We start from the raw sequence: 103,069 nt of genomic DNA on the forward strand, positions 1-103,069 counted from the left end.
TGTGCGGAGATGCCACCCAGCTCCACCGCAGGACCGCGGAGCGAGAGGCGGCAGACGCGCTCCGGGGGCCGTCGGTCAAGGGGAAGATGAAAGGCGCGACGACTTCGCGGTTTCCAGAATGGGCTCCTTCTAGCCCAACAATCAGTGCCATTTTGAATCTTCTCGGCCTTCTCTGCGCCTTCCGCGCGTCTGGGCTCCCCGATACCGTAGACCCGGCCCCGAGCTCCGCCCCCTCGCCCTGGGATTCCCCGTCCCCTCGCCCCCAGTCTCCCGGCCTCTTCGGGGCGGCGGAAGAGCCGAGAACCTTCGCGAAGGTAGGGCGGGCGCCTCCGAGATTGGGCCCGCGGTATGGGCAGTGGAAACTGCGCATGCGCGGCGTCAGGGTCGGGCGGAAGTTGACGTCGCTGTGCCGCCGTTGCGTGACGCATTTCCTGTTTGTTGTTGGAGAAAGGAGAGAAAGGAAAGCGCGAGGAGGCGCCGCCACTACTAGCGCAGCAGTCCTGGAGCTGTGAGGAGATTCGGGCGGTCACCCTGCCTTCCCTGCGTCCCGCCACCGGCCACTTCCGTCCTCGGTGAGGGTCTGTTCCGAGGGCCGGGGGAGGTCGCCTAGGGCCCCGCGCGCGCCCGGCAGACGGCCGACCTGACCCGGCGCCTGGCAACAGCGCGGGGGGTGACCGGGGTCGCCGGCCGGGGAAAGGACTGGACGGGGCGGGGGCCGTGGCCGGGGTTGCGAGGCGAAGGGTGGGCGGGGTTCTCTGGGTCTGGTCTGGGGCCGGGGCCGGGGCTGGGGTCTGGGGCCGCCCGGCCGCGTCCTCCCCGCCCGGCGTCCTTGCCGGAACGCGGCCCAGCCTCCGCGGCGGCGGTTGGGGGTGGGGCCCGGCCTGGGAGCGGCCGGCTGGGGCTCTGCTGGGGCTCGGCTGGGCTGGCAGGGTGGGAGGCGTGGAGCGCCTTCTTTTCCTGAGGCTCCCGCACTCTAGTCTGAAACCAGAAACGCGAGTGGCTTGCGGAGCAGGAATGCTGCAGCCGTGCCGCCAAGTTCGGAGGGAGACGAAGCAGGTGGTGGACCCCAGAGCCCTGTTTCTAGAACTCTGGACGGATTGTTCGGAAGTTTGTGGAAGAGCAGGCTGCTTTTCTTACTCAGAACGTTTGTCTGCTTTGCTTTGCATTAAAGAATCTGCACCGTAGTTGATGCAACTGAAGTTTATATAACAAGTTTACATTAACTCTCACCCAACTAAGGAGGAAGGTCGGTGACACACGTAGTGTAAACTGCACACCGTATATTGGCTCGAGAAAGGTTTCGGCGCTAGCGAATTTTTTAAAGGATGGGTTTGCTAGTCAGACGTAAACTTCTGTGCTAACTTTCTCACGTAAACGAGGCAGGAAATAGCCCGAGTAGAACGATCGTGCCACCACGGAAGGGATGCCGCCTGCGAGCTGGGAGGCTTCAGCCTGTTTGGGAAGAGTAGGCTGAGCGGCGCTCTTCGTAGTTTTCAACGTTTTTATTAATATGAGTTGCGAATATTAGTAAGGATTTGTGGCTACAATTTAAGCCAAATTATTGATTTAGTAGAAAAGTTAGACTGAAGACCGAAGAAAGGAAACAGACTTTAACCATTAAAACTTGATTGCTGCTGCTTCGTGTTTAACCGCACTTTTCCAAATAATGTTGCATATCACAACGATTCATGATTTCTGAAAGGAATTATATGCATCCGCCTTACTCCTCCGCAAGTCCACCCGTCCCGTGTTCTCTCTGGGTTTACTCCAGACTTTTTTTTTTTTTTTTTTCTGAGACGGAGTCTGTTCTGTTGCCCAGGCCAGAGTGCAGTGGCTCGATCTCCACTCACTGCAACCTCCAGCTCCCAGGTTCAAGCGATTCTCCTGCCTCAGCCTCCTGAGTAGCTGGGGTTACAGGTGCTCGCCACCACGTCCGACTAATTTTTGTATTTTTAGTAGAGACAGGGTTTCACCGTGTTGGCCAGGCTGGTCTCGAACTTCTGACCTAAAGTGATCCGCCTGCCTCGGCCTCCCAAAGTGTTGGGATTAGAGCCGTGAGCCACCGCGCCTCGCCGACTCCAGACTTGTTTGCACTCCTGAGGGCCTTAAGCTCCCTTGGAGTTCGTGCTTTCACGTTTTTTTCTGCCTTCTGTGATGAAGGGATGAATAGTTTTTATGCACACTTTAATGAGCTGTGGGTTTTTGTGGATTATGCCGACTGTGAAATTTGGGAAGTAGCCTTAAGTTGGTAGATGCGGAGACTTGACAGGAAGTGGGAGAACAAAAGGGTTGAGAAGCTTTTGAAAAGTGTCTAACTAGGCTTAATCTGTGCTGTGGAAGATGAGAAAGTTGGGAATTTCAGAGGGCAATGGTCTTAAAGAATTTGAGATGAGTTCAGCACTCTCTTCAAAACAATCAGTGTTTTAAAATTTGTTTTCTTCTGGATATGAAAGTGTTAGGTTTGGGAAGTAATTCTGGCTGTACGACAGTTTTTCCGGAACACTACGTGGGGAGTATTGTTGAATATTGTGAAGACTGAAATATGGATATGGTATTACAGTGTGATACCTGTAACTGAGTGGCGTACATTAGCTTTCATTTTTAAGCAAGCCCGTAATTCCCTTCTATTAACTCTGTTTTGGACAGTTTCAAACGAACAGTGGTACCCATCACTCTCATCAGTTTTCAACCTAGATAACCCAAATCCAGGTCTGAGGTGGGGGTGGAATGGTCAGTTTGCACCTTTTTTTTTTGTTTTTTTGAGACGGAGTCTTGCTCTGTCGCCCAGGCTGTAATGCGGTGGGCGCGATCTCGGCTCACTGCAAGCTCCACCTCCAGGGTTCACACCATTCTCCTGCCTCAGCCTCCCGAGTAGCTGGGACTACAGGCGCCCGCCACCACACACGGCTAATTTTTTTGTATTTTTTTTTTTTAGTAGAGACGGGGTTTCACCGTGTTAGCCAGGATGGTCTGGGACTCCTGACCTCGTGATCCGCCTGCCTCGGCCTCCCAAAGTGCTGGGATTACAGGCGTGAGCCACCGCGCCCGTCCGTGTGTGTGTGTGTGTGTGTGTGTGTGTGTGTGTGTGATGGAGTTTCGCTCTTGCCCCTGCTGGACTACAATGGCACCATCTCGGCTCACTGCAACTTCACCTCCCAGGTTCAAGCGATTCTCCTGCCTCAGCCTCCCAAGTAGCTGGGATTACAGGCATGTGCCACCACGCCCAGCTAATTTTTTCTATTTTTATTAGAGACGAGGTTTCACCATGTTGTTCAGGCTGGTCTCGAACTCCTGACCTCAGGTGATCCACCCGCCTCGGCTTTGCAAAGTGCTGGATTACAGGTGTGAGCCCCCGCGTCCGGCTGTCACTTTTTAAGAGTATTATAAGAGGGCACTTCAAAACTTGGGCAGGTATTTTTAGTCATCTTGAACGTGTCGCTGTGGGCTGAGTGTCATCGCGGGACCTCACAGACACCTTATTGTCGTCTGCTGTAAAGGTCAGCTTCTATATTGGTTAATGCTTACAGATATCTGTTGAGGAATAAGAGAATGTAATTAAGGCCGGGCGCGGTGGCTCACGCTTGTAATCCCAGCACTTTGGGAGGCCGAGGTGGGCGGATCACGAGGTCAGGAGATCGAGACCACGGTGAAACCCCGTCTCTACTAAAAATACAAAAAAATTAGCCGGGCGTGGTGGCGGGCGCCTGTAGTCCCAGCTACTCGGAGAGGCTGAGGCAGGAGAATGGTGTGAACCCGGGAGGAGGAGCTTGCAGTGAGCCGAGATCGCGCCACTGCACTCCAGCCTGGGTGACAGAGCAAGACTCCGTCTCAAAAAAAAAAAAAAAAAAAAAAAGAGAGTGTAATTAGCCTTTGTATTTGTGAGTTGACGTTTTGACGGGATTTTTACTTCTTAGTATTTATTTGCATCGAGGTTACACACTGGATTAACAGCGTTTTTTAGAAACGTTTTTAAAACTTTTTCATTTCCTCGGAAATGATTCTGTTCAAAATCTGGTTTGGTTAAATTTGTCCAGGACCCCACCTAGTGGTGAGAGGCGGGTAACTGCAGGCTCATTAGCGAGTAAGAATAGGATCAGTGGCAGGATTTAGCAAATGGTGTAGTTCCAGGATGAATAGAATTTGAGAATATCAAACTCAAAAAAATGAGGTTAATGAGAAGAAAAGCAAAGTTGGTGAAAACAAGAATATGTTAGAAACGATGATGTAGGAATGGAAAAATGACAACGCCTACTTGGAGAAAAGTCAACTAGTAAAAATGTGATTTTTTGTATTGATATTAATGAGGTGTTTTGTCAAACAAAACCCTTTATGTTTTTGTATGGACATAAATCACTGTTGACCTATTTCGTGTTCCTGGAGATATCCTACTTGAGAAGGAAGATTGATTGATTGACTGGTTTACTTGAGATGGAGTCCTTGCTGTGTGTCCCAGGCTGGAGTGCGGTGGCGCGGTCTTGGCTCACTGCACTCCTGGGTTCAAGCCATTCTCCTGCCTTAGTCTGCCAGGTAGCTGGGATGACAGGCGCGTGTCACCACACCTGGCTAATTTTTGTGTTTTTAGTAGAGACGGTTTCACTATGTTGGCCAGGCTGGTCTCGAACACCTGACCTCGGGTGATCCGCTGCCTCGGCCTCCCAAAGTGCTGGGATTACAGGCGTGACCCACCGCACCTGGCTTTGTGTGTGTGTGTGTGTATGCGTGCTCAGGTGGAATCGCCCTGTGTGCCCAGGCTGGTCTCGAACTCCTGGCCTCAAGTGATTCTTCCATCCCGGCCTGTCAAAGTGCTAGAATTACAAGTGTGAGCCAGGTGCCTGGCCAGATTTTAGAATTTTTTTTTTTTTGGTTGAGATGGAATCTCATATTGCCCAGGCTGGATGCAGTGGCGCCATCTCGGCTCACTGCAACCTCTGCCGCACGGGTTCAAGCGATTCTCCTGCCTCAGCCTCCCGAGTAGCTGTGATTACAGGCACCTGCCACTGCGCCCGGCTGATTTTTGTATTTTTAGTAGAGATGGGGTTTCACCATCTTGGCCAGGCTGGTCTCGAACTCGACCTCGTGATCCACCTGCCTCGGCCTCCCAAAGTGCTGGGATCACAGGTGTGAGCCACTGCGCCCGGCCAGATTTTAGAATTCTTAAGCTCTGTTGCAAAATTACGTGTCTTTGGAAGAGTGATTTAGTTTACACTACATATGATTTTGCCCCCATTGATATTTTTTCTACCTACCTTTTGCCACCAAAGGCTTAAATTAAAAGTGTTTTATATTTGTGTTGTGCATATACACGTGTGTGCTCTAGTTGGTATGCTTATGAACTGTTTACTAATACTTATCCCTCTCTGCCACCTTGAGATGGCATATACCACTTGGGTGGGCTTTGAATCTGAAGTTACTTGTGTTTATAGGAATGTCCAGGACACAGAGTGCTCAGAAAATATTGATCGAATTAGATTCTTTCTAGTTTGTCTGTGTCCTGATGACCTTCCTGTGATTAATAATGGAATCCAGAATTCAAGAAAGTTGGAAAAAATAAGTTTCAGCAGCACTGGAGACTGAGTACTTAACCAAGTGTTGCTTTGTTTAAAGTCTCACACTGTCTCCCAGGCTGGAGTGCAGTGTCATGATCTTGGCTCACTGCAACCTCCACCTCTGGGGTTCAAGTGATTCTCCTGCCTCAGCCTCCCTGATAGCTGAGATTACAGGCGTTCGCCACCACACCTGGCTAATTGCTGTATATTTAGTAGAGAGTGGGTTTCGCCATGTTGGTCAGACTGGCTTGGAACTCCTGACCTCAGGTGATCCACCTGCTTCGACCTCCCAAAGTGCTGGGATTACAGGTGTGAACCATCACTGCGCCTGGCCCTCTTTTATTATAATAATAATTTTTTTTTGAGACAGGGTCTCACTCTGTCACCCAGACTGGAGTGCAGTGGCGTGATCTCAGCTCACCCCAACCTCCGCCTCCTAGGGTCAAGTGATTCTCCTACCTCAGGCTCCCGAGTAGCTGGGATTACAGGCACGCGCCACTATCACCCGGCCAAATTTTTTTTTTTTTTTTTTTTTTTTTTTTTTGAGTTTCACTCTTGTTGCCCAGGCTGGAGTGCAGTGGTGCAATCTCAGCTCACTGCAACCTCTGCCTCCCAGGTTAAAGCGATTCTCCTGCCTCAGCCTCCCGAGTACCTGGGATTACAGGCATGCACCACCACACCCAGCTAATTTTGTATTTTTAGTAGAGACAGGGTTTTGCCCTGTTGGTCAGGCTGGTCTCCAACTCCTGACCTCAGGTCATCCACCTGCCTCGGCCTCCCAAAGTGTTGGGATTACAGGTGTGAGCCAGCGCGCTGGCCTAACTTTTGTATTTTTAGTAGAGATGGGGTTTCACCATGTTGGCCAAGCTGGTCTTGAACTCGTGACCTCAAATAATTCACCTGCCTCGACCTTCCAAAGTGCTGGGATTACAGGTGTGAGCCACCAAGCCTGGCCTATTATGATTTTTTAATGAAAGGGAGTTAAGCTTGGAAGTATCTAATAGGTGATGAGTGCCAGTTGAAGGAATGGTCTCTGATCTTGAGTAATGGGGAAATAACTTCCTGTGTTCGTTTCAGAAATATTTTAGGACATACTGGGTAAGAATGAAATAAGTAGATGATGTGTGTGATAAGGAATGAAAATTCACTGCTGTGGGTTTTTTTTGTCCTCCCTGTCTGTACTTTTTTTGTTTTTGCTTTTTTTTTGTTGTTCGAGATCAAGTCTTACTCTTGTCACCTAGGCTGGAGTGCAGCGGCGTGATCCTGGCTCGCTGCAATCTCTGCCTCCCAGGCTCAAGCAATTCTTGTGCCTCAGCCTTCTTTCTGAGTAGCTGGGATTACAGACGTGCACCACCACACCCAAGTAATTTTTTTTTTTTTTTTTTTAGACGGAGTCTTGCTCTGTTGCTCAGGCAGGAGTGCAGTGCCACTATCTTGGCTCACTGCAGTCTCCACCTCCCAGGTTCAAGCAATTCTCCTGTTTCAGCCTGCCAAGTAGCTGGGACTATAGGTGCTCACCACCATGCCTGGCTAATTTTTGTATTTTTAGTAGAGAAGGGGGTTTGCCATGTTGGCCAGGCTGGTCTTGAACACCTCAGGTGATCTGCGTGCCTCGGCCCTCCAAAGTGCTGGGATTACAGGCGTGAGCCACCTCGCCTGGCCTCAGGTGAATTTAGAAACCACTTTTTTTTTTTTTTTTTTTTTTTTGGGATGGAGTCTCGTTCTGTTGCCCGGGCTGGAGTGCAGTGGTGCGATCTCAGCTCACTGCAAACTCTCCCGGGTTCAAGCAGTTCTCCTGCCACACCTGGAACTACAGGTGCCACCACATCCGACTGGGTTTTGTATTTTTAGTGGAGACGGGGTTTCACCATGTTGGCCATGCTGTTCCTCAAACTCCTGACCCCAGGTGATCCACCTACCTTGGACTCCCAAAGTGCTGGGATTATATGCATGAGCTACCCACGCCTAATCTTTATGTGACATGTTTTTTAAAAGTCCTAAACTTAAAGGTCATTGAATTTATTGGAGAAGGTTATTTTTGATTAATGGCGATTAGGCTAATTCTTTTTGTGGTTTTAATAGAGATTTTTCGTTTTTTTAAACTTGATTTAGATGTATTGCTTTTGGAAATTGCAGAAATTAGCAAACCTAGTTTTCCTAAGAAATATTTTTTCTTAATTTCTTAATTGAAAGGTTTTCTATAGCTTCCTTAATAGACAGTAGGACCTAGTTAATAGAAGTTTAAAGAAGTTTCATAATTGCTATTAGAAGTGTTAATTATGGGCCGGGTGCGGTGGCTCACACCTGTAATCCCAGTACTTTGGGAGGCCAAGGTGGTCAGATCACAAGGTCAGGAGTTCAAGACCATCCTGGCTAGCATGGTGAAACCCCGTCTCTACTAAAACAATACAAAAATCAGCTGGACGTGATGGCAGGCGCCTGTAGTCCCAGCTACTCGGGAGGCTGAGGCAAGAGAATGGCGTGAACCTGGGAGGCGGAGCTTGCAGTGAGCTGAGATCGCTCCACTGCACTCCAGCCTGGGTGACAAAGCGAGACTCTGTCTCAAAAAAAAAAAAAAAAAATTAGCCAGGCATCGTGGCACACACCTGTAGTTCCAGCTACTTGGGAGGCTGAGGCAGGAGAATCGCTGGAACCTGGGAGGTGGAGGTTGCAGTGAGCTGAGATTGTGCTGCTGCACTCCAGCCTGGGCGACAGAGTGAGACTCCAACTCAAAAAAAAAAAAAAAAAAAAAGGAAATGTTAATTTTGTAGTTAAAGAATATCTTCCTGCTCTACCCAAATTCTTTTCCAGCCTGAAGTGATTTGTTTTTACATTTTTATTTTAAAAAAAATTATTATTTTTGTGATTGGGTCTTGCTCCGTTATATAGGCTGGAGGGCATTGGTGCGTTCACGTCTCACTAGCATCGACGGCCTGGGCTCAAGTGATTTTCCTGCCTCAGCCGCCCCCAGTAGCTGGGACCACAGGTGCACACTACCACACCCTACTGAGTTTTTATATTTTGTAGAGACAAGGTCTTGCTGTGTTACTCAGCCTGGTCTTGAACTCCTGAGCTCAAGTGATCCCCCTGCCTCAGCCTCCCAAAGTGTTAGGATTACAGGCATGAGCTACTGTACCCAGCTGTGATTTCTTTTAAAATGCTACTTTACAGCACCGTAACTTTTGTTTTATCATTTTTAACTTTAAAGTTTTTTATTTATTTTTATTTATTTTATTTTTTGAGATGAAATTTTGCCCTTGTTGCCCAGGCTAGAGTGCAATGGAGTGGTCTCGGCTCACTGCAACCTCTGCCTTCCAGGTTCAAGTGATTCTCCTGCCTCAGCCTCCCAAGTAACTGGGATTACAGGTGCCCACCACCACACCCAGCTAATTTTTGTATTTTTTGTAGAGACAGGGTTTCACCATGTTGTCCAGACTGGTCTTGAATTCCTGACCTCAGGTGATCCACCCGCCTCAGCCTCCCAGAGTGCTGGGATTACAGGCATGAGCCACGGCACCCGGCTTAAAATTTTTATTTTATTTTATATATATATATTTTTTTCTGAAACAGGGCCTTGCCCTCTCTCTTGTCCAAGTTGGAGTGCAGTGACACGACATGGCTCACAGCATCCTCAATCTCTTGCGCTCAAGTGATCCTCCCATTTCAGCCTCGTGCGTAGCTGGGAGTACAGGCGTCTGCCACCCCACTCAGCTAATTTTTTTATCTTTTTGTAGAGATGGTGTCTTACTGTGTTGCCCAGGGTCTCAAGCTCTTGGGCTCAAGTGATCCTTCTGCACATTTCCAAGGTTGTTTAACTCTTGTGTCTTTGCTGTCTGGAAGCTTTTTAGTGTGATGTAATCTCACTTGTCTGTTTTGGCTTTTGTTCCCTGTGCTTTTGGGGGTCATATCCAAACAAAGATTGCTGAGGGGCAAATTTTAAATTGTGTTTAGTTTTAATGACTTCAGATTTAAATAGCTGCATTTGGCTTATGGAGTCTTTTGAGCTGCACGGTTTTGAAAAGGTTTTTGCCAAGTGGGGTTCTAGTGGACACCTATGCTTGCAGAGCTCTGATGTGAGTGATCTGCTGTAGAAATTACTTCTTTTGATTTAGTATATGATTTTAAAATGCAGGTGATGCACTGGTTTCTTGGTGAGGGAAGCTGGTTTTTCCTGGCTGAGCTTCTGTAGGGTGGAGGGCTGGAGTCCAGGCTCTCGCTGGGCAGGGAAGGCAGCTTGACTGTGCCTTCCAGTTCTCCTGAGGGCCCCCGTTTTTCTGGGATCACCTGTTTTCTGTAATGTGCATTGAACACAAGGGCCAAGAGAAGAGGGAAGTGGAGGAGCTTTGTCCTCTGTTCTCATCCTCACAGTGCTGGGCGGGCCACAAGGATTCTGGGCCAACCTTAGGGAGATGAAGGCCACTTAAAATGTTTTATTGCCACAGATGGTGTCTTTTAGGAAATAAATCCATGTATTTTACACTTAAATGATATTAGGCTACTCCGGGCACACTGCCTATGGGGGTAGCCCTGCTCTGCAAAGAGTAGTAAAAAAAAAAGAAAAATAATGTTAAAGATTCAACTTAGTTTCTCTGTGAATAGGGAAATCATCCAAATATGTATCAAATAACACTAATCGGTACCTAGTTGTATATCTTGATTAGGCAACTTTTTGCTTACAATTGGTTTGGAATGCAGTAGTATTTCTACAGCTTCAGGCTGCTTTGTCATCTAATACACAGTTGGATATTTAATGTATAGTTTTATCAGTTTTTTTAAACACTGTTTTTGAGAGGTCTGAGGGAAAAAAACAGTGTTACGAGAAATACTTCTATAGGGAAATACTGATAGAAATGTATAGGTAGCCTTGAAGTTCTGAGGTTAATAAATAAATTTGAGTGCAGGTAACCTTTCATGGAGTTTGTCAAATTTTCAATTGTCTTACATCAGTGATGACTCTGAAGCAGTAAGGAGTGAGTTAGCTTGCAGCAAACAGTGGGGATTGTTGCAGCATTAGCACTTCAGCCAGCTCTGCAGGTTTCCTTGGAGATACATGTGGATCTCTCTTTCTAGACCTTCAGCTATTTTCTTTTTTTTTTTTTTTTTTTTTTTTGTGACGGAGTCTTGCTCTGTTGCCCAGGCTGGAGTGCAGTGGCACGATCTTGGCTCACTGCAAGCTCCACCTCCCGGGTTCACACCATTCTCCTGCCTCAGCCTCCCAAGTAGCTGGGACTACAGGTACCTGCCACCATGCCCAGCTAATTTTTTCTATTTTTAGTAGAGACAGGGTTTCACCATGTTAGCTAGGGTGGTCTCGATCTCCTGACCTCGTGATCCACCCGCCTCGGCCTCCCAAAGTGCTGGGATTACAGGCATGAGCCACTGCGCCCGGCCAGCTATTTTCATTTTGTTGTTTCTGTAATGCGTATTTGTATTTAATTTATATTCTAAATTTGTTAGTCTTACTGGCATTTGATGAAAACTAAAAAGGTAATTTTGGGAATTCAAGTACTGGTGAGAGAATGTCCCATAGTCTTGAGCACTGGAATTGTGTACATGGACGGCATAGTGCCATGGGTACAGGCTAGTGTGAGTTCTGGAGGCAAACTTGGATTCTTACTATTTTTAAAGATGCGGTGTCTTTGCTCTGTTACCCAGGTCGAACTCAGACTCCTGGGCTGAAGCCATCCTCCTGCCTCAGCCTTCTGAGTCACTGGGACTTCAGGTGCACATGATTGTGCTTGGCTTAGACTTGGGTTTTGAACTTGCTCGAACACTGACATTTAATTCCTTTGAGCCCCCGTTTCCTCACCTACAAACGGTAACTCACAGAATGACTGTGATGGAATACGTACCTGTAACAATGGGTGACACATGAGTCAGTAACACATTGTTGCCCCAGCTCTTTTCCCCCTTAATCAGCTAATAACTAAGCCTCAATTATTAGTAAACTAATTGAGCATCATGTGACATGATGATTAGCATGTCACGTTTAAAATTACCTGTTGTCATTCAGGTTATACGAAGTTTGTTTATTTATTTGTTTTTTTGAGATGGAGTCTCGCTCTGTCACCCTGACTGGAGTGCAGTGGCGTGATCTTGGTTTACTGCAACCTCTGCCTTCCGGGCTCAAGCGATTCCTCTGTCTCAGCCTCCCGAGTAGCTGGGATTACAGGAGCACACTACCATGCCCAGCTAATTTTTGTATTTTTAGTAGAGATGGTGTTACGTCATGTTGGTCAGGCTGGTCTTGAACTCTTGACCTCAGGTGATCCACCTACCTCAGCCTCCCAAAGTGCTGGGATTACAGGCGTGAGCCACCATGCCCGGCTTTATTTTATTTTTTTGAGGTGGAGTCTTGCTCTGTGGCTCAGGCTGCAGTGCAATAGCGTGATCTAGGCTCACTGCGACCTCTGCCTCCCGGGTTCAAGCAATTCTCCTGCTTCAGCCTCCTGAGTAGCTGGGATTACAGGTGCCCACCACCTTGCCCGGCTAATTTTTTGTATTTTTAGTAGAGACGGGGTTTCGCCATGTTGGCCACGCTGGTCTCGAACTCCTGACCTCAGGTGATGCACTCGTCTTGGCCTCCCAAAGTGCTGGAATTACAGGCGTGAGCCACTGCTCCCAGTCTTATTTTTTAATATTGCTACATTTTAAATAGGAATGGAAGATTTCTGCACCAGTTGTAGCGTTTGTGGATGTGCATGGAACCCTGTTGGTGAAGTTTTCTTGCCTTGGAGAAGGACCCTAAACAGCTTCCTAAGTAGCTCTCCTGTCTGCTGCTCAGTTGCATTCCTGTCGTTTCTGATTCCGGCACATATCATTTGGAGCATCTTAGTAACCCTGCCGTCCAGTCATCACTCTCTTAAGTCCATCTCCCTTGTAGTTAGAAGTTATCTTTCCAAATACTCCTGTTGACTTCACACCACCACTTAACTCTTCTACTTACAGTGGAAAAGTCCTAAGTCCTTAGTTGTAAAATTCTTCAGTTGCGCCTTGTTCTTTCTTGTGCTGACTCCCTCCCCTCCCTCTTACTCCCAGCACCCTCACACTGACGTTCCACCCTACTAACTTGCTGCGTCCCACGTGGGCTGTGTGCTGTCATTATTTTGCCTGAGCATACGCTGTTACTTGTGTGTGGAATACTTTTGCCTCTGTTCTCTGCCTGGGGAGCTTACTCTTGTTTTTCATTTCATCAGTAAAATGTCAGTGTTAATTTTTCCTTTCCTCATGGTCTCTATACCATCTCCCCAGCACTCTGTGCATATTTGTCTTTTTAAACTTTTATTTTTTGTGTAGATGAGGCCTTGCTGTGTTGTGTTGCTCAGGCTTATCTGGAATTCCTGGGCTGAAGCAGTCTTCCAGCCTCGGCCTCCCAATAGTGCTGGCGTTACAGGTGTGAGCCCCTGCAACAGCCATGTGCATATTTGTCTTAATTGTAAACGACTGGTTTGTTTACATGCCTATCTTCCACTAAACTTGGTGACTTTTATTATTTCCAAAGCTAGCATAGTGTGTGTTATAAATAGTAAGTTTGTATGGTTAAATTCAATCAGAATGACAGTGTTCTTTTAATACTAGGAAGGCTTTGATTGGTTGACTAATGGGGCCAGTCTCACTAAAATGAAACAGTTGGGCAAACTGTGACCTTCCCTTCCCTTGAGAGTCTCACCTGCCCAAAGGTAATGGGAAGGCAGGACCGTGACCCCAGGTTAGAAAACAGGGGACTTAGCAGAGTTTTATTATTTATTTATTTATTTTTTGAGTCAGAGTCTTGCTCTGTCACCCAGGTTGGAGTGCAGTGGTAAAATCACGGCTCACTGCAGCCTAGACCTCCTGGGCTCAAGCCATCCTCCCACCTCAGCCTCCAGAGTAGCTGGGACCATACGCTGTGCCATCATGCCTGGCTAATTATTTTATTTTTTGAGACGGAGTCTCGCTCTGTCACCCAGGCTGGAGTGCAGTGGCACGATCTCAGCTCACTGCAACCTCCGCCTCCCGGGTTCAAGCAATTCTCATGCCTTAGTCTCCTGAGTAACTGGGATTACAGGTGCACGCCACCACACCCAGCTAATTTTTGTATTTTTAGTAGAGAGGGTTTTGCCATGTCAGCCAGGCTGGTCTCGAACTCCTGGCCTCAGGTGATCTGTCCGCCTCAGCCTCCCAGAGTGGTGAGATTTCAGACATGAGCCACCGCGCCTGGCCAAAGCCCGGCTGGTTATTTTATTTTTAATAGATTCAGAGTCCCCCTTTGTTGTCCAGGCTGGTCTTGAGCTCCTTAGCTCAAGCGTTCCCTCTTCCTCTTTCCCCAGAACACTGGGATTACAGTCATGAACCATTGCACCCTGCCCGAATTTTATTGTTAATTGTAGCATCCTGGTCCATATTCCCGTCCTGATCAGAAAGAGAGCTGTGGGTCTTGTTATCTTTTGTTGGTGACAGTTGGACTGTCCCTGGAGTATCTGTGTTGGATTGGGGGCACTAAGACATTACAACATTGGAGCTTGCTCAGAGGGGAGGGACCAGGTAGGTCAGGGTTTCTCAGGAGGAACTGTGAAGAATTGTAAGGGTATATGTGCCTAGAGACAGAAAAACTTGCCAAGATAAAGCCCCCAAATATCCAAAGGCAACTATGCGGAAGAAAAATTGAACCTGTATTGCATAATTTGAACAAGGACCAAAGGGTGAAAATTCCTTGGAGACCCCTACTCCCCAGCGTAAGGAAGAATTCCTGTAGTTAACTAAAATTCAGGGCTTGACTTTGGAGATAATGAGTTCCGGTCACTGGCGTTTGTTCAGACAGACAAAGGTTGCACTAATTAGTGATTATTGAAGTGTGGATGCCTTATGAGTCAGAGCTTGAACTTGGTGATATAAAGTTCCTTTTATTTATAAGAATTTGAAGAAGACGCCCGATATGGCACTTTTCTCGAAGTACTTGTAGACAACAACCTTTTTTTTTTTTTTTTTTTTTTTTGAGATGGAGTCTTATTCTGTCTCCCAGGCTGGAGTGCAGTGGTGCGATCTTGGCTCTCTGCAACCACTACCTCCCAGGTTCAAGTGAGTCTCCTGCCTCAGCCTCCCGAGTCTTAGCTGGCGTTACAGGTGTTAGCCACCAGACCTGGCCAGAGACAACAACTTTTTAATTCTGAGATTCTGTAATAACATATGCCAGACGTTAGCCAGCCAGCTGCTTAACTTTTGTCCAGTCTTTTTTTTTTTTTTTTTGAGACAGAGTTTCGTTCTTGTTGGCCAGGCTGGAGTGCGATGGCGCGATCTCAGCTTACTGCAACCTCCGCCTCCCAGGTTCAAGCAATTCTCCTGCCTCAGCCTCCCGAGTAGCTGGGATTATAGGAATGTGCCACCATGCCTAGTTAATTTTGTATTTTTAGTAGAGACAGTTTCTCTATGTTGGTCAGGCTGGTCTTGAACTCTCTACCTCAGGTGATCCGCCCCCCTCAGCCTGAGCCACCATACCCATCCTGTCTTTGAATACTGTCTCACTGTTTTTGTTCTGAGTCTTTGAAAAGAATGTTAAAGGTCAATAGTAGTTGGAAGAATTAAGCCTGACAGTCTCCCAACTCATGGTTTTACCAAAAACTCCATTAAAAAACTGTTGTGGGCCGGGCGCGGTGGCTCACGCCTGTAATCCCAGCACTTTGGGAGGCCAAGGAGGGCGGATCACAAGGTCAGGAGATGAGACCATCCTGGCCAGCATGGTGAAACCCTGTCTGTACTAAAAATACAAAAAAAAAAAATTAGCCAGGTGTGGTGGTGGATGCCTGTAGCCCCAGCTACTCAGGAGGCTGAGGCAGGAGAATGGCGTGAACCCCGGAGGTGGAGCTTGCAGTGAGCTGAGATTGCGCCACTGCACTCCAGCCTGGGCGACAGAGTGAGACTCCGTCTCAAAAACAAACAAACAAACAACAAAAAAACTTGTTTGGCTGGATATGGTGTATGCCCGTAATCGCAGCACTTTGGGAGGCCCAGGTGGACGGATCACCTGAGGTCAGGAGTTTGAAACCAGCCTGGCCAACATGGTGAAACCCTGTGTCTACTTAAAAAAAAAAAAAAATACAAAAAATTAGTCGGTGTGGTGGCACATGCCTGTAGTCCCAGCTAGTTGGGAGGCTGAGGCAGGAGAATTGCTTTGAACCCGGGAGGCGGGGAGGTTTCAGTGAGTCGAGATTGCGCCGCTGCACTCCAGCCCTGGCGTCAGAGAGCAAGACACTATCTCAAAAAAAAAAAGAAAAAAGAAAAACCAAAACCGTTGTCAGTTTAAAATATTTACTCCAAATTGTGGCTCATGCCTGTAATCCCAGCACTTTGGGAGGCTGAGGTGGGCGGATCACGAGGTCAGGAGATCGAGACCATCCTGGCCAACATGGTGAAACCCGTCCCTACTAAAAATATCAAAATTAGCTAGGCGTAGTGGTGGGCACCTGTAATCTCAGCTACTCCGGAGGCTGTGACAGGAAAGTCGCTTGAACCAGGGAGTTGGAGGTGGCAGTGAGCCAAAATTGTGCCACTCTAGCAACAGAGCAAGACTCTGTCTCAAAAAAAATATATATATATATATATGTATGTATGTATATATATATAAACTTTTTTTTACTCCAAGTAAGCTAGGAGTATTTTCAGTATTGCTGAAGGCTTTACTTAATCATGCAGTGTGTTTGATCGTGGATGACTCTCTCAATATTTATTCAGCTGAATGTGGAATGAGGTGGTATGATAATGGGGGTGGGGGTGATTGGAGCCAAAGTCCTTTGACTGTTCCTGCTGGCTCCCTGGTGAGGGTGTGGCATCTCTGCAGATGAGTTCTCCTGACTGTGCTCAGGCAGCTCTCTGTGTGCCCATCGCTGCTGCCTGCTTTTCTCTTTCCTTCCCACTTCCTCATTGTGTGAGACCATCCACTCCGTGTATTACTAGTTCCTTTCTACTTCATCCCAAGCAGATAGCACTTAGGATGTTCTAGATGGAGCCCAGGGCTTTCTTCCTTTGGAGAGCATCATCTATAAATAACTATGGAAGTGGATGTCACCCACTTCACAGGGTGGGGAAGCAACCACAGTGAGTAGGTAGTTTTCCAGGGAACCACGGCTTGTTTACAGTAAACACCCAGTTCACTTCCAAGTTCCTGTGAACATTACTGCTTCCCTGTATGGGGAAGGCAGGGTGGTAAATCCTTGATTCTTAGTGCTTGCTGGCTTTTTAGAGTGACATGAACTCAAGAATTTTAAATGTAGGTTTTAAATTCAATTCAGTCAGTTCACTTTGAAGCCCACATTCTCGTTAAGGTCAGGAATTGTCCTATCAATTTTTTTTTTTAATTTTTAAAATTTTTTGTAGAGACAGGGTTTCGCCGTGTTGCCAAGGCTGGTCTCTGCTGGGCTCACGCAATTTGTCTGCCTCGGGCTCCTAAAGTGTTGAGATTACAGGTGTGAGTTACCACACCCGGTCCAGTTCGGTTTCTGTGTCCTTCTGACGTACGCTTCGTCTTTTTGAACTTTTTAAACTTTATTTTGAAATAGTTTTAGATTTACAGAAAAGTTGTAAAGATAGTACAGGGATTTTCCTGTATACCCTTCACCCAACTTTCCTTAATCTTTCTGTAACTGTGGTAACTATGGTGAATTTCTCAAAAGTAAGCAGTTGACACCGCTACAGTACTGTTAAATGTGGAGTTTATTCATATTCTACCTGTTTTTCCGCTAATGTCCTTTTCCTGTTCTAGAAACCATCCGAGGAACCCAGATTGTATTTAGTTGTCATTTATTCTTAGTTACAGGTTGTCTGTCTCCTTGTTTTTCTTGACCAGGGGCATGTGTGTGTGTGTTTTTTTTGTGTGTGTGGTAAGTTGGGCCTGGTTAGTGCTTGCATGGGAGGTAGGGTCTCGTTCTGTTGCCTATGCTGGAATGCCATGGTGCAGTCATGACTCACTGCAGCCTTGACGACCTTCCTGGCCCAAGTGATCCTCCCACCTCAGCCTCCTGAGTAGCTGGGATGACAGACACATGCCACCACGCACAGCTACTTAAAATTTTTTTTTGTTGCGCAGAGTTCTCACTGTGTTTCCCAGGCTGATCTTGAACTCCTGGGCTCAAGCAGTCCTCCTGCCTCGGCCTCCCAGAGTGCTGGAATTACAGGAGTGAGCCACTGCACCTGGTCTGAGTCTGTGATTTTTTGGATAGCTTTTTAAATTTTCTTGCTTGATCTAGCATTAGCCAGTATAGTAAATTTTTATTTCAATCTAATTCTGAATTGACTTGTCCTTTATAGCTGGTTTTGTCCAGGGTAGGACCACAGATTGTATGTGTTGTGATAATAATCTATACATTTATTCATTTTTGTTTCTTTTGAGATGGAGTTTTGTTCTTGTTGCCCAGGCTGGAGTGCAATGGCACGATCTCGGCTCACCGCAACCTCCGCTTCCTGGGTTCAAGCGATTCTCCTGCCTCAGCCTCTTGAGTAGCTGGGATTACAGGCATGCGCCACCACGCCCGGCTAATTTTGTATTTTTAGTAGAGACGAGGTTGCTCCATGTTGATCAGGCTGGTCTGGAACTCCCGACCTCAGGTGGTCCACCCACCTTGGCCTCCCAAAGTGCTGGGATTACAGGTGTGAGCCACTGCGCCCAGCTATTCATTTTTAGTTTTAATTTTTTAAAAAAATTTGTTTTCATTTTTTTGGAGACAGGTCTCACTCTCACCCAAGCTGGAGTGCTGTGGCATGCTCTCGAACAGGTCTCCAACTCCTGGGCTCAAGGAATCCTCTCACTTTGGTCTCACAAAGTTCCGGGATTACAGGTGTGTGCCACCGTGCCCAGCCAATATCTGCACATTTATAAGCTGACATCTCTGGGAGCACAGGGCAGGATGAAATTAGAGGCTGCCGAAGGTCAGGGTAAGGGATAATGATGCTGGTGAAGATAAAGAACAGTGAATGAATTTCCGATATTTCAGAGGTAGACTCGACAGAACTTTGTGATTTATTTGTGTCTGTGTGCTGAGTGTAGTGATGTTGGCGAAGGTGAACATTTCACAGGCACCTCGGAGCTCAAGGTAGAATTTACTAGAAAAAGACCAGGTATGTAGGAGGTGGGGAGGATGAAGAGTTAAATTTTGGTCGTGTTCTATTTAGGATGTCTGCTGGACATCGAAGTGGCTGTGTCAAATAGTCATCTGTCTATTTGTGTCTGAAGTGCCCAGGAGAGGCCTGAGCTTGGAGCTTACATCTGGGAGTCATTGCTAAGTAAATGATACTTATGTAATGGGAAAGGATGAGAACCCACATGTAGGATGAGAGTTGGCCTTGAGCCTTTAGCGTTCCCATAGTTTTCTTCAGTGGGCCAGTGGAGGGGTGAAAGTTGGTGATGGAAGGCAGATGGAGAGAGAAGTTGGATGAGGAGAGCTGGGAAACGTCTGTGGGTGGTGCTGTGGGTTTTCTACTGACCTTAAATAAGAGCCTCCAGTGGCAGGCAGTGGGGAGCTGCAGCAGGACTGGGGGATGAGTCCAGGCAAGGAAGTGGAGCGGCTGAGGGTAAGCGGCGCAGGAGGAGCGCGGAGGTGAGGGCGTCCACTCCAGGGGGTCGCCCTCATTACTGCCTTTATGCTTTCTTTGTAGGGTAGCCTTCATTTGGTAAGGAAACTAGCCATTTGATGGAGTGCTGCATGAATACTGGGTGCTGTTAGTGGATGCTGCACGTACATGACAGAGCAGGCTTTCAGTGAGAGTGTTTTTGGTGGTGAAGTAAATCACAGCATTCCCCAGCTGGCCATGCGGCCCTTGCCCACACCCATGTTCTCACCTCTGTGCTCGCTGCCTCGGGGGGGTGTCTTTCTCCCATTCCCACCACCACATGCACAAACACAGGCACCCAAGTGCAGACAGAAGATGAGCTGTTTGGACTTGCGAGGGCACGTGTGCTTGGTGTGTGGCACATTGAATGGCCTCTTGCTATATATAGTGCTCAGAGGGGATGATCCAGGTGTCTGGCATGGGAAGATTGGTACTGAGATTTCTGCTCTTGTTCTGTTAGTGAGAGTGGATTAGCAGCTTCCCCCTGTTTCTGCTAGGTACTGCCGCTGGCATCACTGCCAAAATGCCACCTCAGATCCTTGGCAGCAAACTGGAGCTCGAGTGAAAATAACCTCACGTAGTCACTCAGCCAAGGGAGTTGAGGGAGACGTGAAGAAACGCTGGCTTTCCTGCTGCTTGTTGGCTGCTCTGCCTTGTGTGCTGTGACTGATGGGCAGGTTTTTAGTTACTGAAAGAAGATTGCGGTGTTCCTACTTACGGGAATCGACTCCTGTCTTTTCTCTAGAGACTGGTTGGACTCGTGTGGCTTGAATCCTGTATGTTGCCATGTCATTCTAACTACCAGGGAGGAAATCTTTCATAATTGGGTTTTCCTTACCTTGTAACTTATTAAATAAAAAAGTCCCTAATATTTTATATTGAATATTTCCAAATGGAGTGGAAAGAACTGTGCTGTGGGATACCCTTAGGCACATTCTCCAATTAATATTTTATCTTTGTTTTATTATGTATCCAGCAAAACTGATAACGTTAAATTGGAATAATTATAAGAAAATAGGAACCATACAAGTTTTTTTCTAAGTTGTAATTTTAAAAATACTGGGAACAGATCTACTTAAGAAAAAGAACATTTTGATGCTCTAAATTCCATATTTTGTAGTTGGCATATTAAACTTAACACCTAGAATCTTTGCTGTCATGTATTTGAAGATGTACATTTCTTTTCTAAGTTTGATGTTAGTCATTCTGTTGAATTGATAATGTAGTTTATATACATCTAAATAGATCCTGATTTCCATCATAGTTTTTTGTTTTTTTGATTAAAGGACTTCTATAAAAACAAGAGTTTTAGGTCAAGGTTTGGTGGCTCATGCCTGCAGTCCCAGCACTTTGGGAGGCTGAGGTGGGAGGAATTCTTGAGCCCAGGAGTTTGAGACCAAGATCAGCAACAAAGTGAGACCCTGTCTCAATTAAAAAAACAACAACCAAGAGTTGAAGGTTCCACAGATGTTTCTTTGTGGCTTCGTGATACTGTTTTTTTTCTTTCTTTTTTTTTTGAGACAGTCTCGTTCTGTCGCCTGGGCTGGAGTCCAGTGGCATGGGCTGGAGTCCAGTGGCACGATGTCAGCTCACTGCAATCTCTGCCACCTGGGTTCAAGCAATTCTTCTGCCTTAGCCTCCTGAGTAGCTGGGACTACCAGCGTGCACCACCAGACCTGGCTAATTTTTGTATTTTTAGTAGAGACGGGGTTTCACCATGTTGGCCAAGCTGATCTCGAACTCCTGACCTCAAGTGATCCACCTCCCTCGGCCTCCTAAAGCACGGGGATTACAGGTGTGAGCCACCGCGCCCGGCTATGCAGATTCTTGATCGTTGGTTTAATAGAGTAGGTTAGCCAGTCAAATTTAAATAAGTAAATTGGTTAGGAAACGTCACATCTTAAAGCAGCAGTGTGTGTGTAGTTCTTCCTTGTGGGACCAGAGGCTACATCCTCCATTAGAGCTGGCAGAAGCAGAATGGGTTTCATTGTACATTTTACTGCCTGGGGAAGTAACAAGATTGAACCACATAATCCATAGGGGAACTTAGGGAATGAATCTCTGCTGCTGGTTTTCTACCTTCCAGTTGGTAGTGATACTATCTAATTAGTGTGGTCAACAGGGCAATATTGTATTTGTTTGGTAGAGGAATGGATGGGAGCTTGGAACCAGAGGGTAAAGTTACGCTAACTACTGTGTAGTCAAAGGTCTTTCTTTCTTGGGAGATGTGTGGGAGGGCTTTTGCTGTTCCGTTGTGTGGGTGACAGAATGGTGGAAGGATGGCTTCCTATTGTTCCCATGTGAAGTTGGTTCAGGGCAGGGACAATGTGTTTGTCCTTGGAGCCCCGTGGTCTTGCCTGATGCCTGGCACAGGAATGCATTGAATGAAAGAGGTAACTGACATTCCCTGAGCACAGACCGTGTCTAGGAACACATGACAGACTTTGTCAGCTAGTGGTCAAGTGGCACGGAGTCTCTGCCTCAGAGTCACCTGTTGTTTTTATTTAGTTTAGGCTATTATTAGGCTATTTCAGAGCTTTTTCCCCCATATCTAGAACGGTCTTAGGGCATGAATCTGGGAACCAGTTCCCAGACAAGGTCTTGGCCCAGCAGGCTAGTGGTTAGCTCTAGTGGAAGTTCTCTCTGTAGGCCAGTAGGTGCTAAGGTGACACCACCCCTTCCTCCCTCTCCAGACCCATCCCACCACTGTGACTTGCCCATCCCCAGCAGCCTCATCACTGACCACCTGTTTTTACTTGCAGGACCCATTCCAACAATCTCTTAAAACATGGTGGATTACTATGAAGTTCTAGGCGTGCAGAGACATGCCTCACCTGAGGATATTAAAAAGGCGTAAGTAATTTCGTTTCTGAGATAATGCATTTTCACAGTGGTACATTGGTAATTGAGTAGTATAACTTCTTCTATTGCCTATGAAAACGGCTTTTAATGTAGTATACCAGTCTTTGAATGGCACATAGTTTAATTTGACAGAGCAGTTAACAAGGAGCATTTGCAGTCTAGGCCTGGGCTTTGCTCTTCACTAGTCAGTCACTTGATTTATATCTGAAGTCGCTGATTATTTCACTGAGGATGCGAGATAATCCCAAACATCTTTTACATTGGACTTTGAAAATGGAGCTGACTTGGCACTCTTGAGTGCCCCTTTGCAAGGTAGGGGCCCAGAGTACATAGCACTCGAATTTTCTTGTTGTGATTGTTGGGCTCCAGCCTATGCCATTGGAGTCCCTTCTGATTCATATGAAAGTTTGAGAACTGCACTGGTGCCTGTTATACCTGCATCTGTGTGACCAGGGCCTGGCCAGTGTGAGGATGGCAGTTTCCAGCCACAGAAGGCTCTCATGGTAACCTTAGTCTGTTTAATTAATAAGGTGTTAACGGTGAATGTAGAGTATACAGCAAAGACGTCATGAAACAGATTGTTAGATTTTAACATAGCTAGAGAGCAGTGAGCCTGGAATAGTTGGAACCAACTTTAAAAAAATTGTTAATAAATAACGAAGTCTATACTGCTAGACTTAGTGGGTCTGAAGATAGAATTAACTTTTTTTGGGGCCAAATAGTTCATTTTGGTTAATTTTTAAATTTTAATAAAAATACAGAGTCTCAATATGTTGCTCAGGCTGGTCTCAAACTCCTGGGCTCAAGCAATTCTCTCGCCTTGGCCTCCCAGATTGCTGCGATTATAGATGTGAGCCACTGTGCGTAGCTGACATAGTTCATTTTAAAATGCTAAATTACGGCCAGGCAAGTGGCTCACACCGCTAATCCCAGCACTTCGAGAGGCCTAGGTGGGAGGGTCACTCGAGCCCAGGGGTTTGAGACCAGCCTGGGCAACAAAATGAGATACTGTCTTGACTAAAAAAAAAAAGATAATAATAATAATAGTTGGGTGTGGTGGCATATGCCTGTAGTCCCAGGTGCTCCAGAGGCTGAGGCAGGAGAATTGCTGGAGCCCAGGAGGTTGAGGCTGCAGTGAACCATGTTCTTGCCACTGCACTCCAGCTTGGGCAACCAAGCTGAGACCCTGTCTCAAAAAAGCCAAGTCAGGATGGCTGACGTTGCCTGAAGATTATTTGAAACCTCTGCCGAGGAACCTAGTAGAAGCAGTCCACTGAGGAGAGGTCAGGCAGGCCCAGATGCTGTGACCAGTGGAGTGAGGTTTCCCACACTGTGAGGAAGCCTGTGCTGCATGCACACTTTAGGCTCACACTATTCTTATCAATAGTGTTAACAGCCAGTAATACTTGACAGATTATAGAACGAAGACAGCTGGGAATACTTTACTCCTCTTGAATAAGTTAATGGATGTATTAGTCTGTTTTTACCCTGCTGATAAAGACATACCCGAGACTGGGAAGAAAAGGAGGTTTAATTTGACTTACAGTTCCACATGGCTGGGGAGGTCTTACAATCATGGAGGAGGGTGAAAGACACTTCTTACATGGTGACAGCAAGAGAATGAGGAAGAAGCAAAAGCGGAAACCCCTTATAAACCCATCAGGTCTTGTGAGGCTTATTATCAGGAGAATAGCACAGGAAAGGCTAGTCCCCGTGATTCAGTTACCGCCCCCCCCCCCCCCCCCCCCCCCCCGCCCCCGCCCGGTCCCTCGCATAACACCTGGGAGTTCTGGGAGTTACAAGTCAAGTTGAGATTTGGGTGGGGACACAGCCAAACCTTATCAGTGGATAATCATATTATGTGTACAGTATTTTCAGTAATGATGGAAATTACATACCTTTATGATAGCCGTCATTAGAGAGTAGATTGGTTTTAGTTATTTCTGAGAACATACAGGTTGCTGAGTGTCTCTAGCATGACGCTGAAGTAGGAATTTAGAAAAGGCTGTTACCTATAAAAGCAGTGAGATTTCCTGCACTCCTGAGTGTACAGTTGTATAAATGCTGACTTTTAAAAATGAGCAGAATGATAGCTATGGGGTGCATGCTGTTAGAACAGTATTTTGGATACCCTTGGCTTTGTGTGTGTTGACAGTTTTTGTTTGAGGACCTAAAGGTCTGTGGCTGCCACCTGTTACGCATCTCTCCTGAGATACCAGACTCTTCCTGTGTTTGAATCACACACCATGGGCCTTCCTTCCTTGGTGCTGAAGTACTGGTGTGCAGGTCCAACAGATCTGAAGGCCAACATTCAAAGTCATTTGGCACTGTTGACACTTGCATATCATGTTGTATTACACCTTGATTTTTAAATATTTTAGTAGTGTATGACTGGGGCATACACAGTTGAATCTTGTCCTGCTCTCATCCATTACCAAGTTTTCATATGAACACTAGATGGTGGGTAGTACTGCACAGTAATCATTTTTCTCTTGTCTTTTGTATGGTCTGTTACTTTTGATTGAGGATTTCTGCACATTTAGGGTTATTTGATCCACTGCTACGTGTTTTTTTTTTTTTTTTTTGAGACGGTGTCTCGCCGCGTTGCCCAGGCTGGAGTTCAATGGCGTGCTCGGCTCACTGCAACCTTTGCCTCCCGGGTTCAGGCGATTCTTTTGCCTTAGCCTCCCGAGTAGGTGGGACTACAGGCGCCTGCCACGACGCCCAGCTAATTTTTATATTTTTAATAGAGGGGGTTTCACCATGTTGGCCAGGATGGTCTCAATCTCTTGACCTCGTGATCCGCCTGCCTCAGCCTCCCAAAGCGCTGGAATTATAGGCGTGAGCCACCGCGCCCGGCTGCTACATGTTTATTTAGGTCCACAGTGACATAAATTACTGTTAAGTATTCTGGACTCCAGCTTTAATCAGATTTTAGTATGGTTAAGCCAAGGTTTTGTTGAACATGTTGTAAGTTAAATTGAGCCACAACAGCTTTACAGTAATAACTTACCAAGTGTTAAAAGCACTGTCAGATTAGTATACTAGTCTGAGATTTTGAGGGGTATGCTGCTTCTCTTTTTTAACATTACCCTCCTTTTGAATATATGCTGCTTAGGTTTTGCTAATTAGACTAGAGGATTTTTTTGTATTCATTCATTCAGTCATTCATTCATGTATTCATGTTGCGCTGGAGGCTCGCTCTGTCAATAGCGTGGAGTTCAGTGGCACGATGTTGGCTCACTGCAGCCTCTCCGTCCTGGGTTCTAGCAGTTCTTCTGTCTCAGCCTCCTGAGTAGCTGGGATTACAGGTGCGCACCTTCATGTCCGGCTTTTTGTATTTTTAGTAGAGATGGGGTTACGCCATGTTGGCCAGGTTGGTCTTGAACTCCTGACCTCAGGTGATCCACCCGCCTCGGCCTGCCAGAGTGCTGGGATTACAGGTGTGAGCCGCTGCACCTGGTCTTTTTTTTGTATTTAAATAGCATGCAATTATTTGGTCAATTGGAACTCTGCAACAGAATATGACCTTGGTTATAGAATCTTTGTAGAAGTCAGTGTTTTAACTCTGTTTAGATCTTGAATCTGGCACAGAGGGTGTTTGAAAGATTCTGAGATCCTGGCCTGTTTGGTGGCAGGTGACTCACCTTTGGCACACAGATGAGCTAAGTAGTGGGCTGGCTGAGGAAGTAGGGTCCTGGGAATCAGAACATGGAAGGATATGAATGGTGATGTTGGATCTTGTTGCTCAGTGACCCAGGCCTTTTTTTTCCCTTTTTAAACATTTTTTGAGAAGGAGTTTCGCTCTTGTTGCCCAGGCTGGAGTGCAATGGTGCGATCTTGACTCACCACAGCCTCTGCCTCCCGGGTTCCAGTGATTCTCCTGTCGCAGCCTCCTGAGTAGCTGGGATTAGAGTCATGCCCCACCACGCCTGGCTAATTTTGTATTTTTAGTAGCGTTGGGGTTTCTCCATGTTGGCCAGGCTGGTCTCGAACTCCCGACCTCAGGTGATCCGCCCACCTCCCAAAGTGCTGGGATTACAGGCGTGAGCCACCACGCCTGGCCTTTCTCCTTTACTTCATGTACTTGCTCAGTCTTGTCACTGTCAGTCCATGTTGTGGACACTGTGATGTTCATTTTTCTCTCTCTAGAGGTTCGTTTGTATTATGTTATCAGGATTTTGTTTCTAAAATTTTAATGAATATTTTTACAATTTTAATTTTGAGACGGTCTTGTTCTGTCGCCCAGTCGGGACTGCAGTGGTGTGATCATAGCTCACTGTAGCCTTGAACTCCTGGCCTCAAGCAGTTGTCACGCCTCAGCCTCTGGAGTAGCTGGGTCTATCTGGCTGCACGCCACTATTCCTGGCTATCTGGATTTTAGAACTTTGTGTATTTCATTAGAAAAGGGAGATTTTACAATTAAAACCAGTATTCATCTCACCAGTTGGCAGCTCTGAAGCCATTCTCGTGGTTAATGTTTGTTTCAAAAGCATAGTTGATTTCTGGATTTAGAATGTGATCAATATCCTTTATTCTTTCCAAGATATCGAAAACTGGCACTGAAGTGGCATCCAGATAAAAATCCCGAGAATAAAGAAGAAGCAGAGAGAAAATTCAAGCAAGTAGCGGAGGCATATGAAGTGCTGTCAGATGGTGAGTGACTGCGAGCTGCTGAAGGACCCTGAGCGGGCATGCTGGAGTGCGGAGTGGGTGTTGGGATCCTCCTCAGGGTAGCACAGTATGGACTCAAGTGACTTGTTTTTGATGCCTACTGGATTTTGGGCCCTTCGGAGAGGTTTTTACTTTTCTCGTGAAGATTTGAATTGATTTAGGTAACCACGAGTGCTGAGGAGCACCAGGGCTTCTAGCAGTTTCTCTTAGGATGGCTGTTTTAAAACAGGACTAGACATCCTGGCTTTGAGGAACCGGGGAGAGAAGAGGTTGTGGGACTCAGGTCACTGTGCATGTGGTGTGCCTGCCCCCGTTGTGTGTGATCATTCTGACCTTGCTCACCCCCACTGGCTTATACAATACCATGCCAGTGGAGTCAGCTTTACTACTTGAGAGGATGTCGTTAGTTCCCAAAAAGAGCGGATGGAACATGCAGCTAAAATTTAGATTTCACATTTCAGGCCTGTCTTCCCCTCCTAGGTCTGGAGCAGAGGTGTTGTATGTTACTGGAAGTCAGATCCATTGGCCTAGTTCACATCCATTGGCCTAGTTCACAAATTGGTGAGGGGTCAGAGGTCAGGTGTCACCTAGATGCAGTTGGGGTTCCATGGGGAAGTAAAGGCTCTGCATGGGGCCTGGGGTAGGGGAACAGTGACAGAACTGGAAAGCCACACAGTGCCCCTGTCTGCTGCAGTGCTTGGTGGCCTGTTGCGAGCAAAGCCCGAGGCATTTTCAAGGTTAGGGATGGACTAACTGAACCCTGGAAGTGGGCACTTGGTTAGGTTAAGTGTATCTGCATATGGTCAGGTAATTGGCCCTTATTTACAACAAAAATTTTTTTTTTCTTTTTTAAAGAACCCAATTTGAGGCAGAGGTTGCAGTGAGCCGAGATTGCGCCACTGCACTCCAGCCTGGGCGACAGTGCGAGACTGTCTCCAAAAACCAAACCAAACAAAAAAACCAATCAGAAGGAACCCAGTGTAAGCTTGCCACCTTCAACAGCTACCAGGACACCACCAGCTTTGCTTTCTCTGGTGACACTGTGGCCCACCCCCTTTGTTTTAGAGGAAATCCCTGACGTTTTACTTCAAAAAATATGAAAAGACATAAAAACACTGATATTTGAAATCTTCTTGAAATGTGGCATTTAAGGTCTTGAACTGTTGAGCTTATTCATTGGAAAGTTTTTTTTTTTTTTTTTAAAAAGAGAGAGGGTCTTGCTATATTTCCCAGGGAGGCCTTGAACTCCTGGGTTGAGATGATGGTCCTCTCCTCAATTCCAAGCACCATTGCACCAGGCTTGTTCCCTTGGATTTGTGTGCTGGAGTGACAGGAGGGCACAGGCCTCAGTGTTGCCATCTTGGTCTTCGGCCCTTGTTGTTGGTGTGCTAATTCAGTATTGCCAGATTCAGGATTTTAGGGACTAGTAACATTAGGAAAAGTGAGGACCAAAATGAAGCTTCATATTTGATAGAGCAGCTGTAAACTACCACACTGAAAAGTCGCTTGGTTCTTTTGGGAGGTGTATGGGGTGTGTTTTTCATGTCCTTTTAGGCAGCCTTCAGTGCCAGCTGGAGTTGTCTTCAAAACATGGTCATTGTTCTTGCCATGGCACTGGCTGCCTGAACCTGCTTGCAAGTGGTTTGTTTCTAAGCCTGTTTTCCCATTTTGTGGGATGTGAGATTTTCTTTTACTTTTTAAAAATTGAGAAGGGGTCTCACTCTGTTGCCCAGGCTGGAATGTAGTGGCACGATCACAGTTCGCTGCAGTCTTGACCTTCCAGGATCAAGCGATTCTCCCATCTCGGCTTCCTGAGTAACTGGGACCACGGGTGGGTGCCACTGTGCCCAGCTAACTCTTTTGTATTGTGTTTAAAGGTGGGATTTTGCCGTGTTGCCCAGGCTGGTCTTGAACTCCTGGGCTTAAGTAATCCACCTGCCTTACCCACGCGAAGTGTTGTGTTGGGATTATAGGCGTTAGCCACTGCATCCAGCCTGAGATTTTTTGAGGAACGCAGATGGTGTCATGTCAGAAGTACCGGTGCTTCTAATGTCATTGTTTTTGTTCTGGGATATAAGTAGCATTTGGAGTGTAAGTGTGAAGACTGTCAGTGAAGACTGGCACGCTAGCCCCAGGCCTTGCATCCGGGTGGTCTGCTTCGAGGGTGAATGAGCCTGTAGGGTGTTAGGTTGGCGCCTTTCTGGCACATCTACTTTCTTCCAGTTGCCTAGGCCCTGGCATGTTTGTTTTTGTGCTGCAGATATGGTCCTCTGATTGGGTTTTTGTAGTAAAATGGTGCACTTCTGTGGTTGGAATAATCTTGTACTTGGTCATGTGATTTTAATGTAGCATGCCTGGGCTCTGTGGGCAGTAGAGTGAAAGAAATGATCTAATGGAATAAAGAAAAAAAAAATTTTTTTTTTTTTTGAGATGGAGTTTTGCTCTTGTTGCCTAGGCTGGAGTGCAGTGGTGCGATCTCGGTTCACTGCAACCTCTGCCTCCTGGGTTCAAGCAGTTCTCCTGCCTCAGTCCCCTGCGTAGCTAGGATCACAGGCATGCGCCACCATGCGTGGCTAATTTTGTATTTTTAGTAGAGACTGGGTTTTTCCGTGTTGGCCAGGCTGCCCTCGAACTCCTGACCTCAGGTGATCCTCCCTTCTTGGCCTCCGAAAGTGCTGGGATTACAGGTGTGAGCCACTGTGCCCGGCTAAGTTTTTTTTTCCCCCCTGCTCTTGTTGCCCAGGCTGGAGTGCAATGGCATGATCTTGGCTCACCACAACCTCCACCTCCCGGGTTCAAGCTGTTCTCCTGCCTCAGCCTCCTGAGTAGCTGGGATTAGAAGTGCCTGTCACCGTGCCTGGCTAATTATTGTATTTTTACAAGAGATGCGGTTTCACTGTATTGGCCAGGCTGGTCTCAAACTCCTGACCTCAGGTGATCTGCCCACCTTGGCCTCCCAAAGTGGTGGGATTACAGGTGTGAGCTGCTGTGCCCGGCTGTAAATACTTAAATATTTGTAATAACTTGTAAAAATTCAACATACTGAATTTTTTTTGAATTGTTTTTCAGGAGAGAGCCACAGAAAGTTTTCCCTGTTGCTTCGTTTTGTTTTAAAGAAAGGGTGGCCATACTCCTTGAAATTCAATTGTAAAACATTGAAAACCGATTTACAACTTGGGAAATACCTTATCTATTGAATTAAGGGTTTAAAAGGAACTTGGCCTTACCGAGTTTTCTTTAAATTTTTAGCTAAGAAACGGGACATCTATGACAAATATGGCAAAGAAGGATTAAATGGTGGAGGAGGAGGTAAGTACATGAGTTTTTTCTTTGAAGACAAAAGGTCTTGGCAAGTAAGTTGTTTGTAAATCACGAGTCTCTTGGTCAGAGTCGATTTTGTATCAGTAAATAGAGATGCAACGTAGAAAGCGAAATAAATTAGGGAGAGGACAGAGAAATTGATAGCATTTAAAAATCTTTTTGTGAGACTAGAAGTATATGTTGATGTGCTTTTTATAGATAGGAACAATTTGTAACCATACTGCAATATATTGTGAACATACAGCCTTAGATCAGCACTTGACGTTATGTCAAAATATCCTAAGGGTTTAAAGAGCAGATTTTCCTGAAAAGCTAAAATAATGACCTTGAAGAGCGTAGACTTTGTCTCCAAAAGTTCCCATGGTCACTGGGCTGTCACCAGCCTCCCCAGGGGTGTTGGGAAATTATTGCTCCAAACCTACTGGGGCCACGCGGCAGCTTCTGTGGCTCCAGGAAGGCAGTTGTCAAAGTTGATGCAGATACTCTTGGTCTTCATAAACCTTCGTAACAAATCATAAAAATGGTGTGTAATGTTACATGTTATATGCCGATCACGGATTTAGAGATGGTGAAAAGTAGTGTTGAAGGGGCCACTGCTGCACTCATATGCCATCAGCGCTGGGCACGCTCACGTTGTGTCAGTACAGGGCTCATGTTTTGAATTATAGAGAACTTCAGGTTTATGAAATATTTTTGTTTTTATTAGATCATGATTTGTATAATGTTCTGTCAACAAAGAATTCTTTGCCTACAGAACACCAAAATGCATAAACTAAAAGCTGTGTTGTATTTGTGCAGGTGGAAGTCATTTTGACAGTCCATTTGAATTTGGCTTCACATTCCGTAACCCAGATGATGTCTTCAGGGAATTTTTTGGTGGAAGGGACCCATTTTCATTTGACTTCTTTGGTAAGTTAATCATGTGGGTTGACTTGGTGTGTGTCCATGACCCAAGTGAGGGCTTAGTATGGCCTTTCTGTTGAATTAACATTGTATTTTAGGCTGGGCATGGTGGCTCATGCCTGTAATCCCAGCACTTTGGGAGGCTGAGGCGGGCAGATCACCTGAGGTCAGGAGTTCAACACCAGCCTTACCAGCATGGAGAAGCTACATCTCTACTAAAATACAAAATTAGCTGGGCATGGTGGCGCATGCCTGTAATCCCAGCTACTTGGGAGTCTGAGGCAGGAGAATCACTTGAACCCAGGAGGCAGAGCTTGCGGTGAACTGAGATCGTGCCATTGCATTGTTGCCTAGGCAACAAGAGTGAAACTCCCGTCTCAAAAAAAAAAAAAAGTTGTATTTTGTCATGAAACTTTGTGTTTAAAGCAGCATTGTACTAGCCTGAACAACATGGTGAAACCCTGTCTCAACAACAACAACAAAAAAATACAAAAAATTAGCTGTGCATGGTGGCCTGTGCCTGTGGTCCCAGCTACTTGGGAGGCTGAGGTGGGAGGATTTGCTTGAGCCTGGGAGGTCGAGATTGGGCCACTGCACTCCAGCTTGGGTGACAGAGCAAGACCCTGTCTGAAAAAAAGCAGCACAGGAGCTGTAAAATCTTTTCTCTTCTTCCTCTTTGAAAATTTGTGTTAAGTTACAACTTGAAAAATTAATAAAGGGTTTAATGTATTTTTTTTGTTTGTTGTGTATGGCCGTAATTAACTTGCTTTTGCCCTCAGATGAAACAGTGGTAAGGGCATGGGTGCTGGTGTCTTGGAAATGTTGTTTCCCATTGAACAACCTATTTGTGTGTGAATTTGTCACATCATATTCCTGTTAAAATCATTAAGCATCATAGTACTGTTGGCAAGACCTTTATCCGTAGACACTGTGTGTGAGGACTTGTTCAGAGTTTGCAGAAAGGCACCTCTGGAGCAAGACTGCAGAGGCCTTTGCTTGACAGAATGGTTTTGTTAAGGGAGACAGCGCTGTTACAGCTGCTGTTTGATTGTAGGAAAGTGGATTTCTCATCAGCGGCATCTGAGTCTTGATGCCTGGTCCTAGGCTTTGGTGTATGTCTTGGGCACAGTTTGGGTCAGGCACTTTTCTTAGCTGTCTCCTGTTAGAGCCTTCTCAACCACTGGGACTTTCTGAGTGATGCGCTGGGTGACCTGAGAGGTCAGGATTAAACATGTACTCCTGTAGCTGTTTTTGTCTTTTGACTTACTGAGAAGGAAACACATTGTGTGTTTACCTCCTTCGTTGCCTGGAGCATGGGTGAAGAAACTGAACACCACCTGCAACCCCGAGGAGGGAAAGAGAAGAGCAGTTGTGTCTACAGATAACATAGGGGAGACACGTGGAGTTCCTGCCTGCCGCAGGCACGAAGAAGCAGAATCACTCTCATGTCTGGTAGGTCTTGGGCCTTTTGCATGGTGCAGTTCTTCAGTGTATCTCAAATGGGGATTCAAAGAGGTTGTTCTTACACCTTACTATGGGCTGGCTGGCTTGAAGAAAGCCCCTTTCTGAGGGAGGAAGGACAGTCAGTGGCCTCTAGCATTTTCAGGGAAACTGAAGCTAAGCAGGGGATTTCAGATTAGGGCACCGGGAGACTGGTCTGCTCATCGTTTAAGTGCATTTGCTGTAATCACTGTTGCCATCAGCAGAAACAGCTCAAGAAAGAACCATGTTTACATCCATCCTTCATCGACCCTCACAGGCAAGAAATATTTCTTTAAGAAAAATAATTTACGGATTGATCTCTGTCTTAAAAATGACCTTTGCGTGCTTTAGCCTTCAGCAAACTGCATTTGTTGCTTTGCAGGACAGGGCAGTGTTGGGGTTGAAGTCCTGTGTTCTGATCCGTGATTCTCGTGGAGACCAAGCGAGGAAGAAGGCCCACTCTTCCAACACCATGGCTTCTCTTCTAGGGCACACGAGGTGAAACAGGCTGTCCTCGTGACGTCTGAGACCGGGCGTCTTCAACAGGCCCTTCTTAACGTTATGATTAAACAGGCCTTTCTTAACATTATTATTAAACAGGCCCCTTCTTAACATTATGATTAAACGGGCCCTTTCTTAACATTTTTATTAAATGGGCCTTTCTTAACATTATTATTAAACAGGCCCTTTCTTAACATTATTATTAAATGGGCCTTTCTTAACATTATTAAACGGGCCCTTTCTTAACGTTATTATTAAATGGGCCTTTCTTAACACTATGATTAAACGGCCCTTTCTTAACATTATTATTAAATGGGCCTTTCTTGACATTATTATTAAACGGGCCCTTTCTTAACATTATTATTAAATGGGCCCCTTCTTAACATTATGATTAAACGGCCTTTTCTTAACATTATTATTAAACGGGCCCTTTCTTAACATTATTATTAAATGGGCCTTTCTTAACATTATTATTAAACAGGCCCCTTCTTAACATTATGATTAAACGGTCCTTTCTTAGCATTATTTTTTTTTTTTTTAATTCAAAGGGGAAGGGTCCCTTAGTGACTGAATTGTAGCCAATTTTTGTTTTCCTTGGGGAAAATAATCTGATACACCAATCCATAGAGCAATTACTTGTAAAGAAGATACAGAGATTTAATTAGATATGAGTGAATATGTGAGTTTTTACCCCTAGTCCAAGGAGAGAGGTGCTAGTCTTACTGAAATGCTGCACTGTTAAATGCTCCATTTTACATACAGACCTATTTTAAGACCCTGTGTTTCCCATGATTAGTGTGGCAGTGATACTTGTTCATTGCGTTCTTGTAGGTGTTCTAGATGACTTCCATTTTCAGGCTCTCAGGATTTACACACAGGGGAAGCTGCTGCTCCTTGGCTACTATATGTATGTAGTCACTGTGCAGCCTGCTGGCGGTATGTTTAGTGTAGAAGGGTGTGGATGCAGAGCCAGAGGGATCTCTGCTTATTAATGATGTAGTTCAGGGGTCAACACCCTGGTCTGTGGCCTGTTACGAGCTGGCCTGTTAGGAACAGGAGGTGAGCGGCGGGCAGGCAGGCAAGCGTTACTGCCTGAGCCCCACCTCCTGTCAGCTCAGTGGCAGCATTGGAGTCTCATAAGGGCACAGACCCTATTGTGAACTGCACAGGCGAGGGACCTAGGTTGCGCGTTCCTCATCAGAATCCAGTATCTGAAACCATCCCCCTACCCCAACCCACCACCCGCTGTGTGGAAGAATTGTCTTCCATGAAACCAGTCCCTGGTGCCAAAAAGGTTGGGGACCGCTGTTGATAAATCATATTTACTAGACCTGGTGTACTTTCCATGTGACAAAAAAGTAGTTTAAAATCTACTGTAAGGTATTTCCGAGCTGCACTTTACGTTTATCAGAATGCAGAACCCCTGCTGTAATTCAGACCTCCCTCATGGTAGGTGGGGAAGGGTGAAGGGGTGCCGGGTGTTGGACACACGGTATGCAGCTCTGTGCCTGAGCACCAGGCAGTGCTCATTGTCACGCTGTGGCCGAGGAGACTTGGGCCTGCGGTGTGGAACCCGTCCTTTACAGCAGAAGCCCTCCCAGGAGAGGTCGTGGAGGCGGATTCTAACACCAGCCTGGAAGGAATGCTGCCTCTGAATTGGAGGGGTACAATCAAAACTGCTGAGGCTAGGTGACTGTTGAAATTTCCAGAATGTAGAGCACATGAAAATGAGCTCTTGTCAAAATGTTAATTGGAAAAGTTTATTAATAGGCAGTGGACCTATTTGAGTTAAGATGATCTCTTTATTTTATTATTAGAGGACCCTATTGCTCAGTGAAATGATGTTCGAAGATAGGAAAGAAAGCATACCTGATAATAGTGCCTTTTGATCCCATTAGTCATAGCAGGCATTACCATCTGGGAAAAGCCTGTGGGTTTAACTTCACATTTTTATTTATATTCTTGGAAAACCAAAGCTAACCTTCAAGGTTTCCAGAGAGGCCTTTTATTTTAGCAGTGCAACAAGTTTTTCGTTTGTAAAGCATCACTGTGGTATGAATGATGCTCTGTAGCAATAGGGGAGGAATCCTGTGGTATGTAGAACCAAGGAAAGCAGACTTCCTGGAGGAAAAATGAGTGCATTGAGGAGAGTAACCTGCCTTTCTGACCTGTGATTAAATGATGATAGTGAGTCAGTCATTTTACTCTCCCAGGGTTTGAGGAAGTGGCCAGTGAGGACTTGGAGCCTAGTGAGGAGTTAGTAGAACTGCCTGGGGTGGAGGAGGCCACAGACAGCCCTGGTGAAGAGAACAGTGAGGCCTTGGATGTGATGATATCCAGCGAGGACCTGGCGCTCTCTAGTGAGGATGAGGCCTGCACAGGATGTAACTGGGGCCTGGGCGAGCCCTCAGCGAGGAGCTGGGGCTCATATCCAGCGAGGACGGGGCCAGCCCTGGAGATGCAGAGGAGCTCAGTGAGGAGTGCGAGGAGCTGCTAAGTGAGGAGCACAGCGGGCCAGAGCTGGGGCGCCGCTGGCACCACCATTAAGTGTCAAGGAGCTGCCTGAGCTGGACTGACTGTGTATCTAGAATACAATGGTTTCCTCTAGTGCCTTGATACTGTCCTTGGTCAGACCACCTCAGCTGCCTTGGAGATAGAACTGAAGAAGCAAGAGAGGGAGGTGGCAGCCCTGAAGCACAGGCCGGGCGTCTCGTAGGCTCTTTCCCTAGAAGCCAGAGCACAACCCTGAAGACAGCCTTGAGTTTGATCCGTACCACAAACCAGGGGCTTAAACTACCAAAATGTATCATCTCCCAGTCCTGGAGGCTGGCCGTGAGAGACCCAGGTGTTGCAGGGCTGGTTGCCTCTGAGGCTGAGGTGTATCCCATCCTGCTCCAGGCCCTTCTCCAGCTGTTCTTCTCCCTGTGTTTGCAGACAGATGTCCTATCCGATGTTGACATCATCTCCTCTGTGTCTGTCTCTGTGTCCATTGGATTTAATGTTTGAGACGGGTTTCATTGTGTTGCCTAGGCTGGCCTCGAACCACTAGGCTCAAGCAGTCTTCCTTCCTCAGCCTCCCAAGTAACTGATCACAGGCAGGAGCCACTGTGCCCAGCCACAAGTTCCCCCTTTTTATAAGGACATCATTTGTATTGGATTAGTGCCCACTGTAATGATTTCATCTTAACTTGTTAATCTACAAAGAGCCTGTTCCCAGTAAGGTCACATTCACAGGTACTGGGGATTAGGACTCTAGTATCTTTTTTGGGGGCCATGATTCAACCACTTTAACATCATATTTCTAACGGGTGGATTTTTGTGCTAGTCTTTGAAATTCACAGCCAAGCAGCAAATTTTGAAAGGTGAAAGAAGGAGGAACTTTTAAAGTTAGACATGTGCCCTCACCCCTCGCTCCGAGACGGAGTTTTGCTCTGTCACCCAGGCTGGAGTGCGGTGGCACAGTCTCAGCTTACTGCAACCTCCGCCTCCCAGGTTCAAGCATTCTCTTGCCTCAGCCTCCCAAGTAGCTGAGATTTCAGGTGCCCACCACCACACCTGGCTAATTTTTGTATTTTTAGTAGAGACGGAGTTCTCGAACTTCTGACCTCAGGTGATCTGCCCGCCTCGGCCTCCCGAAGTGCTGGGATTACAGGTGTGAGCCACCATGCTTGGCCAAAGTTAGACATGTTAATGAGAGCTAGAAGTTAGGGGTCAAGTACAGGCATGGGAGTGGCACAGCAGATTGGATCAGTGTGTGCTGGTGACCTGGACCCACTGTCATTACACGGCGCTACAGCAGTTTGTTTGTAATGAGTGTTCTTTGATTACTTTAGGACAGAGTTCATACACATGCACACCTACACACAGGTCACTTAGAAGAAGTTAAGGAGTCTTTTTAAATACACATAAAAACATCACATACTAAGCCGGGCATGGTGGTGCATCCCTGTAATGTCAGCTGCTGGGGAGGCTGAGGTAGGAGATGCCTTGAGCCCAGGAGTTCGAGTCCAGCTTGGGAAAAATAATGAGATGCCATCTCTAAAAATTTAAGAAAGAAAGGTTAAAAAATGAAACCGTGATGTACGAGACTGGTTTCCGGCTAAAGTTGTTGGAATCATCCTTATGTGTAATTTCACATGGTCGTGAAGCAGTGGGCAGTCCCGCCCGGCGTCCCCACACGCTCTTCCTCTCACCTGGTGAGAGTTTCTTGGAGAACATGCCAAACTCATGTATGGTTGTGTGCATATTTGAGAACCCTCGTGCTGAGATGGAGCTGTTTTTTGGAAGTATCTCATTTTTTTGAGATGGAGTCTCATCCTGTCGCCCAGCTGGAGTGCAGTGGCGTGATCTCGGCTCACTGCAACCCGTATCCCGGGTTCAAGTGATTCTCCTGCCTCAGCCTCCCAAGTAGCTGGGATTACAGACATGTACCACCGCTCCCAGCTAATTTTGTATTTTTAGGAGAGACAGGGTTTCTCCATGTTGGTCAGGCTGGTCTCTAACTCCTGAGCTCAGGTGATCTGCCCACCTTGGCCTCCCAAAGTGCTGGGATTACAGGCCTGAGCCACCGTGCCAGGCCCTTCATTTCTACTGAAAATTATCCTGGGTAGTGAGGATGGGTGCCATGTTAGTGGCCTGCAGCTTCTTTTGTGCTGTTTTTTGGTGCGTACTTGGTCATTTCAGGACCTTTGTTTCCTCTGACCTCCTTCCTTAAATAGGGAGAGGAAATGGTTCCTGGAAACGGTCATTTTGAGAATTTTCTCTGCTGTGAGAACTGAGGCTCTGGCTACCCCTCTACAGGGCTTGAGCCATGCCATGAGAGTTTGTGGGCAGTGTTTCTGTGGTGGTTTCCTCCCTTGTATTTTGTGGTGTTGGTCCCCCAGCAGGTCTTTGTATAGTGTTTGATTCACATTGTTGGCATGACAGTCACCTGAGCAAGACGTTGCCTGAGTCCTTTGTAGGTTTGTGGGTTTTCGCATCATCTGTTTCCAGTGGGATTTTGGTCCCTGGTGAACTTGTGGACGACTCCAGAGATTGAGATAGTTGCCGTATCCCTAGTGCTCCCAGGAGGAGATGCTCTGGGACTGCAGGTGCAAGATGTAGGAAGAGTGGTTTAAAGTTGAGGCTGCAGACAGAGCTGATACTGTGTTGGGCTTTGACAGGGTTAGGGAGTACCAGCATTTATAGGAAGTATGATAGTGTAGGGGCACAGTGAGGTGGAAGGTGTGATGGTGGAGGAAAGATGTATCAGCCATATGCGAGTAGGGCTCAGAAAAGAGCCTGGAGCCTGCTGCTGTTCTGGTGGTTTCTTCCCTGAGGAATGAGGACTGTGGTTGGGAAGAGGCCCATTCCTCCTGACGCCAGTGTTCCTCATCTCATGTCGGCCCTTTTGCATTTGAAATAGAATAATTTGATTCCAGTGTATTGTGGATTCTTTGACTTCGATAGATTTTTGTAACTTTTGGAAACAGATTACTCTAACCAGACCTAGGATGTAACTAGAAATTATACTTGTAATAAAAAACAATTATATGGGAAGCCGAAAATGGTGGTGTTCATTTAACAAATATGGCATGCCTGCCATTTAGTGCCAGGCACTATTCTAGGTACTGGTTCAGCAGTGGAGAGAAACACTGAAGCCCTGTTCTCAGGGTGTGCAGGTCAGGGCGGAACTCTGGCCGTGTTCTTCATTTGCTCCCATTGCATATTGTATTCCAGATTCCTAACAGTTATGTTGTTTGCTACTTCTGAAAATGTGAGTGACACCGTTCAAAACATGTGAGTTGTAATAAATGAGTGCCTGGTTTTGAGAGGAGTTGGGAGAGCAGAGGAAGTCTATGTCTTTCATGCTTACCTTTTGAATCTCAAGTGTTTCTCCCTTTTGAGGGCGGCTATCTAGGTTTTAGCTTTGGAACTTCAGGAGAGAGTGAAATTTTCCTTTGTTTGAAATAGCCATGATGCTTTTTCAGTTTTGTTTTGCTGTCATTTTTTTGTTCCAGCTTTTCTGTGCACTTGGGGAATTGACAGTGAGTCCTGAAATCATGACAGCAGGCCTCTCCTGGGCCGTGGGCGGGAGTGTGCTGAGGAAGGGCGAGCTTAGTGCTGCCCTGCACTGGTGCTGCTGTGAGATGAATGCGGTTGGTGGGAATCCCCTTCGCTTTGTTGTTAAGCTGTTCCTGTTCCATCAGGTTCTCATGCTTGGTAAAGCTCAGAGAAAATGTGTGGGTTTAAAACATGTTCTCCACTTCCTCAGTGTTCTTCTTTAAGTTTGTATGTGTGTAAATGTTTGTTACATGTGTCTTGTCAGTTTTCTCACACTGTTAAATTCATTGTATATATATATTTTTTTGGTCATAAATTTGTGACTGTTCTTTAGATTGTCAGTTTAGTGTATCGTTAATGTTATGGGCCCCTTAATGCATTGGTCTTAGTATTCCTCAGGGAATAGCATGATATTGCAAAGTTTTAAAGAAGCTCTTGCTATACGATGCCCAGAACATTGAAATGGAAAGAGTGTCGCAGAAAAGAGTCAAACTCTGTAAAATATTTGAAGAGATATATTCTGAGCCAAATATAAGTGACCATGCTGGTGATACAGCCTCAGGAGTCCCGAGAACATGTGTCCAAGTGGTCAGGGTGCAGCTTGGTTTATACATTATAGGGAGGTATGAGACATCAATCAGATTATACCTGTAATCCCTGCACTTTGGGAGGCCGAGGCGGATGGATCGCTTGAGGTCAGGAGTTCCAGACCAGCCTGGCCAACATGGTGAAACCTACCTCTACTAAAAATAAAAGAATTAGCCAGGCGGGGTGGCAGGCGCCTGTAATCCCAGCTACTTGGGAGGCTGAGGCAGGAGAACTGCTTGACCCGGGAGGCAGAGATTGCAGTGAGCCAAGATCGTGCCACTGCACTCCAGCCTGGGCGACAGAGCAAGACTCCGTCTTGGGAAAAAAACAAACAAACAAAAAGAAATACATTGTTTTGGCCCAGAAAGGCAGGACAGCTCAAAGCAGGGGGACTTCCAGACTGTTGGTGAATGAAAACATTTTCTGGTTGACAATTGGTTGAGTTTGTCTAAAGACCTGGGATCATAGAAAAAAAATGTTCAGGTTAAGATAAAAGATTGTGGAGATGAAGGTTCCTTTGAAGTCTTATAGTGGCTGCCCTTAGAGACAATAGATGGCAAATGTTTCCTTTTCAGACCTTTAACATGTGCTAGACTTCCAGTTAATCTCTTCAGGATTGGGAGGGTCTGGAAGAAAAAGATCTAGCCATGTTAATAGACTGTTCACAGATGCACATTTTCCCCCACAAAGGATGGCTTTGCAGGACAATTTCAAATGGTTTGTAGGGCATGACTCCCCAGGCCCTTTAGGTAGGAATTTGGGCAAGATAAAAAATCAGAACTTAGTCCTCAAGAGTTAAATCCTAATGCAGTCTGTTTCAAGTAGTGTTTGTACCTCAGGATATGAAGTTAAGGTTTGAAGACCCATTTAAAGATGCTTCTAAAGAGATGAGCGTACATGTTTTGCTTTGCAGAATCTGCGTGAGTCTAGAGAAACTGCCACTGGGGGTGAAACGTGTATTACAAGGAAGGTGCTCATGACTAACCCTCACCACTGTGGAGGCTAGCCAGGAAAACCTGTCAGGGCTGGAGCAGTCTCCTCCCCCGGGGTGGGGTGGTGTGGGGTGGGGATCCCAGGCCCTCAACTGATTGGTTGAGGCCCATCCACATTAGGGAGGCAAGCTGCTTTACCAGTCTCCTGATCCAAATGCTAATCTCATCCAGAATCACCCGGAAGGATTTTTGGCTCAATATTTGGGAACTCTGTGCATGGCCCAGTCAACCTGAACATGAAATCAACCACATGTCCATCTCTTGTCAACTTGGCACCCATATGCATTTCCTTAACCCAGGGCTTAATTGTCAAGTGAGGACAAGAACAAGGTCACAGCCACCTAACATGATCCACTATCCTGCAGACAACCAAAAGTGCACTAGCCCCTTGCCCAGCGAAGGTCACGTTCTCCTGGGATGTTTACGGTTCTCCTTGATACGGGGTAACTTAATAGGCAATATGTGTATATTACATAAGAGGATAAGAGAGGGAAGAAAACTGATATGTGCTTAAATATGACATGCATAGATTATATATGACAAATATTGGTCACAAAATAAGGAGGAAATACTCCAGGCATTGATGGTCCTCGTTCCTGTAACTGGTCCTGTGGACACAGCCACTTTCTTCCACTGCCCGTTCTGTGGTCTTGTGGCCTTCAGCAGGCACCTCACTGGTTGTGGTTCTTTCTGGTGAGGTAAAGTAAAAAAGAAGTTGGTAGCACATTTGATTAACAAGTGTCTTAAGATTTATTTCTAAAGTATAAAAGTATGATCAGTTGTTTATAAATCCAAAAGTAATAATACATGCTGGGTTTAAGAATTTGAAAATGGGAATGAGGTGAGAGGAGGAGGAGGTCTTGCCCCTCCGCCCCAGTTGGAGCCCCACGGGAGCGTTGTAGCACGCGCTGTGTAGTTGTTACGCCCACAGGCCTCCCTGCCTTTCTCTCCAGCTCTGCTAGCCACGAACACTTCAAGTCGGCACTTCACACGCTTGCTTGCCTGTGCATGGTTATGCACACTCAGCAACTTAGTTCCACGTTTGGGATGAGTTGAGTTCCCTGATGTAGAATTGCTGGGTTGAGGGCTTTTTATAATAAAAATACTGGTCTTATTTTGGGGGGCTGAAGGTTTTAAAAGCTTAATACATACTTCTAGATTGCTTTTCAAAACGACAGAAACCAGCACGTGATAAGTAGCTCTTACTTGAAATAAGGACTTGTCTGATCTCAAGTAGCAACTTTTAACTGTATATAATTATAAATATTGAAATTATTTTAATGTTTCTTAGCACTGTTTCTGTTATAAATGAGACTTCATTTTTAGGATAATTTGTGATTTTAATATTTGAAGTTATACGAGTTAAAATTCAGTGAATACCTGAATTGTAAAAAATTATATTTAAGCTACAAAATGTCAGTAGAGAAATAAACAAGATAAAGATTTTTTTCATACAAGAAAATGGAACGGAAAAGCATTGGCCTTTTCATAACATACTACTCAGCCAGCTTTTGAGGTAGCTTCTGTAGATGATGATATTATAATTATGAATGTCATTGTCTTAATTTAGCTTAGAATGCAAACCAGTTAAAATCACTTGGTTAATACTGTTATCACTGAGACACGGGTTCAAGATGCATCTAAAAGCTCAGTGCCTTGTGGACAACTTTTAAGGGTTTAGTTGCCATGGATTTAAAGAAATTGTAACTAAACCAATGTTTTAGCATTGATAAATGGGAAATTGCGGAAGGATATAAACGTCGTAGAGTGTGTAAAAGAATAACTTGGTTTAGGGACTCAGGTGTGGACAGTGAGACTGGCCACGTGAGTGCCTTTCTCACTGTCACACTCTTACCCAGGTTGGAGTGCAGTGGCTGTCGACAGGTGTGATCATAGCTCCCTGCAGCCTTGAATTCCTGGGCTCAAGCAGTCCTGCCTCAGCCTCCTAAGGAGCTGGGACTAAAGATTTGTGCCACCACACCTGGCTAATTTTAAAATTTATTGTAGAGAAGGGGTCTTGCTATGTTGCCCAGGTTGGTTTTGAACCCCTGACCTCCAGGGATCTCTCCTGCCTTGGCCTCCTAAGGAGCTGGAACTACATACAGATCTATGCTAATGTCCTCAATTTATGGAAATGCAGAAATGCCTTTTTTTTTTTTTTTGAGATGGACTCATGTTCTGTTGCCCAGGCTGGAGTGCTGTGGCGTGATCTCAGCTCACTATATCCTCCACCTCCGGGGTTCAAGCAATTTTTGTGCCTCAGCCTCCTGGGTAGCTGAGACTACAGATGCCCACCACCACTCCTGGCTAACTTTTTTGTATTTTTAGTGGAGACAGGGTTTTACCATGTTGGCCAGGCTGGTCTCAAACTCCTGACCTCAAGTGATCTGCCCGCCTCGGCCTCCCAAAGTGCTGGGATTATAGCTGTGAGCCACTGCACCCTCCCGGAAATGCTTTTTAATGGTCACCTCCTAGGGGAGATGAAGAGAGTTACCACAATCAGTTTTAACTGTATTTGTAATGTTTGTTTCTTTACCTGGGAGGATATATTGTAGATATGTCAGATAGAAAACTGACACAATGATGTGCAGGCTATGGCTGCAAAGTAGAAAGTTTCTAAATAGAATGCTTGGATTTTTATTTGAATTGGGTGAAGTTTTTGTGTCATAGAGAAATTCACAAAATGTTCCTAGTTTTAGGTAAAAGGTTAGGATTTAACATCTTTGCTTTTGTTCTTTCTTGTCTTTGAATAGAACAGTGGGGGATGGTAAGGTCTGTTTGCAAAGTACCTATGACCATCTTACGATTATTTTTATGGGCGGGGGGCGTTGACTGTGGAATGTGGGCAGTAACTTGCACAGTCGGTAACTGTTTGAGTAACTTCTTGTTGGCATCCCCGTTCTGGCACTCCTCCTCTAGGTCTCCACCTCACACGCTGGCTTGTGGGTGGAGGGGCGGGTTGGCCTGTGGGGTGTCCGGGCACTGGCTGTGCATGCCTTCTTCCTCTTCTATCTCTTGGCCACCTTTTCTAAAAAGTCACCAGTGACCACTTCTCCCAATGTTTGTTTCTTTGGGATTCAATGTCTTGGGCTTGGCATTGGGTAAAGCCGACTGGCCAGTTTCATTCTGACGAGCTCTGTAGTAGTCCGGTGTGGACCTCTGCCCTCCCTGCTCTGCGGAAGCTTCCTCAGCCTTTGCTCCTCACTATTTACTATTTGCGGGTCCTGGGGGTACCCAGCGTCTCAGGGTTTTGGCTGCCCACCTGTACATCGGTCCTTTCAGAGTGTGGTCAGAGTCAACCTCAGGTGCTGCTTTTCTCTAGTCACTGAATTTTTTTTAGTAGAAACAAAGTCTTGCTATGTTGTCCAGCCTGGATTCAAACTCCTGAGCTCAAGGAATCCTCCCACTCAGCCTCCAGAGTAGCTGGATCAAGACACTGTTGTTCATAACCTCAGTTGCTTCATGAATCTCGATTTCTGCTTGATTTCAGTGCTTGCTGTTGTATCCTTGTGTGCTGCGGTATTTATTGTTAACATTTGTGACTCAAATGTATCCACTGCCTGCTTTGGTCGCTCTGCCCTGCAAGTAGGCCGTACTAATTCCGTAGTTGGTCCTGGCTTGCCTTTGTCTTTACCTTGCGTGCATTTATGTCTTAATGCATCTATTAGGATTCCTTGCTTTTATCACAGCTTTCTCATTTTTCTGAAAAACGCAGAACCCAGGTAAATTAAAAAGGTTTGTATACTTTATGAATTTTTAGTAAGTACCCGTCGATTGTTAATAGCAACGGAGGAAAACAAAACAGTCAGTTATGATCTTGATTTCCAGGAGCACTTTGTGTTTCCACTTGGCAGCGTGATGCTTCCTCACCTCGGTGATGTTCTGTTGAGACACGTTCAAGCGTAATCTTACGTCTGCTTGTTAACATTTGTTCAGATTTGATTTCAGCTAATCCTTAAAAGTTTTTTGAGACATCTAACTTAGAATAAAAGGAATTTCCTTTGCCGAAGTTCATCAGGTATTTACACTTAGCTTACATGGCCACACCGTTCCTTCTGTGTGTGTGTTTGTGTGTGTGCATGTTAGGGTAATCCATTTTTCTGTTTCTGAATTGCTTTGGAGAAGGCAACTCAGACTCCAAGGAATACAACAGCCGCCGTGTGAAGGTTTTCTTACTTTTCCAGTGGTCGCAGCAGGAACAGCGTCTAACAGGACCTCAAATCAGTGATGTGAAAAGAGCTGAGTTTGAAGTGCATATTGGTGCTCCATAAAAAATGTGTATATGTGCTGTTTTTTAATTAAGCCTGGTAATTTATTTGATATAATGTATTGTAGTTTTAGTTGAATTAAACTAGTTAGTAAAACTGTTGGTGAGGTAGTGTTTCAGTTACCCTGTAGATAAGCTCTTTTGTTACAACCTCTTAAGTTTTTTGTCCCTGAATATGTTACAAACATCTATTTTCTCTTACTGTAGCTATCACATGAGGAAAAAAACTTGAAAAAAAGACTTCATAGTGTGTGTTTATGTTTGATTTTAGAAGACCCTTTTGAGGACTTCTTTGGGAATCGAAGGGGTCCCAGAGGAAGCAGAAGCCGAGGGACGGGGTCGTTTTTCTCCGCGTTCAGTGGATTTCCGTCTTTTGGAAGTGGATTTTCTTCTTTTGATACAGGTATTAAATCCCTAGGTTTAATCTCTGTTATCTTAACAGCAGTTAGTACTTATAAAAGCATAATACTCTTTTAGTTAGAGTACTTTAAAATATGTGTATACCTTTCGTAGAATAGCATTGTAGATTTGCCAGCTTTTTTTGGTATACAGGTCTGCGCTTAATAACCTACATTTTCTCCTAATCTTCCTAATAATGTTGTACTTGGAAATCTTCTCCTCTTAATATAATAATCAAGGCCAGAATGTAATGAACTTCTTTGTTGAAAAGGGGCAACATATGTTCTGTGTCAGTAGGTGGAAAGTAGTGCACTTGGAAAATCTCACCAACCTTCATGCTGTCTAACCTCCTTTGTAGTTAAAACAAAAGTGCACAAATAGCATCCTAGGAGTGTCCCACTGGATGGAATCGAAGGCTGGGCCTTACCACTAGCCCAGGCCAGGCTCACTCACTAGTGAAGTGTCAGCCTCGCGCACGTAGCTCTTCATAGTTCACCGATGGAAACACAGCTTGTAGACTGGAGTAACGTGAATATGCATATATCATGATGTGCCTGTGTGTTTAGCCTGAAGAATTAGAATCCCACTTTTCTCTGAAGCTCATCCAGTTTCTCTTCACAGAGGAACTTTTTTTCCTTTTTTAAATTTAAAAAGAGTCTCATTTTTAGTGAGTGCCATTCTTAGTGTAGTGGCATGGTCTCGGCTCACTGTAGCCTCCCGCCTCCTGGGTTCAAGTGATTCTTGTGCCACAGCCTCCTGAGTAGCTGGGATTACAGGTGTGCACCAGCAGGCCCAGCTAATTTTTTATTTTTAATGGAGACTTTTTTTTTTTGTATTTTTTGTATTTTTAATGGAGACAGGGTTTTTGCCATGTTGGCCAGGCTGGTCTTGAACTGACCTCAGGTGGATCCACCCGCCTTGGCCTCCCAGAGTGCTGGGATTACAGGCATGAGCCACCACTCCTGGCCTGGAGCTGTTTTGATTCTCTCATTTTTATTTTTAAGCCTCCACGTTAAGAATTGGGAGAGCTTGTTATATAGGATTCCTTCTTCATCATGGTCAGAATTTTATTTTCTTTTAACATTGTGCTCATGCCAGCTAGGTATGTAGTGAATTCTGCTCGATTGGACCTCAGTTTTGATGTGCTTTCCCTCAGCAGATCCTCTCATTTGATACCATGGAATATGCTGACCACAGGTTAAGAAAGCTAGTTAAAAATGCCACGTAAATAGTCCTTTTTAAAAGTAATCAGTGGCTCCTGTGTGTGTGTGTGTGTGTGTGTGTGTGTGTGTGTGGTGGAGGTGTAAGCCTTCTCCACTTCTGAGATGCCTTACAAAGTATCACAAGAATAAATACTTAGCGAGGCTTAATCTAGACCAGTGCAGTAGCCACCGCCACGTGTAGCTCCTGAGCCCTGGAGGCCTGGCTGCTCCTAATGGAGATCAGTGGGAGTGTGAAATAGTCATTGGGTTTCAAAGATGGAACGTGGAAAGCAGTGTAAAATATCACAAATGATTTTGATTTTTTGTATTTCCAATTGAAATATTTTGGATATACTATATTAAATAAAATACTAAAATTAATTTCACTAGTTTCTGCTTTCTAGTGAAATCATTAGAAAAGGTAAACTTAACATACCTGGCTCACGTATTTCTTCAGGACACCACCAGCCCTAGACAGTATCTGGGCTTAGATGATTGAATCATGTTCAGAGGTATGCGTCAGTTGTGTTAATGTGAGGATTTTGGAAGCAGGACAGAATCTCTAACCAGTAGACCAGCTTTAGTATCAAAAAATAGGTTTGCTTTAGTGTAACTTGTGAAGTTTTTTAGTGTCCACGCTGTGATAGTGTCCATAGTGTATAGTTGAGAATGGTGTTCATGAACCATGGTTTTTCAGATGAATACTTGGAGTATTCTTTCTACAATTATTTTAGTTTTTTAATAATTTAGATTCTTATCCCCTGTGGTCCTGTGGCAAAGAGAAGGGAAGCCGGTTAGGTTTGCTGTTCTGTGGTGGTGAGGTCACTGTTCCTGTGGGGTAAGGGTGTTCATCACAGTCCATGGAGTTTACAAGCCACGCCAAAGCAAACAGAGCTTTGATACTGAGGCTGCTGTGCTGGTTGGAGCTTACTACCGGTCCTGGTTCCAGAATGTTCACATTAACACAACACATGTGCTTGATGGTGCCAAGCAGACCACCCACAAGCAGGGGCTGTCTTTGGCATGTCAGAAAAGCTGCTCGGGTCCCGCGAAGCTCTGCATGAGGAGAGGGGGAGAGGCTGCACTCTCACATTCCCTTAAAGTCGCCACCGAGGGATTCAAGACACAGTCTTTCCCCCTGGGCACCCCAGCACTTCGGCTGAGGCCTTGCTAGTTGTGTGGTTTATTACTCATCGGTTCTATGCCTTAACATTAAATAGTCTGCTACTGAACTTTCAGACTTGTCTTTGCATTACTAGTTGACATATTTCTCTAAGCATTTTTCTTTTGTTTTCCTGTAGGATTTACTTCATTTGGGTCACTAGGTCATGGGGGCCTCACTTCATTCTCTTCCACGTCATTTGGTGGTAGTGGCATGGGCAACTTCAAATCGATATCAACTTCAACTAAAATGGTTAATGGCAGAAAAATCACTACAAAGAGGTACTGTGGTATTCTGCATTTTATATTTTTAGTAAGCAGGCATAATGTTTCACTGGTGCCATGTTGCACGTCTCCCAGAGTGTGAAGTAGATAGAGGTTGTTGTATGCTAAATCTGGCGCCATGAAAACCTTTTGCTCTCCAAATTCATTAATTAAAGCTTTTTCTCTTAAATTTTACTTAACTGTTGAATTATTAGAGGGAATCTTTAATGTAATATAGTGTAATAAGTTTCCGCAGCATTGTTAAAATGGTAAAATGGAAAATCATTAACAGTAAATAAAGCCTTTACTGTTTTATAGCCTCTGCATGTATTTAGCATCCACCTGTACAGTATTTGAGACATAATTTATTTTGTCAGGTTCTATTTTAGGAAAGGAAGATGTATTGTTCACAGGTTGGCTTCAGCCATGTTTTTACAGCCTGAAAATTACTTATATTCATGGTGTATTTCAGTAATGTCCTTAAACAACTTAGCCTCACACATGCATTTTCTTTACCAGAAAGGTTTTTAAATGAATTTTTTTCCTACAGAATTGTCGAGAACGGTCAAGAAAGAGTAGAAGTTGAAGAAGACGGCCAGTTAAAGTCCTTAACAATAAATGGTAAGGAGCAGCTGCTGCGCTTGGATAACAAGTAGTTCAACGCACGCGCTTAACAGAAATGTTAAACTATAACAAGCACCATTTGAGGATTAACAGGAACATTTTTTTGAAGATTTCAAACGAACTCGACTTTCAGTATAATTGTACCTAAAGTATTTATAAACAGCTCATCGGAGCCTCTATTTGTCATAGACTTTTGAGTTGATTGTTGGGACCACATAATAGGACCATTTTTTTTTGTCTTTAAAATTGTTGTAAATCTCTGTATGCACTTTGCTTTTTTATTAAACGTACTCTAAGGTGAGTCTTGACTCTTTAGTGTAGGACAAGATTGTACACTAACACCAGCATGGACCTGCTTTTCATTGTGTCTGAAATGTGAGCCACGTAGTGTCGGCCTGCTGTGAAGTTAACATTGCCAGGACGATTCTTCTACAGAAATAATTTCAATTTTTTTCAGTATTTAGTAGTGAAAGATATTAATGCATTAATGGTAATACATTTCTGGTTTAATATAAATTAAGGATGTTTTCTAGTTGTGCATGAATGCTGGCAACTTAGTAAGTTTTGACAATTGTTTAAATATGTAATGTTAAGCTTAGGTTTAAAACAGTAAAGCTGGTAAACTGGGTCTTTGTCATTTGCTTAAAAAAAAAAAAAAAAAAAGAAAATAAATGCGAATGTGTTGGTGCATTCTTCCTGAGTGGGATCTGGAGCTTTTTTGTGTCTGTGTATGATTTGTGCCTGGGCTTCTAGTGTCACTTTAATAGCGTTTCGTGCTGTTCATTCAGGTGGACGCCACACCTCAGTTACATGTAGACATTTTCTTCAGTATATTTGAAGTGTATGAAGATTTTCATATTGTAAGTTGCGATTTAGCAATTGATCAAGCATTTAATTATGATAACATTTCTACAGGAGAGAGAAGAAACCATTGTATAATTTTTCACTCTTAAAGTATGTTCTAGTTTGATGTAAGATCACTTATGGATCCGGGTGCGGTAGCTCACGCCTGTAATCCCAGCACTTTGGGAGGCTGAGGGGGGTGGATCACCTGAGGTCAGGAGTTCGAGACCAGCCTGACCAAGATAGTGAAACCCCTGTCTCTACTAAAAATAGAAAAATTAGCTGCGTGTGGTGGCAGGCGCCTGTAATCTCAGCTACTTGGGAGGCTGAGGCAGGAGAATTGCTTGAACCTGGGAGGTGGACGTTGCAGTGAGCCGAGATCGTGCCATTGCACTCCAGCCTGGGAGACAGAGCAAGACTTCATCTCAAAAAAAAAAAAAAAAATCACTTCTGGACAGTATGCATGGGACAGTCATGGAATTATTTAGGAGTGAGAAAAAATAAAGGTCTTTTGTTTCTCAGTTTGTAATATCTTTCATGATTACCATTGGTAACTAGAATCCTAGCTGTAGTGAATATTGATTGAACTAGACTTTGACTGGATTTAAAACTGTTTTGTTTTGGAACTAAACAGCGTGAAAACCGCTAGAAGGACAGGCGGTTCCCCGACAAACAGCGTGTTCCATCTGTGCTGGCTTTGCAGGAGGGCATAGAGATTGCTTGGGATATGCCAGAGCCCTTAAGGAACCTGACGTGCTGTTACTGAAAATAAGTAAAAAATATTTTAAGGAATTTCATAGGAGCTCAAAAAAGCATAGCAACAGTTGAGTATTTGGGGACAGTTGAAGTACAAGAAGAACAACGAGTGATGTGCTTGTCTGTTGTGTCAGAACCCAGCACGCGGCACTTCCTGTCTCTGGATAAGGTAGGTATGCAGCCACGGCACGTGCGGGAAAGCGGGACAGCGCCCTCTAGTGTTGGAAATCCTACCTCACAACTAGCATTGTGCGATGATAGAGTGCGCTTTTGTTTATGCCATCAGGACTGGTGGCTGCTTTGTTACTAAATGAGAAATTCAAGTAGATGCTTGGACTTCGGCGTTTTGTATTTTTCATTAGTGGGTGGGATGAGTCAGTGTAGCAGCCTTGAGACATCCAGGGATGTCCAGAAAGACCAGGAAAATGAAAAGTCTTGACCTTTAATTGTTGAAGTAAACTAGGAAGCATTTTGCTATAGCGTTGGTACTACACAATTTTAGAACATATTTGGTTATTCTAGACTTTGTGGAGTGTTTCATGCAACTCTAGCTGTGAACAGTTTACTCAACATGGTGTTACAGGTAAAATATGTTTGACTCCTAAGGAATCTTTCTGGTGAAAAATTTTTTTTGAGGGGGAGGGAGCATTCATTTGTACTTGGGAAAATTACTGTGGTTTTTTTGTTTGTTTTGCTTTGTTTTTAATTTTGAGACAGAGTCTTGCTCTGTCATCCAGGCTGGAGTGCAGTGGTGGATCTTGGCTCACTGTAACCTCTGCCTCCCAGGTTCAAGCAGTTCTCCTGCCTCAGCCTCCTGAGTAGCTGGGATTACAGGCACCCGCCACCACACTCAGCTAATTTTTGTATTTTTAGTAGAGATGGGATTTCACCATGTTGTCAGGGCTGGTCTGGAACTCTTGACTGCAAGTGATTCATCCACCTTGGCCTCCCAAAGTGCTGGGATTACAGGCGTGAGCCACTGCGCCTGGCTGAGAAAATTACCTTTATTCTGTTCTTCTATTGATAGAAGTGTAATTTTATTAAGTTACTAATAGAATAGAAAACCTATTTGTTGCTGTCAAATCTTACACCTTTGATTTTTAAACCCCATTAAGTTTATTCCTAGAGAATTCAGTCCAAGCGTGCATGAGAGCAGCTTTGAAAAGTTAGGGAATGGCTTTGAGCATTGATACCATCACTCAAGTAAGTGATGACTTGGAAGAATAATAGCATTTGATTTAAATGACAGTTTCTGGTAAATTCAACAGTCTCTGTACTTTCTGTAGTGTTGAGCGCCTTTGAAAATAGGAAGCTGAACGCTCCTTAACGGCATGTATCTGGTTGTGCACAGCCCCACATGGTCTCATCCGTTCTGGGATGTGCCGTCTGCTGTGTTTGGTTTGTGCTCAACTTCCCTGTTTGAGATTCTTTTTTAAGTTTTATTTTTATTTTTACTTTTAGTTTTTTGAGACGGAGTCTTGCTCTGTTGCCCAGGATGGAGTGCAGTGGCATGATCGTGGCTCACTATAAGCTCCGCCTCCTGGGTTCACACCATTCTCCTGTCTCAGCCTCCCAAGTAGCTGGGACTACAGGCGCCCGCCACCACGCCTGGCTAATTTTTTTGTATTTTTAGTAGAGATGGGGTTTCACCGTGTTAGCCAGGCTGGTCTTGATCTCCTGACCTTGTGACCCGCCCGCCTCGGCCTCCCAAAGTGCTGGGATTACAGGCGTGAGCCACTGCGCTCGGCAGTTTTATTTTTAAAGTCTTTAATTTTTAAAAATACTTCAATAGCTTTTGGTGGGAGGGGGGTAAGTGGTTTTTGGTGATGTTGATGCATTATATAGTGGTGAATTCTGAGATGTTAGTGCTGCTGTCACCCAAGCAGTGTGTGTTGTACCCAAAGTGTAGTTTTTAAATCCCTGTTTGGCATCCTTTTGTCTGGAGGGCTCAATAATCTGCATTTTTGTCATCTCCTGTTTTCCTTTTCCTTGTAGTTCCCCACCCCCTGTTGGTTTGATTTGAGTGATGGATTATTCCTTGTATTTCTATCCTTTATAAAATTTAAGCTTTTTAGACTCCAAAGATTCCAGGCTTGATTTTGGAAGCTTGGGGTTTTAAATAATCTGAAAGATGTCAATCAATAGTGGCATCATGGGCGACTCGTCGTTCTTCCTCTTGGAAGTCCTTCAATGAGTAGATTTTAGAAGTGGTTAGAGTTAGTGTCACCATTTGCTAAACTTACCTGTGCACCTAGTGTGCTGAAGTAAACGTTCCTTACAATGTGGTAACGCTTGAGGAACATTGTGGGGTGATTGTCTTTCCAATCAATTTTAATTTATGTTTATTAATTAGAGCTTTAAAATGTCTGCTTATCCTGTCTTGATTACCTTCTAGCTATCATTTCTCTCCAGGGAATACTGATCTTGTTTTAAGCACCATAGAGTGAATTAGAAACATTTTTATTTGCAGAGGATTCAGCAGTAATAATTGGCATATTATTTCTGTTATTGATTGGCAGCGGTGTTGAAATTTAGCCATTAGCATGTTCAGTGACAGAATGGAGGCAGATGTTATTTCTGGAGGTTTTCAAGCACAAAATTATGTTTAGTTGATTTGTATACTTGATTTTGTGGGGTCTAGAGGGGGCTGAATTACATAACACACTGCTGTTTGTATGTTTAAAAGTGAAGGCCTGAGATCTTACCCTTTGGGGTCTTGGTTTCAAAGCCTTTGGATATGGTATTCCTAGCTGTTCTAGGGACGTGGGGGGAACTAGATGTAGGCCTTGGTACTAAAGTGTGACCAACGGTTGAAATGGGGTAGACCGAAGTCTGTCATTTGGCTACGTTATTTTGTCTTCCTGTTTAAAAAGGTGAAAAGAGGGAATGTCACAGCAGCTATTCCTGTGTTAGAAATCTAGACGTCACTGATTTCCAGACAGCAGAGTTTATGATTGGGCGTCAGAAGGCCTGTCCTGGCTTCTGTGCTTGGGTCAGTATTTGCTGCCTTTTGTGCAGGGTATCAGTCGGTCTTACCTAACTGTTCACTAAGTACTCGACTCTGAGCTTTGTGGCCTGGGCAAGTTGCAGACTCAGGGGAGACCCCTGACTGCGCTTTGCCCTTTTCCCTGTACCCTGATTGGGAGAAGATTCCTGCCCTGGAGTGCAACCCCCACAGGAATGCAGGTCCTGTGAAGGTAGTAATTCTTGTCTGTCTTGCTGCTGCTGTCCCCTGGCAGGTGTGCCCTGGAAGCATCCCGTGAGTGCTTGTTGTGGAAACCCATACGGTGGTTGCCATCCCACAGCCCTTGATTCAGAGAAGCCCTGGACCGCAGCTGCGTGGAGTGTAGAGCAGGGACTCACTCCCCGCACCCCTCCTGCTGTGCAACCTGCGGCCCAGCCTGCTGTTGGAGGCTTGCCGTGTGGATCCGAAGGACCTGTGTCTTGGCTTACAAAGATTCTCCACTCCCGGGAGCCCTGACTAGCAAATGTCTGTGTAGTGTTGATGCCACACTGCAGTTGTTAACATCGTGTCCTTTTCCACCCAGTTAGGTTGGTTTCTTTCTTAAACAGGGCAGCACTGTCATCCCATTCCCCCTCCTTGTCCTTCCTCTTCCCCCTAGCTGGTTACTGAACCAACTGCCATTCAGGCACTGGTGGGAAATCACTTGCAGAACTTCCAGAACCATAGAGACTGGAGATGTTCTGAAGGAGGCTTTGGTGCTGAAACATTGCTGCAGAAATGTGGGGCGGAGCCTCCTTCCTGCCCGTCTCACCCAGGGGATGTGGTTTGCTTCCCGTGTGGTCAGTGCCGTGCTGCGAGCTCTGAGAGGTGACCTTTTCCTCTGCCTTCCCACAGCTGCCCTGAGTTGGCAAGAAGTGCGTTGCCTGAGGACAGGGTCTAATTGGTAATGGCGTGTGGGGGAGATGTGGCTCCTGAGGCCTGGAGCATTTTCATTCATTCATTCCTTTATATTAGTTTATATTTTACTTAACTTTTGGACCAGGTCTGTCTCTCTAACCCAGGCTGGAGTACAGTGGTGCAGTCACAGCTCTCTGTAGCCTTCAACTCCTGGGCTCAAGCATTCCTCCCACCTCAGCCCCTAAGCAGTTGGGACTACAGGTGTGCGACACAACGCCTGGCTAACTTTTTGTATTTTTAGTAGAGACAGCGTTTTGCCATGTTGCCCAGGCTGGTCTTGAACTCTTGGGCTCGAGCGCTTCACTCACTTTGGCCTCCCAGAGTGCTGGGATCACAGGCATGAGCCCCCACTCCCAGCCCAGAGCATTTTACATTAAATGTCAGGACATTGCTGGTAGGAACAGCAGTTGGAGCAGAAGCTCGGGGTGTGGTCATCAGGGAACTGTGGAGTTTGCAGCCTGCGTGAGACACGTTTCTTACACGCATTTCCGCCAAATTGAGAACTTTGCTGCTCGTCAGCTCTAAGCCAAATAACCTCTTACCCAAAACTTCCGGGGGTGCTTTACCTAATGCCAGGCCTCTGAGAAAGTCAAATGCAGAACTTGAACGAGAAAGTGCTATTTTCCACCAGTCTTTTCAGCTGTATCTTTCAATGTCCATAGGTCAACGGTCCCTGCACAGATGAATTGGCACTGGACACGGTCTCCCGCGGTGGCTGCTGGGGGCTGAGCATTCCCTGCCAGTCCCTGCCAAGCAGGAAAGACAAGTTTCCCCCAGTTGGGGTCTGTGCCCAGCATGAGAGGTCTATCTAGTGAGTGGCTGGGCACAGTTGTCCCCATCCATGGCTGATGGCTGGTGGCAGTTAGCACCCACTGGGTCTCAGCCCACGTTTCCCGTGGAGCCTGGCAAAATATTGGTGTCCTTTTCCACATAATATTTAAGGTATTTGGGTAGAGTCTTACGTATTTGTAGGAGCAGTTAGTTAAATTAGGTACCTAGAAGTCGAGTAATTGGCTTGAGAAATGTGTGCATTGAAAATTGGTAAGTACCAGGCCCAGTGGCTCATGTCTGTAATCCCAGTGCTCTGGGAGGCTGAGGTGGGCTTGATTGCTTTGAGCCCAGGAGTTCAAGACCTGCCTGGGCAACATGGTCAAACCACGTCTCTACAAAAAATATGAAAATTAGCTGGGCTTGGTGGCGTGCGCTTGTAGTCCCAGATACTCGGGAGGCTGAGGTGAGAGGATAAGTTGAGCCAGGGATGTGAGGCTTCAGTGAGCCGTGATTGCGCCACTGCACTCCAACCTGGGCAACAAGGAGACCCTGTCTCAAAAAAAAAAAAAAAAAAAAAAAAAAAATTGATAGTCATAAATGATTTCTTAGAAGGAGTCTTCTCCTATCAACAATGGATTGGGGTCTGTGTCCTCACACTTGCTAGTACTGTCTGTGAACAATTTCTAAAATTTGCATCTTGGCTATCCAGGGCAAGCATCTTGTGTCACCTGCGTGTGCCTCTTTTTCTGTGGACTTACTCTCTTGATTTTATAGGAGCCCTTTAGATACTGGTTGATTAGTCCTTAGCCTGCTGTGTTGAAAGTGGATTTTTTTTTCTTTTTTTTTTTGGTTTTTCTTTTGTTCACGTGACTTACTGTGTGGTAGTCTTAATTATTTACACAGATGTGTGTGTGCGCGCGTGTGCCTATTACAGAGCTGCCCCATATTTTTATTTTGTAATCCTGTGTGTGTTTACTTTTATTTTCTTGGAAAGGTTGTTGTGTGGAAAACAGCCAGGTTTGTCCCAGACTTCTTGCCCGTATTGTCCACCGTGTTTCTGCTGGACTCTCGTCCTGTCTGGTTTCTTGCACCCTGTATGGATGGCAGTGCATCCGGAAGCGCAGCTCATTTCCAGCTCGTTTCTAGGCCAGTCTTTGTCGTGCTTTCAAATGAAAGGTGCAGTCAGCGCGAGGAACACCCCGTGTAGATTGGGGAGAGCCTTTGACGCCTGAGAGCCATGTGGCAGACTAATGTTTTTTTAACATCCTGTTTTACAGACAGCTGTAAAGTGCTGTCTTAATACATAGGTGTGCACATTTCCTCACTGTATCAGTACATGGAGCTGGGAATGCTGTCTGTGTGTGTTTTCTGTTCTAACTTGTTATGGAAAACCAGGAAGTCAGTACGCCTTACATTGCTTTTTATCTCATCACTTTAGTCTTGGTATTCTGATTTTATTTTATTATTTTTATTTTTTTGAGACGGTGCCTTGCTGTGTCGCCCAGGCTGGATGGAGTGCAGTGGTGTGATCTCGGCTCAGTGCAACCCCTGCCCCCTGGGTTCAAGCGATTCTCCTGCCTCAGCCTCCTGAGTAGCTGGGATTACAGGTGCCTGCCACCACCCCCGGCTAATTTTTTTGTATTTTTAGTAGAGACGGAGTTTCACTGTTTTGGTCAGGCTGGTCTCAAACTCCTGACCTCAAGTGATCCTGCCCTCCTCGGCCTCCCAAAGTGCTGGGGTTACAGGTGTGAGCCACCACACCTCGCCTGTTCTGATTTAAAAAAGAATTGGAATATCATATTTTTTACGATTGGAAAACTCTATAAATTTTCTTATTTTCACCCTTACTTTTCTTATTGATGTAAGTATTTTTGTCTTGTTTTCCAGCAGGCTGATTTTAGTATTTTACTGTGTCATTATGTTTCTGAGAAAGATTAGTTACTGTGTTTATGTCCAAAAATTCCTCTGCATGGCACTATTGGGTTCTCTTGTACCTTGATTTTACTTTGGGTTTTAGATTGTGTAGAGAGGGTGAGGCTCCCGGCCCTGTGACCTTGAGGGTGAGTTGGGAGCTGTCCATGCCCTGCCTACCCCAATACCAGGTTCAGCTGCCTGTGAAGTCATTTGTTTCTGGCACATTTCCTCGTTACTGGTATTTTTTAATCATTAAAAATGTTTTAAAATTATTGATAGTAATCGTACGTATTTGTGGGGTGCATGTGTGCAGTGGGTGATCAGATCGGGGTGCATGTGTGCAGTGGGTGATGATCAGATCGGGGTTAATGGCAGAGCCACCTCAAACAGTTACTGCTTTGTGTTGGGAACATTCGGAGCCTCTCAGAAAACTTTATTTCCTAAGCTGGTTTGTTGAGGGGTTTTCTTTCATATCAGTTTGCTAATTTATATATTCGCTGGAAGTATCCACGCTGTTCTGAGGCCTGTGATCACGCCTTTCTCATTCTTTACATTTGTCCGTGTCTGTAAAGGCTTCCAAGTGTTTTCCTGTTGATTTAGTTTCTCTCAAAAGAATAGCTTTCTAATATAACATCTAATTATTATCCTAAGTTTTTCTTCCTATTCTTTTGGTTAGTTGTGCTTCTGCAGAATATTTATTTGCAGCACTTTTGTTCATAAATAGGAATTTTAAGAATTGCTTTTAAGTTTGACTTGTAAAACATTTTTGTTGATTTCTAAGTCATTTGTTCTTTTAAATTTCTATTTTCATTCAAAACATAACCCATATGACATCTGTTTTTTGGAAGGAAGAGTTAAGAAACAGCAAATGTTGCCTTGTCAATTCTGTGAACTTGTATTCTACTAGAGTTTTTTCTATCTTGGCTAAGAAATGCTGCCCCTGTGTATCTACCTTAAAAAATATTTAAGTCCAGGCGTGGTGGCTCATGCCTGTATTCCAGCACTTTGAGTGGCTAAGTGGGTGGATCGCTTGAGCCCTGGAGGTCGAGGCTACAGTGAGTCGTGATGACACCACTGCATTCCAGCCTGGGTGATAGAGTGAGACCCTGTCTCAAAAAAAAAAAAAAAAAAAGTTGAAAATATGAATCCATCCAGAACATTTGTGTGAGGTGGCCTCACTTTTTCCTCTATGGACAATTTGTCCTTCCTCCATGATGAATTGTGATTTAATTTTTAATGACTTGCTTGTCTGCAGCTTTTTTGGGGAGGAACTTTATTGGGGTTTCCCCATCATGAGTACATTTGTTAAGGATGGGTGCGATTTCCTTCTCGTGAAGGAGAAGCAACACATCACAAGAGCAGATTGTGTCCCCGCCTCTCAGCGGAGCTTAGAACCATACAGAAAGTGGGCCAGGCGTGGCCGCTTACGCCTGTAATTACAGCACTTTGGGAGGCTGAGCCGCGTGGCAGGTGGATTGCTTGAGCCCAGCTTGGGCAACGTGGTGAGACTCTGTCTCCACAAAGAATAGAAAATATTAGCCGGGTGTGGGGGTGCACGCCTCTAGTCCCAGCTCCTCAGGAGGCTGAGGTGCGAGGATCACTTGAGCTGGTGGAGGCCGAGGCTGCAGTGAGCCAGGATGGCACCACTTGGCACTCCAGCCTAGGCAACAGAGCAAGACCCTGTCCCCCCCGCCCCCGCCAAAAACCCCAGAAAGCAGAGAGTTAGCTGTTTGTCTTCCCCATCCGGTATTATCAGGGCTGGAAGCATACTTGAGAGCACTACATTTTATGGGCAGCATTTTGGGAGGGGGCTGGGGGGATGTTGGTGATGGGCACATCTGGCCACTTAATGTAGTTAAAGCAATAGCAACTGAATGAAAAGCTCTAACATGAATTCATCGTTTCCTCTGTTATTTGACTTTTCACGTTAACATATCTAGTTCTGCTTTTGTCTGTCTTTTAAAGAGAATTGCATGGGAAGCTTCTCTGTTTTTCCTGCGGGTGCAGGAGCTTAGCTTTGGGCTCCTGAGTTCAGGCCTTCTCAGCTCTGATGAGCGTCAGGAGAGGCAGTTGGAGGTTGAATCTGGGTGGTGTATGCCTTCTTATGGAAGTCCCTGGTGGGAAGACTGGGGAGCTCTGAGAAGAAACTAGAATGACTTGTCATTACATTTTTGTGTGGAATAAGATTTAGATATCTTTAGAAAAATAAAATTTTGTGAATATGTGAGTCTACAAAAGTTACAACATTCATTCTACCTTTTTTGTTTTCTTTTTTTTTGAGACGGAGTTGTGCTCTGTCACCCAGGCTGGAGTACAGTGGGGCGATCTCGGCTCACTGCAACCTCTGCCTCCCTAGTAGCTGGGATTACAGGCCTGTGCCACCACCCCTGGCTAATTCTTTTTGTATTTTTAGTAGAGACAAGAGTTTCACTATGTTGGCCAGGCTGATCTTGAACTCCTGACCTCAAGTGATCCACCTGCCTTGGCCTCCCAAAGTGCTGGGATTACAGGCTTGAGCCTGTAATTTTTTTTTTTTTTTTTTTTTTTTTTGAGACGTAGTCTTACTCTGTCACCCAGGCTGGAATGCAGTGACGTGAACTCGGCTCACTGCAACCTCCGTCTCCCGGGTTCAAGCGATTCTCATGCCTCAGCCTCCTGAATAGCTAGGACTACTGGTGTGTGCCACCACACCCAGCTAATACTTTGCATTTTTAGTAGAGACAGAGTTTCACTATGTTGCCCAGGCTGGCCTCGAAACCCTGACCTCAGGCAGTCTGCCCGCTTCAGCCTCCCAGAGTGCTGGGATTACATGTGTGAGCCACTGTGCCTGGCCCCATGTTCCTTTTCAAGATTTATTTTAATGATTAAGTGGGCAACAGTTAAATCCCTCCAGCGCCGCAGCCTAACCAGGGAGCGGGGCAGTCTCAGGGCGACGTGTTTCTTGAGGACGCTTAGATGCCTAGGGTTCCATTTATAAAGAGTTCTTGAATAAAAATCACACTTAGACTTTATGTAGTGGGCAGCTAGAAACAGCGAACTAAAGACTTTTCCTCTCTCTGCCTCCAGCAAAACCCAGGCACCCCACCCAGCACCATGCTGTCAGCCGTGGGGACAGGCAGCCCAGGGCCGCAGGGAGAGGGGCCCCAGGAGGCCTGGCCCTGTGGGGTGAGGCTGCAGTGCACCCTGGGCCCCCTCCTCTGCTCTCAGTGTGAGAGTCCACTCTCTCTGCTGCCCTCTGGGGTACTCCGTGGACCGCAGCTGTGTCCTTACTAAAACATGACCAAAGGCTGTAATTTCCAGCTTTCATAGCCCTGGAACCTCTGTCAGGGTAATTGTATATTGTGAGTTCCTGGGAAATGGGTGCAAATCAAAGGGACCCAGCTCTGGGAAGGGAGGCCACAGAGTATCCCCCGAGACTGAAGAACTTCAGACAGTTCAAGTCTAAGGGGTATTTCAGGCATAAACATCCAACGCCCGCCTCCTTTTCTACGTGGGAAGGCCGACGCCACAGTGTGCTTTAGTTGGTTTCCATCTGAAAAGGGTCCCGAACCTGCCACAGGACATGATGCCAGTGGTAGCTGAATGTGCCTCACTCCAGGCCCTCCTGGAATTATCCTCACCACTCGGCTGAGGGATGCTGTCCACATCCCTGTCACCGATGTGGACGTGTGCACGCGGTGTGTGCACAGAATCCAGAGTATCAGGATGCTGTGCCATGGCTGCCCCTTTGAGGCCCGTGTGAAGCCAGCCCCGTGCATCTGTAGCTACCCCTTGAGGAGTAACCCGAGCTGCGTGCTTCCTGGGAAGTTACTAAGCTGCACTGAGGGGGTAACAGCAGTGTGTGGCCTCCACCTCACACCAGCATTTGGCGTCTCCTTGAACCTCTGTTGTGCACCAGCCCCTAGGAGACACTGAAGAGCCAGACCCAGTCAAGGCCGTCCGGCCAGGGAGAGGGGGGTGCAGGTGAACAGTGTCCTGCAGGTGCTGGGCCGGAACCTCTGTGTCGCTGCGGTGGTGTTTTCCGTCTGACACGAGTGGGATGCCAACCCCAGCAGGGCTTCTGGGAATCTTTTGGCCTTTTATTGGTGGGGCTTCGTGAACCTCTTATGCTGGGAGGAATCCAACAGGAGACTTTCCTCCTCATTGTCCTCAGCCTTCGCCCGTGCTCCGATTTCCTCCTGTGTCCCCATATGTACTCCAGTGCCACCATCCCTCTCCCAGCCGGGCCCTGGGCACGTCCCCGTGCCGTCAGCCAGCGTGCTCTTGCAGCAGTTATTTCCAAACCGACCTTCACATCTTCATTCCCTGGAGCCACCTCTTCGTAAGTAGCCATGAAGGGTTAATTGTGGCACCTGTTCTCCCTCTCGACCTCTGCCCTTCGTCCTTCTCAGTTCAGCTTCTATGTCACGAGCCCATCACGTGGCTGGCAAAAGCAAGTCACTCTCCTGTTTAAAACTGTTCAGGAGCCTGGGTGTGGTGGCCCACGCCTGTAATCCCAGCTACTCGGAAGGCTGAGGCAGAATTACTTGAACCGGGAGGCGGAGTTTGCAGTGAGCTGAGATGGCGCCACTGCACTCCAGTCTGGGCAGCAGAGTGAGACTCTTATCTCAAAACAACCAAAAACCTGTTCAGCCTTCGTACCTGCTCTGCCCTGTGTTTGAAGCCAGGTTCCTAGCGTTTTCCCAGCAGATGGGGTCTGCCGTTCCAGGGCTGTTCCATGTGCCTTTGTGTCTGCAGAGTGCAGACAGACAGCACTGCCTTGCCACATTGTTTGGCGTCTGTCCACCCTCGAGCTCCCTAGGAGTGAGGGCAGGGTCTTGCTGGGTGTCCCCAGTGCCTGGCACACATGAAATGTTTGAATGAGCCGATCTTCTGATGGGCCAGGCATGCATTTTTGGTTGTTTGAATAATCTGCAGTGTGTGAGTGGTATTCCTAATTTGTGTAAGTAGGGACTAATCCCCCTCTCTCCCCAAAAAAAGTCAAAGAAAGGAGCAGTCTCCCCAGGGGCCTCGTGGATTGTGCGTATTTGGGAAAAGTGTGTTTTTATCTGCAGGAGTTTGTTTTCATCTGCGTGTTATCAGCCAGGCTCCTGCACTCCATTCAGACTCCATTTGGGGAAGAAACTGGAGCCTCTGATAAGATGGCCATGCCCGCGCGGCAGCTGCAGAACATTCCTCTAATAGCTTCTAGATGATTTCAGTGTGTTTTTGGCTTGGGGGGGGGATGCTGGCAGATCTTGTTTCTGTTTTTAAATTTTATTTAACTGTGGTTACAAAACAGGATGTTTTCTGGTATATTTAGTTCCCCCAATAAAAAGAAACTTGAACTGTTGTAACCAGCCTACATTTTAGTAATTTATAAGGTTTAATATTTAATTCATGCACAGGAAGAAGCAGAAATTATACCCAAACAGTAAATTATCTATGGGCTGTAGAATTAGAAGTGACTTGTTTTTGCCACAACTAATGTGTATTGCCTTTTCCGTACAAATTGCTAAACTAAAATTGTTTAAACAATTAGTGGTAAATTTCCAAAGAAGAGTAATTAATGGTATTACATGGAAAGTTCTAAAAGGCTACATAGAAAGATTTTAGAAAACGGTTGGCTTTCAGGAAGTGGTGTTGGTTCTAGGAGGGTGAGACTGAATGGCAGTGAATGCCCTTTTTTGGTTTTAACTTGGGGAATTTTAGGTTAATTTGTGAGAAGTTGAGTTGTTAAGGATGTTTGTAGAAGTTCCACTGACACGTTTGTTGGGGGCTCTTCGTGTGAGATCTTGCACAAGTCAGGTTGCTTGACTGGAAGGTTCTCAGCAGCTTTTGCAGGGCGGTCCCTGTGGCCCCCCGCCGTCCCCTGCCCCGTCTGGTGATGCTCATGCCTAGAAGGGAGGTCTTTCCCCTCCTGATGAGTAGGTGCCAAGAAAGTGGCCCTGCCCCTGCTTGGTGCTAAAGAACAGCCCTGACCGCATTAGGACATTTTGGCCAGTGGTGGTCCACGTAGACCGCAGGGGTTGCATAAGGTTAGGACGGCATTTTCACTGCGTGTAATCCAGGTTGGTATCCTTGCCATTGACCTACAGCTGCTTGCAGTGCTCAGTGCTGGGATGGCGGCACAGGTTTGCGGCCTAGCAGCAGTCAGCCGGGCCCTGCAGCCTAGGTGTGGAGTGGGCCGTGCCCTCTAGGCCTGAGTGCGGTGACATCACCTAACATACCCCTCTTTCTAAGCTGCGTGTGACTATATATCTATAGATCTCTCTATCTATATATTTTTTTGGAGATGGAGTCTCGCTCTGTCGCCCAAGCTGGAGAGCAATGGCACAGTCGTGGCTCACTGCAACGTCCGCCTCCTGGGTTCAAGCGATTCTCCTGCCTTAGCCTCTGGAGTAGCTGGGATTACAGGTGCGTGCCACCACCCCTGGCTAATTTTTGTATTTTTAGTAGAGACGGGGTTTCACCATGTTGGCCAGGCTGGTCTGGAACTCCTGACCTCAGGTGGTCCGCCCGCCTCGGCCTCCCAAAGTGCTGGGATGACAGACATGAGCCCCCGCACCCGGCCTGTATTTTGTCAGGAGAACATCAGCGTGAGTTAAGTTTATGATGCAGGTGTTCAAAGTTTTTGTTTAGTTGGGGAAAGTGCAGTATTTTGTACCACCCAGTAAAGCCTTTGTAAAGCCCAAACATGAAGTAGATATTGATCACTAATAAGGTTTTAATACAGTTGGTTTTGCCTTTTTTCGGTTTCTTTGTGAGCTGCAGTAACAGGAAAGCAAGTTCTAGGGAAGTGTGAGCATGAGGTGCTGGGATGCCTGGGTTCCCATGCCTTCGTGTACACGCTCATGTGTAGGGAGGTCTGAGCATGCGGGATGTCTGGGTCCCTGCGCCTTCGTGGACGTGCTTGTGTGTGGGGAGGTCTGAGCATGGGGGATGCCTGGGTCCCCGCGCCTTCGTGTACGCGCTCATGTGTAGGGAGGTCTGAGCATGCGGGATGTCTGGGTCCCCGCGCCTTCGTGGACGTGCTCGTGTGTGGGGAGGTCTGAGTGTGGGGGATGCCTGGGTCCCCGCGCCTTCGTGGACACGCTTGTGTGTGGGGTGCCGTGACGCTTGCTCTGCAGCAGGGCTGCTGGTGGAGAGGTTTCGCTGGCACCGAGCTCTTCTCCTTGGCGTGGCTGTCGGCTCCGTCTTGGTCATCCTTCCCTGCTAGGTGTCACTCGAAAGGCGGGTCCTAAACTTGGCAAGAGCTTCTAATGAGAAGGCGCACTTGATCCTCGGGTGGGCTGTGTTTAAGTTCTTGGCGCCGGAATTACCTTTGTCTTGCGGCCTCCGCCGCTGATGGTCTGTGTCTCCTCACCAGGCTCACCGCCGGGGCTCTTGCGTCCACCTGGCGCGCATCAGCTGTGGGTCCGGGATGAAGCCTGGGTGGAAGTCGAGGGTGTTGATGAGGCACACAGGTCATGAGGCAGGCCAGAAACTGTGGGTGGGCGAGACGTGAGTGGGTCATGGAAGGATCTTTCTGGAAGTCAGGTGGTCACTGTGAACCCTGCAGAGGGGCTTAGGCACCAACTTTAGGTCACAAAGGTGTGGAAGGCAGGTGGTGCTGGAGCTCCCACCTTGGCCAGCCCTTGGCTTGTTTCTATGTGTGGCTGTGACCCCGGACTCTGGATTTCTAGGAAGCTGAAAAGGTTTGATGACCTTTCTGTCTTAAAGGGGGAGGTGAGGTAAAACCACTCCTGAGAGCGACTTACCCGCTGTGGTCCCCGCTTTGCCGAAGCCCCGGGTTTTGATGGTGCTGGCAGCTGTCGGCCTCCTCACCTCTGATTGCTGTGGCCCACCACGAGCCCCTCACCTCTTGCAGGGCTTATTGTGACCTGGGCTTCTCCTCCTGTATCAAAAGATTGCTGGCAATCAGAGCTCTTCAGTCGCGTACATGATTTATATAATTTATATTTTTTCCTTTTTTTTTTGAGAAGGAGTTTCACTCTGTTACCCAGCCTGGAGTGCGATGGCGCCATCTTGGCTTGCCGCTACCTCTGCCTCCCGGGTTCAAGCGATTCTCCTGCCTCAGCCTCCCGAGTAGCTGGGATTACAGGCACGTGCCACCACGCCCGGCTAATTTTGTATTTTTAGTAGAGACAGGGTTTCTCTATGTTAGTCAGGCTGGTCTTGAACTCCTGACCTCAGGTGATCTGCCCGCCTCGGCCTCCCAAAGTGCTGGGATTACAGGTCTGAGCCACCGTGCTTGACCAACCTAATTTATACTTCTTAAGGAATGGAAAGAGCACAGAGACCTGTTCATATGGTGGATGTAGCAGTTTTTAAAAGTGAATGTAGATTTGAAGTCACGACATCTGTGTGTGAGTTTTTGAGGACACGGTTCAGCATGTAAAAGAGGAAGTAAATCAGGTGTAAAAATGTGTCAAGGTGAGTGGAACTAAGAGGAGAGAGCTGTGACGTAAAGCATTACACAATAAAGAGATTCCTGCCTATTAGACAGAAACAGAGGTGGGAACAGGACCGAGGCGGCGCGAGTGTGCCCTGACCTCTGCAGCAGTGGCCCTCCTGCCGCCGTCTCCCCGCGCCCTTCCCAGGCCTGTTCAGTTCCCCTGCAGCGGGCCGGCGCCCCGCCTACCTTCTCTCTGTTGCAGAGGCCGACTCTTCCTGGATGTGGGCCCTCTCAGGTCGATTGGAAGCCTGGAGCCCACAGGCTGCTTATCTTAGCAGAAGGCCTTGAGGGCTCCTTCCCCCGCGGTCGCTGTGATGGAGGGAGTGTGTCCACTCTCTGTGGCTTCAGTTCTTCAGGCTGCTGTTGTGTTGAGAGTGGCTCTGCTGCACTCCGCCTTGATAACTGGGTTTCATCCTCGTTGTATTTTCTTATTTTTTATAGAGATGGGGTCTCCCTATGTTGCCCAGGCTGGTCTCGAACTCCTGGGCCCACGTGATCCTCCCTGCTTGGCCCCCCAGAGTATGCGGATCCCAGGCGGGGTCCACCCTGGCCTTGTCCTCATTTTAAAGATGAGGGGACAGTGGAAGCACAGGGAAGGCGCCTCTTCTTCCCTGAGCTGCACCCCTTCCAAAGGCATCCATGCTTCTACGGGACCCATGCTGCCCGTGCAGTGGCGGGTGCAGCACAGTCCCACTGCCGAGCGGCTTGGCCTGCAGCGAGGACCCCTGCACCTGCCATGCTCTCCTGCTGGCCGTGGGGCGGGCGTGGGGTGAAGGGGTTGCCTGTGGTGGCCATGGGGCCATGTGTGCTTTGAGTTAGGAGGCATGCTGGCCACGGCATGGGGCAGGCGCGGGGTGAAGGGGTTGTCTGTGGTGGCCACAGGGCCATGTGTGCTTTGAGCCTGGCGCCGTCATGCTATGCACGGTGTCCATCTCCATTCAGAGACAAGCACCTCCCAGGCTGGCCAGACCGCTCACACCACCTCCACCTCCGTAGGCTTCAGGGAGCTGGGTCCTAGGGGAGGGTTGTGGGAGTGGCAGGAGAAGTAGCTATGTGTCTTGGGGAGTCACCGTTTCTTCCATCCCAGGGGCCTACGGTGCATGGGTGGTCCCAGTTTAAAACAAAAAAGGAATATGGGGCCTGTGGTTTCTTATTTAAAGTAAGCCACTCTTTGGCCCCTGCACTTTTTCAGGGCAGGGTAAACCGGAACGTTGTTAGAATTGGGAGCAGTCATCACTGTGGGCCACGGAGAAAGTCCACGGACCCCCATTTTCTCCATCAGCCTTCGTACTGTGAACCAGGAGTATCTGAGACCGTCTCAGTCAGTGTAGAAAGTTTATTTTGCCGAGGTTGAGGACACGCCCGTGACACAGCCTCAGGAGGCCCTGACGACAGGTGCCCGAGGTGGTGGGGGCACAGCTTGGTTTTATGCATCTCAGGGAGACATGAGGCGTTCCTACACGCAAGATGTACGTTCCAGAAAGGTGGGACAGCTGGACGTGGGGTCAGGGGTTTCCGGGTCATTGGTGGGTAAGACAAATCATTGCATTCTATGAGTCTCTGATCAGCCTTTCACTGAATACACAATCCACATGTGAGAGGGGGTAAGGGCCACGTGTGCCTTAGTCTGGCTCAGTGAGACAATAGGGCAGAGGAAGCAGTCAGATACACGTTTGTCTCAGGGAAGCAGAGGGATGACTTTGAGTTCTGTCCTTTGTCTGCACCTGTGAAGGTAAGCTGTCCACCGACATTGCCAGGGTGAAATCCCACACAGCTGCTCTAGGGTAAAGATCGTGAGCCCCACAGGGAGTTCCCTTGTGAGGGAGGTGTGTGACTTTTTTTTTTTTTTTTTTTTTTGAGACATTGTCTCACTCCTGCTGCTCAAGCTGGAGTCCAGTGGTGCAGTCTCAGCTCGCAGCAACCTCTGCCTCCTGAGCTCACGTAAAGCGATCCTCCCAGCTCAGCCTCCTGAGTAGCTGGGACTACAAACGTGCACCCCTGTGCCCTGCTATAGCCACCTTCTTTAGGAATAAAATGGGAGGCAGGTGTGCCCAACGCAGTTCCCAGCTTGCTTTCTCCCTTTTGCTGAGTGATTTTGGGGTCCTGAGATTCATTGTCCTTTCACAATACCTTGTTTCCCAAATCAGCAACCAAGGAGAGCGGTTATATTTGCCCTGGGGCTTTAGGGGGAAGTCCCTGTGTGGACTCCCAGCGGAAGCAGAGGCTGCTCCAGAGACTGCAGTGCCTTCCTGTCCACCCTGACCCAGGAGCCTCATTGTTGAGTGAGGGGCACTGGCTGTTTCTTGAGGGTGGGAAGGAACACCTTTTCAGCCTACTGTGCAGGGTTTTTTTTTTTTTAAGGCAGGATTTCTGTTAACCCAGGCAGGAGTGCAGTGGTGCAATCACAGCTCACTGCAGCCTCGAACTCCTAGGCCCAAGCAATCCTCCCAGCTCAGCCCCCCGAGTAGCTTAGACGACAGGCATACACCACTATGCCTGGCTAATTTTTTCTCTTTTTTTGTAGAGATGGGGTCTCACTATGTTGCCTGGGCTAGTCTCAAACTCTTGGGCCCAAGTGATCTTTAGCCTCCACTTTAGCCTCCCAAAGTGCTGGGATGACAGGTGTGAGCTGCCACTTCCAGCCCCACTGTGCAGTTTTTTTTTTCTTTTTCTTTTTTGAGACAAAATCTTAATCTGTTAGGCTGGAGTGCAGTGGTGCGATCACAGCTCATTGCAGCCTTGAACCCCATTGGCTCAAGTAATTCTCCCACCTCAGCCTCCAGAGTGGCTGGGACTGTAGGCGTGCAACAGCGCACTGGGCTAATTTTTTGTATTTTTTTTTTTTTTTTTTTTTTTTTTACAGAGATGGGGTCTGTCTTTTTTCTTAATTTCTTTTTTTTTTTGATAAGGAGTCTCGCTCTGTTGCCCAGCCTGGAGTGCAGTGGTGCAATCTTGGCTCACTTCAACCTTTGCCTCCCAGGCTCAAGCGATTCTCATGCCTCAGCCTCCTGAGTAACTGGGACTACAGGCACTTGCCACCACACCCGGCTAATTTTTGTATTTTTAGTAGAGACAGGGTCATGTTGCCCAGGCTGGTCTCAAACTCCTGACCTCAAGTGATCTGCCCACCTCGGCCTCTCAAAGTGCTGGGATTATAGACATGAGCCACTGCGCCCGGCCCAGACGGGGTCTTTCTGTGTTGCCCAAGCTGATCTTGAAGCTAAGCTGGTCTCAAACTCCTGGGCTTAAGTGATCCTCCTGCCTCAGCCTCCCAAAGTGCTGGGATGACAGGTGAGCCACTGTGCCAGCCTGTGCAGTGTTTTTAAAAGGATTTGGTGTAACAGTAATTTGTGTGAACGCATTGATGTGGTCTGGGCCCTTCCCCGCACGAAAGAACTAATGGAATCCTCAGAACTGCAGGCATGTTGAGCGCCAGAAGCAGGGTCCTTGGGTCACCGACAGGCCGGCCTTGGTGGACACATGCTGCAGAACACTGCCTCCAGGTCCTCCTGCATGTGGGACGCGGCGATGGTAGAGATAAGAAGGTGATGTGGCGGGGAAATTCTGAATCACACAAGGGTGTGTTGTGCAATAGCTGCGTGAGCTCTAGCAGGATGTTCGAGAGAATGTCCTGGGGGGTCTTTGCCATGGGAGAGGGTGTTGCTGTGGGAAGTGTGCTGAGTTGTGTGTTCCTCGGCCCTCTGCTTGGCGCCTGCTTCCAGGCTGTGCATGAGGCTGGCTTGTTCTGTCCTGGGATGCTGGCAGGAGTGCGGGTCTGTACATTCCCGTATCTTGTGAGGCACGTTTCTCAGCATCAGCAGCCCCAGCTCCTTCCTCCTCGTGGTGAGTGGGAGGCGAATGGGCCAGGGTGCTGGATTTCCAAGAACACCTGCCTTGCTCTCTGTGGGGATCCACAGAGAGTTCACTCAGTGGCCCTGTCAGCCCTGAACACGGAGAGCCACTGCCTTTGAGGCCCTGGGGGGTATGTCTGGAGAGCCTGTCATGGCGTGGAGCTCACCGTGCAGTCTCCTGGGACCTTGGAAGACCACACCAGGCTGCATCCTGTGCCAATTAAACCCGAACCTCGGGCTGATCCCGTTGTGGCCAGGAGGGAGATCGGATAATGCTGGGCCTGGGAGGGACCGGGAGGTGGAGTCAGAGGTGAGGGCCGTGGGGTGGTGCTTGTTCCGGTTTCTCCTGCAGCCAGTCTGTCCGTCCTGCCTGCTGTGACTGCTCTCCAGCCACTTTCTCTTTTTCATTTTTCTTGTTGGAAAGCTGTAGAAGGCAGTGGGGTGAGAACGCTCCATCCACAGTGCAGGTTAGAACCTTGGAGGTGATGGCTTTGCCTGGCGGTGAGGTGAACAGAGCCTCCAGCAGTGCCGGGCGTGTAGCTGGGGCAGCTGCAGCAGGAGGATGCCCAGAGCCTTGGCTCTGAACAGATAGAACCATCGAGACCAAATCAGGCAGTCCTCCTGTTCAGACCAGCTGTGTGTCCCTTTTGTCAGACAGCTGATGACCCCTGCTGGCACATCTGCGTCCCAGCTGTGAGGCGGCTGCTCCCTGTCCATGCCGGCAGTGCACCGTGCCCATGGGAAGCTCAGTGTGGGGGTTTGGAGCAGCAGCACGCTGCGTGACTCCCCAGGTGATGCCAGGGAGATCTGGATAAGGAGGTCCTCATCTCCACCTTCATCTTCTTTCCTCAAGTCACTCTTCCTGGCACCTCACTAACCATGAGGTTTCACGGGAACCTTGGGGAGTCCCTTGTGTGCTTGGCCTGGGGACACAGGACTGTGTTGGACCGCCGTAGCCAGAAGGGTTTTTCTAGAGACCAGACCTAAGCAGCTGCTGTCCACCTGCCACGTGTGCCAGCCCCGCCCTCCTCCCAGGTGAGTGGGGGAGGGAGGCTTCTGGGTGTTGCCAGGACCTGGCTGGGAGCGGAGCAGCTGAGCTGTGCAGGAGGGGATGGGGCGCAGGCATCCGCAGGAGCCAGGCTGCCCTGTGGATGTGGCCGTGGAGCCTGCACCTTTCTCCCCCAGTCACTCCAGGGCTGCTCTCAGCCTGCAGCCGGCCAGCTCAGCGGCCCGGGGTTGGAAGGAACGCAGCGTCCATGCCTGCCCGGCAGCCTCAGCCTCTGAGGAGACGACGCAGGGAGCTTTGGACGCTGCAGGTGTCTTCAATATTCATTTTCAAAATATCAGTCTTAAGTCTTAGTGTGGCCTTTTTCTAAACAGACGGTAAATACAAAACCTCCCCCAGAGCGGCTCTGAAGGCAGCGCGTTTCTGTTCCTCCTCGGTGGGAGGAGGCCAGGCTTTGAGGGCGGGAAGCCCTGGTTGAGGCTGGACCCGAAGCGATGGCAGCCCCGGCTGACCCACAGCCCTCTGAAGACAGGTCCTCAGACACCCGCCCGGGGGCGTGTTTTCACCTGCGGACCAGGGGTGCGGAGGACAGCTGGGAGTTGGGGGTTCCCAACCGCAGCTGAGCTGTAAGTGCAGAATTTCAACTGGCAGCAAGACTGGGCTTCCCAGATCCAGGGTGAGCCAGGATGTGTGGGGTTACCCTGCCCCCATTTTCCCTCCGAGTGGAGTGGGGCGGGTGAGCGGCTCACGCTTGGCTCGGAAGCTCCCCAGGCACCGGGGTGTGTGACTGGGCCAGGCAGGGGGCGGCTCTTCTGGCGGCAGTCACAGAGCTCACGCTGCATCGCTGTGCCTGGGGAAGACTCACAGCTATGGATATTTAGGATCAAGTTCAGTGTGTCACACACCAGAAACTTTAAATTTTTTTCTCAAATGTTCTACATTAGTTGGCAAAGTATAATTCTTAAAAGTTATGGCGGAGTATTGGGTGTGACCCTCCTGGAGGCGGGAACGGGCTTGGCACTGGCAGGTTCTGGCTGGCCCTGTGCCGCTGTGTGCGTAGGTCCCCTCGTCTCTCCTCTCTCCCTCCAAGGTGGGACGTGGTACCCTGGGAGCACCTGTGCTGAGTCTCTCCTTGGTGTCCAAGGGGCTGGGATGGCCCAGGGTCCACAGGTGTCACCGGGGCAGCCTGCAGATACTTCTTGGCGATACGGCCCCTTTGAGTTTCAAGGTCAGATCTGGAAGCCACATTGCCACACAACAGCAAGTTCGCAGCACTGTCACCACGTGTCCCGCTCTCCTGCCAGGGTCCAGGCAGCTGGGAAACAGCTTGGTTTGCTGAGAAGCCACGTCCCGGTGTCCCTGTCCCAGAGCCCTCCTCGCTCCCAGCCTGCAACTGGGGCCTGGTCAGGGGGCCCTGGCATGTTTCCTCCTGCCGGGGGTGCGCTCAGGAAGTGCTGTATATGCTTGGCACCCGCGTGCACGGCCTGTGTGCTGAGTGCTGTTTTCCTTCACTCACGTCATAGAATCACAGACAGCAGCCCTGCCGTCTGTTTGTTCTGCAGGTGAGCACGCGGAGTTCCCAAGGGGAGAACTGGCCCCGGGCTAGGTGACCCCTCTCAGCTCAGCAGTTCTGTGTGATGCTGAGAGACGTGCGTGCGTTCTCCTGGTGCAGCCATCTCAGCAGGGGTCCTGGGGGTCCCCTGGCAGGACGCACGGGCCGGGTGTTGACAGTGGGGTGTCATAGGTGAAGCCTATGGGGTGTCTGTCACAGCCTGCGTTTACACTGCTTGGTTAAATGGTCCCCAAAATCATGTTTCTGTGTTCAAAGTGTGGGGAAATAGGATTGGGGTAGAAGGTGACATCTGAGGCCTGCGCCTCCTCTTGGGTTTGCTGAATTCCAGAAACGATTGAGCCCTGTGGGCGCCGTGCTGCAGCTTTAGGGTTTTGTGAGGCTTGCCCTCCCCTCTGGGGACACACAGCCACCAGGTTGCGAGTTGCCCAGGTCTTGGTGTTCCTTGGAGATGAATTTCTGCACTTGTGTGGGGGTCTTCCTTAGGCGAGCATCACCGTTGTGGTCTCCAAGGACCAGAGCTTGGCCTGAGGGGACAGCCTGAGAGCAGGCTCCTTCCTGACCTTGGAGCCGGTTCTCTCTGTTGTGGTTGAGCCACATTTGAGCTCCTGGGGGCAGGCCCTGGGCCTGGCTCTCAGCACTGGAAGTGGTGTATAGGCCAGTTTAATTGGAGAAGCTCCTGAGTGTCCGTCGATCTGTCAGTCCGTTGGGTTTCAGGCGCATTTGAGTGCTCCTCAGTGCTTGCGGGGAAGCCAGGAGGACGGGGCCGCCCCTGGCGTAAACTCTCTGCTGTGCCACGGGAGGGGTCTGCCTTGCTTTACATCTGCACAGGGCTCAGGGCCCGAAGTGCTGGGTGCCACACGTTTTAGGCACATTTTAGAGTTTGCAGAGGGACGAGGAATCCCACCACCTGCGGCCTCGCACGCTTGCTTCTGGAGCTCTGACGCAGCTGCCTCCCTCACATCCACACGGCGACTGCCACTCAAACTTTACAGTGGAGATCATTCTGTGAATATTGTTTTCTTGTTTTTATTCCTCGTATCCATCAGTGTTTAAAACATTTTTCTATATTTCTTTTTTTTAATGCATGGCCTTCCAATGACTTTTTCTGTATTTCAAAAGATTAATAAAAGCACAACTTTTCAGAGCATTGAGGAGCCGGCCCGTCTTGGGTGTGTGTGTTGTGCGGGGCCAGAGCTGGAGCTGCACTGGAGTGGCCGGGATGGCCCTGCCTTGGGCGGGGCTGTGGCTCCTGTGGGCGCTGCCACTGCTGCCACAGATTTATTCCAGCACGAGGCGGAGAGGGTGTGTCTTCTGTGTGTGAACTCTGAGGATGAAATCGCCAACTGGACCCAGAACCATTCTTCCCCAGGGTGGCCCAGCTGGCTGGTTTTCACAGTGAACTTGTCAGCCCTGGACCGTGATTTCAGTGGGGCACACTTAGTCTTGGAAAAGGCGTGTTGATTATGCCAGAGCTGGTGGGGCAGGGAGCCGCTTCTTCCAGGAGAGAGAGAGGGGGATTTTCAGATGACTCACTTTTTCCCCACTCCTGGAGGATTAAGTTCTGGCCCCAGTGGTGCCACTGAAGAAAGGAGATAACCTCTTTCTCCTCCCCAGAGATGACGCCTCTGGATTCAGGGAGATCGTGCGGCCAGCTTCCCTCCCTCTGCTCTGCATGGGGGCCGGCCGCCGCCGCTCACTCACTCTCTCTCTCCCGCTGTGCCTGCAGGTGTGGCCGACGAGGATGCCCTCGCTGAGGAGCGCATGCGGAGAGGCCAGAACGCCCTGCCAGCCCAGCCTGCCGGCCTCCGCCCGCCGAAGCCGCCCCGGCCTGCCTCGCTGCTGAGACACGCGCCTCACTGTCTCTATGAGGAGGAGGGCGAGCAGGACCGACCTCGGGCACCCGGGCCCTGGGACCCCCTCGCGTCCGCAGCAGGTGTGCAAAGGGAGGCAGCCATGGAGCAGGCCCAGAGTGAGACTTCTCTGGGTGCCAGAGGACAGCGAGGACACAAACCGCGCCTGTGCTGCTGTGTTCTGACCTGAGCGGGCGTGGGCGGTCGGGCGGGGCGGGAGGAGGTAGCTTCGCTCTGCTCCTCTCCCGCTCGCAGCGCCCCACGCCATGTTGGCTCCGGGCCTCCTACCGTTAAAACGGGGTCCGCGTGTCCTGTACACGGTGTGTTGCTCCGCAAAGGATGACAGAGCTGCCACGGCAGTGCGAGGTGCTGCTTTTACCGTAGACGTGCCTTTTCGTAGCTTTCAGCCTAGAGCTTGAGGCCTGTGGCTTAGGCCAGGTGGTCTCGTGCTGGTGGGGTCTGCATTTGCCCCTGCCCCTCCGTCAGCTTCACCTTCTCGTGCCTTCTTCTGCGCTGGGTGCGGAACAAAAGACCCCTCAAGTCAAGCCTCCTTGTGAAGCGTAGTCTGCCTGCCCACCCACTGTGGGGTTCTTGGCCGCCCTGCCCTCCTCCCACCTCTCAGGGAGCCGGATAGTCTCTGAAGTGAGTGCCCCAGAGAAGTTCTGGGTCACCCTGAGGACGTGCTGTGCATGTAGGCTTGGCCCTGACTGCGTAAAGCCCAGGGTCCGCTGAGTGTGAGTCGTGCGTCAATTGGAAGTATTTGTGCCCCTTCTGGTTCTTATCACCGCACGCAGTGAGGTGACCCCAGCCGCTCATGTCGTGCAGGAAGACATGGATGGCTGATCTCTGGGTTTGGGGGACTGAAGCGGATGTCGTGAGGTTACTTCTGTGGACTTGGGCCGAACAGCACTGACTAAGCAGGACATGAAAAGAAGGGGGGAGCGTCTCTCCTTTTCCCTTCATGGAACTTTCTATTGAAAAATTAGCCCCTTCCAGTCCTTCTCGGATGAAGCACAGTTGCCAGTTACGCTTCCGAGGAGGACGGAAGGTGCACCCCCAGCCGTGAGAGCCTCAGGACGTACTGCCTGTGGGTGGGCACGGCAGCCCCCCGAGCCGGCCGCCCACCTGCCGTGCTGCGCTCGCCTTTGCCGTGTGAGTCTGTGCTGTGTCATTGAGTGACAGAGGCAGTTGCAGGCTGCATGCACCCAGAAAGAACTCCCCCTTCACTGGGTGGGGTTGGGGAGGCTCCCCAGGATCCCTGCACTAAGCGGGCATGGGGGAGGCTCCCAGGATCCCTGCAGTGAGCGGGCGTGGGGGAAGCTCCCAGGATCCCTGCACTAAGCGGGTGTGGGGGAGGCTCCCCAGGATCCCTGCACTGAGCGGGCGTGGGGGAAGCTCCCAGGATCCTTGCACTGAGCGGGCGTGGGGGAGGCTCCCCAGGATCCCTGCACTGAGCGGGCGTGGGGGAGGCTCCCAGGATCCCTGCAGTGAGCAGGCGTGGGGGAGGCTCCCAGGATCCCTGCACTGAGCGGGCGTGGGGGAGGCTCCCAGGATCCCTGCACTGAGCGGGCGTGGGGGAGGCTCCCCAGGATCCCTGCACTGAGCGGGCATTGGGGAGGCTCCCCAGGGTCTGTTGTGCGCTTCTGGTACTGAAGGGTCTGATGGCCATAGGGAGGGTGCACTGTTTGTCGATGGGTCTTTGCAAAGTGCAGGATAGAGCAGGGTCGTAGCTGTAGTGTCCCTGAACCACTGGGGTTAGGAGGCCACCGGAAGCCTGGCCTGCGAGGGGCCTTGTGATTTCCCAGGCCCCAGAATGTGGTGTGCAGGTGTGGGCCCCTGGGGGGAGCCATGTTTAAAGTGTGATGAGGCTCCTGGAACAGCACCCACCGTAGGCCCGAGGCCACACCCGTATATCGGAACTGGGCCGGTCTTTTCCTCCCGGGCCGTCAGCGCCTGTGGCTGTGGCTGTGGGCGGGACTGATATGGGCAGGCAGGCGCTGTTCTCCCCACGCCTCACGGCTTTGCCAGTTTGTACCCTCGGCTTCCCTGCCATACACCGTTTCTGAGGGGGGAAAACTGATTGACTGCTCAACACAAATCCTTACAGCAAAGAGGCCAGTGATGGCTTTTGTTTCTGCCCAGATCCTCTTTGTGGATCTTCCGTCCTGCGGCTTTTCCTCTCTTTTCTTTCCTTTTTTTAAATCACTTCATGAGATCTTGAAGATACCAAAGTAACCACCAAAGATTTAAAGACGTGATTTTTATACAAATATATAATGAACACGTCAGAGACTTTTACTTAAGTTCTTAGTGAGAGATGACAAAGCTGACTCAAAGGATGAGTCAAGAAACCACTGCAGAGTTGGAGACAGAACTGGAGTGAAATTGCAAAGCAGGGTGGTTTTGCTCTCTGCAGAGGCCATTTGCGACTCACCAACTCCAGTGTCAGGGTGCTGGTGGGTGACAAGGAAGAGGTTGAGCAAGCCTCCGCCCCTGCAGGCTCGCTCATTGTGTAGGGATCAGAGCACCTGCACCACCAAATCTGAACAACTGTACATGTTTACAGACAAGGGCACGTGCTAGTGTGGGAGTGACAAAGTCACACAAGTGCAGACCCCTTAGCTCCAGCCTGCTGGGTGTTCTGACGAGTGGACTTTGTAGCGCTAACACAGGCTCCTGAGTCAGGATACTGGTTTGCTGCATTTCTGCATCACTGAAGGTCTCACTTTCCCTGAAGCCCCTTGTCACAGAAAACCCATGACTCTCGGCCAGGCCTCTGGGTGCCTGGAAGATCCCACTGTCATCTTTTTGCGGGATTTGCATGTCCTGGGCAAAGTTCCTGTAAAAGGAATCCAGTGAGGAGACCAGCCACCCGGCAGTATTGATGGCCCCCGCTTTGGCCTCCAGCCGTCTGACCGGTCCTATTGGAGCTCCCAGAAGTGAGCGAGCTTCCGCTCACGGAGTCACAGCCAGGTGTGCAGCCCCCAGGCCTGGGCGGTTCTAGGGCATGATTTTTTTAGGCTGGAAATGAGCTCTCACTTGAGATGCACCCCTCAAAATACCGAGCGTACTGCTTCTGTGAGAATTTCCCCTCCTTGTGTCTGGTGTGATTGACAACGGGTGCAGCCAGTGGAAGCAGGAATGTTGGGGAGCGCGGGGTGCAGGGGGTGCCCCGTCCCAGTCAGCGGAGCAGCGGGTCAGCGGGGAGCACCTGTCCCTGCTGCGTGGTGCGGGGTCCCCGTGGCTGGCATTTGCCGCGCTCGCCCTGCCTTCGTTCAGAGGCAGAGGCACCACCGGGAACCCACTGGGTACTCACTCAGGCTTTGGAAAGGCCGAGCGATGTTTTGTGTTTGTGAATTGCACACATACTCTAGGAATATCAAGAACACGTAACTGTGAAAAAAGGAAAAGTAAAATGACTGAACAGGAAAGAAAGAATAAAGCAGGTCCTTTATTTTTTTGGCTGAGGAAAGCAGCCTGCCCTGGAACGCTGTAGAATGTCTCCCTTTTTGCGAAGCACAACATGGAGCTCTCAGAACTGCAGATGGGGATCTAGCCCTGCCCTCAGCTTCAGCAGCTCGAAGTTTATCTTTTTAATGAAACTAATTTGTGTATTTATACTTAAGGGTTTTCAACGTTTCCAGAAGTCGTTTTCTTTTTTTTTTTTGAAACGGAGTCTCGCTCTGTCTCCCAGGCTGGAGTGCAGTGGCGCGATCTCAGCTCACTGCAAGCCCCGCCTCCCGGGTTCACGCCATTCTCCTGCCTCAGCCTCCCGAGTAGCTGGGACTACAGGCACCCGCCACCATGCCCGGCTAATTTTTTTTGTATTTTTAGTAGATGCGGGGTTTCACCATGTTAGCCAGGATGGTCTCGATCTCCTGACCTCGTGATCCACCCGCCTTGGCCTCCCAAAGTGCTGGGATTACAGGCGTGAGCCACCACGCCCGGCCAATCCAGAAGTCGTTTTCTATCTGGACAAGCTTTTAAGTAGTCACTGGTGGGAGAGCATGCCTCTGTGGACTGTGCCTGAGGCTGGCGGTGCCACGAAGGCCCAGAGCCCGCGAGCCGGTGCCCAAGGCCATGTCTGATTTGCAGGAGGTTCAGGTGACAGGAAGGCCTGCTCTGTTTTTCTCACTTCAATTTTGGACTTTTTTTTTTTTTTTTTTTTTTTTTTTTTTTTTTTTTTTTTTTTTTTTTTTTTGAGACAGTCTCATTCTGTTGCCCAGGCTGGAGTGCAGTGGCGTGATCTCGGCTCACTGCAACCTCCGCCTCAAGGGTTCCAGCGATTATCCTGCCTCACCTCCCGAGTGGCTGGAACTACAGGCGCTCGCCACCATGTCTGGCTCATTTTTGTATTTTTAGTAGAGATGTGGTTTCTCCATGTTGGACTAGCTGGTCTCGAACTCCTGACCTCAGGTGATTCCCCTGCTTCAGCCTCCCAAAGTACTGGGATTACAGGCATGAGCCACCGTGCCCGGCAATATTGGAGTTTTGAAGAACACCGGAAAGTGGTTTCCTTGTAGCGGACCCGCCCCTCCCCCACCATCTCGGCAGCCCCAGGGGGGTGAGGGCGACTGCAGTGTGGTCACCTCAGGCTTTCCGTCCCTAACTCATAAAGGACCAGCGGCAGCAGTTGCTTTAAAGGAGTTCCTATGACTCCCTTTGTTCTGGGGTCTTGGTAAAGTTTGCTTTGCTGAAGCGGAGGAACCGCCGGCGGTGCTGACCCCCCACCCCGCCCCCATCCCACGGGGTCCCTTGGGTCCCAGGGCACGAGGATCCTCTGAGGGACACAGCCTCCAAGAGCTGGCTCTGCCCAGGCCGTGCTGCATAGTCAGGGCGGCTCCCCGCATGCTCCTCGCGACGAGGATCTCCTGGCTTCCTCCCGCTTCCTTTCCTCTGCGTTTTCCGCAGAGCCGCCTCCCCGCTTTGGAAGCAGGTACTCAGCGGCCTCTGCAGCCGCCAGCGGCACACAGGCCTCTCTCTCTGTTCTTTCTTTCTTTCCGTAACTGTAACTTGAGGCACATTTTCTAAATATGCAGCATGGAAAGCTTGGCGGTTCACAGAATGCGCATCTCGTGCTGCTCCCGTAGGGCGGTTAGGACGCGCTCGGCTGGCAAGGAAGGTGGCAGCCTCCACTGTGCACAGGCCACAGGCGAGTGTGGTGTGGTGTGGTGTGGTTGTGGGGTGTGGACTGGATCTGCAGGCTTGTCCCTCTCTCGTGGAGAACTGTCGGGGTCCAGGCAGTGCTCAGTGGTGAGAGCCACGGCACAGTTGAAAGTCCACATGTGTTTGCCCCACTGTGGTCCAGGACATGCGTGAGCCACACTCAGTGGACTTGCACGTGTGACATGTTGGTCAGCGTGGCGGCCCCTCAGCTGGGCGTGGAATGCATCTGATTGGAGCCCCGCGGCCGGCCCACCATGATTGTGATTCTCTGGGGCGAGTCCTGAGTGTGGGCGGGGCCTCAGGCCCCTGAGAGGGCTGTGAGCTGGCTCCTCCCTGTGAGGCCGGATGCCACCATGTGAAGTTGTGTGGGTCTTTGGAGAGTTCTGGCAGGTCGAGGGCCCGTGTGTGTGGGACCCAGGCCTGCCCTGCCTGCTGCCGGCCATGTTCCCTGTGCCCAGTCATGTTGACATTTGTGGCCAAATTCAACATCAGGCCTGTTTCCTGCACCCACGTTGGCACACACTGAGTTCGAGACAACTTCTGCAGAAATGAATCCAGAGGTGTTTATTTCTGGCGCGTTGGATCAGATGTTCAGAGGGTGGGCGTCTTTCTCCGTGCGCTTCAGCTGATCAGTCAGTGTCAGCCGTTGACTTTAGCAACAGGGAAATGAAAGACTTTACTCAATAAGAAATGGGACTTTCTCCCGCTGGATGGCACAGAGCCGGCAAACGTGAGGCCAGTCCACACCAAGGCTTTGCCTGCAGAAAGGCTGCACTGTGGCCAGCGGGGGAAGCGGAGGAGACACCTGTGGACACCCTCCCCACAGGTGGGCACGCCTTTGCACAGGCCCAGTGTGTGTTCTGAAGGAGAGCCCAGGGCGGGGTTCCGGGACTGAGGTGCAGCCGTGCCCAGGGTGGGCTTCTAGCTCTGCCGCTGGGCGGAACTCGGGTAGGTGGGAGTCCTCACTTCTCTGCAGGGTGGTGAAGCTCTCTGGGAAGTGTGAGCAGTTCTCAACGTGCACCTTGGAAAGTCAGTGCCCATTTTGAAGTTTAGGTGTGGCCAAGATAGACGACTTCATTTTGTTGCTTTTTGTTCTTAACATGGGGAGATATTTAGAAAACATATTTGGCTCTTGCTGGGGAAGCAGTGCTGTTCCGCACAGTGTTTTACAAGCCGTGTTTCCTTAGGATTGAAAGAAGGTGGCAAGAGGAAGAAGCAGAAGCAGAGAGAGGAGTCGAAGAAGAAGAAGTCGACCAAAGGCAATCACTAGACCGGATTTGAGGCACGCGGTGCACCCCAGACGCTGGCGCTCCACCGTGCTCGGCATGCGGTCGTGCACACGCGCTAGGTAGCAGCGTCGGTCAGGACTGTCTCGAGGCCACACTCGCTCGGCAGGATTATGCAATCACGGATCAGTCAGAGCAGGGTCAGGAGACGGGGCTGACGGCACGGGTGGCGGGGATAGACGTTTGGGATGCGGCCGCGACTCTCTGCTTCTCTCCAGCTCTCAATCTGCTAGCATTTTCCTCTAGTGCTTCCGGGTCCTCTTCATTCTTTTCGGCTACTCAACCACTCCGCATGCTGCTGGAATATTTCTAGCTTTAGAAGTACAGTAGGGCGCAGATGGCTAACTGAGTAACATTCATGAAATGAGGCTTTCTGTGGCGGTGTAGTGTTTGGAATTAGAAGGTAATTCAGTAGAGTGTAACTTAGAGAATATTGCAAGTGACACATTGAATCCTGCCGATCAGGGCACCTTTTCCTCAGAGCAATCCAGCCACACGAATAGAAGGCTGTCGTGAATCACATCAGATGTAAAATCATTCCTTCTGTTTACTCTTTTAATTTTCATCCTCTGCAGGTAGTGCAAATTCAACTTCAAATATGGTGTAGGTTTTGCTAGATTCCATATTTTTTTTCTTGGATTTTTGCTAACTATTTTTAGCAAAAAATTTTTGCTTAGCGGCACCCTCCCTAGTGTCCACGGGTTAGGGCTGTGCTGGGGAAAACGGGCCGGTATTTACACACGCGCAAAACACCCAGAGACGGCGCAAGGAGGTTGAACTAATGTTTCAGTTCGTGAACATTGACTCCTTCGGAAAGTCACTTCATTCTAATGAGATGCGCCCACTTCCGGGCATTATTTCATTTGCATGATGTATTGCTTCTTCACTTTTTGTTTTTATTGAGCACGGAGTAGAATTCCAGGGCTGCCTTGACTTCTTCCCTGCATGCTCCCTCTCAGTGACTTCCCTTCCCTTTCACATGAGGATCTGCTGTTCATGTTGCTTTCTCCTTTGTCCTCTTGGACTTGAGGGCATTGTGAAAAGCTTTGATGTGATTTAAAAATGCCAGCAATTTTGATCTAGCAGTGTTGAAGCTGGGAATGTTTTGGCGCAATCCATGTAGCAGTGACCCAGGCTTGGGAGCCAGAAACAAGTGTGACCTGTGATTTTATTTAACACAACTTTGCCAAAGAGTTGTCTTTGTTTATTTGGTTTTGGTGGGGAGAGGAGTGGTATTTGATGCTTTCTGTGGACAATGTAACCCTAAACACATCATGTATTTTAAGTGCCACCTACATAAATAAAACATAAGCATATTGAATACAGCTTGCCTGCCGTCCTTTGTAAGCGCCAGTAAGTTGCACTGTTAAGACTGATTAAAAATAAAAGCAGTTCTTCAACATTATAATTATGAAGGATAAAGTGGTGTTTTGCAGGCAGAAGGCTTGCTTCTGAAATGCGTCACTGTAAGGTAAAAACATGACTTTAAAGCTAACATCCCCAGCTGGGCACAGTGGCTCACACCTGTAATCCCAGCACTTTGGGAGGCCAAGGTGGGCAGATCACCTGAGGTCAGGAGTTCAACACTAGCCTGGCCAACATGGTGAAACCCCATCTCTACTAAAAATACAAAAAATTAGCCGGGTGTGGTGGCACACGCCTACAATCCCAGCTACTCGGGAGGCTGAGGCAGGAGAATTTCTTGAACCAGGGAGGCGGAGCTTGCAGTGAGCCAAGATCACACCACTGCACTCTAGCCTGGGAGACAGAACGAGACTCCGTCTCAGAAAAAAAAAAAAAGGCCGGGCACAGTGGTTCATGCCTGTAATCCCAGCACTTTGGGAGGCCGAGGAGGGTGGATCATGAGGTCAGGAGATCCAGACCATCCTGGCTAACACGGTGAAACCCCGTCTCTACTAAAAAATACAAAAAATTAGCCGGGCGTGGTGGCGGGCGCCTGTAGTCCCAGCTCCTCGGGAGGCTGAGGCAGGAGAATGGGGTGAACCCGGGAGGCGGAGCTTGCAGTGAGTCCAGATTGCGTCACGGCACTCCAGCCTGGGAGAGAGAGCGAGACTCCATCTCAAAACAACAACAACAACAAACTAACGCCCCAATGCACAGATGAGGTGGAAACTCCCGCAGCCTTCGCAGGAGACATTGAGGGTCCCGAGAGGAAAACCTCGTCGACTCATCCTGGCTCTGCCGGCGACCAAGACAGGGCCAGACATGCACTCAGTGCTGACGTCCTGGCGTCCGGCCTTCCTGGTGACAGGGGAAGGTGGTGCAGTAAGTCACCTTGCAGGCCGGGGTCGGGGGTGTTTTTAAAACAAGATTAGTCCTTCTCAACCGCTCAGATCCCAGAATCTGCTGCTGAGCTTGTGGCGAGGGAGGTAGGTGGTTCGACGGATTTAGAGGTGACTGTTGTGCCCTCAACCCTGCTCACTTGACCCTCAGGGCGTCCCAGGAGCGTGGCCCGGCTGCCTCAGCAGGGACACAGCTAGGGAACGTGGACAGAGCCTCGAGCGCCTTCCAGACAAGCCAGGCCACACACAAGACAGGCTCTCGGCAAAGTGGCCAGAGCCCCGTCTTCACACGGCCTGGCTGCCGGGTCAGCTTATGTCACAGGTGGGTCCTCCCATCGCTGAGAGGGAGAGACCCCAACCCCAGGAGGAAGAGGGAGCTGGTGTCCATGGAGCCCGGCAGGTGCATGGCCAGCAGGTAGGTATCTGCTTCTCAGGTGAGGAGGGCTGTTGGGGTCTACCCAACCCCTGTGCCCACTGCCCCATCCCCCTAGGGCGTGTTCAGGAGTGCCATTGTGCAGACAGAGCCCGCGGCAGCTTATGCCAGCATCTGCTGAGGGGGTGGAGAGGGAGCCCGGTCCCTAGGTGTGCTCGGCAGCTGCTGAGATGATGGTAAGGGGGAGTGTGGCACCTGTCATCACCTTTGTGACGTCCCAAGCACTGGGGGCCCTGCGGGGGGTGGGGAAGGCAGTGAGATGCTGGTGGGTGGGAGGCAGGGGGGCTGTGGACAGTGTGGCACGGACTGCAGTTGTGGGACTGGGGTGGGGAGTCCTGGGGGTGTCAGGACCACAATGGGGCTTCCTGGCCACCTCACTGCCAACCCCAGGGCCACCCTGTACGCCGTTCACTTTTGTCAGGGGCACGAAGGGCTGCAGAACCCACTTTCCGTAAGTAAATACATTTAAACATCCTGAAACGTTCACACCCTAACCCTAACCTGGGGTCCCATGTGCCTTCCCTCATGCGGGTTGCACAGCTGGAGACAGAATCAGAACCAGGACATGGCGCCGTCACCAGGGAGAGCTCTCTGCTCTTTTTTTCAGAGGCCTGGAAAAGTGGGACCATGATGTGAATAACCACACCTGCGTTTAACACGTTTTGTTTTTGTTTGTTTGTTTTTTTGCAATGGAGTCTCTGTCACCTAGGCGGGAGAGCCGTGGCACCGTTATCACACCTCAGAAAATTAGTAATTCCCCCATGCCAGCTACTTCCCAGTCCATTTTCAGAAACTATTTAGTTTTATTCTTTTCTTTTTTGAGGCAGAGTCTCACTTTGGCACCCAGGCTGGAGTGCAGTGGTTCAGTCATAGCACACTGTACCTTGATCTCCTGGACTCGAGCGATACTCCCACCTCAGCCTCCCAAGACGCTGGGGATACAGATGTGCCACCATGCCTGGCTAATTTTGAAATTTTTTATAGAGACAGGGTTTCACCGTATCATCCAGGCTGGTCTCAAACTCCTGAGCTCAAGCAATCTGCCTGCCTCAGCCTCCCAAAGTATTGACATTACAGGCGTGAACCACTGTGCCTGGCCCGTAATTTTTTTGTTTGTTTTTGTTTTTCTGCAGGAGACTGGAGTTTCATTGTTACTCAAATCAGTCTCCCCGGCCTGTAATGTTTTTAAACTAGACTTCAGTCAAGAAGTCATTGCATTCAGTTGTCATGTGTATTAGGTCTCTGTACCCTTTTACCTTTTATTATGAAAGATCTTAATGTCCAAACTGTGTGTGTGGAACAGGTAACTGTAGAAATGACTCCCTCCCCCTGGCCCAGAGGTGCACAGCGCCCACCCCTCTTGTGTATCTGCATCCTATCCCCATCATGTTTTTTTGTTTTTGTTTTGAGACAGAGTCTTGCTCTGTTGCCCAGGCTGGAGTGCAGTGATGTGATTCAGCTCACTGCAACTTCTGCCACCTGGGTTCAAGTGATTCTCCTGCCTCAGCCTCCGGAGTAGTTGGGATTACAGGCGCCCGCCACCACGCCTGGCTAATTTTTGTGTCTTTAGTAGAGACGGGTTTCACCATATTGGCCAGGCTGGTCTTGAACTCCTGACCTCAAGTGATCCACCTGCCTCGGCCTCCCAAAGTGCTGGGATTACAGGCGTGAGCCACCACACCCGGCCCCCATCATGTTTTGAAGTAAGTCCTGGGCTATGCGTAACTTCATCTGTCAATATCGGACTTGCCTTTCCTCCAAATTTCTTAGTTGGAATTCTTCCGTAAAGATGGATTTTCCCTTATCCACTGCTTGGGTCCCGGAAGTACTGTTTCTGCTTCAAAAGGCCCTGCACATTCTTGTTTTTCCCGAGTCCCAGCGTCTAGAGCCACTGGTTGGCTCCCTGGCTCCTCCGAGGACCCTGAGGTGACCAGTGGCTCTGTCTAGTTCTGTCGTGAGCCCACAAGCTGTGATCGCACTTGTGGTGTTCCATGGTTGAGTTGATTGCCCTTGGAAGCTCGGATGGCCGCGTCTTGGGGCGATAGACTCCTCGGTGCCTGCAGTTCGTGCTGGCCTCAGGGCCTCGGCTGCTCTGGGTCCTGCCTGGAGACGCCTGAGGCCACCTCTGTGGACGGAGGGAGAGAGTATTTTTTAAAGAGAAAATTCATATTAGGATATATAATATGAAGGATTTATATTAATATTTCCAGTTCAAATTTAGGATTACAGGGTTTTCACTATTTGGATTTTATATCAGATTTTTTCTTTTACTCTGAGAATTTGAATTCTTTTTTTTTTTTGAGATGGTCTCTGTCACCCAGGCTGGAGTGCAGGGGTGCGATCTCGGCTCACTGCAACCTCCAGCTCCTGGGTTCTAGTGATTTACACATCCTGCCTCAGCCTCCTGAGTAGCTGGGATTACAAGTGCCCACCGCCACGCCCAGCTCATTTTGTTATTTTTAGCACAGATGGGATTTTACCATATCAGCCAGGCTGGTCTCAAACTCCTGGTCTTAGGTGATCCACCCGCCTCGGCCTCCCACAGTGCTGGAATTACAGGCGTGAGCCTGCCATGTCCAGCCAGATTTTTAGTTCTTAATACATAACATAGTTACTTATTTGACATATAGAAAATTTGATATATAGAAAATAATAGTTTAAAATTTTTAAAAAAATTTTTAAAATTCAGAGCACTTCGATCCTTTTTCTTTTTCTTTTTTTTTTGAGACGGAGTCTGGCTCTGTTGCCCAGGCTAAAGTGCAATGGCGTGATCTCCACTCACTGCAACCTCTGTCTCCCAGTTCAACCGATTCTCCTGTCTTAGCCTCCCAGGCATGCACCACCACGCCCAGCTAATTTTTGTATTTTTAGTAGAGATGGAGTTTTGCCACGTTGGCCAGGCTGGTCTTGAACTCCTGACCTCAGGTGATCCACCCGCCTCGGCCTCCCAGTGCTGGGATTACAGGGGTGAGCCCCCACGCCCAGCCCCATGGTTCTTCTCAGGCCATGACACTGGGATGTGTAAATCTTAAGATAATCCCTGTTGGTGTGGCTAAGCCAGCAACTCTGTAGACCCTTAGCTTCATTTATTTCCTTTTACTTTCAACGTCTAGGATTTAAGAAATGTTTGCTGTAAACATGTGCATGGTTCCAAAGCAAAATTCACAAACAAGGCGCTCTCAGGGGAGTCCGAATGGGCTTTCATTTCCATTTGTTTTTCCTTCCATTTCAATACATTAAACATAAACAAAAGTTACTTTTATTTATAACTTAATTACATAATATTTAAACATGAAGCGATCCTTCACTCCCGCCTTTGCTTTTCCTTCCTGGGCGTCTGGAGAGCGGTGCGCCTCACCGGCAGAGCTGCCGCATTCCGGACCTGCCCTGCCCTCCCCGAGTTGTTTACCTGGATCCTCTGCCCCCTGTGCTCCTGAGAGGCATCAGGCCTGGGGGCCAGAGGACCTGCAGTCACACATCTCGGCCCAGCACAACCCGTGCGTGGGGCAGGAGATGCGGGCAACCTCCTGTGCGGCGGGAGCCCCGTGCGCACCTGGCGGTCCTGCTGGAGACGCTGAGTGCAGTCACCGTAGAGGTGCTGGGGCCATGCTCCTCCAGGGTGCGGAGGGTCTCTCGCCTCTGTGCTGGCCCTTCCACTCTCGGAGACTGGTAGCTCGTTCATCTCCCGCTGCCTTGCTGTGCAGCAGCATCTGCGGTTACCATTCGTGAGTGGCTGCAGAACGCCAGCCTCCTCATCCTGTTACTCATCCTGCCTTTATCAGCTTGCTGTCTTCAGAAAAGAAGCCTTCCCGAGTTGAGCACGGTGGCTTATGCCTGTCATCCCAGCACTTTGGGAGGCTGAGGCAGGAGGATCCCTTGCGCCCAGGAGTTCCAGACCAGCCTGGGCAACTGAGTGAGACCCTGTCTCTACAAAAAAACATAAAAAAGTTAGCTGGGTGTGGTGGCACATGCCTGTAGCCTCAGCTACTTGGAGGCTGAGGTGGGAGGATCGTGTACACCTAGCTGTGGTCATGACACTGTGCTCCAGCCTAAACAGGGTGAGACCCTATCTAAAAAAAAAAGTCTTCCCTTATTGACTGGGCATTTGGTTAAACTGAAATGCACCTTCTACCCCATATCAAAAGTATCAATTAACTGGAGTACATCGAGGGCCAAGCCCCAAGAGAAAGCCGTGCCACCAGGGAGCAGTCGAAGGAGCAGGTCACCGTCCGCTCGGAGAAGAGCCACTCACTTTATTAACTTTAAATATTTTATTTCTAAATTTTGGAAGTAAAATCAACATACAGGGAATACATGATCATTGGTAGAAAAACCAGAAACGCAGATACGAAAGCAAAGAAATGATCCCTGCCACCTGGAGACCTTGTCTTGGTGGACACACAGCAGTCTGTGCCTTACCCAGCGATCTGCTGGAAAGACTTCGCATCAGGAAATAGAGACTTCCATGAATATTTTCGTGGCACAGAATTCCTTTGTACCGAGATGAATTTATCACAGCCAAGTGCCGTTCTTACTCCTGCGGGTTGACTTCCTGTGGGCGGAAATCCTGTTTTATTTATTTTTTTGCTGCTTCTGAGGAGGTTCTTGTTCCTACAGGATCCCTTCCTGGACTTGTCTGTTGTCTTTGGGGCGGATTCCCAGAAGTGGGATGGCCAGGTCAAAGGTCAGATGAGCGCTCATGCCTGCGAGCTTCTACCCACCTGCACTCATCCTCCCCACGATCTCTCATCCCCATGGGCTCATCCCTACGAGCTCCTCCCCACGCACTCCTCCCCCTGCCTGCCCTGGTCCTTAAGAGGGGCCCTGCCCTCCATCCCTTAGACTCCCGCACTCTGCAGGGGGTTGGTCGGGGCAGCTCCACTGCAGCCCACACTGGCTGTGGACAGAGCAGGGTCCCTGGAAGGCATCCCTAGATTCATATTTTAGAGGTTTCTGACAGTTCTTTTTATTTGGCAAAACAGTTTTTTATTGCATCTGGAACCCTCCCAGGCGAGCCCTTCGGTTGCACTGAGGAAGGACCACAGCCGTGGTTCTTGGCAAGCGAGGCATGGACATGGCCTGGCGCTGTGTGGGGGCCCTGTGTGTCCTGACGAGGCCACTCACATGGCTGCAGGGCTGTTGGGCATCTCAGAGGGCGAGGGCGCCAAGGGGCTGGGCTCCAGATGCTGTCCTGGCACGCAGGCGTGGGGAGAGTTGGGCGGGGTGAGCACCCGTGGGATTCCGGGAGGTTATTTGGGGATGGGAGCAGCCCGGGAAAGATGGACTTCCCACGTTTGGGTGCCTTGGGCCCCTCGTCACTGGGGTTTGAGTGTTCCTGGCGAGGTGCTGCTGTTCTGTGCCCAGGCCAGGGGGCGGTGACGCCCTGGGGACTCCTCAAGAGCAGGCCCTCGCCGTCCCTGGGCGGTCCTGGGTTTCTCCCCATGCTGACTTCGTTTCTTCTGAGGAGAGGACAGAGCGGGGTGCCGCATGTTAGGTGCTCGCCATTGGATGACACAGGAGGAGCCTTGCTCTGGGGCGCTGCCACTGTCACTGCTGTGCTGTGTAGGTGCAAAACCCAGGGCCAGAACCCCCCAGCCAGGGGAGGTGCAGCCCAGCCTACTGTTCACCTGGGCAGGAAGCAGGCAGGGACCAGGGCTGCCTCCCAGAGCCGGGCAGGTGGTGCCTGGTTTACAAAACCCAAATTCAGGGAGAAGAGAGACCTGACCTGCAGCTTCAGATCCACGCCTAGGCCAGGAGAGGTGGCTCGTGCCTGTCATCCCAGCACTGCGGGAGGATCCCCTGAGACCAGGAGTTCGAGGCTGCAGTGAGTCTCACCCGTGCCACTGCACTCCAGCTTGGGGACACCGTGAGCCTTGTCTCTAAAACAAACAAACAAAGATCCACACTGATGCCTGTTCTCCACTTCTCTCCACAATGCTGCCTCCTAATGAGGCGGGTATCTGGGTCTACTCCAGGAACCCCGAGGCTGGAGGCCAAGGGGAGTGTCAGCAACCCTGAGGACTTTCATCCCGGAGGGTGGAGGGAAGAGCCTGAGGTAGATGCATGCACGGTGGGACCCCAGGTCAGCAGTCTGTCCTGAGACCCTGCCCTGAGCTGGGGGAGGGTGCACCTGGGTTCCACCCTTACCTGAGCGCCCTGAGCTCAGGCTCCACCCATACACAGGCAGCGCTCACCCAGACACCCCGGGGGCCTCTCTGCCCTAGACTGGCCCAAGCACCTGCTGGCCCAGGGCAGGGGGAGGCGATGAAGGGCAGTGGGCTTTGCAGAGAAGAGGGGTGAAGGCCACCCCTGTTGCCTGTGAAGTAGACTCAGGAGCATGGAGCCCCCCGTGAGCCCAGAGAGGCCTGGCTGACTGGCGCGTGGGTCCCAGGCAGCCCAGTTAGTATTGTGCCCGCCTCTGCTGTGGGGTCCAGCCTGCTTCGCCCCTAGGCCTCCCTTGGGGGTGCTGCAGGGAGAGCCCGGCTGGCAGGTGACTTCTGGACACCCAGACCTACAGAGCCCCGGCCCCTCCACCCGCTTGTTTGGGAGCAGCATGTGGCGTCTGCCACTCTCCTGCCTCTGCCCTCTCCCTGGGAGGTGCCCTCTCCCTGTTCTGAGCCACTGTGCTTCTCCCTGCGCTCACGTGGATCAGGCAGGAAGCAGAGGCAGAGGGCAGAGGGCTCCCCCGTCTGGGCCCTGCCTGGGTGCAGTGTCCCGGGGCCTACCCACAGACGCTGTGGGGCCAGGGCTTCCCAGGGCTGCTCCTGTCTGTTGGACAGAGGTGGGGGCGTGGGCAGAGCCCGGGTGAGGGTAGGTTGGGCTGGATGAGTGCCGGCTCACTTTCGCCTTTCTTTTTCGTAATAATACTTTTTTTCCTTCTTATTTTGGGGGAATATATAGGCTGCTATGAGGCTCAATTTAGCCGGATGTTTGCGCTCGCGTGCTCACAGCGGCACTGGCCACAGCAGCTGGGGAGGGAGTGGATCCCGTGTGTGGGTGGAGAGATGGACGTGCTCCCTGTGCAGTGGGGCTGCGTCCAGCCCTCCAGAGGACGGGTTCTGAAGTGCTGCCCGTGGACCAGCCCTGTGGACACTGTGAGACCCGCCGGTCAGGAAAGGGTGAGCGCTGTGTCCTTGTACTCACAGGGAGTCCCACGGCCATCAGATTCCTAGAGGCAGAAAGTTGAATGGGGGGTGCCAGGAGTTGGGGAGGGGCTGGGGAGTTGGTTTACTGGGGACAGAGTTTCAGTTTAGGGAATGGGAAGTTCTGGAGATGGATGATGGTGACAGACACCAAGCAGCTCTTCAAGCCGTGGAACTAACTGTGCACTTAGGAATGGGGAAAATGGTACATTTCCTGTTACATGTATTTTGCCACAATACAAAATTATTAAAAAATAAAAAGATGAGGCTTAGCCGAGAGTTGTGTAACTAACAGCCCCCAGACAGAGCAATGGACGACAGAACCGAGAGTGCAGGGACAGGCTCCCGTCGCCTCCTCTGCAGGTGAGAGTCTGGTGCTCATCTGGCTGCCCACGGCCCGCCCCTCCATGCCGCTCCCCTGGGCATGACCTCAGCCACCTCCAGGTTCCTTCACCTCCGGGTTCTCCTGACCAAGAATGTTGGGGCCCCAGGCAGCGGTCAAGGTTGGCCTGAGAGGAAGAGGCGAGTGGTGGGGACGAACCTCTCTGTAGGGAAGAGGCCCAGGAGCTGTCTTGGGACCCGGCAGCCCCTCCCAGCTGGCGGCGAGCAGGGACAGGGAGGCCAGGCCGGTCACCTGGAGCAGAAGGACACGGCCCGAGGACGCGGCTGGGCAAGGAGGGAGAGAGAGGTGGGGCACGTGGCTGGCAGTGGGGACCGGCCTTCGTCCCTCAGGGCCCATCAAGGGTGGAGCTTCCTGGATGTCGTGGGAAGGATGGTGGCATGGTCTGGACCCCATAGGGGCAGCACAGGTCCCAGGAGTCTGGTACTCAGCTGGGCAGCCCCCGCCAGAAGCTGAGCTGGGGTGCAGTCTTGGAAGCGACTGTGTGGGTTCCCCCTCTGCCTGGCTTCGAGGCCGCCCCTTCCCTCCTGTGACTGGATGAGCCCCCAGGCGTCCTCTTGCCTTCACGTCTGCGCTGGCTTCCATGACTGGTGCCTGGCGACCAGTTCGCACAGTGGCAGACGGGGGGCTGGGATGGCCATGAGGTCCCTGGGCCCCCACCACCCTCGTTGCTGGGCCCGGCAGGGACAGGTCTCCCCAGGGCTCCCACAGTCATGCAGGCAGTCGTGGGGGGCTCACGCAGGGTGGGGGTGCAGAGCTGGCCGGAGCACTCCAGGGCTCCCTGTGGGTGGCGGACGCTGGGCCGCCTCACTGTGCATCTCCAGCTTGCTGACAGCGTCTCCGGGAGAACGCACCACTTCCCCTGACCTGCCTCCTCCCCGCAAAAGGCCCAATCTTGTCTCATGCGGCTTTTATTTGAGTAAATAACTATCATAATGGAGGATTTTAAGAGGTGTTTTGACCCACATTCAAACCTGCCGTGGAAAACACGTTTTTTTTTTGTTTTGTTTTTTGTTTTTGGAGTCCCAGTCTCGCTCTGTCGCCCAGGCTGGAGTGCAGTGGCGCGATCTCGGCTCACTGCAAGCTCCGCCTCCCGGGTTCATGCCATTCTCCTGCCTCAGCCTCCCAAGTAGCTAGGACTATAGGCGGCTGCCACCAAGCCCGGCTATTTTTTTTGTATTTTTTGTAGAGACGGGGTTTCACCATGTTGGCCAGGATGGTCTCGATCTCCTGACCTCGTGATCCGCCCGTCTTGGCCTCCCAAAGTGCTGGGATTACAGGTGTGAGCCACCGAACCATGTTTTGTTTTTAGACAGTCTCGCTCTGTCACCCAGGCTGGAGTGCAGTTGTGTGATCTTGGCTCACTGCAAGCTCCGCCTCCCAGGTTCAAGCTATTCTCATGTCTCAGCCTCCTGAGTAGCTGGGATTACAGGCATGCATCACCATGCCTGACTAATTTTTGTATTTTAGTAGAGATGGGGTTTCACCATGTTTGCCAGGCTGGTCTTGAATTCCTGACCTCAAATGATCCACCTGCCTCAGCCTCCTAAAGTGCTGGGATTACAGGTGTGAGCCACCTTGCCCGGCCGGAAAACACACCTTTAAAAAATCGAGTCATCCTTTCCCTCCACAGAAGCCACCATGTGTGTGTGGTGCAGTTTGCTTTGGGGACCCGCCTGGGTGGACCTGTCCCGGATCTCTGTCAGGGTCTGGCCGTGAACTACCTGGCATCTCCGCTGAGGCCTGGGGTGCCTCCTGACTGGCTCCCTGCCAGGGGAGGAGGCCTGGGGACCCCCAGGGGCTGCTGAGGTGAGGGGGGCCCAGGACCCGGCTGAGCAGAGTGAGTGGTCAGGGTCCAGCCCGGGCACAGAGGCGTGGGTGTTCACATCAGGGGCTGTGGGAGGGGTGTCCCCAGCAGAGGGAGGAGGGACGAAGGGGCTATCCCAGAACCCTGGGCTCACCACACGGGGCATGGGGCTGGAGGGACCCTGTGAGGGGAGCTGTGAGGGGCCAGCGGCTATGCTGGGGGCTGACTCACAGTTGAGGAGGGAGGAGGGGCAAAAGCATGGTGCCACCCAGGGCAGGACAGGGCCCAGGTGCCCAGCAGCCTCCATGGCACAGGATGGCCTGGGAGCCGTGTGGGAGCCTCGTGGGAGCTGGGATGTGGCGACTGTGACCCGTGTGGTGTCAGGCCAGGCTCCTGCACCCCTGGGGAGTGGGCGCCCACTGGGGCTGCGGTGCTGGGGTGGGCTATCCTGGAAGGATGGTGTCAGTGGCTGTGGCTGGGAATGAGGGAGGGGCTGGAGGGGCTCCCTCTCTGCACCTCTGCTGTCTGTGTGAGGCGTTGGCTCCACCAAAGCCCATAGCCTTCTCCTTGGTGAAGGCAGCTGTCACCAGGTGTGTGAGGCAGGGCTGCACCTGCTAGGCCCTCAAAGGCGAGGCTGGGACATCTCGCTGGGGCCTGGTGGCCAGGTCTTCTCCAAGTCCCTTGGGCCAGAGTCTGCTGGGGAGACCTGAACTATTCCTACTGTCCTGGGCCTCAGGGCAGGACGCGATGTGGGGATGCCTCCCTCTCTGCCCATGGGGTCCACCCGCGGAGCCCAGCCTGCATTTCAGGCTCCCCCAAGTCCCAATGTGGGCCTGGTTCATGTCTCATGGAGGGAGCCTGTGGGCAGTCTCACCTCCAGTCCACAGAGGGAAACACCTTGGACCCTGCGGGTGAGGCTCTGCCCCCGGGGACCCCTCTGGAGGGACCTGGATTGCTGGTGCCTGAAGTGGCCGCAGCTGGGGCGGGGGCCAGGTTCCCTGGGTGCTCTCTGCACCTTAGAGGGACACCCCAGGACATCCCCAAGTCTCACTGGGAAATCTGCCCGCAGGGATGACAATACTGGTGATTGTGAGGCGTGCAGGTATCTCGCAGTCTTCCAGAGCTCATGGAGTAATTCTGGGGTGCTGATCAAGGTCTAGCTCGTGTGAGAGCCGGGGGCCACGAGGAGGGGCACGGTGCACCCCATAACAACAGCGGAAGCGTGGCTGTCAGTGCTGGGACTGGGAGTTCTGTTTGCTGTCAGGGCCCAGAGACATCCAAACCCTTTGGGAAGGGCTCACAGCTCCCAGGGTTGCCTCAGGCTCACGGAACCACAGGCCCAGTTTCCAGATGACCAACAGAAGCTGTCCTTCCTCGGGCTCTTTCTGGGTTCGCTGCCATTGGCCACATAAAGGAGGGGCCGCTGGTTCATTTGAGGACACTAAGCAGGGTGAGCTTCTGAACATCTGGGCTCATAGATCCTGCAGTCCAGGCTGCTTGGCACGCTGTGGCCAGAGCTTAAATTGTGGCTGACTGAGCCCCGTTCTCAGCTTAGTTAAAACTTCACACAGCTGCCAGCTCAACAGGCTGCTTATGTGATATTACAGTGAATTAGACAGGGCGAGAGGAGGACCGCATGCTAAAGCTGCTCTGTTTGGACCTTCCCAGGATGGATGTGGCTGGCCTGCTGCCAGCTTCCTGGGGGTGCATGGCTGGGCGGAGGCACCGTGGGCAGTGGGCCAGGCTTCTTCAGCTCCCAGGATCTCCCCTCGGGGAGGACCAACTCTTAGGGTCCAAGTTTTGGGAATGGGGGCAACCCCTGTCCCACACAGGGGACGGTGGACCTGCTGTGTAGCTGGGGGAGCTTGTACCGGGTAGAGGAGGCTGAGTTAACATGCTCATGAACCCCTCATGGGACTCTTCCAGAAAATCATATTCCTGTTTGGCCTGGTTACACACAAACAGACCTGGCCTAAGGGCAGTGTGTAAATATAACGTTTGGTCATTTGTTCATTCACCTGTCCATCCATCTATCCATCCATCCACCCACCACCCATCCACCCATCCTCCCATCCACCCATCTATCCATCCACCCATCCATCCCCCCACCCACCCATCCACCCATCCATTTGTCTGTTCATCCATCAGTTCATCCATCTATCCACCTGTCCATCTGTCCCTCCATCCACCCATCCATCCACTCACCCACCCACCCATCCACCAATCCTCCCATCCATTTGTCCATCTGTTCATCCATCAGTTCATCCATCCATCAATCCACTTGTCCATCTGTCTGTTCATTCATCATCCATCCATCCACCCACCCATCTACCCACCTGTCCACCCATCCACCCATCCATTTGTCCATCTCTCCATCTATCAGTTCGTACATCCATTTATCCACCTGTCCATCTGTCTGTTCATCCATCTGTCCATCCATACACCCACCCATCCACCCACTCACCCATCCACCCATCCATCCACCTACCCATCCATCTGTCCATCTGTCCATCCATTTGTTCATCCATTTGTCCATCCTTCCATCCGTCTATCAGTTTGCCCATCTGCCCGTCCATCCCATTCATTCGTCCGTGTGTCCATTGCTGGCACGTTGGGGACAGAGAGCCGTATACATTGTCATCCTGCCCTGCAGAGGGGAAAGGCAGAATCAGTCACCTCCAACCCACTCTTGTCAGCCCCCCACAGGCCGGTGGAGGGGAGGGCCACATGCTGAACACGCTCAGCTTGGGCCTTCCCAGGACGGAGAGAAGGATCAGGGAGCTTCCTGAGTGGGTGTCGGTGGGTGGAGGCGGGCAGGCTGTCTGGACGAGAGTGGCCTGAGCCCGGGGTGGGCTTGTGGGTTGGAGGTGAATTTGTGGGAGGGAGAATTTTGCATGCAGCAGGAAGAGGTGACGCAAGCCTGGGTGTGAATGGATGGCTTCTTCCCCACACTTCACCCCTTGTGCTGCCTGTAGAGTGAGCCACAGTGGCCAGCGATGGGCTCACCCTGGGACCACTGTCCATGCTGAGTGGTGGCAGCCACGCCCTGGGAGCGCCCCCTCCTGCTGTGGCGGAAACGCAGCCAATGGACAGAGAGAGCTGCTCCCTGGAGCTCAGCTGAGTGTGACAGAGCTCAAGCCTCGGGGCAGCGAGGCTGCTGCACGGCCCACGGGACTCTGTCTTGAAGCGAGACCATTGCCATGACTGGCATTGGGTGCCCACATACTGAGATGTTCCTATAGCACAGACGCCCTGGGAAGAATGCCTGTGACACTCCCCAGCAGTCATGAGTTTCCCAAGAGAGTCAGACGTGGCCAGCTGCATGCGTCCCACCTTAAACACGTGTGCACAAAAGACACTTCCTGGAGCGGGTGCGGGTGCCACTGTTTGCGGCCACCGGAGACACTGATTCCTTTCCCAAGTCCCTGTGAAGTGTTTGTCTGAGGAGCTGGGTCTGTCAGCCTTTCTCTTCGACCTCTCAGCTCCCTTGGCCTTTGGGGTGAGTCTGCATAGACCTGCCCACGGCGGGACAGAGGCCTTCCCACAAGGAAGGGGCAGCTGCTGTGGGACTGCCAACGACTGTCTTTCTTGTCGCACAGGTCACCTGTCACCCGACAAGATCACCTACACCTGAAGGGCCACCTGTCACCCAAGATTACCTGTCACTGATGGGCCACCTGTCATCTGAGGTCACCTGATGGGATCACCTGTTCCCTTTCGGCCCTCTTTGGCTTCAAGAGGCCGTGGGACCTCAGGTGTGCATCTGCCCTGGAGTGGTTTTGTTGTGGTTGGGACATAGCTGTGTCCATCTCTTCTTGTCCCTCATCCCCCTGGGACCACGACTTGGGGACCAGACAGCTCTGAACCCCCAGAGCCATGAGCCAGTGCAAAGTAGGGAGAGAGCAGCCCATGAATCTCCAAAGGACAGACCACCACCCCCTCAGCTCCCAGCGCTCCCTGCCTCTCAGTGATTCCTGCTACTGGCTGCTCCGTCCTCTCCAGGGCAGGCTGACCTCGTTGTCACCTGTCAGGCACAGCAGATGCCCACGGCAGGTGTGAGGTGAGGAGAGAAAACCGGACCCCACAGCCCTGAGTCCTCGCAGAGGCTGCTGGAGGGACGGGGCTGCTCTGCAGGGAAGCTCTGAGGTCAGCGTTGTCCGAGTTTGCAGGGACTGGTCCTTGGGCCGAGGACCTCACTTTCAGTCAGCCACAGAGGCGTCCCGCAGCCCATCACCCACAAGGAGAGTGCGAATGGCCCGGCCCAGCCTGCCTGTCTCATTCTCCTGTACACTCCAGCAACATGGACACCCACACCCTCCAGCCCCCCTGAGATCCCCAAGTCCTGTGCAAGGTAATGGTGATCCCTGAAGACATGCCCACCTGCTGACCCCTGGAACCTGTGAGCGTGCCTGCCCGGAGGGCTGTCTTTGCAGATGTAACAAGTTAAGGCCTGGAGAGGAGGTCATCCTGGACTGAGAATGCCAGTGAAACCCAACGACAGCCGTCCTTAGAGGAGAAGGGGGAGGGAGACTTGAGACCTGGACGGGGAGGGAGGCCTCGTGGAGACGGAGGCAGAGGTGGGAGGAGTGTGGCCACAAGCCCAGGGATGCCTGGAGCTGCCGGAAGCTGGGAGAGGCAGGAAGGAGTGTCCATCCTGAGCCTCATGAGGGAGCCGGCCCCGCCCACACCTTACTCCACTTTGGCTCTATCCTCCTGGCGGTGTGAGGAGCCCCTGGGCACGCGGGCGCCTCGCTTTAGAAATTCAGTTTAGAAGGTGTGCCTGTGCATCAGTACCGAGGCATCCCAACTTTTAAAACCCCAAATCAAGTATTTTATGAAAAAATTTCATATGTCTGTGTAGCTTCGTGGGAACTTTTATTTATTCACATGAGACTCCAAATGCTTCACGCAGAAAAACAGCGACAGAAACACAGGATGCAGGGCAGAGATGGCATTTTACAGTGCAATATTTTCAGCGACCACAGGAGGGCGCGTCTATAAAAGAAAACAGGACTGTGCGCAAGTGACCCACTCCACTCCCACCCGAGGCACGCACACATGCATGCACGCACACATGCATGCACACACATGCACACTCACATACGCACACACATGCACATATACACACGCAGTCATCCACCCACACAGGCACACACACGTACACACACGTGCACAGACACGAAGTCACTCACCCACACATGTACACTCACACATGCCTGCACACACACATACATGCATTCACACATGCACACATGTATACTCATGCATGCACACCCACACCCACATGCAGTCATCCATCCACATGTGCACACGTGCACACACATGCACTCATATGCACCCACACATGCAGTCACTCACCCACATGTGCACACACACATGCACACACATGCAGTCACCCACCCACACATGCACACTCATACATGCCTGCACACACATGCACACATACATGCCTACACACACGCACACTCATGCATGCATGCACACATACACGGTCATCCACCCACATATACAAACACATGCACATTCACATGCACACTCACATGCACAGTCACCCACCCACATGTGCACACTCACACATGCATACAGACGCATGCACACACACATGCAGTCACCCACCCACACATGCACACTCACGCATGCCTGCCCACACACGTACACTCATGCACACACACACACACACGGTCATCCACCCACATATACACACACATGCACGTTCACACGCACACTCGCATGCACACATGCAGTCACCCACCCACATGTGCACACTCACACATGCATATAAACACATACACACACACAAAGTCACCAACCCACACATGCACCCCCACACCCCCATGGCCACCTAGTAGAGTTAATTAGTGAGTCTTATTTTAATTATGTTCAGGTTAATCAAGGCTAAAATCGAGTTGAAGGGTGAGGGGCCCGAGTGCTTACACGGTCCCATCGGTGGAATAAAATAATTAGTTTAAGGCAGAGTGGGGAGCTTTTCTTGTTCAACAGTTAACATCCAGTCTCTCAACCTTCTAAATGACATATCAAAGGCTTCACAAGCACACAATTTTAAATGATAAAATCAGGCTCTACCAAAAGTTCAAGGTCACTTTTTCCCCCCTACACTCCCATGCGAAAAACATTTCTACAGTTTTTACTCAAATAACATTTGACAAATGGTAATTTGCGTTCTTCTGGGCTAATAGCAATAAAATCTATTGTTAATATTTTCAGCACCTTCTGGCTAAAATAATCCCATAACCCACTGAACTGTGCACCGCCCCCATAAGTGGTGGTAGAAGGAAAGGTCAGGACCACCAAACCTATCGCACAGCCGCTGAAGTCAGCCACCCTGGCGGCCGGGGAGCGAACGGGAGGCACTTGACAACACCTGTCTCGGAGTTGTTTTTTGAAGCTTTTGTGAGAACATGCAGCCATTTCCTGAATCCAGACTTTCGTGATCAGCAGTTTCTCCGAGGCGTGGTTGAACGGCCTCATAAGTAAAGTTGGCTTAGAGAGACTGGAAGATGTGGCTTTCACCCAGACCAATGACCCCTCTGCAGTGCCAAAGGGTGTGGCGTCCTGACACCAGGGCCCTTTGCTTCCTATCCACTTGTTACCAAAATCAGGCAAAAAATTACCGAGGTAAAGAAGAAATAAAATAAAAAGAGAAAACACAAAAGTCAAAGCCAAAACTGTCCCAAGCCTAATAATACTTGTGAGCGAAGTCCTCGGCCCCTCCCGTGGTGCCCTCGATTCCTGTTAAAGGGCAGAAGCAGCAGCAGAAGCTGCTGTGACCTCCAGGTCTCCACCTCATCCCCAACAACCATGCTCCCAAACCAGACAGCAGCAGCTGAAAACCGCAGAGCACCCAGCACTGTCACCAGCCAATCCAGGAAGACAGATCATGCTGGTAAAGACGGGTTTCAGTGCGGATGCAAATGAGAACTCATGCATGTGACTCTTCTTAGCTTTAAGCCTTTTACCTGAGGGTTTATTGTTGGAGTTACAGCAATGTATGGTGATGATAAAGGGTCTCCAGCATCATTCCGTCTAGTAAAAATGATGCTTCATCCGGGAGGGGAGGACTCCCCAGGATCCTACTCCCCGCCGAGCCTCCCATGCCCACTTCTCGGTGTCTGAGGGTGAGGCGTGGAGGTGGCCAGACCGTTACAGTTTGCCCGAGCGTCTAGATTTAGGAGTTCTGTTGGATTTAGGAGCATCTAGATTGAGGAGACAAGAGCACAGTCTACAAAGAAACTCATCGTTCCTGCTTTCACGTGCTCCTCAGTCTTAAAACCTTTTAATTTTAATTAAAAATAATATTAAAAGTTAAAAAATAATTTAGCTGCCTTGACAAAGTCTTAGCTAAAGTACTAAGCATCTTGGGAGAATATAAATATTCAGCCAGTCAAATATATTTCATAAAGAATGAGGCGATTGTAGGCTGGACGCAGTGGCTCACGCCTGTAATTCCAGCACTTTGGGAGGCTGAGGCGGGTGGATCACCTGAGGTCAGGAGTTTGAGACCAGCCTGGCCAACATGGTGAAACCCTGTCTCTACTAAAAGTAACAAAAATTAGCCAGGTGTGGTGGCACGCGCCTGTAATCCCAGCTACTCAGGAGGCTGAGGCAGGAGAATCACTTGAACCTGGGAGGTGGAGGTTGCAGTAAGACAGATTGCACCATTGTGCTCCATCCTGGGCAATAAAGCAAGACTCCATCTCAAAAACAACAACAACAACAACAACAACAACAACAAACACCAAAAAAAAGAACAAGGCAACCAATTCCATTTCAGATTAAGCAGCTGCCTTAGATCCCTGGGATTTTGTTTTTGTATGTAATCTCTACAGTTTACGTATTTTCGTATGTAACTTCTATGGTCAGATCAGATGGCAGGCCCCATCCCAACGCCAGCCACTTGCCTGCTATACATTTCCTCTGTCTGCCCTATAGATCTGCCAGTGACATTATAATCTCTTCAGCACGGGTTATATTTATCACAGCCGTTTAGACAGAGTTAGAATTAATTAGGGCATGTAGCAAATGTCAGATCGTTAAATGAAATGGTAAAAAGTAAATTGTGGTTTTTGGCAAGCAAGTATTTCATAAAGTAAGATCCCTTGATGAAAAAGTAATTGCTCTAAAATATATACTTTTATTATCACTTTTAGGGACACAGATTAGCAATCTAAGTTTTAAATTTGATATGAATGGCAATGAAGTCTATCTGCCACAATACAGCATGGAATTTGATGTCTAAAATATTCCTAAAGAGTGACTGAATAGTCAATTAAAATATAGCATTGCTAAGGGCCTGTGTGTGTGTGTGTGTGTGTGTGTGTGTGTGTGTGTGTGTGTATTTAATGCAAGTCAGTTGTTCTTTGAATTTTAAAAGTCCTTACAAAGAGTTTGGTATGATACATAATGGGAGAGACACTGAAAACTGAAGCTATAAAATACAGGAACCTTTTCAAGGAATGATAGAATTCGTGTGAGGTGGCCCAGTATGGTTAGCACTGAGTGGCCCCCCACGGCTCGCTTCCCTTGGTCTCTGGCCATCAGTGGCAACTGGTGATGAAATCGTTACCAACAGTTTCAGAAATTTCCCAAACTCAATCCTGTCTCCTTCTTACAGTTGATTCTAACGGCACAGAAATGATTTCTGTTTCCACGAGTTCATGCTGCTTGCGTTAAGCGGCTGTGACAGAGCCTGGTGGGGCACTTGCAATTTTTCCTTGTTTTTCAGTTGTTTATGGTTGAAAACACATCTTTTTCAGCATGGAAGGAATTTCTGTAGAAGGCATAAGGAATGTGTGTCCAGAAAAGGATCTAGTTTTGAAGAATCGAGCAAGTAACACTCACGTATTTGATGGCACAAGAGATTTAACTTAAACAGCTTTAACCTGACTGAGTGAAGTGGCTCATGCCTGTAATTCCAACCTTTGGGAGACCGAGGTGGGTGGATCAGTTGAGTTCAGGAGTTCAAGCCTAGCTTAGGCAACATGGCAAAACCCTGTTGCTACGAAAAATACAAAAATTAGCCAGGGGTGGTGGTGCATGCCTGTAATCCCAGCTGCTCGGGAGGTTGAGGTGAAAAAATTGCCTGAGCCTGGGAGGTGGAGGCTGCAGTGAGCTGAGATTGTGCCACTGCACTCCAGCCTGGGCAACACAGCGAGAGTCTGCTGCCTCCTCCCCGAGAAAAGCTTTAATCTAATCAACAGTGAGGTTGGGTTTTCTAAGACATTGCTTAAAACATGAAGTTCCAAAAATGTTCTGGACGACAATGGGGTGGTGGCTTCTGCCTGAGGGGCTGCACTTGCACAGAAGAGGGGATGGTGTCCGGAGTGTGCAGATGAACCAAGCCAGTACCTCATGGTCATGGCCCCCACAGCTCACTGCGCATACACACACACACACACACACACACACATGCTGTGAGCACATGCACGCATGTCCATGACCAAGGGCTCTTCCTGGGACAGGATCAGGAGGCAACTCTGGCCCCAGGCAGCCCCTAGCACGTTACCCCCACCCCTTAGTGACTCCGCCCCAGTCGTCCAGCCTGACTCTTATTTAACTTTACAGACCGTTTCCTGAGAAAGCCTCTGTCTAGGAAGGTGGCCATGGAGCCCTTTCTCTCATTGTGTCCTGAGTCCTCCTTTGCCCACCACACAGTATGGCCCCACTTTCCCCTCCCCTCCTCTCCTCTCCCCTCCCCATCCTTCCCCTCCTCTCCCCTCTCCTTTCCTCCCCTCCCCTCTTCATCTTTCCCCTCCCGTTCCCTCCCTTCCCCTCCCCTCCCCGAGCCATGCTGGCTTCACAGCTGAGTCACAGCTCTTGGGGGGCAGTGGGGGGCAATTCCAGGGAATGGCTTGAGGGAAAGGAGCACGTGTTTTGGACTAGAGGTGATGTGACAGTCATGTGTCCAGCCCTCACTGGAGGCCAGTCAGAGCTGGCTCTCGTCTCTGGGCAGGGCATATCCTTTCCCAGATGGGGTTGTTGTAGGAATCCCACTGGTCTAGTGTTTGGGGTTGAATTTTGTCTCTAAAAAGAAGGGTTGAGTCCAACCCAGCTCCCACAGGGGCCGCCCTGCTTGGGAGGAGGGTCTTTGCAGATGGATTTGGGCTCAGATGAGGTCATCCTGGAGTCAGGGGGCCCCAACCACTGCCTTGTGTCCTTGGATGGAGGCCATGTGACAGAGGCAGAGAGTGGAGTGAGGCATCTGCAGGTGAGGCATGCAGGGAGGGTCATGAGGTGAGGAGAGGTCCCTGAGAGCCTCCCACACCTTCGAGGGGCATGGCCTCACGGATGCCTTGACCTCAGATGCTGGCTTCCAGAACCGTGAGACGCACCCTCTATTGTTTTAAGCCCTCGGTTTGTTAGAATGGTCCCAGGCCCTGCACACTCGTTGAGCAGCTGTAGCCAAGCTCCTGCCCCGTCACTGTTGGGGGCCCAGCAGCGCATGGAGCCTGCAGGCTCTGGGGCTGGGTTCAGGGCTCATCTCTGAGCCCCAGGTTCAGCAGGGGCTCCTCAGCAGGGGCGAGTACTCCCAACACAGCACAGACTCCTTGGCTTTAAATATGCAGATTTGTCTCCGTCTCCAGCTGAAATGGTTTAATTGTCACCTTTGCTACTGGGAGATGCTCATGCTGCTGGGTCAGCGTCCCTGCCTCTCCTTAGCCCGTGTTCTAAAGAAAGTGCCCGGTGGCAACCAAAAGCATCTGAGGACAGTGTTAGGGGCTCCAGGTAGCCAGAGGGACAAGGCCTGCCTTTGGCTTCTCCAGGGAGCACCTCCTTCACCATCACCTCTAGGGAACGCCCTATTCACCACCACTTCCATCACTATCACCTCCAGGGGACACCTCCTTCACCATCACCTCCAGGAGCACTTCCATCACCTCTAGGGAGCATCTCCATCACTGTCACTTCCAGGAGCATCTCCATCACCTCCAGGGAGCACCTCCTTCACCATCACCTCCAGGAGTACCTCCTTAGCTGTCACCTCCAGGGAGCACCTCCATCACCTCCAGGGAGCATCTCCTTCACCATCACTTCCATGAGCACCTCCATCACCTCCAGGGAACATCTTTTTCACCATCACCTCCAGGAGCACCTCCATCACCTCCAGGGAGCATCTCCAGCCCTTGCTGGAGGCTGGTCTGAGCTGGTTCCTTCACCATCACCTCCAGGAGCACCTCCTTAACCA

General features: G+C 49.4%; 1 protein-coding gene across 5 annotated transcripts; it reads left to right on the top strand.

Moving 5' to 3' along the window:
* Positions 1–379: 379 nt before the first annotated feature.
* Positions 380–81,102, top strand: DNAJB6 (DnaJ heat shock protein family (Hsp40) member B6). Of its 5 annotated transcripts, none has more exons than XM_055269706.2 (10): positions 380–572; positions 21,887–21,977; positions 26,533–26,642; positions 29,910–29,969; positions 30,780–30,890; positions 45,028–45,159; positions 47,659–47,800; positions 48,333–48,403; positions 73,206–73,412; positions 79,683–81,102. In XM_055269706.2, the coding sequence occupies exons 2-10, from the start codon at positions 21,913–21,915 to the stop codon at positions 79,763–79,765; spliced, it is 981 nt and encodes a 326-aa protein (XP_055125681.1). In that variant the 5' UTR covers positions 380–572; positions 21,887–21,912; the 3' UTR covers positions 79,766–81,102. The 5 variants fall into 5 exon arrangements, with proteins under 5 accessions (XP_055125681.1, XP_063497850.1, XP_063497851.1 ...); XM_063641780.1 differs by having other exon boundaries at positions 427–572; positions 45,031–45,159; XM_063641781.1 differs by lacking the exon at positions 26,533–26,642 and having other exon boundaries at positions 427–572.
* The last annotated feature ends 21,967 nt before the right edge of the window (positions 81,103–103,069 follow it).

The sequence above is a fragment of the Symphalangus syndactylus genome, chromosome 6, assembly GCF_028878055.3.
Source record: "Symphalangus syndactylus isolate Jambi chromosome 6, NHGRI_mSymSyn1-v2.1_pri, whole genome shotgun sequence".
In the NCBI taxonomy this organism is placed as follows: Eukaryota; Metazoa; Chordata; class Mammalia; order Primates; family Hylobatidae; genus Symphalangus; species Symphalangus syndactylus.

What these genes read in the sequence shown, in the direction of transcription:
- DNAJB6 (XM_055269705.2), top strand. Translation starts at nt 21,913, where the DNA reads ATGGTGGATTACTATGAAGTTCTAGGCGTGCAGAGACATGCCTCACCT. An exon ending in CCTGAGGATATTAAAAAGGC is followed by an intron (nt 21,978 to 26,532) that starts GTAAGTAATTTC and finishes ATTCTTTCCAAG; the next exon opens with ATATCGAAAACTGGCACTGA. An exon ending in ATTTTCTTCTTTTGATACAG is followed by an intron (nt 45,160 to 47,658) that starts GTATTAAATCCC and finishes GTTTTCCTGTAG; the next exon opens with GATTTACTTCATTTGGGTCA.